General features: G+C 46.8%; 5 protein-coding genes across 10 annotated transcripts; 2 read left to right on the top strand and 3 right to left on the bottom strand.

Annotated features, from left to right (window-relative positions):
- Positions 1-4,781: 4,781 nt before the first annotated feature.
- LOC118476093 (protein DCL, chloroplastic-like) lies at positions 4,782-6,553 on the bottom strand. The gene is made up of 3 exons (XM_035964195.1): positions 6,279-6,553; positions 6,034-6,145; positions 4,782-5,485 (listed from the first exon to the last, which is right to left on the bottom strand). The coding sequence occupies exons 1-3, from the start codon at positions 6,308-6,310 to the stop codon at positions 5,324-5,326; spliced, it is 306 nt and encodes a 101-aa protein (XP_035820088.1). The 5' UTR covers positions 6,311-6,553; the 3' UTR covers positions 4,782-5,323.
- Positions 6,554-35,468: 28,915 nt separating this feature from the next.
- Positions 35,469-103,497, bottom strand: LOC100501057 (DNA dependent RNA polymerase D largest subunit). 6 transcript variants are annotated; one of them, XM_020539026.2, is made up of 20 exons: positions 103,116-103,464; positions 100,757-100,832; positions 100,396-100,516; positions 100,158-100,282; positions 99,042-99,086; positions 98,695-98,958; positions 97,684-97,836; positions 81,122-81,259; positions 79,787-80,102; positions 78,261-79,630; positions 77,982-78,151; positions 77,787-77,850; positions 77,583-77,701; positions 72,207-72,349; positions 49,006-49,232; positions 48,707-48,880; positions 48,477-48,614; positions 36,966-37,228; positions 36,721-36,832; positions 35,469-36,172 (listed from the first exon to the last, which is right to left on the bottom strand). In XM_020539026.2, exons 2-20 carry the CDS (start codon positions 100,829-100,831, stop codon positions 36,011-36,013), a joined length of 4,179 nt encoding a protein of 1,392 aa, XP_020394615.1. In that variant the 5' UTR covers position 100,832; positions 103,116-103,464; the 3' UTR covers positions 35,469-36,010.
- Positions 51,897-53,134, top strand: LOC118476092 (uncharacterized). Its single transcript, XM_035964194.1, has one exon. The coding sequence runs from the start codon at positions 52,017-52,019 to the stop codon at positions 52,965-52,967; it is 951 nt and encodes a 316-aa protein (XP_035820087.1). The 5' UTR covers positions 51,897-52,016; the 3' UTR covers positions 52,968-53,134.
- On the bottom strand, positions 54,398-72,052 carry LOC118476091 (uncharacterized). The gene has a single exon (XM_035964193.1). The coding sequence runs from the start codon at positions 60,413-60,415 to the stop codon at positions 58,094-58,096; it is 2,322 nt and encodes a 773-aa protein (XP_035820086.1). The 5' UTR covers positions 60,416-72,052; the 3' UTR covers positions 54,398-58,093.
- On the top strand, positions 84,017-86,854 carry LOC103642080 (uncharacterized). Its single transcript, XM_008665406.4, has 4 exons — positions 84,017-84,622; positions 84,716-85,942; positions 86,043-86,161; positions 86,243-86,854. The coding sequence occupies exons 1-4, from the start codon at positions 84,079-84,081 to the stop codon at positions 86,633-86,635; spliced, it is 2,283 nt and encodes a 760-aa protein (XP_008663628.1). The 5' UTR covers positions 84,017-84,078; the 3' UTR covers positions 86,636-86,854.
- Positions 103,498-144,179: the final 40,682 nt, after the last annotated feature.

Below are 144,179 nucleotides of genomic sequence, written 5' to 3'. Positions count from 1 at the left end.
GCACAGAGATGCAAGCAAAACAGTAGTGGCTTGGGCATTTTTATGAATTTGCTCATTGATAAACACGGCATTGTCAGTACTATCAAAGTGCATTCCGTTTTCAACAATCTCCTAGATACTAGGATGGAGAGAAAATAAATGACTATGCATTTTATGACTCCAGAAAGAATAGTCTTCTCCATCAAAGTGGAGAGGTTTTCCAAGAGGAATCGATAGCAAATGAGCATTAGAGTTGTACGGAATACGAGAATAATCAAATGAATAGTTTTGATTAACCGGTTTCTTCTTTGACGAGGAGTCATCGTCGTCGTCGTGTGGTGAAGACGAGGCATCACTGTCGTAGTAGATGATCTTCTTGATGCGCCTCTTCTTCTTCCCGTCTCTTTTCTTGTGACTCGAGCCTGAGTCGGTTAGCTTGTCGTCTCTAGGCTCGTTGAGGAAGGACTCATTTTCCTTGTCGTTGACCACCATCCCCTTTTCCTTAGGATCCATCTCTTCGGGCGATTAGTCCCTTAGATGAAGAGTACGACTTCGATACCAATTGAGAGCACCTAGAGGGGGGGTGAATAGGTGATCCTGTAAAATTCAACACTAAATTCCAACAAACTTGATTAAAGAGATATCAGCGCAAGTTAATCAAGTCTAAGAGGCGAGCTTTTGCGAACACAAATAATCACAGAGAGAGCAATCACAAGAGACACGCGATTTTATCCCGTGGTTCGGCCAAGTAACACTTGCCTACTTCCACGTTGTGGTGTCCCAATGGACGAGGGTTGCACTCAACCCCTTTCAAGTGATCCAATGATCAACTTGAATACCACGGCTTTCTTCCTTATAGTTTTGTTCCCGTTTGCGAGGAATCTCCACAAGTTGGAGCCTCTTGCCCTTACAATATTGATCTCAAAGAATGCACAAGAGTAAGGTTGAGAAGAGCAACACACACAAGACTCAAACACGCAGCACAACCACGCACACAAGTCATGACTTGAGCTCGAAACACAACACATGGAGTTCACAACTCAAATGGAGCTCAAATCACTATCACAAAGAATCGAATGCGTGAAGTTGGAGTCTTGGAGTCTTAGGATGCTTAGTGAATGCTTATGTAACTCCTCCATTTGCCTAGGGGTCCTTTTATAGCCCCAAGGCAGCTAGGAGTCGTTGGAGGCCAACAAGGAAGGCTATCCTTGCCTTCTGTCGAGTGGCGCACCGGACAGTCCGGTGCGCCACCGGACAGGTCCTGTAGACGGTCCGGTGCCTGATCTCCTTCCAAATTTGTCATATCTGACTGTTGCTCCTCTGGGCTGATTGGCGCACTGGACAGTCCGGTGCACCAGTCGACCGTTGGAGCAGTCCACGTGTCGTGCGAAGATTGCGCGGCCGACCGTTGGCGCAGGCGACCGTTGGCTCTCCGGACAGTTCGGTGAATTATAGCCACGTCACCCCTTTGCTTTTCCCGAGGGCGACGAGTTCGCCGCGGATGACTCACCGGATAGTCCGGTGCACCATCCGACGGTCCAGTGATTTTTAGTCGTACGCCGCCGTCGAGTCCCGAGAGCAGCGAGTTCACGCGGACCAGTCTGGCACACCGGACACTGTCCAGTGCACCACCGGACACTGTCCGGTGCACTACCGGACAGTCCGGTGTGCCAAGCCGAGTTGGAGTTGGCTGCACAGAGCCAAGTCTTTTTCCAATTCTTTTCTCACTTTTTCTAGCACTTAGACAAAACACATTAGTACTCAAAACAATGTACTAAGTCTAGAAACGTACCTTGTTATATGATTTGCACTTTTTTGCTTCTTTGGCACATAGCAACTCACATACTATGTGTTGGACACTTAATCACCAAAACATTATAGAAATGGCCCAAGGGCACATTTCTCTTTCATGAATAGTGACTATGAACGGTGAATAGTGACTATGAACGAACGATGAACAGTTCGTATGACGAACGATGAACAGTGACTATGAACGGACGATGAACGATGAATAGGGATTATGAATGAACCGACGAACGATCGAATGATCGGACGAACGAATGATCGGAATTTTGGCAGCATAACGGCTGAACAATATTATTTGGACGAATGAACGGATGAATGATCGAACGAACGAACGAACGAAACATGAACGATCGGACGAACGATCGAATGATCGGACGAACGAACGAACAAACTATGAACATGTGGACGAACGATCAAATGAACGACCGAACGTCCTTGTGCTTGTGTGGGAGTGGGAGTGGGGGGAGAAGTGAGTTGCCATGAAATGGCTTGGAGTGGCTTGAAGGGAGGCCCTTGCCCCTCTATTTATAGGCAAGGTTGGGAGGATTAGGGGAAGGAGGCGAGGATTAGTGGGAGGATGCGAGGATCAGTGGGAGATAAACATGTATTAGTCATGTATAAGTGAAATTAGCTTGTAGAGCTTACTGTATGACACCGGAGGCGTACGTATACGTATGAACATGAGGAAAATTATAAAGAAAATAGGGACTTTAAAAATGATTCTGTAAGTATTTCTCAGGAGGAAAATATTTGGAGAATTATCGGTGGAATATTTGGGCAGCATTTTTGGAAAGAATTTGAGGGGGATCACTGGGGAAATATTTGTAGGATATTTTGAGGAGGATTTTGGAGAGGATATAGACCACTATATTTTATTTGTTGATATCAACTCGCAAACAAACATTTTGAAACGAAATTTAAAATTCATTTTGAATTTAGAGCGAATTTAAGAAATTTTCAAGATTTGAAGTTTTTGGGTGCTATAGTCCTTTTCCTAGTTCTTCCAAGCGCAGGATAACCCCAAGGGGTATAGAGATATTGAAAGTCGCTTAGAGGGGGGTGAATAGACGAAACCTGAAAATTATAAACTTTGAACACGCACTATGCCCGGGGTATGTTAGAATTAATTCAGAGTGCGGAAGATAGTTCTCATTGCTTGGAGTTGCTCAATCAATGCGGATAACTTTGGGAGCCAACTCAAATCAATATGAGCAAGGGAACTTTTTAGAGAGAGGAAGGAGGGAAAACAAATCAAGTGGAGATCAATACAAATGAACACGGTGATTTATTTACCGAGGTTCGGTTCCGAAGAACCTAGTCCCCGTTGAGGAGGCCACAAAGGCCAGGTCTATTCCAACTCTTTCCCTCTTTCAATCGGTCACACAGACCGGTCGAGTGCTTCTTAATCAATTGGGTCACTAAGACCCCGTAAGGATCACCACACACTTAGGTGTCTCTTGCTTGCTTTACAAAACACTTGGAAGGTTTAGAAGGTAAAGAAGAAAGCACGATTACAAAAACCAAGCAACAAGAGCGACAAATAACACACGGATCGCACTCTCTCAAGTCACTAAGCACTAGTGATCACTTGTCTTAATTGTGGAACTTTGAGAGTTTAGAAGCTTTGAATGGATTTCTAGCTCTTGTATTCAAGGTGTATGAGTGGAGTGCTTGCTTGTTATGAATGGAGGTGGTTGGAGTTGTATTTATAGCCTCCAACCACTTCCTAGTCGTTGCTCCTTTTCTGTCGACCCCGGACGGTCCGCGCCCCTGGTCCGAACGGTCCGCCCCTGCACATCAATGGCTGAAATCGTAACGGCCAGCAGTAACGACTATATCAACGGCTATATAGCATTTAATGCGTCATCAGATGTCAGATAAAGCAGTCGCGGACGGTCCGGCCGTGCACACCGGACGGTCCGCGAGGACGCTAAAAATGAATTTTACCGAACCCGTCACCTTCAGGTTTTTCTGGTTTTTCAACGACCGGACGGTCCGCGCCTGAGGTCGGGCGGTCCGCGCTTGGTCTCGGACGATGCTCGCTTCTCCATCGGACGGTCCGCAGTGTTAACTTGCGTTTTTGAAGTGTTCCTGTCCGAGGCACACCCTGGTGTCGCGGACGATCCGCCGCAAGGGCCCGGACGGTCCGCACATAGGTGTTTTCCAAAAAGGTTCTCCTGTCCGAAATAATATACGATATTCCGGACAGTCGACTTAGAATAGTTGTAGATGAACTTATGCACCTGAGAAATGATCAACTAGGCAAACTAGTTAGTCCATAAGGTTAAACATCAAAATCGATTATAGAAAATGTTTAAGTTTATTTCCCTTTCAGATATATTGGAATTGGACTTGCATGTGAGATAACTATTTTATGAAATGTAGGCCGTGGTTATGGCTGATTCGATAGAAAAGAGGGAATAGTGTGCATTTTTCGTTAGAGATTCCCTAAAATAAAGCGTCACATCTTCATTCAATTGATTGTGCTTGTGCGGGATGATGTTGGTACCAATCCATAACAATCAAAGTCGAATTGTGAGCCTATTAATAAAGCAAATTCAATGAAACAACAACCGGCGTGTGCACAGGATAACAAACCATACTTTTAGTTATATATTTATTTATATTTGAGCTAGTGATTAGTTTTATTCTTGTAACTAGTTTAGCTGTTTCAGCAAAGTAGTCGTTCTCGTGTGATGAGAAAGCTTGTGTAGCTTAGTTTAACTTGTGTAGTTCATCAAATTCATCACGCAAAGCCGCTCGGCTGACTGGGAATGTGCATTACTTGTTCAATAAATAAGAGTAAGATACAATAGCCATTCTTAAACTTGGCATGTTGTATCAATTAGATCCCCTAAGTTAAAAAACTAGATCATATAACTTGGCCGGCCTGTGCAAAACCATCAGAAATCGGATGCTCAAACCGAATACTGATTTGGTGTGCTACGATTGAAGCACACTAATAAAAGTCTGTAAACCAAATTTAGAGACTCAAATGATTTCAACATGACATGCCATGTCGACACTTTGTTTGAGCAAACCCGATTTTAGACAGTTTTGAATGAGCCACTAAGTTTCCACACCCGTTTACCTGTTTTAAGTTCGGGGAGTCGCTGCTGCATTTTAATCAGTAAATAAAATGTATCTATCTGTTACCAATCATCTACGCTATGGTTAAGTAATAAAATAGATGGATCTTCATATTAGAAAACACGCAGACTAGTATTTATACTACTGACTAGAGAATTGCAGGCATGAAACCGCAGTCATGACTCAGGCCCACCTTACATAGTCCCATTGAGTTGAGTTGACATACACCTCCAGTCCAGAAGACCTTCTGAGTTCTGAGCGCCAGACCCTTTCAGTTTTCACCTCATCCTTAAAATGCGACACGTAGTTTCCTTATCAGAAATTGGTAATATGGTCTGATCAGAACAAGATGTTGCCAGGAACACTTTCCAAAATCCTACTCCATCCGTTCTTTTTTATTTGCCACGTTTTAGTTAAAAAAATGAACTAGTGGGAGTGTTGCATAAGCTTATGCTCTGTAATATAGTTTCTTCAAATAACTTCCGAGCTGGGGTGAGATAGAGTCTGCAGCACCCTGAACACACTTGTGGTAAGAAAAGTCTTCAGTGGTATCATCGTTTCTCAGCAAAATGAAGCACCTTGTACCTGGGTGACTAGGATTCAACCCGATCTGCACGTAAGACGGGATGTTAAAAGAATGGTCACGACTTCAGAAAAAAAAAAGGCACGACCACTGCCTAATACTTTTCACGTCACGTTTACAGCATGCAATTTTGCAATAAACAGGGATATATATCAAGGTGTAATTTGACAAAGGGCCATCTGCTCGGTGAGGAAAGATTATTGTTTGCTCAACCACGAGAAGCTTTTACAATGCTTGCAAGGCTGACGACGATATTGTATAAAGGTCAAATTTAATGCACGTAATGTGTTTCCAGTAGATTCAACAGCATGTCAGTGGCATTTTTCTAACACTAATGTATGGACAATAGGCTTGACCAAATGACAAGCACATATACACAAGAACGTAATCAAAATAGGATATCTTCTCATGCAGCTCATGATTTCACAATGATCAAAATTAACATATCCGCTTATTCTATTTGGTGTGAGTGGGTTTGCTGCCGTATAGGTTTCTCAACCTTTTTTTTCTTCTTAATAAAATGATCAGTGTGTTTGATAGAGAAAAAAGAACAGGTATCAATCGATAATCATCACCTTAATTTCTCTTACTCCCACACCGATCTTTTCAGCACCTCTGGAATGAAATTTCAGGGCCTCGATTAACTGTGATTTATCTGGCTCCGCCACATATCCATTTAACGGGTACCTTCATCATACAATTAAAAGAAATTCAATAAAGGATAATCAATATATATATTTTTAAAAAAGCAAATCCTTATGCATAAGTCATGCCAAAATAAACCAGTAAAATAGCTCCATGGAGGAGGATGTCTTCTTACTCTCTTAGCATGTTTTGTAAGGAAGTACGCATATCGATAATGTTATCCCATATACTGACTTTAGCATGAAGAAAGTCCTGGTCGATAGTTATAGCAACACCATTGACGGTCGTACTGCCTTTAGAAGACTTGCATGCTAATCTACATATCGAAGCATTTTCAGTACTTTGTCTACGGGTATCCAAATGATTCTTTTCAAAATTCCGAACTTTAGAGCTGCATAGGAAATCATAGATGCTCTCATTTTGTTCTGGTTCATGTGGCTGCAAAATACGGTAACTGTCAGCATTAAATTCAATAACTGAATATCCTACAAGTATATTTAAGATGGTGGTTTATTTTCATCAGCCACAACCAAATACAGCAGCGTAATTGCTGGTTAGATTGAATTTAGAAAACTATATCAGTCAAGAGATCACCTTTTTTTTCTCGAAAGCGCAGGAGAACTGCGCGATATTATATTAAAGAAGAAGGACAGTTACAGAAAAAACAACTGAGGCGCCTATGGCGGCCAGTAACAGGCATACAGAAACCCATCACAAGGTCTAAATAGACCGGGGTACAACTGACGCCTTACGGTGGCCTGAACGAAACTAGCATAGACTGACTCATCTATAAAACTCTAGGCTACATGAGAGAGGGAGGCAACAAGGGATGTCAACCCCTTGGCCCCGGCAGTCTCCCACAGACGGCGCTCATCCCCACATGGATTAGGAAATTAGATTAGGGGAAAGACCATCAAAGATGCATCTGTTCCGGTGATTCCACAAATCCAAGCGCCCAGCATAATGAGGGAGTTTAGGCCACCTCTGAAGGACCCCTGAATAGCTTCATTTGCTTGATGCCACCACTCCATAAAATTAATATCCGTTGGTTGGGGGGCCAAACCCTGCAGCCCGAATTGCCTTAGAAGGAGGAACCAACATTCTCTTGAGAAAACGCAATTCACAAGCAGATGGTCAATTGTCTCCCTCTCCTACTCACATAAAGGACATTTTTTCCGGATGATCCAGCCCCCGCTTCTCAAGTCTATCTGTTGTCCAACATTTCTTGTGAGCCACCAGCCACAAGAAGAATCGACATTTGGGCGGAGCCCAAGTTTTCCAAATCCGCTCAAAAGGTTCAAACTCCACAGATCCAATGAAGAGCCCCTCATAAGCGGCTTTAGTCGAATATTTGCCATTAGCAGCCAACCGAAAAATATGTTTGTCCTCCTTATGGGGGTCCAGATCAACATGTGCCACCAAATCCCAAATACGCAGGAAGTCTGCAAGTGCACCAACAGATAAACTCCCAGGAATATCATTAATCCAGCCATTATCCTCGATCGCCTCCTGAACTGTCCTTTTGTTAATCAGCTTCTTAGGAATGGTCTCAATAAGTCGGGGAGCGATATCCCCAATCCGCTGCCCACCCAACCATCGATCACTCCAGAAAAGGGTAGAAGTTCCATTTCCAATCTCAGAATACAAGGCTACTTGTAGAAACTCTCGAATTTTTTTCGGGGTATGCAAAGGCAGGGATGCCAAGGGCCGACCTGACTCAGTTTTTTGCAGCCAAGCCCAACGCATTTTAAGGGCCCAACTCAGTTCAATGATGCTGAAAATACCCAATCTACCAAGCTCTCGAGGTCTGCACACACTGCCCCAGCCCCCAGGCCACTTCACAATGGCCACCCATGGCATTTTTACGACCATGCCAAAGGAACCCTCTTCGAATTTTATCAATGTCCTTCAAAGTAGTAGAAGGCAAGTCTACAACCATAACACTATAAATCAGCACCCCTGTCAAAACAGATTGCACCAATACACTTCTTCCTGCTTTAGTCAACAAATCAGCTTTCCATCCAGGTAGTTGATTAGCTATTTTATCCACAATGGGCTGCACCTGCTCCCTTCTTAATTTATGTAACGACAGGGGCAGCCCAAGGTACTTGCAAGGAAAGCTAGATATCTCACAGGGCCAAAACTGTTGAATAATCTCTAAATTGTCTTCATGGCATCTGATGGGGTAGACACTAGATTTTTGATTATTATTATATAAACCAGAAGCCTCACCAAAAAGCTGAAGGATGTCTGAAACCATAGTCATGTCCTCTGCCACGGGATTAATAAAAAGAACCACATCATCAGCATAAAGAGAAACCCGGTGTTGAAGCTGCCTAGTAGAAAGAGGTTGTAATAAACCTTCCTCATCTGCTTTAGAGACAAGTTGACCAAGCACATCCATGACAAGCACAAACAGCATCGGAGAAAGAGGATCCCCCTGTCGCAGCCCTCTTCTATGAGAAATTATGCTTCCCGGATGACCATTAACTAACACTCGAGTAGAGGAAGTGAGAAGCAGCCCTAAAATGATATCTCTCCAGATCTGCCCAAACCCTAGATTCTGCATGACCTCAATAAGGAAGGGCCAGGAAACCGAATCAAAAGCTTTAGTAATATCCAGCTTGAGCATCAGGCAAGGATGCCTTTGTTGATGAAGTAATTTAGCCGTCTGCTGAACCAACATGAAATTATCCTGGATAAAGCGACCTTTAATGAAGGCATTTTGGTTTGGAGAGACCAAATCGTTGAGCCTTGAAGCCAATCGAGAAGCCAATATCTTTGTGATTAGTTTTGCAAAGCTGTGAACAAGGCTGATAGGTCTAAAATCTGTGACTTGATCAGCATTATCTTTCTTTGGGATTAGAATGATAAAAGCAGAATTCAGCTTATGAAAATTATCAAATTTTCTGTTCCAAATCGCAATCACCGCAGCCATAAGATCCTCTTTAATAATGGACCAGCAAATTTTGTAAAATCTACCAGTAAATCCATCTGGTCCAGGAGATTTATCAGAGGGCAGAGAATTTATAGCATTGCACACTTCTTGCTCAGTAATGGGGCTGTTCAACTCGATCAAATTTGGAGATGGAGTGCCAGCAGTTTCCAGAGCCTCAAGGTTAATCGAAATATTTCTGTCTTTACTAACCCCAATTAAATCAAAGTAAAACTGATCCACTGCTGCAGCTATGTCATTATGAGCAGTAAGGACTTGATTTCCAACAGTAAGCTTGGATATACTATTTTTCTTCTTTCTGTACCGTGCAAAGGAATGGAACAACTTAGAATTTGCATCTCCTTCCTTGAGCCAAGAAATTCTTGATCTAAGGCGGGCAATGGTACGCTTGGTTGAGGCCAAAGCCAGAGCGAGCTTCTTCAATTTACTTAACAGCCACCTTTCCAACACAGACAGAATACGACCATCCTGCGCAATCTCAAGTTGATGGATCAAATCTCTAGCAAGATGCAGTTGAGTCTCAATGTGCCCCACCTTCTTGCTGCTCCATCCTTGAAGGGCTTTGGCTGTCCCTTTGAGTTTTAAATCAAAAGTGGAGAAGGGGCAGTGGCCAACAGGAACCGAATTCCAGGTGTTGTGCACCACATCGTGGAACCCTTCAATTTTCGTCCAGAATGATTCAAAATGGAAGCGCCTTTTAACACCTTTGCAATCTTTGAGACCCAATAATAAAGGACAGTGATCAGAATCTTCAGAAGCCGCACTTTGTAACACTGCACCAGGAAACAGCTCCTCCCAATCAATAGAGCACAGGACTCTATCAAGTTTGACAAGAGTGGGTTGATTCTGCTGATTAGACCAAGTAAACTTGCGCCCATGGAGTGGAATTTCTTTAAGAGCGAGATCATCTACCAATTTTTTGAATCGACCCATCATAGCCCGATTAATATGTGAGTTGTTTTTATCCTCGGCATGCAAAATGAGATTGAAATCCCAGTAATCATCCAAGGACCCTGACAAGCTGCTCTAATATGTCTCAGCTCTTGCAGAAATTCAATCTTGGCTTCATTAGATTGAGGTCCATACACACAAGTAAGCCACCACTGGTGTCCCTCCACTGAACAAAACTGCACAGAAATACTATGGATGTCTGTCCTGGTAGCTCCAGTTATCCCCAAGTGTCGTCTCCAAGCAATAAGGATTCCACCCCTCGAACCATTAGAAGGCAGGGCCAATGAACCGGTAAAATCAGACCCCAACATAGAGAGGAGAGCACGCGGAGAAGGTTGTGCCATCTTAGTTTCTTGAAGACAGATTATATCCGCTCCATAACAATTAAGGAGCTCACAAACAGAATTCTGTCGAGCTAGAGAATTAAGACCTCTAACATTCCAAACAATTATTTTTTCCGGATCCATGTGGGATTCATTGACCAGATCAGCCTTGGCATCATGGCCGGTAAGGACAGCACCATTAGAGACTAATTTAGGAACAAAATTCTTCTTCTTGCGGAATCTTGAATGCATGTGGAATAATTTGGTATTAGCATCACCCTCACGCAGCCACCCAATTCTGGAACGAAGCCTGGCAATTGTCCTTCGAAGAGAAGATAGAGCAAGGGAGTGTTTCTTAAGGCATAAGAGAAACCAAAGCTCAGCTGAGGAAAGACCACGACTGTCTTGAGCAATTTCCAACTGGTGCAGGAGCACACGGGCAAGGGCTAAAGAGGCTGAAATATGCCCAACCTTTTTAGCACTCCAAGCCTGCAGCCCACGAGCAGTAGCTTTCAGTTTAGAGTTCAAAGTTGCAAAAGGACACTGCACAGCTGGAACAGAATGCCAAGCCAACGAAACAGCCTCCAGAAATCCCTCAAACTTAGGCCAAAAGGACTCAAAATGAAATCGGCGCCTTCCTGCCATACTATTATCATTCAGGCCCAAAAGGAGGGGGCAGTGGTCTGAGTCATTTGAGGCAGAACTCTGAAGCAAGGAATTTGGAAATAAATCCACCCAGTCTAATGTGCATAATACTCTGTCAAGTTTCACTAGGGTTGGGGGATTCTGCTGACTAGACCAAGTGAATTTCCGACCAATTAAAGGGAGCTCACTTAGGGCAAGATCATTGATGAAGCTACGAAATCTTCCCATCATAACTTGGTTTATGTTAGTATTATTCTTATCTTCAGCTTTATAGATCATGTTGAAATCACCATCAATCATCCAAGGGCCATGACACAGCAATCTCAGGTCCCTAAGCTCCTGCAAAAAAAGGACTTTTTCACTATTTCCCTGTGGTCCATACACGCAAGTGAGCCACCAAGTTCTCCCATTGCAATTGCATAACTGCACCGAGACACTATTATTCCGCACATACAACTCTCCAGTGGTATCCACACAGTGCTTCCAAGCCACCAGAATTCCCCCGCTGGAACCAACAGCAGGGAGCTCGATATGGCGATCAAAATTAGAACCCAAGGCAGAAAGGAGGGTTCCACGACTAATAACATCCATTTTGGTTTCTTGCAAACAGACGATATCTATTCTAGCCGAATCAACTAAGGAACGAACAGAAGCTTGCCTAGCTGGGGAGTTTAATCCTCGAACATTCCAGATTAGAACACGTTCTGGATCCATTTATCTTAAGGGTGCAGGGAGCGACCGAAGAAGACAAAGGGAGCAACTACATGTCTTCAGGAGGCTGCCAGCCAAACAGCGCTGCCAGAGCCTTTATATGAGAGCCTGACAAGGGTGTCTTGAACAGATTTGCATATTCATCAAGCGCCCTCTGATCCAAACCATTATTATTGGTAATTATGCCTACTGCTCTCATGATTTTCCTAGTAGCACGACTGTCAAGGTCAGCAGAGGTAAATTCAACACCCACTCCAGCAACTCTGCGACTGCGTCTTGGAATTGGTTTGGTGGGCAGCTTGTTGCCTGATTTTAAGAGCTGTATGGGAGAAGCAGGCAGAACTCTAGAAGGCCGCCGGGATACAGACGCAAGGAAGGCTTGTCTTTGGTGTGAATGAAGCGCCTCCTGCTCAACAGAGAGAGTCCCCCCACATATGGACACGGGAGCCACCGCAGCTGGAGTCACCTAAGTGTCTACCACAGCCGCAGTGAGCTCAACCACATCCGAAGTAGGAACATGGGAGGGAGAAGCATCCACCAAGCAAGGAGATGTAACAGCACTTGCCATAGCCTTGATATAATCAGGCGCCTCAGTACAAACCACCGCCGAGCCAAGATGTCATGGACCTTCGGTCCAGTGTCATGGATCTTCGGTCCATGGGGATAGCTGTCTTCTCCGGCGAGGTTATACCCCTCTGCCGCAGGCTTGGTTCTAGGGTAGCAGCCCTAGGCGCTTGAGAGTCATTGCAAGAGAGAGAGATTGGTTTGATAATATATTCCTTCTTCCTTTGTCTCCTGCGTACAGGCCTATATATAGGCCACCGGTTGACCAACTAGGCAACCACTAATTAGGCAAGTGACTAATTGAAATTATCTCCCCTACAATTTAGGTCTATCAATTTAGCCACCAAATCAGTCACTTTCCTTTGCCATGCCTTCCTTGCGCGCGCTTTCCTTTGCCATGCCTTCCTTGTACGCGCTTTCCTTTGCCATGCCTTCCTTGCGCGCGCTGCTGCCAGCGCCCGTGCCCTCCTTGCGCGCGCTGCTGCCAGCGCCCCCTGCGGCCTCTCGCTTTTGGTGCGCATAGGTGCGGCCCCACATGAGTGGCCGCTCCCTATGATGCCCATGACATCTCCCCCTCCCTTGAGGACCAGCTCGTCCTCGAGCTGCCATAGACTTACCTAACATGACTTAAGGTTAAGCCTTTTACATCTCGGCTTACCTTTATTATTTAAGACGAAAATACAAAATAATTGTGGAACTAAAATTTAAATTTGAACTGCAGCTATGTCCTCCTGTCCTCCTGGATCCCAAGGAAAGAGCTGAACTGCGGCCTTCACGTTGGATGAAAGGTGGAGGAGGAACCAGCCTGTTCTTATGTTGGGTCTGTCCAGCACCAAGGCAGGTGCCCGAATGAAGGAGACGACCCTCTTTGGCCGTGCAGGGGGGTTGCATACCTAGATCTCGACTTCTGCAGGGGGTTCAAAAAGTATAGACGAGACCTGGTGGTTGGGTGCGCAGGCTGCGAGTTGGTGCAGCGATGAGCTGATCAGCAAGTGCAGCTTCCGCACCGCCCGCCTAACAAGGAAGCCGCGCACTGTGGCTTGCAGGCGCACCACGGCCTGCTCATGTGATGACGGCCATGGGGTGGCCCTGGAGGCCACAGCAAGGTGCTTCTCCCCACGAAGGGACTGTACCTGGCGGCGTGCCAGGAACCCTCGCGCTGCCGTCTGAAGCCGCACCGCTGCTTGGAGTTCCTTCTCTGTCTTCTCCTTGTAGCGGTGGAACATCACAACGAACTGATCCCACTGCTCTGCGAAGCGGCCAAAACTCTCTTTGAGCCGAGTGAACGCATCTAGAGTTGGAGAGGGCGGGTGGGAGGGCGTTGCGGCGGCTGATGGCGCGGCGGCTGGTGGTGGTGAGGGATGGGCGGCTGGTGGTGGTGAGGATAACCTGGATCTGATACCAGGTGTCATGGACCTTCGGTCCAGTGTCATGGATCTTCGGTCCATGGGGATAGCTGTCTTCTCCGGCGAGGTTATACCCCTCTGCCGCAGGCTTGGTTCTAGGGTAGCAGCCCTAGGCGCTTGAGAGTCATTGCAAGAGAGAGAGATTGGTTTGATAATATATTCCTTCTTCCTTTGTCTCCTGCGTACAGGCCTATATATAGGCCACCGGTTGACCAACTAGGCAACCACTAATTAGGCAAGTGACTAATTGAAATTATCTCCCCTACAATTTAGGTCTATCAATTTAGCCACCAAATCAGTCACTTTCCTTTGCCATGCCTTCCTTGCGCGCGCTTTCCTTTGCCATGCCTTCCTTGTACGCGCTTTCCTTTGCCATGCCTTCCTTGCGCGCGCTGCTGCCAGCGCCCCCTGCGGCCTCTCGCTTTTGGTGCAAATCAAATTCATTTTCTTATCTCTAAGTCAAACTCACTTGTTTGGGCATAAAGAGAGATAATCCAAGAGTGAAATTGATCAAGTGCCAAAAACTCCCCCTTTTCCCATAATCAAAATTCTCCCCCACAAGAGACCAAATTTTGCAATAAGAGTATTTTGGACAAATCAAAAGTTCTAACTCTATTGTTTTCAAAAATTCACAAGTGGTAGCTGATCCATTTGCTTTGGCCTTAATTTCTCCCCCTTTGGCATTAAGCACCAAAACAGAATTATTATTGGCACTTTAACCCCTTTGCCTCACCAAAAATGTCAATTAAGAGCAAAAAGGCAATGAGAGTATAAGTATGAACTTGGAGGTGAGTACACTAATACCGGAGTGCAGTGGAAGTCTTTGCATGGTCCAAGTTCACCTTTCCCTTTCAATGCTCCTTTGAGACTACATCAAGTATACTCAAACACAAAGGTTAGTCTCAAAGGGTCAAGTTGTAGCACTTCTCCCCCTAAATATGTGCACCATTTGCATATGGACTTGTGAGGTCTGGGAGGTCATGTACAACTTGAGCACCACAAACATATGACAATTAATGTAAATGCTTCAAAGTAACATGATCACAGGCATAAAACACATGCATGCTATAGATCAATCCAAGTTACGCGAATCTAAGACATTTAGCTCACTACGCAACCTGCAAAAGCTTTTCTCATCCAACGGCTTGGTAAAGATATCAACTAGCTGGTTCTCGGTGCTAATATGGTACACTTCGATATCTCCCTTTTGCTGGTGGTCTCTCAGAAAGTGATGCTGAATGTCTATGTGCTTAGTGCAACTGTGTTCAATAGGATTATCCGCCATGCGGATTGCACTCTCATTGTCACATAGGAGTGGGATTTTGCTCAGATTGTAGCCAAAGTCCTGGAGGGTTTGCCTCATCCAAAGTAGTTGCGCGCAACACTGTCCTACGGCAACATACTCGGCCTCAGCGGTGGATAGGGCAATAGATGTTTGTTTCTTTGAACTCCAAGACACCAGGGACCTTCCTAGGAATTGGCACGTCCCTAATGTACTCTTCCTATCAACCTTGCATCTAGCATAATCGGAGTCTGAATATCCAATCAAGTCAAAGGTAGACCCCTTTAGATACCAGATCCCGAAGTAAGGCGTAGAAACTAAATATCTAAGAATTCACTTAACGGCCACAAGGTGACATTCCTTGGAGTCGGATTGATATCTAGCACACATGCATACACTTAGCATAATGTCCGATCTACTAGCACATAAATAAAGCAATGAACCTATCATGGACCGGTATGCCTTTTGATCAATGGACTTACCTCCTTTGTTGAGGTCAACATGCCCGTCGGTTCCCATCGGTGTCTTCGCGGGCTTGGCATCCTTCATCCCAAACCGCTTGAGAAGATCTTGTGTGTACTTCGTTTGGGAGATGAAGGTGTCGTCTTTGAGTTGCTTCACTTGGAACCCAAGGAAGTAGTTCAACTCACCCATCATCGACATCTCAAACTTTTGAGTCATCACCCTGCTAAACTCCTCACAAGACTTTTGGTTAGTAGAACCAAATATTATGTCATCGACATAAATTTGGCACACAAAAAGATCACCATCACAAGTCTTAGTGAAAAGAGTAGGATCGGCTTTCCCAACCTTGAAAGCATTAGCAATTAAGAAATCTCTAGGCATTCATACCATGCTCTTGGGGCTTGCTTTAGTCCATAGAGTGCTGAAAGGGAAATAGGCTCACACCTTTTCCTAAATTATTTTGGTGGTTGAATTGCCCAACACAAATTATTGGACTAACTAGTTTGCTCTAGATTATAAGTTCTACTGGTGCCAAAGGTTCAACACAAACCAATAAAAAGTCCAAGAAAGGGTTCAAATAAAAAGAGCAAAAGACAACCAAAGGCTGCCCTGGTCTAGCGGACCGGACTGTCTGGTGTGCCACCGGACAGTGTCCGGTGCACCAGGGATATCAACTCCGAACTTGCCACCTTCGGGTTTCTAGGATTGCCTCTCCGCTATAATTCACCGGACTGTCCGGTGTAGCACCGGACTGTCCGATGTGTCAAGCGGAGTAACGGCTACAACGCCAATGGCCGACTGCAAAAGTGAACAGTGAACAGTGCCGACTGCGCGTGCAGAGTCAGAGCAGGCGCCAGATGGCGCACCGGACAGTGAACAGGACCTGTCCGGTGCACCACCGGACTGTCAGGTGGCCCACATGTCAGAAGCTCCAACGGTCGAACCCTAATGGTTGGGTGACATGGCTGGCGCACTGGATAGTGTTCGGTGGCACACCGGACTGTCCGGTGCGCCCTTCGACAGCAGCCTTCCCCAACGGCCACTTTGGTGGTTGGGGCTATAAATACCCCCAACCACCAACACTTCAAGACATCCAAGTTTTCAACTAACACATTCAATACAAGAGCTAGTGCATTCAATACAAGACACAAATAGAGTCAATCAAAATCTCTCCAAGTCCCAATTCCACTCAAAGCAATAGTGACTAGAAGAGAGAGTTTTGTCGTGTTCTTTTGAGCTCTTGCGCTTGGATCGCTTTTCTTCTTCCCCATTTCTTGTTCCCAAGTTCTTTGTAATCAAAGCAAGATACACCAATTGTGCGGTGGTCCTTGTGGGGACTAAGTGTCCCATTTGATTGAGAAGAAAAGCTCACTCGGTCTAAGTGACCGTTTGAGAGAGGGAAAGGGTTGAAAGAGACCCGGTCTTTGTGACCACCTCAACGGGGAGTAGGTTTGCAAGAACCGAACCTCGGTAAAAACAAATCACCATGTCATCCACTCTTATTCGCTTGTGATTTGTTTTTACCCTCTCTTTCGAACTCGATTATATTTCTAACGCTAACCCCGACTTGTAGTTGTGCTTAAAGTTTATAAATTTCAGATTTGCCTATTCACCCCACCTCTAGGCGACTTTCAATTGGTATCGGAGCCCGATACTTTATTAGAGCCTAACCGCTCGAAGTTATGTCGGGAGCTCACGCCAAGAAGGAGATGGTGACCGGCGAGAAGCCCGCCACAAGCCACGGGAAGGCTCCATCGGGAGAATCCGACAACAAGAAGAGGGAGGAATCACCTCTCCGCGTCAAGTCGTACCGGAGTGGCGACAAGTAGAAGAAAATGAAGAAAGTGGTCTACTACGAGACCGATTCTTCGTCGCCTTCCACCTCCGGCTCCGACGCGCCGTCCGTCACTTCTAAGCGCCATGAGCGCAAGAAGTTTAGTAAGATCCCCTTACGCTATCCTCGCATTTCCAAACACACTCCTTTAATTTCTGTCCCACTAGGCAAACCACCGGTTTTTAATGGTGAAGATTATTGTATGTGGAGTGATAAAATGAGGCACCATCTAACCTCACTCCACGCTAGCAATTGGGACATTGTTGAGTTTGGTGCGCAGGAACCATCCATGGGGGATGAAGGCTATGATTCGAACGAGGTAGCCCAAATCCGGCACTTCAACTCCCAAGCCACTACTATACTCCTCGCCTCTCTAAGTCGAGAGGAGCATAACAAGGTGCAAGGGTTGAAGAGTGCCAAGGAGATTTGGGACGTACTCAAAACTGCGCACGAAGGAGACGAGGTGACCAAGATCACCAAGCGGGAAACGATCGAGGGGGAGCTCAGTCGATTCATGCTTCACCAAGGGGAGGAGCCACAAGCCATGTACAACTGGCTCAAGACCTTGGTGAACCAAGTGCGCAACCTCGGGAGCACCAAATGGGATGACCATGAAATGGTCAAGGTTATTCTAAGATCACTTGTATTTCTTAATCCGACTCAAGTTCAATTAATTCGTGGTGATCCTAGATATAAACTAATGTCTCCCGAGGAAGTGATAGGAAAGTTTGTGAGCTTTGAGCTAATGATCAAAGGCTCCAAACAAATCATCGAGCGAGGCGCCACCTCCACACCCGAGGTGCAACCCGTCGCCTTCAAAGCGACGGAGGAGAAGAAGGAATAGTCTACATCGAGTAGGCTTCCCATCGATGACTCCAAGCTCGACAATGAGGAGATGGCTTTAAAAAAGCTTTTGCCAAATCCTCAAGCAAAGGAAGGGGAAAGATTACAAGCCCCGTTCCAAGAAGGTGTGCTACAAGTGTGGTAAGCCCGGTCATTTCATTGCTAAATGTCCATTATCAAGTGATAGTGACAGGGGCGACGACAAGAAAGGGAGAAGAAAGGAGAAGAAGAAGTATTACAAGAAGAAGGGCGGCGATGCCCATGTTTGCCGGGAGTGGGACTCCGATGAGAGCTCCACCGACTCCTCCTCCGATGAGGACGTCGCAAACATCGCCGTCAACAAGGGTCTTCTCTTCCCCAACGTCGGCCACAAGTGCCTCAAGGCAAGGGACGGCAAAAAGAAGGTAAAATCTAGAGCCTCCACTAAATATGCAACATCTAGTGATGAGGAGAACTCTAGTGATGATGAGGATAATTTACTTTCCCTTTTTGCCAACCTCAACATGCAACAAAAAGAGAAATTAAATGAATTGATAGGAGCTATTCATGAGAAGGATGAACTCTTGGATAGCAAAGAGGACTTCCTAATTAAAGAAAATAAGAAGCATGTTAAGGTTAAAAATGATTATGCTCAGGAAGTAGAAAAATGTGAAAAATTAACTAGTGAGCTAAGCACTTGCCATGATGTTATCTCAAACCTTAGAAATGAAAATGCCAAATTAATTGCTAAGGTTGAGAAGTTAGATGTTTGTGATGATTCAATTGTTAGTCTTAGAAATGATAATGCTAGTTTGATTACTAAGATTGACAAATTGAATGCATCTCTCTCTAGCCTTAAAATTGAGAATGAAAAATTAATTGCTAAGGCTAAAGATTTAAATGTTTGCAATGATGTTATTTCCAATCTTAGAAATAAAAATGTTTTGTTACATGCTAAGATTGATGAATTAAATGTTTGCAAACCCTCTACATCTACCATTGAGCATGTTACTATTTGTACTAGATGTAGAGATATTAATGTTGATGCTATTCATGATCACCTAGCTTTAATTAAACAACAAAATGATCACATAGCTCAACTTAGTGCTAAGATTAATGAGCATGACTTAGAAAATGAAAAATTTAAATTTGCTAGAAGCATGCTCTATAGTGGGAGACGTCCTAGCATTAAGGATTGCATTGGCTTCCAACAGGGAGACAATGTCGAGCTTAGTGCCCCTAAGAAACTGTCTAATTTTGTTAAGGGTAAGGCTCCCATGGTTCAGGATAACGAGGGTTACATTTTATACCCTGTCGGTTATCCTGAACACAAAATTAGGAGAATTCACTCTAGGAAGTCTCACTCTGGCTCTCATCATGCTTTTATGTATAAGAGTGAGGCGTCTAGCTCTAGGCAATCAACCCATGTTAAATTGCCTAAAAAGAAATCTCCAATAGCATCAAATGAACTTAATATTTCATTCAAGACTTTTGATGCTTCTTATGTTCTCACTAACAAATCAGGCAAAGTAGTTGCCAAATATGTTGGGGCCAAACACAAGGGATCAAAGACTTGTGTTTGGGTACCCAAGGTGCTTGTTTCTAATGTGAAAGGACCCAAGACCGTTTGGGTACCTAAGAAGAAGGCCTAAATTTGTTTTGTAGGTTTATGCATCCGGGGGCTCAAGTTGGATAATTGATAGCGGGTGCACAAACCACATGACTGGGGAGAAAAAGATGTTCTCCTCCTATGAGAAAAACCATGATCCCCAAAGAGTTATCACATTCGGGGATGGAAATCAAGGTTTGGTCAAAGGACTTGGTAAAATTGCTATATCTCCTGACCATTCTATTTCCAATGTTTTTCTTGTAGATTCTTTAGATTATAACTTGCTTTTTGTTTCTCAATTATGCAAAATGGGTTACAACTGTCTTTTTACGGATATAGGTGTTACTGTCTTTAGAAGAAGTGATGATTCAGTAGCATTTAAGGGAGTACTCAAGGGTCAGCTATACTTAGTTGATTTTAATAGAGCTGAACTCGATACTTGCTTAATTGCTAAGACTAACATGGGTTGGCTCTGGCATCGTCGACTAGCCCACGTTGGAATGAAGAATCTTCATAAGCTTCTAAAGGGAGAGCACATTTTGGGACTAACAAATGTTCATTTTGAGAAAGACAGGATTTGTAGCGCATGTCAAGTAGGAAAGCAAGTTGGTGTTCACCATCCACACAAGAACATCATGACGACCGACAGGCCGCTTGAGCTACTCCACATGGACCTATTCGGCCCGATAGCTTACATAAGCATCGGCGGGAGTAAGTATTATCTTGTTATTGTGGATGATTATTCTCGCTTTACTTGGGTGTTCTTTTTACAGGAAAAATCACAAACCCAAGAGACCTTAAAGGGATTCTTGAGACGGGCTCAAAATGAGTTCGGCTTAAGGATCAAAAAGATTAGAAGCGACAATGAAACAGAGTTCAAGAACTCACAAATAGAAGGCTTCCTTGAGGATGAGGGCATCAAGCATGAGTTCTCTTCTCCCTACACACCACAACAAAATGGTGTAGTAGAGAGGAAGAATAGAACTCTACTTGACATGGCGAGGACCATGCTTGATGAGTACAAGACTTCGGACCGGTTTTGGGCGAAAGCAGTCAACACTTCTTGCTACGCCATCAACCGTCTCTACCTTCACCGAATCCTCAAGAAGACATCGTATGAACTCCTTACTGGCAAAAAGCCCAATGTTTCATATTTTAGAGTCTTTGGTAGCAAATGCTTTATTCTTGTTAAAAGAGGTAGAAAATCTAAATTTGCTCCTAAGGCTGTAGAAGGCTTTTTACTTGGTTATGATTCAAACACAAGGGCATATAGAGTCTTTAACAAGTCCACTGGACTAGTTGAAGTTTCTTGTGACATTGTGTTTGATGAGACTAACGGCTCTCAAGTAGAGCAAGTTGATCTTGATGAGTTAGATGATGAAGATGCTCCATGCGTCGCGCTAAGGAACATGTCTATTGGGGATGTGTGTCCTAAGGAATCCGAAGAGCCTCCACATGCACAAGGTCAACCATCATCTTCAAATCAAGCATCTTCACCAACCCAAGATAAGGATCAAGCTCAAGATGGTGAAAATGAAGATCAAGAAGAGCCACCTCAAGAGGAGGACAATGATCAAGGGGGAGATGCCAATGATCAAGACAAGGAAGATGATAAGGGTCCCGCACCGCCACACCCAAGAGTCCACCAAGCAATACAACGAGATCACCCTGTGAACTCCATCCTCGACGATATTCATAAGGGGGTAACCACTCGATCTCGTGTTGCTCATTTTTGTGAACATTACTCTTTTGTGTTTTCTATTGAGCCATACAGGGTGGAAGATGCATTAAGAGATTCAGATTGGGTGTTGGCGATGCAAGAGGAGCTCAACAACTTCACGAGGAATGAGGTTTGGCATATTGTTCCACGTCCTAACCAAAATGTTGTAGGAACAAAGTGGTTTTCCGCAACAAGCAAGATGAGCATGGTGTGGTGACAAGGAACAAAGCCTGACTTGTGGCCAAGGGATATTCACAAGTCGAAGGTTTGGATTTCGGTGAAACCTATGCACCCGTAGCTAGGCTTGAGTCAATTCGCATATTACTTGCCTATGCTACTTACCATGGCTTTAAGCTTTACCAAATGGACGTGAAAAGTGCCTTCCTCAATGGACCAATCAAGGAGGAGGTCTATGTTGAGCAACCTCCCAGCTTTGAAGATAGTGAGTACCCTAATCACGTTTATAAACTCTCTAAGGCGCTTTATCGGCTCCAGCAAGCCCCAAGAGCATGGTATGAATGCCTAAGAGATTTCCTTATCGCTAATGGCTTCAAAGTCGGAAAAGCCAATCCTACTCTCTTTACTAAAACTATTACAAATGATTTGTTTGTATGCAAATTTATGTTGATGATATCATATTTGGGTCTACTAACAAATCTACTTGTGAAGAATTTAGTAGGATAATGGTTCAAAAATTCGAGATGTTGATGATGGGGGAGTTGAAGTACTTCTTAGGATTTCAAGTGAAGCAACTCCAAGAGGGCACCTTCATCAGCCAAACAAAGTACATTCAAGACATACTCACCAAGTTTGGGATGAAGGATGCCAAGTCCATCAAGACACCCATGGGAACCAATGGGCATCTCGACCTCGACACGAGAGGTAAATCCGTAGATCAAAAGGTATACCGGTCGATGATAAGATCTTTACTCTATTTATGTGCATCTTGACCGGATATTATGCTTTCCGTATGCATGTGTGCAAGATTCCAAGCCGATCCTAAGGAAGTTCACCTTAGGGCCGTAAAACGAATCTTGAGATATTTAGTTCATACTCCTAAGTTTGGCCTTTGGTACCCCAAGGGATCCACATTTGATTTAATTGGTTATTCAGATGCTGATTGAGCAGGGTGTAAAATTGATAGAAAGAGCACATCAGGGACTTGTCAGTTCTTGGGAAGATCCCTGGTGTCTTGGGCTTCAAAGAAGCAAAATTCTGTAGCTCTTTCTACCGCCGAAGCCGAGTACATTGCCGCAGGCCATTGTTGCGCGCAATTGCTTTGGATGAGGCAAACCCTTAGGGACTATGGTTACAAATTAACCAAAGTCCCTCTCCTATGTGATAATGAGAGTGCAATCCGCATGGCGGATAATCCCATTGAGCACAGCCGCACTAAGCACATAGCCATTCGATATCACTTTTTGAGGGATCACCAACAACGGGGGGATATCGAGATTGCTTATGTTAGCACCAAAGAACAATTAGCCGATATCTTTACCAAACCACTAGATGAGAAAACTTTTACCAAACTAAGGCATGAGCTAAACATTCTTGATTCTAGGAATTTTGATTGATATTTTGCACACATAGCTTATTTATATACCTCTGATCATATCTCTTTCATGTGCTATGACTAATGTGGTTTTCAAGTGTATTTCATGATAAGTCATAGATTGAAAGGGAAATGGAGTCTTCGGCGAAGACAAGGCTTCCACTCCACTCCATCGTATTATTCATCCTTCGCCGTCACTCCGCACCGCTCTCTAAAGTTGGTATAATCTTCACTCATATATTGTTTGCCATAGGGAGAGATAGTTTGAAAAGGGCTTATATTTCACTCACAAGTATCCGTTTTTGGGGATTCATGCCTAAGGGGGAGAAAGTATTAGCCCAAAGCAAAAGGACCGCACCACCAGCAATTTCAAAAATATAGTCTTTCAAATTTGCATTAAAAGAAGGTTTTTCAATTGGTATCTTATTTTTGATAGAATTTCAAATTGGTATAACCTCTTCAAAATTATTATCTAAAATCTAAAATCCTCTTGAACACTAAGAGGAGAATTTCATTGAGGGGGAGTTTTGTTTAGTCAAAGAAAAAGCATTTGAAACAGGGGGAGAAAATTTCAAATCTTAAAAATGCTTCTCGAAATCTTTTTCATTTACCTTTGACTTTTTGCAAAAAGACTTTGAAATTTTTTTCCAAAAAGAGTTTGCAAAAACAAAACAAGTGGTGCAAGCGTGGTCCAAAATGTTAAATATGAAGAAAGCATCCATGTATATCTTATGAAATGTATATTGGTTTAATTCCAAGCAACCTTTGCACTTACCTTATGCAAACTAGTTCAATTCTGCACTTATATATTTGCTTTGGTTTGTGTTGGCATCAATCACCAAAAAGGGGGAGATTGAAAGGGAAATAGGCTCACACCTTTTCCTAAATGATTTTGGTGGTTGAATTGCCCAACACAAATTATTGGACTAACTAGTTTGCTCTAGATTATAAGTTCTACAGGTGCCAAAGGTTCAACACAAACCAATAAAAAGTCCAAGAAAGGGTTCAAATAAAAAGAGCAAAAGACAACCGAAGGCTGCCCTGGTCTGGCACACCGGACTGTCCGGTGTGGCACCGGACAGTGTCTGATGCACCAAGGAGATCAACTCCGAACTTGCCACCTTCGGGTTTCTGGGATTGCCTCTCCGCTATAATTCACCGGACTGTCCGGTGTGTCAAGCAGAGTAATGGCTACAGCGCCAACAGTCGACTACAAAAGTGAACAGTGAACAGTGCCGACTGCGCGCGCAAAGTCAGAGCAGGCGCTAGATGGTGCATCGAACAGTGAACAGGACCTGTCCGGTGCACCACCGGCCTGTCCGGTGGCCCACATGTCAGAAGCTCCAACGGTCGAACCCTAACGGTTGGGTGACGTGGCTGGCGCACCGGATAGTGTCCGGTGGCGCACCGGACTGTCCGGTGCGCCCTTCGACAGCAGCCTTCCCCAACGACCACTTTGGTGGTTGGGGCTATAAATACCCCCAACCACCAACACTTCAAGGCATCCAAGTTTTCAACCAACACATTCAATACAAGAGCTAGTGCATTCAATACAAGACACAAATAGAGTGAATCAAAATCTCTCCAAGTCCCAATTCCACTCAAAGCAATAGTGACTAGAAGAGAGAGTTTTGTCGTGTTCTTTTGAGCTCTTGCGCTTGGATCGCTTTTCTTCTTCCCCATTTCTTGTTCCCAAGTTCTTTGTAATCAAAGCAAGAGACACCAATTGTGTGGTGGTCCTTGTGGGGACTAAGTGTCCCAATTGATTGAGAAGAAAAGCTCACTCGGTCTAAGTGACCGTTTGAGAGAGGGAAAGGGTTGAAAGAGACCCGGTCTTTGTGACCACCTCAACGGGGAGTAGGTTTGCAAGAACCGAACCTCGGTAAAACAAATCACCGTGTCATCCACTCTTATTCGCTTGTGATTTGTTTTCACCCTCTCTTTCGGACTCGATTATATTTCTAACGCTAACCCCGGCTTGTAGTTGTGCTTAAAGTTTATAAATTTCAGATTTGCCTATTCACCCCCCCCCTCTCTAGGCGACTTTCAAGCGCCTTAGAGAGCTTAAACACATGGTCGGGGTACCTGTCATCCTCAAAGCCAGGGGGTTGTTCCACGTATACCTCCTCTTTGATTGGCCCGTTGAGGAAAGCGCTCTTTACGTCCATTTGGAACAACCTAAAAGAGTGGTGAGCGGCATAGGGTAATAGTATTCGAATAGACTCTAGCCTAGCCATAGGAGCAAAAGTCTCCTCGAAATCCAAACCTGCGACTTGGGCATAACCTTTTGTCACAAGTCGAGCCTTGTTTCTTGTCACCACTCCGTGCTCGTCTTGCTTGTTACGGAACACCCACTTGGTTCCCACAACGTTTTGCTTTGGACATGGCACTAGGCTCCAAACTTCATTCCTCTTGAAGTTGTTGAGCTCTTCCTGCATGGCCAACACTGTAGGATCTAGGACACCGGCTAGAGGGGGGGGGTGAATAGACGGTTTTAACTAAAATCAAAAATACTAAATAAATTTAATCAATACAACAAGAGGAATAAATTCTCTAGTGACAATAAGTAAACAATGTATGAAAAACAACTACGGAGATTGAATACTTGAAGAACAATAAGCAAATCACTAATCAATTGCAAGGCAATAAGTAATGCGAGAAGGTATAGACACTGAAATTTATCCCGTGGTATTGGTGATTTGCCGATCACCCCTAATCCACGTTGAGGTGGACTTCAAGCTCTCACTTGCTCCTCTATCAAGACACGACTTGATCTTTGAGCCAAGTGGACAAGAAATCACTCAATACCTCGATTTCACTAATGTCACCTTTGCCGCTCCGGCGAGGTAGGCACGAACCCCTCACAATCAACACCGCGGCTTCTCCACAATCTTCTTGGAGAGCTCGACGGAGACAATCACCCGAGCCGTCTAGGAGGCGGCAACCTCCAAGAGTAACAAGCCAATGACGCTTGCTCGGTGTACCACCTAGTGCCTCAAGAATCACCAAATGATGCAAATGCACTAGGAACCCTCAATCTCTCACTAGAATGCAATCTCAAGCAAAGAGTGTGAGAGAGTGAGTTGGAGGATCACAAATGAGCTCAATGTGTGCAAGGAATGGCCAAGAGAGCTCTCTCACACGAGCTACCCTTCTATTTATAGTCCCCCATCAAAATTCAACTGTTATGTGCAAAAGGCAGCAGTTCTGCGCACACGCGGACCGTCCGCGCCCTAGGGCCGGACTGTCCGCCGTACATATAACGGCTATAATGACCGTTTGAAACATGTCAGAGCTGACACAAAAGGTGGGTCCGAACAGTCCGCCCTTCAAGGCCGGACCGTCCGCGACCTGGCAGCTTGAAACACCCGAGCCTCGGATCAAGAGAAGTTAACACACGCGGACCGTCCGGCTATAAATCCCAGACGGTCCGAGACCTGAGACAGTACTGTCCGGACTGGTCCCCCAGACAGTCCGTAGTACAAATCTACAAAAACACATAGTCCCTGTCCAAAAACGAGTTTGACACTTGCGGACCGTCCGCCCATCACAGCCGGACCGTCCGCCTATAATTCAGGGACTGCCCGAAGCCACCCTTCTCTGGTCATGACTGCGGACGGTCCGGCCCTAAGGCCCGGACGGTCCGCAGTGCAATAGAACAAAGTATCCACACAAGTGGTCAGACTTTGGACCCCCTCTGGAGGATCGCGGACGGTCCGCCCCCAAGGCCCGGACAGTCCGCGCGTCCATGACTTCGCAATTTTCAAACATGCTTTTGAAAGAACTTTTAACTTACGAAATGTGAAGCGCTGTTAGTCCTCATGCAAATGCAACTACTTGATGCTCTATGAGGCACTAAGTTTTACACAGATCTAAGTCATTGACCCCTCTTAATAGTACGGCTATCTAGCCTACTAATCCGGTCAGGTATCTTCTCTAAACTCCTCAAGACCGGCAAAAATGAAACCTATATTATACCTTTCCCTTCATCTGATCCACAACCAATGCGTATGATTCTTCAACATTTCCTGTTCTATGTGGTCCAACCCTGCATTCTTATTTCTCCAAGAATCGTTAGTCCACAAGCAGTTGTCATTAATTACCAAAACATTACCAAAGGGGCCTAGATGATTCACAAACACCCAGTCCGGATCGTGCAAGGCCTCTTCTACCCTGAAACGCTCAATAGAAGAGACAAACGAGTACTGCTCACAAAAATTAGCTAAACGTGAGCGAGTTGTTACTCCCTTGCTTATGTCACTCAGAATCTAATCGACGGGGTGATTTCTTTGGATTGTCGCTCGGACTTGAGTTGGAGGGACCCATGGTGCTTCTTCCTCCATCACTTGTCCTTCTTATGCTCCCCCTTGATCACGCTCCACTTCTTGAGGTACTCGTCCATCATCTTGGGTTGGGGGATGCACCAGCGTCGAGGAAGAAGGCTGATCTTGCTCCTGTTGTTCCTATGGTCGCACATCACCAATCGCCATCGTGCGCATTGCGGCCGTTGGAACATCATCTTCATCTATGTCATCAAGATCAACTTGCTCTCTTGGAGAGCCATTAGTCTAATCAAATACAACGTCGCTAGAAACTTCAACCAAACCCGATGATTTGTTGAAGACTCTATACGCCTTTGTATTTGAGTCATACCCTAGTAAAAACCCTTCTACTGCTTTGGGAGCAAATTTAGAATGTCTACCTTTCTTCACCAGAATGTAACATTTGCTCCCAAATACACGAAAGTACGAAACGTTGGGTTTGTTACCGATAAGGAGTTCGTAGGAGGTCTTCTTGAGAAGGTGATGCAGATAGAGCCGGTTTATGGCATGGCAAGCTGTGTTCACAGCTTCCGACCAAAACCGCTCGGCCGTCTTGAACTCTCCAAGCATCATTCTCGCCATGTCGATAAGCGTCCTGTTCTTCCTCTCTACCACACCGTTTTGCTGTGGTGTGTAGGGAGCAGAGAACTCATGCTTGACGCCTTCCTCCTTAAGATACTCCTCAACTTGTAGGTTCTTGAACTCAGACCCGTTGTCGCTCCTTATCTTTTTCACCTTTAGCTCAAATTCGTTTTGAGCCCTCCTTAGAAAGCACTTTAGGGTCCCTTGGGTTTCTGATTTATCCTGCAAAAAGAAAACCCAAGTGAAGCGAGAAAAATCATCAACAATTACTAGACCATACTTACTTCCCTCGATGCTAAGGTAGGCAACGGGTCCGAAGAGGTCCATGTGAAGAAGCTCCAGAGGTCTTGATGTTGTCATCACATTCTTGCCGTGATGAGTGCTTCCCACCTGTTTCCCTGCCTGACATGCTGCATAAGGCCTATCTTTCTCAAAACAAACATTGGTTAGTCCTAACACATGTTCTCCCTTTAGAAGTTTATGAAAGGTTCTTCATCCCAACATGTGCTAGACGGTGATGCCACAGCCAGCCCATACTAGTCTTAGCTATTAAGCATGCATCTAGATCGACCTCCTCTTTCGAAAAATCAACTAAGTAGAGTTTGTCATCTAATACACCCTTAAAAGCTAATGAACCATCACTCCTTATAAAGATAGATACATCAACGTTTGTAAAAAGACAATTGTAACCCATGTGACACAATTGACTTACAGACAGAAGGTTGTAACCAAGCGACTCTACTAGAAATACATTTGATATGGAGTGCTCGTTGGTGATGGCTATCTTGCCCAAGCCTTTGACCTTGCCTTGGTTCCCATCTCCAAAGATAATCGTATCCTGGGAATCCTTGTTCTTGACATAGGAGGTGAACATCTTCTTCTCCCCCGTCATGTGGTTTGTGCATCCGCTGTCGATAATCCAGCTTGAGCCCCCGGATGCATAAACCTGCAAGGCAATTTACGCTTGGGTTTTAGGTACCCAACTCTTATTGGGTCCTACAAGGTTAGTCGCAACAACTTTTGGAACCCAAATGCAAGTTTTGTCTCCCTTGCATTTGGCTCCCAATTTCCTAGCAACCACTTTTTCATTCTTACATGAAAGTACAAACGAAGTGTTGCAAGCATGGAAAATAGTAGTAGATTCATTACACACTTTCCTAGGCACATGATGCACAACATGATTTCTCCTAGACCTACTTCTACCATGAACAAAAGTAGAACTAGAGGCAACCATAGCATGTGAATTAAAGGCATCATGATCATAACTCCTATTATAATGAGCATTCCTAGAAAATTTTCTATCATAAATGTAGGCATGACACTTTTGAGAACTACTAGCCATAGGAGCCTTCCCTTTCTCCTTGTTGAGAACGGGAGCCTTTTGGCTTGTTAAGTTCTTGGTTTCCTTTCAAAAACCAAGTCCATCCTTAATAGAGGGGTGTCTACCAATAGTGTAGGCATCCCTAGCAAATTTTAATTTATCAAAATCAATTTTGTAAGTCTTAAGTTGAGCATTAAGACTTACCACCTCATCATTTAGTTTAGCAATAGAAATAAGGCGTTCATCACAAGAATTAACATCAAAGTCCTTGCATCTATTGCAAATAACAATATGCTCTACACATGAACTAGATTTATTAGCTTCCTCTAGCTTAGCATTTAAATCATCATTCAAAATCTTTAAACTAGAGATAGATTCATGGCAAGCGGACAACTCAGAGAATAGCATTTCATTTCTTTTAATTTCTAGAGCAAGAGATTTTTGAACACTAACAAATTTATCATGTTCTTCATACAAAATATCCTCTTTCTTTTCTAAAAGTCTATCCTTTTCATTTAGAGCATCAATTAATTCATTATTTTTTTCTACTTTGGCTCTATCTAAACCTTTAAATAGACTAGAGTAATCTACTTCATCATCGGAGGAATCCTCATCACTAGAAGTAGAGTACTTAGGAGAATCTCGAACACTTACCTTCTTCTCCATGGCCATGAGGCAGGTGTGGCGTTCGTTGGGGAAGAGCGACGACTTGTCGAAGGCCGAGGCCGCCAGTCCCTCATCGCCGGAGTCGGATGAGGAGCAGTCGGAATCCCATTATTTTCCAAGATGAGCCTCGCCTTTCGTCTTCCTATAGCTCTTCTTCTCCTTCTTCCCATGTCTTTCTTGTCCCTGGTCATTCTCATTATCAGGACATTGAGCAATAAAATGACCAGTCTTACCACATTTGAAGCAGGAGCGCTTTCCCCTTGTTTTATTCTTGTTGGGGTACTCCTTGTGTCCTTTAAGTGTGGTCTTGAAGCGCTTGATGATAAGCGCCATTTCATCTTCATTTAGCCCAGCAGCTTCTACTTGTACTACCTTGCTTGGTAGCGCCTCCCTGCTGCTGGTTGCTTTGAGAGCAACGAGCTGTGGCTCATAGACGGGTAATGGTCCGTTGAGTGCATCGTCCATGTATCGAGCCTCCTTTACCATCATGCGCCCGCTCACGAATTTTCCGAGGATCTCCTCGGGCGTCATCTTGGTGTACCTGGGGTTTTCACGAATAAGATTGACAAGATGGGGGTCAATTACAGTAAATGACCTTAGCATGAGTCGAACGACATCATGATCCGTCCATCTTGTGCTTCCGTAGCTTCGTATTTTGTTGACCAGGGTCTTGAGCCTGATGTAGGTTTGCGTTGGCTCTTCTCCCCTGATCATCGCAAATCACCCCAGCTCGCCTTCCACCAACTTCATTTTGGTGATCATGGTGGTGTCATTTCCCTCATGAGATATCTTGAGGGTGTCCTAGATTTGCTTTGCATTGTCCAAGCCGCTAACCTTGTTGTATTCATCCCTGCACAGAGATGCAAGCAAAACAGTAGTGGCTTGGGCATTTTTATGAATTTGCTCATTGATAAACACGGCATTGTCAGTACTATCAAAGTGCATTCCGTTTTCAACAATCTCCTAGATACTAGGATGGAGAGAAAATAAATGACTATGCATTTTATGACTCCAGAAAGAATAGTCTTCTCCATCAAAGTGGAGAGGTTTTCCAAGAGGAATCGATAGCAAATGAGCATTAGAGTTGTACGGAATACGAGAATAATCAAATGAATAGTTTTGATTAACCGGTTTCTTCTTTGACGAGGAGTCATCGTCGTCGTCGTGTGGTGAAGACGAGGCATCACTGTCGTAGTAGATGATCTTCTTGATGCGCCTCTTCTTCTTCCCGTCTCTTTTCTTGTGACTCGAGCCTGAGTCGGTTAGCTTGTCGTCTCTAGGCTCGTTGAGGAAGGACTCATTTTCCTTGTCGTTGACCACCATCCCCTTTTCCTTAGGATCCATCTCTTCGGGCGATTAGTCCCTTAGATGAAGAGTACGACTTCGATACCAATTGAGAGCACCTAGAGGGGGGGTGAATAGGTGATCCTGTAAAATTCAACACTAAATTCCAACAAACTTGATTAAAGAGATATCAGCGCAAGTTAATCAAGTCTAAGAGGCGAGCTTTTGCGAACACAAATAATCACAGAGAGAGCAATCACAAGAGACACGCGATTTTATCCCGTGGTTCGGCCAAGTAACACTTGCCTACTTCCACGTTGTGGTGTCCCAATGGACGAGGGTTGCACTCAACCCCTTTCAAGTGATCCAATGATCAACTTGAATACCACGGCTTTCTTCCTTATAGTTTTGTTCCCGTTTGCGAGGAATCTCCACAAGTTGGAGCCTCTTGCCCTTACAATATTGATCTCAAAGAATGCACAAGAGTAAGGTTGAGAAGAGCAACACACACAAGACTCAAACACGCAGCACAACCACGCACACAAGTCATGACTTGAGCTCGAAACACAACACACTGGAGTTCACAACTCAAATGGAGCTCAAATCACTATCACAAAGAATCGAATGCGTGAAGTTGGAGTCTTGGAGTCTTAGGATGCTTAGTGAATGCTTATGTAACTCCTCCATTTGCCTAGGGGTCCTTTTATAGCCCCAAGGCAGCTAGGAGTCGTTGGAGGCCAACAAGGAAGGCTATCCTTGCCTTCTATCGAGTGGCGCACCGGACAGTCCGGTGCGCCACCGGACAGGTCCTGTAGACGGTCCGGTGCCTGATCTCCTTCCAAATTTGTCATATCTGACTGTTGCTCCTCTGGGCTGATTGGCGCACTGGACAGTCCGGTGCACCAGTCGACCGTTGGAGCAGTCCACGTGTCGTGCGAAGATTGCGCGGCCGACCGTTGGCGCAGGCGACCGTTGGCTCTCCGGACAGTTCGGTGAATTATAGCCACGTCACCCCTTTGCTTTTCCCGAGGGCGACGAGTTCGCCGCGGATGACTCACCGGATAGTCCGGTGCACCATCGGACGGTCCAGTGATTTTTAGTCGTACGCCGCCGTCGAGTCCCGAGAGCAGCGAGTTCACGCGGACCAGTCTGGCACACCGGACACTGTCCAGTGCACCACCGGACACTGTCCGGTGCACTACCGGACAGTCCGGTGTGCCAAGCCGAGTTGGAGTTGGCTGCACAGAGCCAAGTCTTTTTCCAATTCTTTTCTCACTTTTTCTAGCACTTAGACAAAACACATTAGTACTCAAAACAATGTACTAAGTCTAGAAACGTACCTTGTTATATGATTTGCACTTTTTTGCTTCTTTGGCACATAGCAACTCACATACTATGTGTTGGACACTTAATCACCAAAACATTATAGAAATGGCCCAAGGGCACATTTCTCTTTCATGAATAGTGACTATGAACGGTGAATAGTGACTATGAACGAACGATGAACAGTTCGTATGACGAACGATGAACAGTGACTATGAACGGACGATGAACGATGAATAGGGATTATGAATGAACCGACGAACGATCGAATGATCGGACGAACGAATGATCGGAATTTTGGCAGCATAACGGCTGAACAATATTATTTGGACGAATGAACGGATGAATGATCGAACGAACGAACGAACGAAACATGAACGATCGGACGAACGATCGAATGATCGGACGAACGAACGAACAAACTATGAACATGTGGACGAACGATCAAATGAACGACCGAACGTCCTTGTGCTTGTGTGGGAGTGGGAGTGGGGGGAGAAGTGAGTTGCCATGAAATGGCTTGGAGTGTCTTGAAGGGAGGCCCTTGCCCCTCTATTTATAGGCAAGGTTGGGAGGATTAGGGGAAGGAGGCGAGGATTAGTGGGAGGATGCGAGGATCAGTGGGAGATAAACATGTATTAGTCATGTATAAGTGAAATTAGCTTGTAGAGCTTACTGTATGACACCGGAGGCGTACGTATACGTATGAACATGAGGAAAATTATAAAGAAAATAGGGACTTTAAAAATGATTCTGTAAGTATTTCTCAGGAGGAAAATATTTGGAGAATTATCGGTGGAATATTTGGGCAGCATTTTTGGAAAGAATTTGAGGGGGATCACTGGGGAAATATTTGTAGGATATTTTGAGGAGGATTTTGGAGAGGATATAGACCACTATATTTTATTTGTTGATATCAACTCGCAAACAAACATTTTGAAACGAAATTTAAAATTCATTTTGAATTTAGAGCGAATTTAAGAAATTTTCAAGATTTGAAGTTTTTGGGTGCTATAGTCCTTTTCCTAGTTCTTCCAAGCGCAGGATAACCCCAAGGGGTATAGAGATATTGAAAGTCGCTTAGAGGGGGGTGAATAGACGAAACCTGAAAATTATAAACTTTGAACACGCACTATGCCCGGGGTATGTTAGAATTAATTCAGAGTGCGGAAGATAGTTCTCATTGCTTGGAGTTGCTCAATCAATGCGGATAACTTTGGGAGCCAACTCAAATCAATATGAGCAAGGGAACTTTTTAGAGAGAGGAAGGAGGGAAAACAAATCAAGTGGAGATCAATACAAATGAACACGGTGATTTATTTACCGAGGTTCGGTTCCGAAGAACCTAGTCCCCGTTGAGGAGGCCACAAAGGCCAGGTCTATTCCAACTCTTTCCCTCTTTCAATCGGTCACACAGACCGGTCGAGTGCTTCTTAATCAATTGGGTCACTAAGACCCCGTAAGGATCACCACACACTTAGGTGTCTCTTGCTTGCTTTACAAAACACTTGGAAGGTTTAGAAGGTAAAGAAGAAAGCACGATTACAAAAACCAAGCAACAAGAGCGACAAATAACACACGGATCGCACTCTCTCAAGTCACTAAGCACTAGTGATCACTTGTCTTAATTGTGGAACTTTGAGAGTTTAGAAGCTTTGAATGGATTTCTAGCTCTTGTATTCAAGGTGTATGAGTGGAGTGCTTGCTTGTTATGAATGGAGGTGGTTGGAGTTGTATTTATAGCCTCCAACCACTTCCTAGTCGTTGCTCCTTTTCTGTCGACCCCGGACGGTCCGCGCCCCTGGTCCGAACGGTCCGCCCCTGCACATCAATGGCTGAAATCGTAACGGCCAGCAGTAACGACTATATCAACGGCTATATAGCATTTAATGCGTCATCAGATGTCAGATAAAGCAGTCGCGGACGGTCCGGCCGTGCACACCGGACGGTCCGCGAGGACGCTAAAAATGAATTTTACCGAACCCGTCACCTTCAGGTTTTTCTGGTTTTTCAACGACCGGACGGTCCGCGCCTGAGGTCGGGCGGTCCGCGCTTGGTCTCGGACGATGCTCGCTTCTCCATCGGACGGTCCGCAGTGTTAACTTGCGTTTTTGAAGTGTTCCTGTCCGAGGCACACCCTGGTGTCGCGGACGATCCGCCGCAAGGGCCCGGACGGTCCGCACATAGGTGTTTTCCAAAAAGGTTCTCCTGTCCGAAATAATATACGATATTCCGGACAGTCGACTTAGAATAGTTGTAGATGAACTTATGCACCTGAGAAATGATCAACTAGGCAAACTAGTTAGTCCATAAGGTTAAACATCAAAATCGATTATAGAAAATGTTTAAGTTTATTTCCCTTTCAGATATATTGGAATTGGACTTGCATGTGAGATAACTATTTTATGAAATGTAGGCCGTGGTTATGGCTGATTCGATAGAAAAGAGGGAATAGTGTGCATTTTTCGTTAGAGATTCCCTAAAATAAAGCGTCACATCTTCATTCAATTGATTGTGCTTGTGCGGGATGATGTTGGTACCAATCCATAACAATCAAAGTCGAATTGTGAGCCTATTAATAAAGCAAATTCAATGAAACAACAACCGGCGTGTGCACAGGATAACAAACCATACTTTTAGTTATATATTTATTTATATTTGAGCTAGTGATTAGTTTTATTCTTGTAACTAGTTTAGCTGTTTCAGCAAAGTAGTCGTTCTCGTGTGATGAGAAAGCTTGTGTAGCTTAGTTTAACTTGTGTAGTTCATCAAATTCATCACGCAAAGCCGCTCGGCTGACTGGGAATGTGCATTACTTGTTCAATAAATAAGAGTAAGATACAATAGCCATTCTTAAACTTGGCATGTTGTATCAATTAGATCCCCTAAGTTAAAAAACTAGATCATATAACTTGGCCGGCCTGTGCAAAACCATCAGAAATCGGATGCTCAAACCGAATACTGATTTGGTGTGCTACGATTGAAGCACACTAATAAAAGTCTGTAAACCAAATTTAGAGACTCAAATGATTTCAACATGACATGCCATGTCGACACTTTGTTTGAGCAAACCCGATTTTAGACAGTTTTGAATGAGCCACTAAGTTTCCACACCCGTTTACCTGTTTTAAGTTCGGGGAGTCGCTGCTGCATTTTAATCAGTAAATAAAATGTATCTATCTGTTACCAATCATCTACGCTATGGTTAAGTAATAAAATAGATGGATCTTCATATTAGAAAACACGCAGACTAGTATTTATACTACTGACTAGAGAATTGCAGGCATGAAACCGCAGTCATGACTCAGGCCCACCTTACATAGTCCCATTGAGTTGAGTTGACATACACCTCCAGTCCAGAAGACCTTCTGAGTTCTGAGCGCCAGACCCTTTCAGTTTTCACCTCATCCTTAAAATGCGACACGTAGTTTCCTTATCAGAAATTGGTAATATGGTCTGATCAGAACAAGATGTTGCCAGGAACACTTTCCAAAATCCTACTCCATCCGTTCTTTTTTATTTGCCACGTTTTAGTTAAAAAAATGAACTAGTGGGAGTGTTGCATAAGCTTATGCTCTGTAATATAGTTTCTTCAAATAACTTCCGAGCTGGGGTGAGATAGAGTCTGCAGCACCCTGAACACACTTGTGGTAAGAAAAGTCTTCAGTGGTATCATCGTTTCTCAGCAAAATGAAGCACCTTGTACCTGGGTGACTAGGATTCAACCCGATCTGCACGTAAGACGGGATGTTAAAAGAATGGTCACGACTTCAGAAAAAAAAAAGGCACGACCACTGCCTAATACTTTTCACGTCACGTTTACAGCATGCAATTTTGCAATAAACAGGGATATATATCAAGGTGTAATTTGACAAAGGGCCATCTGCTCGGTGAGGAAAGATTATTGTTTGCTCAACCACGAGAAGCTTTTACAATGCTTGCAAGGCTGACGACGATATTGTATAAAGGTCAAATTTAATGCACGTAATGTGTTTCCAGTAGATTCAACAGCATGTCAGTGGCATTTTTCTAACACTAATGTATGGACAATAGGCTTGACCAAATGACAAGCACATATACACAAGAACGTAATCAAAATAGGATATCTTCTCATGCAGCTCATGATTTCACAATGATCAAAATTAACATATCCGCTTATTCTATTTGGTGTGAGTGGGTTTGCTGCCGTATAGGTTTCTCAACCTTTTTTTTCTTCTTAATAAAATGATCAGTGTGTTTGATAGAGAAAAAAGAACAGGTATCAATCGATAATCATCACCTTAATTTCTCTTACTCCCACACCGATCTTTTCAGCACCTCTGGAATGAAATTTCAGGGCCTCGATTAACTGTGATTTATCTGGCTCCGCCACATATCCATTTAACGGGTACCTTCATCATACAATTAAAAGAAATTCAATAAAGGATAATCAATATATATATTTTTAAAAAAGCAAATCCTTATGCATAAGTCATGCCAAAATAAACCAGTAAAATAGCTCCATGGAGGAGGATGTCTTCTTACTCTCTTAGCATGTTTTGTAAGGAAGTACGCATATCGATAATGTTATCCCATATACTGACTTTAGCATGAAGAAAGTCCTGGTCGATAGTTATAGCAACACCATTGACGGTCGTACTGCCTTTAGAAGACTTGCATGCTAATCTACATATCGAAGCATTTTCAGTACTTTGTCTACGGGTATCCAAATGATTCTTTTCAAAATTCCGAACTTTAGAGCTGCATAGGAAATCATAGATGCTCTCATTTTGTTCTGGTTCATGTGGCTGCAAAATACGGTAACTGTCAGCATTAAATTCAATAACTGAATATCCTACAAGTATATTTAAGATGGTGGTTTATTTTCATCAGCCACAACCAAATACATCAGCGTAATTGCTGGTTAGATTGAATTTAGAAAACTATATCAGTCAAGAGATCACCTTTTTTTTCTCGAAAGCGCAGGAGAACTGCGCGATATTATATTAAAGAAGAAGGACAGTTACAGAAAAAACAACTGAGGCGCCTATGGCGGCCAGTAACAGGCATACAGAAACCCATCCATGACTAAATAAGAAACTAACACAAGTTACCACAATGCTAGCTAACTAGCAGGGATGCCCGAAATGGGGGCGGTGAGCAAAGATAATTTCTTTGCACCGGCCATCTCCCATAGGTGAACCTCCAACTCAACTCTTCTAATAGCATCAGCAATACTGGGGCTCTTATTGTCAAAAACACAGCCATTGCGTTGCTTCCATAAGGTCCAAACTCCCAGAATGACTAGAGAATTGAGGCCGTCCCTTGCAATTCCAGAGACTTTGGTACATAACGTTCTCCACCATTCAAGAAAAGCACTATCCTCAGATGGCAAGAAACGGCAGGTTCACTTGAAGAAGCAATTTAAACCAGAATTCTCGAGCAAAGACACATCCGATCAACATATGGTCCAAGGTTTCTTGATCCTGGTCACATAGTGGACATCTCTCTGGATGGTCCATACCTCTTTTCTGCAGCCTGTCTGCTGTCCAAACCTTCCTGCGTGCGACCAACCACATGAAAAACTTGGTTTTTGGAGGAGCCCAAGTTTTCCATATTCTATGAAAAGGTTCAAACTCAGAAGATCCCAAAAAGAAACCCCTATATGCTTCCCTTGAGGAGAACTTTCTGTTTGCAGCTAGACGGAAGAAATGTTTCTTCAACTTGAGGTCTTAAAACAATTGAGTCAATTAAATCCCACAAAATGAGAAATTCATTGATAATTCCAACAGAAAGAGCTCCTTGAATGTCAGAAATCCAGCTCTGATTAGAGATAGCATCCACCACTGTTCTCTTGCTAACCCGTCTCTTAGGAATGATCCCAAATAATCGAGGGACTAACTCTACAATTCTGTGACCCGATAACCACCTATCAGTCCAGAAAAAGGTTGTTGCCCCATTACCAAGCTCAGTTTGCATAGCCATGGAGAAGAAATCTTTGACCTTTTTAGGGACCTGGATAGCAAGAGAGGCCCACGGGCGAGATGGCTCAGTTTTAGCCAGCCAAAGCCATCGCATTCTAAGAGACCATGCAAGTTCTTTCATGCTAGAAATGCCTAGACCACCCAATTCGCGAGGCCTGCAAACAATTCCCCAAGCCACATGACAGTGACCACCTTTTACATCTTTTCGGCCTCGCCACAGAAAACCTCGACGAATTTTATCAATGGCTTTAAGGGCCCAAGCTGGAAGGTCAACAGCCATGGCCAAGTAGATCACCATCCCTGTGAGGACATGCTGGACGTGCACCTTACGACCAGCTTTAGTCAATAACTCAGCCTTCCATCCAGATAGTTGATTTGCAATCTTATCAATGATGGGTTGTACTTGGAGTTTTGAAAGCTTTTTAATGGCAAGCGGTAAACCTAGATAGCGGCAAGGGAATTCAGCTAACTCACAAGGCAACATATTTTGCAGCAAAGCAAGGTCCTGATCTCCACATCTAATAGGGTACACGCTGCTTTTCTGAACATTCGTACGTAAACCCGAAGCATCTCCAAACAGCTGAAGACAATCCAGAATAACATTGATATCCAAGGCTGCCGGCCGAAGAAAGATCACCACATCATCCGCATAGAGAAAAACCCGGTGTTGCAATGCCCGAGGAGCAAGGGGCTGCAGCAGTCCATCCTGTGCGGCCTTATTAATCAGGAAGCCCAGAGTGTCCATGACCAAGATGAACAGAAAAGGAGACAGAGGATCCCCCTGTCGGAGACCGCGACGATGAAGAATAGGTTGTCCAGGTAACCCATTAAGTATCACCTAAGATGAGGAGGTCCATAGCAATCCACTAATAATGTCTCTCCAGACCTGGCCAAAGCCCAAATGTTGCAAGACTTCCAGGAGGAAGGGCCATGAGACTGAATCAAAGGCCTTTGAGATATCAAGCTTTAGAAGCATCCTAGGTTGCTTTTGTTGATGGAGATAGCGGGTGGTTTGCTGCACCAACATAAAATTATCCTGAATGAAGCGGCCTTTAATAAAAGCACTTTGGTTAGGAGAAACCATATCATGAAGTCTTCCAGCCAACCGATTAGCGAGGAGTTTAGTGAGCAATTTTGCAACACTATGAACTAAACTGATAGGTCTGAAATTTTTAACTTGATCGGCCCCCTCAAACTTTGGGATAAGGGTGATATAAGCAGTGTTAAGGATCTGAAAATTAGCGAACCTTCTGCTCCCAACCGCCGAGAAAACAGCCATAACATCAGCCTTAATAATCTCCCAGCAGACTCTATAGAATTTGACTGTGAACCCATCCGGCCCAGGAGCCTTGTTCCGAAGGAAGGTGTAAAATTGTGTCCCATACCTCCTCAGTGAATGGTGCATCTAAGGCTGACAGATCATGACAAGGAATTCCCAAACTTTCCAGAGAGATAGTTTGCTCTCTATCGCTGCATTGTTTTTTTCTCGAACACGCAGGAGAGCTGCGTATCATTATATTAAAAGAAGAAATAAACAAGGTCTAAAATAGACCGGGGTACAACTGACGCCTTACGGTGGCCTGAACGAAACTAGCATAGACTGACTCATCTATAAAACTCTAGGCTACATGAGAGAGGGAGGCAACAAGGGATGTCAACCCCTTGGCCCCGGCAGTCTCCCACAGACGGCGCTCATCCCCCACATGGATTAGGAAATTAGCAACATTAGGGGAAAGACCATCAAAGATGCATCTGTTCCGGTGATTCCACAAAATCCAAGCGCCCAGCATAATGAGGGAGTTTAGGCCACCTCTGAAGGACCCCTGAATAGCTTCATTTGCTTGATGCCACCACTCCATAAAATTAATATCCGTTGGTTGGGGGGCCAAACCCTGCAGCCCGAATTGCCTTAGAAGGAGGAACCAACATTCTCTTGAGAAAACGCAATTCACAAGCAGATGGTCAATTGTCTCCCTCTCCTACTCACATAAAGGACATTTTTTCCGGATGATCCAGCCCCCGCTTCTCAAGTCTATCTGTTGTCCAACATTTCTTGTGAGCCACCAGCCACAAGAAGAATCGACATTTGGGCGGAGCCCAAGTTTTCCAAATCCGCTCAAAAGGTTCAAACTCCACAGATCCAATGAAGAGCCCCTCATAAGCGGCTTTAGTCGAATATTTGCCATTAGCAGCCAACCGAAAAATATGTTTGTCCTCCTTATGGGGGTCCAGATCAACATGTGCCACCAAATCCCAAATACGCAGGAAGTCTGCAAGTGCACCAACAGATAAACTCCCAGGAATATCATTAATCCAGCCATTATCCTCGATCGCCTCCTGAACTGTCCTTTTGTTAATCAGCTTCTTAGGAATGGTCTCAATAAGTCGGGGAGCGATATCCCCAATCCGCTGCCCACCCAACCATCGATCACTCCAGAAAAGGGTAGAAGTTCCATTTCCAATCTCAGAATACAAGGCTACTTGTAGAAACTCTCGAATTTTTTTCGGGGTATGCAAAGGCAGGGATGCCAAGGGCCGACCTGACTCAGTTTTTTGCAGCCAAGCCCAACGCATTTTAAGGGCCCAACTCAGTTCAATGATGCTGAAAATACCCAATCTACCAAGCTCTCGAGGTCTGCACACACTGCCCCAGCCCCCAGGCCACTTCACAATGGCCACCCATGGCATTTTTACGACCACGCCAAAGGAACCCTCTTCGAATTTTATCAATGTCCTTCAAAGTAGTAGAAGGCAAGTCTACAACCATAACACTATAAATCAGCACCCCTGTCAAAACAGATTGCACCAATACACTTCTTCCTGCTTTAGTCAACAAATCAGCTTTCCATCCAGGTAGTTGATTAGCTATTTTATCCACAATGGGCTGCACCTGCTCCCTTCTTAATTTATGTAACGACAGGGGCAGCCCAAGGTACTTGCAAGGAAAGCTAGATATCTCACAGGGCCAAAACTGTTGAATAATCTCTAAATTGTCTTCATGGCATCTGATGGGGTAGACACTAGATTTTTGATTATTATTATATAAACCAGAAGCCTCACCAAAAAGCTGAAGGATGTCTGAAACCATAGTCATGTCCTCTGCCACGGGATTAATAAAAAGAACCACATCATCAGCATAAAGAGAAACCCGGTGTTGAAGCTGCCTAGTAGAAAGAGGTTGTAATAAACCTTCCTCATCTGCTTTAGAGACAAGTTGACCAAGCACATCCATGACAAGCACAAACAGCATCGGAGAAAGAGGATCCCCCTGTCGCAGCCCTCTTCTATGAGAAATTATGCTTCCCGGATGACCATTAACTAACACTCGAGTAGAGGAAGTGAGAAGCAGCCCTAAAATGATATCTCTCCAGATCTGCCCAAACCCTAGATTCTGCATGACCTCAATAAGGAAGGGCCAGGAAACCGAATCAAAAGCTTTAGTAATATCCAGCTTGAGCATCAGGCAAGGATGCCTTTGTTGATGAAGTAATTTAGCCGTCTGCTGAACCAACATGAAATTATCCTGGATAAAGCGACCCTTAATGAAGGCATTTTGGTTTGGAGAGACCAAATCGTTGAGCCTTGAAGCCAATCGAGAAGCCAATATCTTTGTGATTAGTTTTGCAAAGCTGTGAACAAGGCTGATAGGTCTAAAATCTTTGACTTGATCAGCATTATCTTTCTTTGGGATTAGAATGATAAAAGCAGAATTCAGCTTATGAAAATTATCAAATTTTCTGTTCCAAATCGCAATCACCGCAGCCATAAGATCCTCTTTAATAATGGACCAGCAAATTTTGTAAAATCTACCAGTAAATCCATCTGGTCCAGGAGATTTATCAGAGGGCAGAGAATTTATAGCATTGCACACTTCTTGCTCAGTAATGGGGCTGTTCAACTCGATCAAATTTGGAGATGGAGTGCCAGCAGTTTCCAGAGCCTCAAGGTTAATCGAAATATTTCTGTCTTTACTAGCCCCAATTAAATCAAAGTAAAACTGATCCACTGCTGCAGCTATGTCATTATGAGCAGTAAGGACTTGATTTCCAACAGTAAGCTTGGATACACTATTTTTCTTCTTTCTGTACCGTGCAAAGGAATGGAACAACTTAGAATTTGCATCTCCTTCCTTGAGCCAAGAAATTCTTGATCTAAGGCGGGCAATGGTACGCTTGGTTGAGGCCAAAGCCAGAGCGAGCTTCTTCAATTTACTTAACAGCCACCTTTCCAACACAGACAGAATACGACCATCCTGCGCAATCTCAAGTTGATGGATCAAATCTCTAGCAAGATGCAGTTGAGTCTCAATGTGCCCCACCTTCTTGCTGCTCCATCCTTGAAGGGCTTTGGCTGTCCCTTTGAGTTTTAAATCAAAAGTGGAGAAGGGGCAGTGGCCAACAGGAACCGAATTCCAGGCGTTGTGCACCACATCGTGGAACCCTTCAATTTTCGTCCAGAATGATTCAAAATGGAAGCGCCTTTTAACACCTTTGCAATCTTTGAGACCCAATAATAAAGGACAGTGATCAGAATCTTCAGAAGCCGCACTTTGTAACACTGCACCAGGAAACAGCTCCTCCCAATCAATAGAGCACAGGACTCTATCAAGTTTGACAAGAGTGGGTTGATTCTGCTGATTAGACCAAGTAAACTTGCGCCCATGGAGTGGAATTTCTTTAAGAGCGAGATCATCTACCAATTTTTTGAATCGACCCATCATAGCCCGATTAATATGTGAGTTGTTTTTATCCTCGGCATGCAAAATGAGATTGAAATCCCAGTAATCATCCAAGGACCCTGACAAGCTGCTCTAATATGTCTCAGCTCTTGCAGAAATTCAATCTTGGCTTCATTAGATTGAGGTCCATACACACAAGTAAGCCACCACTGGTGTCCCTCCACTGAACAAAACTGCACAGAAATACTATGGATGTCTGTCCTGGTAGCTCCAGTTATCCCCAAGTGTCGTCTCCAAGCAATAAGGATTCCACCCCTCGAACCATTAGAAGGCAGGGCCAATGAACCGGTAAAATCAGACCCCAACATAGAGAGGAGAGCACGCGGAGAAGGTTGTGCCATCTTAGTTTCTTGAAGACAGATTATATCCGCTCCATAACAATTAAGGAGCTCACAAACAGAATTCTGTCGAGCTAGAGAATTAAGACCTCTAACATTCCAAACAATTATTTTTTCCGGATCCATGTGGGATTCATTGACCAGATCAGCCTTGGCATCATGGCCGGTAAGGACAGCACCATTAGAGACTAATTTAGGAACAAAATTCTTCTTCTTGCGGAATCTTGAATGCATGTGGAATAATTTGGTATTAGCATCACCCTCACGCAGCCACCCAATTCTGGAACGAAGCCTGGCAATTGTCCTTCGAAGAGAAGATAGAGCAAGGGAGTGTTTCTTAAGGCATAAGAGAAACCAAAGCTCAGCTGAGGAAAGACCACGACTGTCTTGAGCAATTTCCAACTGGTGCAGGAGCACACGGGCAAGGGCTAAAGAGGCTGAAATATGCCCAACCTTTTTAGCACTCCAAGCCTGCAGCCCACGAGCAGTAGCTTTCAGTTTAGAGTTCAAAGTTGCAAAAGGACACTGCACAGCTGGAACAGAATGCCAAGCCAACGAAACAGCCTCCAGAAATCCCTCAAACTTAGGCCAAAAGGACTCAAAATGAAATCGGCGCCTTCCTGCCATACTATTATCATTCAGGCCCAAAAGGAGGGGGCAGTGGTCTGAGTCATTTGAGGCAGAACTCTGAAGCAAGGAATTTGGAAATAAATCCACCCAGTCTAATGTGCATAATACTCTGTCAAGTTTCACTAGGGTTGGGGGATTCTGCTGACTAGACCAAGTGAATTTCCGACCAATTAAAGGGAGCTCACTTAGGGCAAGATCATTGATGAAGCTACGAAATCTTCCCATCATAACTTGGTTTATGTTAGTATTATTCTTATCTTCAGCTTTATAGATCATGTTGAAATCACCATCAATCATCCAAGGGCCATGACACAGCAATCTCAGGTCCCTAAGCTCCTGCAAAAAAAGGACTTTTTCACTATTTCCCTGTGGTCCATACACGCAAGTGAGCCACCAAGTTCTCCCATTGCAATTGCATAACTGCACCGAGACACTATTATTCCGCACATACAACTCTCCAGTGGTATCCACACAGTGCTTCCAAGCCACCAGAATTCCCCCGCTGGAACCAACAGCAGGGAGCTCGATATGGCGATCAAAATTAGAACCCAAGGCAGAAAGGAGGGTTCCACGACTAATAACATCCATTTTGGTTTCTTGCAAACAGACGATATCTATTCTAGCCGAATCAACTAAGGAACGAACAGAAGCTTGCCTAGCTGGGGAGTTTAATCCTCGAACATTCCAGATTAGAACACGTTCTGGATCCATTTATCTTAAGGGTGCAGGGAGCGACCGAAGAAGACAAAGGGAGCAACTACATGTCTTCAGGAGGCTGCCAGCCAAACAGCGCTGCCAGAGCCTTTATATGAGAGCCTGACAAGGGTGTCTTGAACAGATTTGCATATTCATCAAGCGCCCTCTGATCCAAACCATTATTATTGGTAATTATGCCTACTGCTCTCATGATTTTCCTAGTAGCACGACTGTCAAGGTCAGCAGAGGTAAATTCAACACCCACTCCAGCAACTCTGCGACTGCGTCTTGGAATTGGTTTGGTGGGCAGCTTGTTGCCTGATTTTAAGAGCTGTATGGGAGAAGCAGGCAGAACTCTAGAAGGCCGCCGGGATACAGACGCAAGGAAGGCTTGTCTTTGGTGTGAATGAAGCGCCTCCTGCTCAACAGAGAGAGTCCCCCCACATATGGACACGGGAGCCACCGCAGCTGGAGTCACCTAAGTGTCTACCACAGCCGCAGTGAGCTCAACCACATCCGAAGTAGGAACATGGGAGGGAGAAGCATCCACCAAGCAAGGAGATGTAACAGCACTTGCCATAGCCTTGATATAATCAGGCGCCTCAGTACAAACCACCGCCGAGCCAAGATGTCATGGACCTTCGGTCCAGTGTCATGGATCTTCGGTCCATGGGGATAGCTGTCTTCTCCGGCGAGGTTATACCCCTCTGCCGCAGGCTTGGTTCTAGGGTAGCAGCCCTAGGCGCTTGAGAGTCATTGCAAGAGAGAGAGATTGGTTTGATAATATATTCCTTCTTCCTTTGTCTCCTGCGTACAGGCCTATATATAGGCCACCGGTTGACCAACTAGGCAACCACTAATTAGGCAAGTGACTAATTGAAATTATCTCCCCTACAATTTAGGTCTATCAATTTAGCCACCAAATCAGTCACTTTCCTTTGCCATGCCTTCCTTGCGCGCGCTTTCCTTTGCCATGCCTTCCTTGTACGCGCTTTCCTTTGCCATGCCTTCCTTGCGCGCGCTGCTGCCAGCGCCCGTGCCCTCCTTGCGCGCGCTGCTGCCAGCGCCCCCTGCGGCCTCTCGCTTTTGGTGCGCATAGGTGCGGCCCCACATGAGTGGCCGCTCCCTATGATGCCCATGACATCTCCCCCTCCCTTGAGGACCAGCTCGTCCTCGAGCTGCCATAGACTTACCTAACATGACTTAAGGTTAAGCCTTTTACATCTCGGCTTACCTTTATTATTTAAGACGAAAATACAAAATAATTGTGGAACTAAAATTTAAATTTGAACTGCAGCTATGTCCTCCTGTCCTCCTGGATCCCAAGGAAAGAGCTGAACTGCGGCCTTCACGTTGGATGAAAGGTGGAGGAGGAACCAGCCTGTTCTTATGTTGGGTCTGTCCAGCACCAAGGCAGGTGCCCGAATGAAGGAGACGACCCTCTTTGGCCGTGCAGGGGGGTTGCATACCTAGATCTCGACTTCTGCAGGGGGTTCAAAAAGTATAGACGAGACCTGGTGGTTGGGTGCGCAGGCTGCGAGTTGGTGCAGCGATGAGCTGATCAGCAAGTGCAGCTTCCGCACCGCCCGCCTAACAAGGAAGCCGCGCACTGTGGCTTGCAGGCGCACCACGGCCTGCTCATGTGATGACGGCCATGGGGTGGCCCTGGAGGCCACAGCAAGGTGCTTCTCCCCACGAAGGGACTGTACCTGGCGGCGTGCCAGGAACCCTCGCGCTGCCGTCTGAAGCCGCACCGCTGCTTGGAGTTCCTTCTCTGTCTTCTCCTTGTAGCGGTGGAACATCACAACGAACTGATCCCACTGCTCTGCGAAGCGGCCAAAACTCTCTTTGAGCCGAGTGAACGCATCTAGAGTTGGAGAGGGCGGGTGGGAGGGCGTTGCGGCGGCTGATGGCGCGGCGGCTGGTGGTGGTGAGGGATGGGCGGCTGGTGGTGGTGAGGATAACCTGGATCTGATACCAGGTGTCATGGACCTTCGGTCCAGTGTCATGGATCTTCGGTCCATGGGGATAGCTGTCTTCTCCGGCGAGGTTATACCCCTCTGCCGCAGGCTTGGTTCTAGGGTAGCAGCCCTAGGCGCTTGAGAGTCATTGCAAGAGAGAGAGATTGGTTTAATAATATATTCCTTCTTCCTTTGTCTCCTGCGTACAGGCCTATATATAGGCCACCGGTTGACCAACTAGGCAACCACTAATTAGGCAAGTGACTAATTGAAATTATCTCCCCTACAATTTAGGTCTATCAATTTAGCCACCAAATCAGTCACTTTCCTTTGCCATGCCTTCCTTGCGCGCGCTTTCCTTTGCCATGCCTTCCTTGTACGCGCTTTCCTTTGCCATGCCTTCCTTGCGCGCGCTGCTGCCAGCGCTCGTGCCCTCCTTGCGCGCGCTGCTGCCAGCGCCCCCTGCGGCCTCTCGCTTTTGGTGCGCATAGGTGCGGCCCCACATGAGTGATCGCTCCCTATGATGCCCATGACACAAGATCACCCACAAGTTGTGTCGCGTGCGCAGAATTAGCCATTGATGCACCATCAAGCTCCAACATAGGCAGCTGCTCTGAAATTAGAGAACCTTCCTGCTTCCCACACAGCCGTCTTCTGTAGTAAACCTTAGTTACCATGCTGGATGCTTGCAAGCCAGCCCTAATACCATAAGTCCCAGCAGGCAACTTTGAAGTAGACCTAAACGGTTTTCCAGCCAGGGATTTCCTGCCTTCAGCTCTGGAATCAAGCCGGACTGTCTGAGCACTCACAAGCGACGGAACAGTGACCGAACCAGGGGGTGGCTCAAGGTTCACGTTCTGCTTAACGCAGAGGAGATCATCATCAACTTTGAGACTACCCTGAGCGGAGGTTGTGGCGTGAGTAGATACAAGCGTCGGAACTGTGACCGAACCAGGGGGTGGCTCCAAGATCACATTCTGCACAACGCATAAACCACCACCAACATCTTCGGTAAAACCTTGAGTGGAGAGTGTGGGGTGGCCAGACTCAAGCGTCTGCAAACCGGCCTCAGGAAGTCCAAGAAAGGAGGGCGTCGGAGCTATGACCGAGCCATGGGGTGGCTCAAGGGTCACGTTCTGCACAACCTGAGGATCCCTGCAGCTAGCTTCACGAAAACCATGGCAGGAGGACGAACCCTGAACATAATGATTTGTGCCTTGATCACGACCAAAGGAAGCGCCACTACTCTGACCTCTGTATGCGGGCGAAGAACGGGAGGCAAATGACTACGAGGTTCTGCAGGAGTGATCACTGAGGATGGAGGGGGGCGGGGAGCTGAATTTTCAGTGCCAGCAGCAGCCTTCCACCGAATGTTAACTGGATAGACCAGTCTTAATTAATCAAAACATCAAGCAGAGTTAACACTTAATGCTCTCACAAAAGAAATCAAAAACTATTTGTCAAACATTTATCCTTACACAATCATCAAACATGGGCACGAAAATAAGAAAAAATATTAAATAGTTAGTGCATCCATCTTTCTGCAAAAACTAAACTCCACACAATCAGTATTGTAAATACTGGTGTCATGTGCATCAACCCTCAAAATTGTCATCGTCACTTTCTGGGAGTGCATTGAAGTGTGTGTTGAAAATAGTGTGCATCTGTCACTATGGCAGAATGTTTTGAATACAATCATAGATACACACCTTTCCCGAGTGCATAATTTCAAAAGGCCCTGACGTCCCATTGAAAGGCTCTTTGCCCCAAGCAACTGCATCGAGACTTCCACACAGATTGTCCACTGAACATTGCTTTGCAGCATTTATAAAACTTTGTGCAGGCCTCTGAAAAAAGCATGATAAACTCACAATACGCCTGGAAGACTTAAACAGGCAATTCACGTAAAGAAATAGTACAAAAATCATATGGTACTTACAGAAAAACATGCTTCAGAAAATGGAGACGAGATCGATAACCGAGTGCGCTGCTGCTTTAAACCTTGACTGCTTAATGCATGGAACTGCCCAGTTACAGACAAGCTATCTGCAATAACCAGCAAGTGCTCCCGGCGAATGTTCCTCCCAGTATCAGTAGTCGCTGATTTCAAGGACTGAAAATATAACAAGTAAAATCAATTCTCAAAATGAAGCAACAGCAGGCAATCAGGCTCCCAAACATTTATCAAGTTAAAACGAAAACCAATGGCAACAAATACATGGGGGAGGAGGCACATACTTCAACAAAGTATTTCCATGCTGAGTCTATGCCATATGAACAGAAAATATCAGATACATTGCTTGGTTGACTCAGCTCCCAGTCAATCAACTCCATTACTGGAATGCAAGCATTTTGTAGAGTAGGCCAGAACCTCCCCCCTTTACAATGCTCAGACATACAAACTTTAACAAGAAGTTCACCATCATGTGGACACTGGATCTCAACATCCTTAAATTCCAAAAAACCTGCACACAAAAAGAGGATAAGCAGCCAAACATCAAATGCTATCAGATTTGTAGATGTAGGATCAAGTGAAAATCTTCAAAAATGATGCTTTCTTTTTTTGAGGGGGAAAGGCTGTAGGGGAAACCCCTACAGCACGCTTTTATTAAAACTTAAGAAAAAAAGGGTTTCAAGCGGAGTCAAAGAAAACAGAGAGGTAGCTATCGAGAATTTAGCCAAAGCAACACTCTAGACTTAAGAGAGGTATTTTTTTCTCGAACGCGCAGGAGAACTGCACGTTATTATATTAAGAGAGGGAAAAAGGTCCAAGAGGACCAAAGTACAATGCCCGGAGGGCAAGCAAAACCAACTAGACCAGAGAGGGATTAAATCTCAGCATTTACAACTTCAACATATCTTTGAAGCAGCATCGCCCAGAAGAAAAAGAGGGAGCCTCATTCCTGAAGATAAAATCATTCCTCTACTTCCATATGCACCATACCACCAGGGCCAAAATTTCCATGAAAAAGCTATGACCAAAGGCGCCCTTGGCAGCTTCAATCATCGAGAAGAAATCAAGATCATGATTCCATTGGAAACCCACATAATTCCAGCATCCCGTACTGAAAGGACAGCAAAACAGTAGATGATAAGTCGCCTCCTCACAGTGCAGGTCACACATAGTGCAGTCAAAGTTACTGTCAGATGCCAAGAAACCCTTTCTTCTGAGGATGTTCTTTGAGTTAATTCTATCTCTGAAGACCAGGCACACAAAGATCTTGAATTTCTTACCGACCTTGGACTGCCATATCCAATTAAAGGCTGCAGGGGGCTGAATTGACTGGAAAGTAAGATTATAGAACTTGGATGAGCTAAAGTGGAGTTGCCCCACGGGTAGGTCCATTTGTCTTTACCAGCTCTAGAATTCTGGAGGTTACTGACAATCTCATGAAAGGCTTGATATTCCTGAGCAGCCTGAGGGGATAAAGGAATAAAGGAGTATGAAAATTGTGTTCCAGATTCATGCTGTCCAAAAATACTTGAACCGAACTATCTTTTTTCCTGGCAAAAGAGAAAAGGCAAGGAAAAGTGAATTTGGGGGAGATATTATTCCAAACTTCTTGCCACAGAAGGACTGTCCTGCCATCCTCAACACAAGGCATAGCATGGCCTCTAAAATAGTCAACCAGCCTGAGAACATCCTTCCACCAGAAAGAACCTGTTTCAGGGGAGCCAGGTTTTTCAGAGGTGGTTTTCCAATGCTTGGAATAAAGAGGTCAGAACAGTCTCCAGGGTTGCAAGAGTGGTTGCCAAATTCAAGAATGTTCGATATGATCTCAAGAAATGGAGCAAATCTTCTACCTCCAACTTGAACCGTTTGATTACAAATTGTAATGAAGTTATTTTAGTCATTGATAAACTGGAAGAACAAAGATCTCTGTTTATTCAGAAAAATAATTTGAGATCAATCAACAAGACTCAGATTGACATGCTTCTAAAATACAAAAACAGCTACTGGAGGCAACGATACACTGAAAGATAGGTCACTTTTGGGGATGAATGCACTAAATTTTTTCATGCTGATGCAACAAACAGGTACAGGCACAGGCACAATGTCATTGCTACCTTAGCCAATGAGGAAGGTATTAGCTTCTCATATCATAAAGAAAAAGTTGCCTATCTCTAGAGGGTGTTCAAGGATCGTATGGGGGTCTCTGATGACCCCACCATGATCTTCAACCTTGCAAACTTGGTTCATCCCGTGGAAGGTTTAGAGGACCTCACTATGTCGTTCTCTACAGATGAAATCGATAGAGTTGGTTTCCCCAAATCAAAGTGCATTTATTAAGGGGCGATTCATCCAGGACAACTTCATGTTAGTACAACAGAAATCAAAACTGTTTCATCAACAAAGATTATCTCGGCTGCTCCTCAAACTTGACATCACCAAGGCCTTTGACTCAGTCTCCTGGCCCTTTTTAATTGAAGTCATGCAGCAGTTTGGGTTTGGACAGATCTGGAGGGACATGGTTTGTGGTCTCCTTGCTTCATCCACCACACAAGTCATGCTCAATGGGTTTCCTGGACAACAAATTCAGCATAGAAGAGGGCTTAGACAAGGGGATCCCCTTTCACCGATGCTATTCATATTGGTCATGGATGTCCTTGGACACCTATTTATAAAGGCAGAAGAGGCAGGTTTATTGCAGCAGCTAGCAGCAAGAAGACAGCTACACAGAGTCTCCATTTACGCAGATGATGTAGCCCTCTTCTTACACCCTACGGTGGATGAAATCTCCATCACTCTTGATATCTTGCAGCTATTTGGCAGTGCCTCTGGTCTCAAAAATAATGTGCAAAAATCCAATGTCTACCCCATACAGTGTTCAGAAGAAACTCTCTTGGAAGTCCAAAGTCTGCTACGGTGTGAGATCGCAGCTTTTCCTTGCAAGTACTTGGGACTTCCCCTATCCTTGCACAAGCTGTCCAAGCAACATTTCCAGCCGTATGTTGATAAATTTGCTGACCAACTTCCTAATTGGAAAGCTGATTTGATGACCAGAGCAGGCAGGAGAATACTAGTGCAACATGTACTCACAGGTATGACTGTGTATCTGGCAATGGCAATTGATATACCCCACTGGGCAGTTGATGCTATAGATAAAATAAGAAAGGGCTTTCTTTGGAGAGGAAGAAAAGAAGCTAAAGGGGGACACTGTTTGGTGGCTTGGGGCAAGGTGTGTTGCCCACTTCAGCTGGGTGGACTGGGTATCTCTAGTCTACCGGAACTTGGATGGGCCCTCCGGATGCGATGGCTGTGGCTACAAAAAACCGACTCTAGAAGACCTTGGACAGGGCTTCCTATTCAGGTTCCAAGTAAAGCCAGAGCGTTCTTCAGTAAAGTCCTTGTCTCGATGGTAGGTAATGGACATAGTACCCTCTTCTGGTCCGATAACTGGTTGCAGGGTAAAAGCATCTCGATCATTGCCCCTAGCCTATTTTCTATAATCCCAAAGAAGATAGCAAAAATTAGAACGGTTCATGAGGCCTTGTTAAACAACAGATGGATTTATGATATTAGAGGTGGTCTTACTGTTGGAGTTCTGGCAGATTACTTTAAGCTCTGGGACTGTCTCTCTGGTTTTGAGCTGCACCCTCTCATTGAAGACAGACACATCTTTAGTATAGCCCGAGATGGAAAATATTCAGCGAAGGCAGCTTACAAGGGTCTCTTCCTGGGATCCTGTGCATTTGGACACTATAAGAGGGTTTGGAAAACTTGGGCTCCATCAAAATGTCGTTTCTTCCTCTGGCTGGTGGCCCATAACAGGTGCTGGACTGCTGACAGATTAGCAAAAAGGGGGCTCAATCATCCTAGCAGTTGTCCATTGTGTGATCAAGAACCTGAAACTATTAATCACCTGCTGGTCTCATGTGTGTTTGCAAGGATTTTCTGGTATAATCTGCTCAGAAAGTTCGGATTGGATAACTTGGCTCCCCAGCCGGGCCTGACTTCCTTCCTGGAATGGTGGGAGATAGCTTCTGAAACAGTTCAGGGCATGGTCAAGAAAGGTCTGAGTTCGCTGATCTCTTTAGGGGCCTGGACGATCTGGAATCACCGTAACAGATGTGTGTTTGATGGACAGACTCCCAGTCTCCCCTCTATCCTTCGGCAGGCTGATGATGAAAGAAGACTTTGGGAATTAGCTGGGGCCAAGGGTCTCTCCTTCTTGGCAGCTTCTTTGACAAATGGTTGAACCCTACTGTTTCTATTTTAGTAGTTTTCTGAGTCTGGCTTCCTTGGACTCTTTCACTTATGTGCGGTACTGGCCTCCGTAAGGAGTTAAATGTTGTAATCCTGGTCTACTATAGACCTTTTTTCCTCTTCTTAATATATTTTAAGGCGCAGTTCCCCTGCGCTTTCCAAACAATGTTGAATCGATAGAGTTGTGCAGAATACGCCTACTGACAAGGCGCCTGGCCCTGACAGATTTAATGGTAGATTCTTGAAGTCCTGGTGGCCCATCATCAAGGATGACTTCTACAAGTTATGTCTTGAGTTCTTCGACTACCAATCTTGAAGGTCTTAACACCTCTTTCATTACTATGATCCCCAAGATCAGCAACCTGATTAACATTAATGATTACAGACCCATTTCCCTCCTCAACATAGCCATCAAATTGATCACCAAACTCCTTGCCAACAAACTGCAGCCCAAGATGCCGAGTCTTATCCACAGAAATCAGTATGGGTTCATCAAACTCAGATCTATTCAATATTGTTTGGCTTGGACTTATGAGTATATTCATCAATGTCAGCAGTCCAAAAAATAAATAGTGGTTTTAAAGCCTTTGATACAATTGAGCACAATGCTATCTTGGCAATGCACAGACAGATCGGTTTCCCTGATAATTGGATCAGTTGGGTTCAAGCTATTCTCAATTCAGGATCATCTGCAATATTATTGAATGGTATCCTGGCCTCCCGGGGAAAAAATTCGGTGCAAGAGGGGGGTTAGGCAGGGTGATCCCCTTTCACCTCTCCTTTTTGTTATTGTGGCGGACCTTCAATGCATCATCAACAAAGCTGCAGATATGGACATTCTCTCGGCTCCTATTGAAAGCATCACCCCTTCTAACTTCCTTGTCATCCAATATGCTAACGATACCCTCATTATCATGAAGGCCTCGATGAGGGAGTTGTTCTGCTTAAAAGGAATTCTACATTCGTTCTGCACGTCGACAGAACTCAAAATTAATTTTCCCAAATCATGTTTTTTGTTGATCAACCTTGATGTCACCAAAACCACCCAGCTGGCGGTGGTGTTTGGATGCCAAATTGGCACTTTTCCATTCACTTATTTGGGTTTGCCAATTGGCCTCACGAGGCTGAAGGTCAAGGACTATCTCTCTCTCATCACCAAAGTTGAAAGAAGGCTCAATTCCATTAGTTCCTGGTTATCTATGGCAGGAAGACTTATTCTGGTCAATTCTACTTACTCTGCAATGCCCATATTTGCAATGTGCACTTTGAAGGTGTCGGTGACGGTCATTAATGATATTTTTTTTTCGAACACGCAGGAGAGCTGCGTATCATTGTATTAAGAAGAAGGGTCTAAAAATTAGACCAATTACAAACACAACAGAAAAAGAAATATAAAGAAAAAGAAAAAGAAAAAGGAGAAGAAAGAAAGCAAACTAGACCAACCTGCCCCCACAATCTAAACTTAACCAACCAACACCCTTCCCTAATGAGGTTAACTACTGAACTCACTCCTAGATCCCTACATGACACCTGGAATGGGAGCTGTAATAAGGGCAAGATGTTTGGCCCCCGCAAAATTCCAAATAATAATTTCTTCTTCAGCTCTTCTGATAGCACCCTCCATGCTAGGTGTAGCTCTATCAAAAACACATCCATTTCTGTGGTTCCAGAGAGTCCAAAGCCCAAGGGTAATCAAAAAATTGAGTCCCTTTTTAGCAATCCCCTGTAACTGCTCACTGCTTCTGCTCCACCACTCCATCATTTTAGTTTCTCCCATCACAGGAGTAAAGGCAGATAAGTTGACCTGTCCCAGCAGCTGAAACCAAAAACTCCTAGCAAAAACACACCCCACCAAAATGTGATCTATGGTTTCTTGCTCTTGGTCACACAGGACACATTTGTCAGGATGGCTAAGACCTCTCTTCTGCAAACGATCTGCTGTCCAGCACCTTCCAAGATCAGCAAGCCATAAAAAGAATTTACACTTGGGAGGGGACCAGGTTTTCCAAATTAGTTCCCAATACTTAGCCATGGTCGACCCGATGAAGAGGCCATTGTAAGCTGCTTTCGCTGAATAAATTCCATCATTAGCGAACCTGAAAATATGTTTGTCCTCCCTGTCTGAATGAAGCTGGACACTTTGAAGTTCATCCCAGAGATCTAGGAGATCGGCAAAGACACCTACTGTCAAGGCCCCTTTAATATCAGTTAGCCATCTCCTGTCTGTCAAGGCCTCAAGCACAGTTCTGCTGTTCCTAATTCTTTTTGGTACCGCTGCAAGCAGTCGAGGAGCAATATCTTCAATATTCTTTCCGTGGACCCAACGATCCAGCCAAAATAAGGTTGAGGACCCATTTCCAATTTCAGTGAGCAGGGCGGTGCAGAAAAAGGCCTTTATTTTGTTGGATATCTGCATGGGCAATGAGGACCAAGGCTTATCCGGATCCGTTTTGCGCAGCCACAACCATCTCATTCTTAAGGCCCATCCTAGTTCTTTAAGACTAGAAATCCCAAGTCCACCAATTTCAAGAGGTCTACAAACTCTTCCCCAAGCCACTAAACAATGTCCTCCTCTGACCTCTTTCCTCCCACGCCAGAGAAATCCTTTTCTGATCTTGTCGATAGCTTTGAGCGAGCCTGTGGGAATGTCAACTGCCATGACTAGATATATAAGCATGCCAGTCATCACGTACTGAACCTGCACTCTTCTACCTGGCCGTGTCATGAGGTCCGCTTTCCACCCAGAAAGTTGATCAGCCACTTTGTCAATAATGGGCTGCAGCTGATTATTGGACAGCTTTTTTAAGGACAAAGGTAGACCAAGGTATTTGCATGGGAAAGACGAAAGTTCACAAGGAAGCCAATCATTGAGGATGTCCAGCTCATCCTGCCCACAACGAATTGGATACACACTGCTTTTCTGAATATTAGTTTTTAATCCTGAAGCTTCTCCAAACAAATTCAGAATACCTAGGACAGTATGAATTTCACTCTCCCTTGGGTGGAAAAAAAGAACCGCGTCATCAGCATATAGCGAAATTCTGTGGTGCAGTGGTTTGGAAGAGAGAGGCTCAAGCTGCCCCTCCTCATCAGCTTTGGCCACAATGCAACCAAGGATGTCCATCACTAAAATAAAAAGCATAGGGGAGAGGGGATCCCCTTGCCGCAGCCCTCTCGTGGGGGATGGTGTTCCCCGAAACTCCATTGAGTAAAACCTGTGTGGAGGAAGTTGCTAAAAGGCCACTTAAGATATCCCTCCAAATCTGCCCGAAACCCAATCTCTGAAGTACTTCAAGCAAAAAAGGCCAAGAAACAGAATCGAAGGCTTTAGTGATGTCAAGCTTCAAAAGAACCCTCGGTTGGCCTTGCTGGTGAAGCAATCTGGCAGTCTGCTGAACCAGCATGAAGTTGTCTTGGATGAAACGGCCCTTGATGAAGGCGCTCTGCCTAAGAGAAACAAGATCATGCAGTCGTTGGGACAATCTGTTGGCCATCAACTTGGTGACAAGTTTAGCAATGCTGTGTACCAGACTGATAGGTCGAAAGTCTTTTACTTCCTCAGCCCCCTCCTTAGGGATAAGAGTAACAAATGCAGTGTTAAGTCTTCCAAACTGCTGGAATTTTCTGCACCAAATTGCAGCAATAACAGCCATCACATCCGTCTTGATAATTGGCCAACAAACTTTATAAAATCTGCCTGTGTAACCATCAGGCCCCGGAGCCTTATCAGAAGGTAGTTGCATTATGGATTCCAGAACCTCATTTTCATCAATCTGCGCATCTAAATCAGTCAGGTCATGAGAAGGTAGACCCAGGTAATCCAAATCAACAGTCAAGGATCTGTCCGCCTTGCAGCCCAAAAGTTTGAAATAAAACTCATCTACTGCTCTAGCCTTCTCGCCGTGATCAGTGAAAGTGTTCACCCCTGACACAATCTTGGCAACAAAGTTCTTCCTTTGCCTGTGCCTAGCATGCATATGGAAAAGCTTAGAGTTGGCATCGCCCTCCTTTATCCAACTGATTCTGGACCGTAGGCGGGCAATAGTGCGTTTGAGGGAGGCAAGGGCTAAGGAGTGTTTTTTAAGCCCTCTCAAGAGCCAAACCTCCAAAGGAGACAGGAGCCGAGAGTCTTGGGCAATCTCCAGCTGATGAAGAATTTCTCTAGCAAGTGCCAACTGGGAGGACACATGGCCTACCTTCTTAGCACTCCATCTCTGCAGAGCCTTGGCAGTTGATTTCAATTTCAGTTCGAATGTCAGGAAAGGGCAACTTCTTTCATTAACCGAATTCCAGGCTTCCAGAACTACCTCTTGGAACCCTTCCAATTTTGGCCAAAAGGATTCGAAATGAAATCGACGCTTGCCAGAACACATACTGTTAAGTCCAAGAATCAGTGGGCAGTGATCTGAGTCCTCTGAAGCAGCACTTTGAAGGAGATGGTTAGGGAACAACGCTTCCCAATCAGTAGTGCAGAGAACTCTATCCAGTCTGACCAGTGTTGGTGAAGATTGATGATTGGACCAGGTATATTTGCGACCAATTAGGGGAGTATCAATCAGACCAACATCATTGATAAATTTTCTGAAGCGACCCATCATAGATCTATTAATATTATCATTATTCTTGTCTTCAACCTTGTAGATGAGATTAAAGTCTCCCACTATTACCCAAGGCTCAGAGCAGATGCTTCTGAAATGCCTTAACTCTTGAAGAAAAAGGATCTTTTCAGAATTACTTTGAGGTCCATAGACACAAGTCAGCCACCAAGACTGCCCATTATTTCTCTGGAATTGCAAGGAGATACTATAAGAATCCACTCTGTTCAGCCCTGTCACCTTTATATGCTTTTTCCAGGAAATCAGAATTCCCCCCCTAGCACCCTCGGACGGCAGCATTACATACTGATCAAAATCTGTTCCCAAAATAGCCAGCACCTTTCCTCTGTTAATTTCCTGCATTTTTGTTTCCTGAAGACAGATAACGTCTGCGCCACAAGCATCAATGCAAGTTCTAACAGAACATTGCCTAGATGTAGAATTGAGACCCCTTACATTCCAGCTCAAGATTTTTTTTGGATCCATTACAAACCTCTTACATCAGCGACCTCTACAGGACAACTCAACAGGCACTAATGCCAACACTAATGCTGCCCACCTTGAGATCATCTGGTACCACCCATCCAAAAAAGGACGCCAGCGCTTCAATATGTGAAATAGGAAGTTCAGTGGAGAATACTTTCAGATAGTCTTCTTTGGCTTGCTGGGTGACTGCCCCAGGATCCCCAATTACTTTCAAGGCCTGCATAACTTTCTTTGTGGTTCTTGAGGATAAATCCATGTTGTCAAATTCAACTCCCACGCCAGCAATTCGACGGCTGCGGCGTGGGATAATTTCTGCAACTTGGGCATTTTTAGACGTCATAAAAGGGGGATCTTCTGGTGTTGCAAGGAGGCCTGAAATCTTTTTGGAGAGCTTGCTAAGGAATTGTTTGTTCTTGAGCTGCGTACTGCCTGTTTGGGTCTCTTGCGAAGTTGACTGATTATCATCAGTAGTAACAGCTAGGCTGACCTCTCGCACCGTGGACACTGTATTTTCATCAGTATCAATCCTCAGTACAGATGCGATTGGCCCACTCCCTTCTTCATTCATATTTCCAGACTTGTCCCTACTGTTGAACCTTTTTCGTGAGTATACCATCAGCTTTTTGGATGATTGAAGGCCCCTAATATGTAGCATCCCTGGCTGTTCAATGCCAGTAGTGCAGTGAATGGATTGGTGTAGCAAATTCCCGGTTGAGGACTTCCTTCCGCTGTCCGCAACCTCATGATCGCCCAGAGTCAAGGTCGTCCTCTCAGTCTCAGAAATGTACATTTGATGGGTGAGGTCCGTCGTAGCCCAATCCACCGGTTCAGCCACAAGATCATCCTGGCGTGCTTCACCCGTAAATCCCAAAGGCCCAGTAGCTTGGGGCGAATCAGTCCGGTCCCCCTCCAGCGGCCCAGCAGCTAAATGGTACTGGGGCGAGGCTGACCTCAACTGATTCAGCGACCCAACAGCTAGTGGCACCTTGGTTCTTTCTTCATCATTAAAGGAGGCAGCTCGGACCCCAAGGTCGCGTGCCTCATTAGCCAACTGTCTGCACTGCTTCCATGAAGGGGAAGGCGACTCCTGGGATCTCTCCACCGATATGAAGGAGCCGGCCCGAGCATCGAGCTGCGCGTTATTTAATTGGGCAACGCAAGCATCAATGGACGGCTGGCCGCATATCCGCCTGGAAGGACCCAAGGCGCCACATATCTGCCTGGAAGGACCCGAGGCGCCACAGACCAGCTGCATTCCCATCTCATCTCCCCAGGTCGGGCAATCTTCAAGGGGCCGCATTGAATGTTGTGCATTAAGTCCCGAAGAGGCGCCTAAGCCCATCCTTTCAGCTTCCTCAACCGAGCACAGCGCCCTACTCCTTCCAGACACAAACTGGGCGCCTATCCAAAGGTGAACAGATTCCCTAGGTGGCTGAGGTGGAAGGCGGCGCTGCTGGGAGTCAGCTGGATCACTGTCATTTCCTTCATCAAACTGACCATCGTCAGAGGAAGGGGATAGAGTTTCAGTGCTATTGGTCATCTGAAAGGGCACCGATGACACTGTCATGGAAATGTTGTATGACAAACATCGTTTCTTCTGCTCATCACTGCCCGGCTCGACGATATGAAGTTCCATTTCTGAATGCAGATATTTTGGGTCAAAACACCAGGCGCGTAGCAGAAATGATGTTCCTGAATCCCTTAACAATTCCAAAACCCAGCACGAATCCTGTAGTAACATTTTTGCCGTGGAGATATCCCAAGCATGAGCTGGAATTCCTCGAATCTCAATATCAACCAGTGCCGCCATAGACGTCGTCGAGGCATGAGAGAATCTTGTCCATCTTTTAAAATTGAGAGAAAATCCAGGGCCTCTGAAAGGTCGTCCTTCGTTAAGAATTTGGGTCGCTGTGTGTTCATCAGGCAGGAATAGTAGGAAATCTTCCGGCGTGGCCTGCTGGATAGACATATCATCAGGGTTGATGCTGAAACTTCGCGCCAATTCCTCAATCACCTCATCCCCGCGAACCATCGGCCTGGTGCCAACCACCGAAACAAACAAGGCTCTCCGAAGAGCAGCTTCCTTTCTTGCCAAATCAGTGGAAAACTCCAATACGCAGGAAGGTTTCCGCGGCAAGGCGCTCTGGACAGCATCAGGGGGATTGGGATGCGGCTGACTTGGGCCCGACTGCAGTCCCAAGCTGCCTTTCCCGCGTTTAGAACGTCTTCTCTTCTTCTTCATACGTCCAACAGGCAGAAGCATGCCACCCTGTGCTTCTTTTTCCACTAATGGGGAGTTCACTGGAGGGGAAAGCCTTCGCCAGACTGGGGCCTTGCGCTGAATGACTGGACGATCCATCACCGTTGGGCCAGAATTGTCCACTCCAGACAAACGCAGCCACACCGGAGTACGATCTCCACCAGAGCCCAGCCGCTGCCACACTGTCTTTCGCCCAGCTTCCGGCAAGGGGCACCTTGCCGCTTGATGGCCAAACTTGAAGCAGCGATAGCACCTCGTAGGACGTCGGCAGGAAGCTACCAGGTGGGAGGTAGAAAGGCACTTGTAGCACTTCCCTCGGAGATCCACTATGGATCCTCGACGAGGAAGGTGGCGCCTCCTATGCTCAACCACCTGCCAGCCATCCTCCTTTCGACGTCGACTTTCAGCAGAAGACCCTTGCACCTCTGACTGGTCACCAGCTTTCGTCTTCAAGTGGGGAAGAGGGGGAGCAGGGGCGTTACCACCATGACCAGAAGGTTGAAGGAGAGCTTCTTTATAGGAATGATAAGCAGAGGAGGATCCTCCCGACGAGTCACCATCAATAACGTCATCACACCATCTCTAGGACTTGGAACGTCCTGCCTCCTGGGGGATCGGGCGACTGGCCTGACTGGGGGCAATCTCCGAGGGGGTGGGGGCCGAAGAGTTGGTCGACGGGTCCGGAGTGGATTCCGGCGAGAGGCTGGTGGAGGTGTGAGGGGGAGAGGGAGAGGGGCTGGGGGAGGGAGAGGGGCTGGGAGCGGGAGAGCTCATCACGTCCTCGAATGATCTTGTCATTAATGGTATTGATCGTATCAGAAGGGACTGTATCTGGTGTGGTAACAGTGAAAATGCTCACCGAAACCCTCTGGTCACCTAGGACAAAGTGACCTGCCCTAGAAATAATGGGGGCTTGAGTGTCCTCAATTTGAAGATTCAGAATACAACCCTCTTACTCAAATTTATTCACAAATTCTATGGTAGGGAAGATATCCCATGGGTGAAAAATGATGCTTTCTAGGGAATAGCTTTAATACAATAGCATGATCTGGCTGGTGAGTGGGGACAGCTTCAGTCCAGAGTGTGAACTCCCAGATCATCTAAACGAGATCATCTGATGATATTCTTTCTTCCCAAAGTCTATCAAGGATCACCTGGTGATCTGCTGCACTATACTTACAAGAATAATCTTTTGAAGGAAGCTAAGAATTCTCAGAACTATCAGTATAGCTTGTTGTATGCTAGGTGCTTAACTGATTCCTTGCCAAATCAGTTGGTTAATTGGAGACTGACTTAATTAAGTCTGTCATTGGTGATATCAGAACCACCTTTGAACCTTTGACATGGGCATCATTTGTGACTTCATATATAACACTCATAAAAAACTTCATAACATATATAATCCCTCTGTTCTTTTTTAATTGTTGTGTTTTAGTTCAAAAATGAACTAGCGGGCGACAAATATTTGAGAACGGAGGTAGTACTACCTAGTGCAAAAAACATATTAGGTTCTATAACCTACTAGTTTTGTTCATTTGGACATCAATCAACATGAGAAGTTCCTAAAAGATTTGTATATAGACCTGAAATGTTTATCTGGACATCAACCAACATAAGAAATTCCAAAAAGATTTGTAAATATCTGAATGTCATCAACCACCAACAGATATTTCAATCATGGACTCAACTGGATCAAAAATAGAAGTCACCAGCTCATAGTAACATTTCTATATGCCATCTACTCCTACTGAAACAAAATCCTACCTTATTTTCCCAAGAAGAAAGTAATTCTAGAGTCTGGACCTGTAAAGCAGACTTAGCCTGCATTAGAACTTACGCAGTAAGTGCTAAGCCAGCGTAAACATATGCAGTGCCTTCGTGTTTTCTTGTCCTCATAGACAAGTCGTGTCCAATAAAATTGTGTTTTTGGTTACATTTTATTACATATGGTCACCTTATATGTTCGATTAGAGGTATTATTATTCTAACAACAGTAGAGAATGAGACACCCATTTAGAAGCACCTTTGTAGTAGAAGCCAATAACCCACAGATGATGTCTCTCCAGTCTGGTCCAAAGCCCAAATGTCGTTTTATTTCAAGCAAGAAAGGCCATGACACAATCAAAAGCCTTAGTTATATCTAGTTTGAGAAGGAACCGAGCCACCTTTTGCTGGTGAAGCAACCTTGATGTCTGTTGCACTAGCATAAAATTGTCCTGAATGAACCTTCCTTTTAAAAAAATGCACTTTGGTTTGGGAGACCATGTCATTCAATCTTTTTTCCAACCTATTAGCAAGGACCTTTGTGATCAATTTTGCGAAACTGTGCACTAAGCTGATTGGTCTGAAATCTTTAACCTGATCAGCTCCCTCCTTTGGAATCATCGTGATATAGGCTGTGCTAAGTCTATTAAGGTTTACAAAATTCCTACTCCATACTGCTGATACTGCAGCCAACACATCATCCTTGATAATATTCTAGCAAACCTTATAGAACCTCCATGTGAAGCCATCCGGTCCTGGGGCCTTATCAGAACGTAGACGACTGATGGTTTCCCACATCTCCTGCTCAGATATAGGAGAGTTAAGGTCAGAAAGATTGTGCCTTACTAGACCAAGGGCCTCCAGATCAATTGTTCTCTCTGTCCCTAGACTGACCAATGAGCTTAGTGTAGAACTGATTCACCAGGGCTGCCTTCTCAAGGTAATTTGTAAAAATACGATCTCCATCCATCAGCTTTGTCAGCAGATTCTTTTTCTTTCGGTGTCTGGCATGCATTTGAAAGTATTTGGTATTGGCATATCCCTCCTTCAGCTGTGAAATCCTAGATCTCAACCTTGCCATTGTTCTTTTAAAGGACGCCGTCATCAAGGAATGTTTCTTGAGCCTGTTTTTAAGCCAGGTTTCAGCCGGAGTAAGAGCCCTGTCATCTTGAGCAATTTCTAGCTTATGCAGTAAGTCCCTTGCCAAAGCTAATTGCGAAGCATGTCCCACCTGCCTGTCACTCCAACTCTGCAATTTTCTTGTTGCCTCTTTCAGCTTTGCCTCTAGAGTCAGAAAAGGGCGTCTGGAAGGTTGAACTGAATCCCATGCAGCCTGGACAATGTCATGAAAGCCTTCCAATTTGGTCCAAAAGGATACAAAGTGGAATATCTTTTTTCCAAACATATTGTTCCTAAGGCCCAGGGACAATGGTCTGACTCTTGGGAAGCTGCACTATGAAGGAGCACACCTGGGAAATAGGAGTCCCAATCCACTGAGCAAAAGACCCTGTCAAGTTTAACCAAAACTGGATTGTCTTGTTGATTTGACCAGGTATACTTGCGACCATGCAATTGAATCTCTTTGAGGGCAAGATCATTAATCACTTTCCAGAAATAACCCATCATGGCCCTGTTTAAGTTGGAGTTATTTTTATCTGAGCTCTTGTAAATCATATTAATGTCGCCTGCCAACATCCATGGACCTAGACAAGCAGCCCTGACCTCCCTAAGTTCCTGGAGGAACAAAATTTTATCATTATCCCCCTGAGGCCCATACACACAAGTTAGCCACCAGCCCAGTTTTCAAGTCGGCGACTAGTCGTTGGGTCGGCCCTAGGATCTCGACTGGTGAGGTCGGCTCGACTTTTCTGGCAAGTCGGGCGACTTGGAGATGACTGGAAATTCTCAGTCGACTAGTCGTCGACTTGGTCTGGCAAGTCGGCCGACTTGTGTCCAAACCAATATTTTAGAAGGATCCATAAAGAAAACTAAACCACAAGACTACCACCAGGGGGGTTACTGGAACTGCAAATCTGCAGGTGTGGACCAGCCAAAGAGTGCAGATAAGGCGGCCTCCACCTGAGCTTGTGATAGAGGGTTCTTGAAAAGCAGAGCGTAGTCATCCAGGGCTTCTTTATTGACTTCTTCATTTTCGTTGATGATGTGCAGGGCTTTCAAGGCTTTTTTGGATGCTCTGCAGCTCCAATCTCGCATGTTAAACTCCACTCCTATCCCAGCAACGTGCCTGCTGCGTCGCAGAGCAGTAGCAGAAGAGGGGGGAATGAAGGTCTTCTGAGTGAGCTTTGGCTTTGGTAGAAGGCTGCAGGTTTCATACTTATTTTGCCAATGAAATCCATTGCACTAGAAACAGCCGAAACAACAGTTTGATCCTTCCTGATTGAATTCTTCAGGATATGGTTGGCAGTGTAAGACTCAGGTGGAACAGCCGTGGCTGGTACGACGCCCAAGTCCAATCCTGACAGGTCATGTGCCCTGTCCTGCCCCTGATCCTCCTCATTTCTTCTTCTTCGCTAGTAAACTTTGAGCTGTGCGGCTTCGGGGAACTTCTGCTTGGGTATTGATATGGATCCAATAAAGTCAGAGATCACCGTCTCTAGCATCCCAGTTAGAGATGTCAATGGGTAATTCCCTATCGGGTTATAGCATCCCAGACCCATCCCCATCATGTTTGACACATCCCCATACCCATACCCATACCCATCATGGGTACAAAACTCATCTCATACCCATCCCCATTCGGGTTTCGGGTCCCCAATGGGTCCCCATCCCAAATTAAGGAATAACTAGGTACTAACATCTAGCACAAACTATCTAGATTTCATACATCACCACATCGGCAAGCACTCATCCATGAACCATTATCCATTCATCCATCCATCAGAAAAGAAATCAGTACTTGGGACCAATATAAGAAATGGAGTCTGCCGGGTTTGATGGCCGACTCGGCCTCAACTCATTCATACAAACAGGACAGGTGTACGCGTATGAAATACCCATGGGTAATCGGGTTCGGATTATTGCTTCCCAAACCCATACCCGTTTACCCAATGGGTGGAGATTTTGTCCCATATCCATACCCATGGGGACAATTTTTGTCCCATACCCGTACCTAATAGGGGAATTCCCCACGGGTTATCGGGTATCGGGTCCCCATTGACATCTCTAATCCCAGTGCAAGACTGAGGCGAAGAGGGTTTCTACGGAAAGGAAGAAAGGAGGTGAATGGTGGAAGTTGTCTTGTCCCTTGGGAAATAGTAACAAGGCCACTAAGGGTCTGTTTGGTTGAGCTGTGACTGTGAAAAAAGCTGCTGTGGACTGTGAGCTGTGGAAAAAGCTGTTGTGGACTGTGAGTTGTTAAAAAGCTAAAAACCATTTGGTGGAAACCACTAAAATCCGTTAAAAGTTCTTCGATATATGTTTTCACAGTTTCATCTGAAAGCCACAAAAAGCAGGTCCAGAGGTGCTTTCAGTTTTGCACTGCGAAAAAGTCAGCTTTTAGAAAAAACTGCTTTCTGGATCCAGCCATTTGGTTTGGCTTTTGGCTTTTAGGGGGCAAAAGCCAAAGCCAAAAGTCAAACCAAACACACCCTAAGATTAGGGGGTCTTGTAGTTCCTAATTTACAGCTTAAGAGTTGGGCATTGCAGGCTAAATGGCTTTGGTTAGAAAAAACTGATCCATCTAGACCTTGGATTGGGTTGACTGTTCATGTGCAGCAGCAAGTTAGAAAATTCTTGAAGTCTTTTGTGGTATCTGTGATAGGAAATGGTGCCAATACTCTTTTCTGGTCGGATAATTGGTTAAATGGGAAGTCGGTACAAGATTTAGCCCTGATGTTGTCTGTATGGTGGGCAGCAGAACTGCTTCTTCAAGAACTGTTGCTCAGGCGATGGATAGCTGGCAGTGGGTTAGTGATATTGTGAATCCATTGTCTTTGTTGGGGCTACAGCAAATACTTGCAGTTATGGGATGCTTTAAGAGGGGTAGTGCTTACCCAAGAGGATGATAAACATGTGTGGGCGCATTCAGTCTCGGGGCATTTCTCCTCCAAGTCATGTTATAAGGCGTTCTTTATGAGAGCTATTTCCTTTGAGCCATGGAAAAGGTTGTGGAAGTCATGGTCGCCCCCTAAATGCAAACTTTTTCTCTGGTTGGTAATAAGGAATAAATGTTGGACCGCTGATAGGCTTCAAAGAAGAGGATTACCGCACCCGGTGGTATGTCCTTTATGTGACCAGGAACAGGAAACTATCTTGCACCTCTTATGCGCTTGCAGTTTTGCTAGACAGTTCTGGTATGGTAAGTCTGGTCGGTTGTAAAAGATCTACCTTTGGACAAGGCTCCCGGGCCAGATGGGTTCACAGGTCGTTTTTATAAAGTTTGTTGGGATATCATCAAGGAAGATACGATAGGTGCTCTTCTTGCATATCCTGCAGCCGCCTCTCAATAAGCCAAACACTGTATCTTTTTCTATGCTGATGATGTTGTTCTGTTCCTGCGACCTTCCCACCAGGATATCTCAGCAATTATCAGCATTTTAGACATCTTTGGTCATGCTACAGGGCTAAAAACGAATATTTCCGAGAGTTCAGTTACACCCATTCAATGTGGAGAGAATGAGCTAGCCACCATTTCTGCCTTATTGCCATGTGATATAAATTTTTTCCTTGCACCTATTTGGGGATTCCTCTGTCGATCCGTAAGCTCTCTAACTCCGATCTCTTGCCACTAGTTTATAAAGTTGTTGATAAACTTTCAGGATGGAAAGCCAAACTTCTGAGCCAGGCTGGTCGTCTTGTCCTGGTTAAGGCAGTGTTGTCTTCTGTCCCGATCTATCTTATGCTTGCGCTGGAACTCCCTAAATGGGTTTTTAAGGCAATCGATAAGAGAAGAAGAGGCTTTCTTTGGAAGGGGCAAGGTGATGCAAATGGAGGTAACCCGCCTTGTGTCTTGGGAAACTGTCCAGCGGCCTTTACAGTATGGTGGTCTGGGTATTCTCAACCTGGAGATGCTAGGATGGGCCTTACGTGCCAGGTGGCTTTGGCTACAGAAGACAAATGCATCAAGACCATGGGCTGGACTCCCTGTCCGAGTGCACTGTAATGCAAAGGCACTCTTTGATCTGGTTGTTGTCTCCGTGGTAGGCAGTGGTGAATCTGTGAAGTTTTGGACTGATCGTTGGCTTCTTGGTAAAACTATGGCTGAACACTGTCCAACCCTGATCCAAATGATTTTAAAAGGGCTTTAAAGCGGAGAATAGTAGCGAAGGGGCTCACAGATCGTAAATGGGTGTCAGATATAAGGGAGGCTTGTCTGTACCAGTTTTAGTGGAGTATCTGCAGCTCTGGAACTTAGCTGATGGGGTAGATTTTCAACCTGACATCGCAGACCAGCATATTTGGCGCCTCTCTGGTCATGGTACTTATTGTAGCAAATCGGCATATGATGCATTTTTATTGGCTCTATCTTTTTTGCCCCTTGGCGACGTGTCTGTAAGACCTGGGCCCTCTTAAGATGCAAATTCTTTGTATGGTTGGCAATCAAAAACAAGGTTTGGACAGCTGATAGACTGGTAAAAAGAGGCCCGCGCCATCCAGTTGCTTGCCCTTTGTGTGCTCAGGCCGAGGAGTCCATCCAACATATTCTTGTCTCATGCGTGTTTGCTCGGCAAATATGGACGTTAATCCTCCACAATTTGGGCCTCCTAGCCATTGTCCCTCAGCCTGGATGCACACGGTTTTCAAACTGGTGGCGCCAAAGTATCAAAAGTGAGTCTAAGAAAAGGTCTTAACTCCCTGATCATTTTGGTTGTTTGGGAGATTTGGAAGCACTGTAATGCTTGTGTCTTTGAGGGCGTTGTACCTTGCGCCCAGCAAGTTAGGTGTGATGTGATTGAGGAGGGCAGTGCTTGACTGGCGCATCAGCTCTGCAAGACCTCCTCCTGCGCCAGCTCCCTAGGGGACCCTAGCAGTTTGGTTGTTGGTTGTCGCTTTGGTTGTGGTGTCGCTCTGTGTGCATGGCACGTTGTGTTAGAGTGAAGGGGGTCTTGGCCTATGGGCCTTTATTTTAGGGGTTGACAAGTCTTGTCTCTCCTATGTTTTTCTTCTTAATATAATGATGTGCAACTCTCCTGCGTTTGTTCAAAAAAAGAATGGCTCATCTCACTCCTGATATAGATGAGATATCCTTTGATGTGTGGTGGGGCAAGGTGCATAGAAAAATGCACAAACGAGTAAGAAAGGGTATTTATAGGCAGCATCATCATTCTGGAGGCCAGGTACTTATGGCGCCATCGCAACAGGGCTGTTTTTGATGGAACAAGACCTTCATTGAGCACAATTCAATGTTTGTTTATGGACGAAGTGGAGTGTTGGAGTAGGGCTGGTGTAAAGCATCTTGAGAGCCTTGGTTTTCCTGCTGCCTTCAATATGGTCAGGGCTAATTCAAGTACTTACGTTGTGGCAGCTGGGGTCGTTTTCTTGCAGCATGAGTTGAGAATAGGGCTATTCTATTTTTTGCTGTTTTGGTCTATTTTTTGTTTCTTGTGTTGTTTGCCTAGTTTGGGCATTGTACTGTGGTCCATTTTCTTGCAGCATGAGTAGAGGCATAGGAGGGGGACAGTCCGCAGGGTGCAGCGATCTTGGCCCAGTCATTTCCAGCGACCCAACCACCATGGGTTGAGGCGAAAATGACGTGGCTGAGGTCTGCGGCCCACCGGGGCTTGTCCGGCATCAATCATAAACAGTGTATCGGGGACTATTCACCTTCTCCACGGGGGGCACGACAACGTCATTGGGAAACTGCGAAGCCCCCAGATAATTCTCCAGCGACTCCTCGGTTGCTGGCTCAGTAGTATCCAGAGACAGTAACCGAAAATCTTGCACCAAAGGTGCAGCCTCATCCCCGCTAGGCTACAGGCGTGGTGACATCAGCTTCTCCAGGTGCATTCATGACTCTGTCGTCCAACCAGCGGCTGCGGTCCCAGGCGAAGAAGAGCTACTCGCTGCCGATCCTGTGAGCCGCCCGAATGCCGAGGCTGAGAGTCCTGGTGCCCTTGATCGTCGTTGCCGTTTGATCCGCCCGGTGGATTGTCGTCATCCGATGGGATGCGGAGGAACCATGATCCTGGTTTGTCGGTCTCCCTGAAGAACCCTCACTCTAATTTTATAGGATAAGCATCTTTTTTCGTTGACTTGCAATCCTAGCTCAGCAATATGGAGGTCCATCTCTCGCTGCAACTTTTCTGGATCGAAACACCGTGCTCTCACGACAAAGGATGGAAAATCCCTCTTCATCAAGGTGTCCGGATGGATTTCTTCAATGAAACAAGAATCTTTAGGATGATTTCCGCAGTTGAACGAAACCAAACATGTTGTGGTATTCCTCGGATCTCCACATCCACCAAGTGAGGCAAGGTTGAAGAGGAAACATGTGAAAATCTTGACCATCTTTTGAACAGTAAACTGAAACGAGGACCCCTAAATACCTTGCCAACGTTGAGCACTATGGTTGTCGTTTCTTAGTCAGGGAGGAACAACAGGAAGTCCTCAGGTAAGGAATGATGGATTGTCATTGAATTAATGTCGACGTCGAAACTACGAGCCACTTCTTCTAGACTTTCCAGACCTAGCACCTCAGGTCTGGTTCCAGCGATTGTGACAAACAAGGCCCGGCGAAGCGAACTTCCTCACGAACCATCTCATCAGAAAAAACCATAACACATGAAGCATCAATTGAAGCATCTGGCAACGGCTGGAAGTCCCACGGCCAGCATTGCACCTTCGGAGAGCGGTTGGCATCAGCATCATCAGGTGGGATGGGAGACTCATGTCTCGCACTGGTGCCGACGACAGAGCGTTCCTTTCCTTTCTTCGATCTTCTCCTTTTCCTCTTGTTGCGGAGGTAGCGCTGAGAGTCGAATGCCTCATTAGAATCCTTCATCAGAGCTTCTAATGGCAGAGTGATTCTTACCCATACCGATTCCTTGTGCTGAGCCATGGGGTACCTTCCTCCTGAAGCCCGGGTCCCCTCTGCACCGACAACCGTTGCCACAACGGAGGGCACGACCCTTGATGACTCAGCCGCTATCACACTGACTTCCACTCAGGAAGGGTGGTGCACCATGTCGCCTGGTGGCCAGGCTTGAAGCACCGGAAACACTGCGTTGGGCTACGAAAGGCTACGACAAGATGGGGGGCAGAAAGACAGTTGTAGCACTTGCCTCGAAGATCCACCTGGGACCCTCGACGAGGAAGTGGCACAGCAAAACGATGTCTTCTCCTGCTCTCAACCAACTGCCAGCCTTCCTCTTCCTGTCCTTGTCGCCGAACAGGTCGTATCAGCGACCTAGAGAGCACACTGGTTTTCGACACATGAGCTAGTGGAGTCAGAGCAGTTGGAGGGGAGCAGGCACCCCATTTGGAAGTGGAGAGGGAGCCGGTATCACGCTTGGAACTGGAGAGAACATCATCTTTATAGGAGCCTGGAGCAAAACCAGACCCGCCGGACGAGGAGACGGAGTTGGAATGACTCCACCTCTAGGATTTCGAACGGCCTACCTGGGAGACCGCGCCGGGAGGTTGAAGGACAGAGGGTTGGTCACCGGATCTAGGGTGGAGACCGACGAGGGGCTGTTAGAGGGGTGGGCGTCGGAAGGGAAAGGGGTGGGTTGAAGGGGAGAGGGTTTAGGGTTTAGGGCAGAGCGGGAGAGGGCAGAGCGGGGGCCATCTCATCTTGCTCCTATCGGATATCACAGATTCACAGTTGAGGCTCAATTATGGTGCCTAGCTGGAGCCTCAGGCCTTCGTGCGCTTTGGCCTTAGGCAGCGTGTGCGTTCATGTCGCGTTAATTTTTAGCTCTATGGACCTTTATTTGTATCAGTGATATTGGCCTCGATGAGTTTGGTTGTGGAGGCTTTGGGTCCATCGGTACCTTTATTTTCTTCTTAATATATTGATGCGCAGTTCTCCTACGCTTTCGAGAGAAAAAAACCTATACTAACTTGCTTGGGACTAAAAGACTTTGTTGTTGTTGTTGTCCACCGGCTTATATAAACATGTATTATCTAATACGGAAAAATCTGACACACTAGCTAATGAAGCATTGGTCTCACTGTGCAAGCCTGGATACAGTCTAATGTAGCCAACCAATCACACCCTAAGTTACTTTCATTCCCGAATCTAGTGACTTAGCATTGTAGTGGCGAACAGCTGGTTTGCACTTGATACATTCCTAAGATCTCTATACATCAACAGATCTGGAATCAGTGCAATGACACACAGCTCTTCTGTGTTTCAAGGAAAAAACATAGATATATTGTGTGACAGCTGAAGGGGAACCTTGGTGCCGGGTAAAGCTGCTGCCTTGTGACCTCTAGGTTCGAGTTGTGGAAACAGCCTCTTGCAAATGCAGGAAAAGGCTGCGTGCTATAGACCCAAATAGGTCCGACCTTTCCCAGGACCCCGCAAGCTGGAGCACATGTACCGGGCTGCCCTTTTTATATTCTGTGACAACTAAATTTTATAGTTAATGTCTATTTAGAATCACTCCCTTCGTCCCAAAAAGAATGTTATTCTCGCTTTTCGAGGAGTCGATGTATACACTAATATTTATGATACGTAAATAGTGTCATTAGATGAATAATGGAATATACTTTCATATCAACCTATTTGGAGTTTTTTCTTTCTCGGAAGCGCAGGGGAACTGCGCCTTAAATATATTTAAGAAGAAAAGAAAGGTCTAAAGAAGAACTGGGTTACAGATGGAATTACAGATGTTAATAATACTTTTTTATAAACCTAGTCGAACGTTCAAGTTTGACTTCAGCCAAACCTAGGATGACATTCTTTTTAGGATGAAGTGGTTCAAACTTTTTTGCTACAAAATCATGTGATGCTAGAATAATAAAAAGCCAAATGAAGTGAGCTATGGTTTCACAAAATTTCAGAAGAAACAGCCATACAAGCTACACCTGGAAAGATTTTGCCCCTCCGCACTGCAGTTTAGAAAGGAATCCTATATAGCTCAGACCATGATTTCTTACTTCTACAGGAAAGTCACAGTAAATATATGGGATATATTTTGTAAATGTATCAAAACGTAACAACCTTTCAGCAGTGTATCCAGTATGCTTGGAATCACCCTTGTCTTGATAGTGTCCAACTGAGAGATGGAGTTGCGTTCAGCATGTGCTACGACAGCGATACAGCATGATGAACTTTTAACACCCTCGTCACCTACTAAACATTTTCTGCACAGTAGAAGTTTTACATGTGAAAAGATAGTGTAGGAGATGCAAAGAAAGAAGTGGAATGCAAATAGCAATGACTGTATGATTATAAGTTTATAATGAGCAGAGATGTGGCGTGTGGCCTCATTTCACATCTACTGCCAAATCAAAATTTAAGCATGTAACTAGTTTTTGCTGCAATAATTCTGTAAGTTTAACTATTTTAATACAAGACATTTTCCAGAACAAATTCTCAAAAAGAACTAAAGTTTTTATATTTAACGAGAACCATATTGAATTCTTAGTTCAGTATTGTCTAAAATGTAAAATGTGAGATCTGATTATCTTATACAGGAAACTGAACCTACACGGCTACACCAACCGATTTTTTTCAATCTTCTGAGCCATGTACAATGAAGAAATAAGCTAATAATTTAATATTATAAATAATGTTGTTTAAATATAATCATTTTGTAATGCACAGTATGCAAACAGCAAATGCCAAACATTTTCCATCACACATAACATATATGCCCATACAAAATGGCTAGACCCACATAATTGCTCATTCAGAGGCTTTTCATAGTCTCATTATCCTGGGGGCCTGGTGTTTATGGCTGCATCGCAATAAGGCGGTATTTGATGGTGTCAATCCTTCATTGAGCACCATTCAGAGGCTTTTCTTGGATGAGGTGGAGTGCTGGTGTATGGCTGGTGCGAAGCAGCTCGAGAGTCTTGGGCTTCTAGGTGCATTTGCTAGGGCTAGGGCTTTTCCTAGTGCATGAGGCTGCACTGTTTTTTCTTTTTATATTTGCCTGTTATGGCATTGTACTTTGGTCCATTTCGGACCTTTCTCTCTTTCAATATAATGATGCGCAGTTCTCCTGCGTGTTCGATAAAAAAAACATAATTGCTCATTGTGTACTGGACAGAACACAAAACAGCGGAACATTTTTTTCTTGCACTGTCCTTTTGCCACTGACTGCTAGAATGACTCAACTTGCAACTTGAAAGTTCCCCAACTAGACAATCCACACCTTATTCTTCTGGCTTTCAAAGATGGCCTTGCAGTCCCACACTCTATGGAAATAAGTATCATCCTAGCATGAAGCATCTGGATTGTGAGAAATGACTGGATGTTCAAGCAAGTCCCTGTGCACGAGCTTGTAAAACTGAATTTGAACATGAATTCACAATGCTTCTGCATAGTGCTCAGAAGTTACTTTCCTAGCATCAGTGTCTAGCTAAACAGCTTCTTTTGAATTTCAGGGTTTTTTCTCCCTTTTTTCTCTTTTTGGGACAGATTGTTTTTGTACTTGTTTAATATATTTCCAGTAGGGGCAAGCACCTCCTGTTTCCTCCAAAAAGGAAAGTGGATGTGAAATTAGTTAAATGTGTATCAACATGTAGTGAAAAGCAACAGACAATGTTAAAGATGAAGCAAATTAGATCGCTCGAAGAAGCTTGCCAAGATGAATCTGTTATCAATTCTCATTTGAAATGCCCAGAGCCTCAATCAAGTGGATCGCCGTTGTTAGAATCCCGTTTAGGGTTCTCCCCATGTAATTACTCTCACCCCTGTGTAATGGGCCAGGAGCAGTTAACTCAAGTCTATTAATACAACACCCATCCCTAAGTCAGGGTTAGGGTTTTCCACATGGTAAAGAGCTAGGTTCATTTTTTTCACCTCCCTCCTAGCCGCGGCCCCCAGTCGTCGGATCCTCTCCCTCCCGCCGTCGGCTCCCCAGCCGCCGGCGCGCTGCCGCCACCGACCCGTTCCTCCTCCTGCTGCGGTGCTCCCGGCTGCCGCTCTGCCCCCACCGCCCGCAGCCGGTCTTCCTCCTCCAGCGGCACCCCCAGTCGCCGCCCGCTATTGTCCGTGGCGCCCCCAACCCCGCCTCCGCCATGGTCGACTTCCCCACTGGCACATCCCCAACGGCGACCACCACAAACACCGCAGGTCTGGGCGCAGCGTCCGCCGCCGACACCGCAGCCCTGGCCGCGGCCACCTAGCAGCTCGCCGCCGAGGGTCTCTCCGCCGGCCATGGCCTCTTCCCCTCTACCCACAGCAGCAACCTCGTCGTGGACAGGGTCCCCTACATCAACGATCTCGCACCTCTCCCCGACGACCTCTCACCCGCGCAACAGCCCCGTCGACCCCCGTCGGGTTTCACCCTCGCTACTCCTGCGCCGACGGCTTCTGCCACCGACTCCGCGTTGGTCGATGCCATCGCTACGATCCAGGATGTCGTGGCTGCCTCGCAGGCGCGCGAGCGCGACGCGTCCCTTGCCCTCGAGCAAGAGCGTGTCATGGGCGCCGCCCTAACCGTGCAGATGGCCACCGCGCAACGTCTCATCCTCGACCACCCCTCGGCCGCCCAGGCAGCTCCTCCGGTCACTCATGAGGCTCTCTGGACTCGACGATGACCACATCGCCGCTCTCAACGCTCAGAACGCTGGGCTGCCCAACATCCGGTCCCTCGTGTCCACCGTGTTGGACCCGGCGTCCTCCCACTACCCTCGTTGGCGGGGGCAGGTCCTCCTCACGCTTTGGTGGTATGCTCTTGTCGACCACGTCCTCCACGACCTCGTCGTCTTTCGTCTCCATCCTGGTCCCTAATGAACAGTGTGGTGCTCTCGTGGCTCCACGGCACCATCACTGTCAAGCTACAGGACATCATCCGCGACTATGCGGACATGGGCCGACAGGCGTGGCTCGCCTCGAGGAATAGTTCCTCAGGAACCGGGATGCTCGGGCCCTCCACCTCGACGCCTAGTTCCACCAGTTCTCTTAGGTGGATCTCTTCGTGAGGGAGTACTACCACCAGATGAAGGGCATGGCGGACTCCCTCCGCGACCGTACCTTGGTGTTGAACCTTCTGTGTAGCCTCAGCCCCCGCTACGGCCACCTGAAGGCTCTCATCAAGAGGATCGTACCCTTTCCCACCTTCCATGTCATGCGGAACGAGCTTCTCCTCGAGGAGCTCACCATGGTGACCGAGGAACCCGCTCCGGCCCTTTACAGCGCTCCTCCCAACGGTCAGGCACCCTCCTGGGGGCAGGCCCCTTGTCCTCCGTCGACCAGGGCCCCTGCCCGCCCTCCTCCCGCGGTCCCTACGGCTCCTCGTCCGGCTTCCAACGCTGACGAAGCTCATCGCCCCCGTAAGGGCGGCCACGGAGATACATTTATGCTAGCGCTCTACTTTAATCAATGAACATAATGAGATACATTTATGATACGATGATTTTATTCTGGATGTGATGATGAACTTGTGGCGCAAAAGGGGGCTCGGGCTATTACCCGAGTACCTCTCCGTAAGGACCTGTTCGTTGAGAGACCACCCAGGAAAACAGTGCAACCATGTGGGTGGTATGGGACGCCCTTAGCTGATTAATTGGTGCAATCTGGGGGTGTAGTTTGCTTCGTTGTTGTGGCGTCAATGGGGGCTAGGGCATAGTGTTTGCTCTGCTAAGGGTGGGGTGCCGAGGTTCATTCGATTTGTTTTGTTAGTCACCCCCTTAGGGAGGTGTACTATGTCTGTACGATAGGCGCAACCTAACGGGTGGCTATACACCAGGGGAATCTTTGTAAAAGCTATGTAGTGATACCCTGCCAGACCACCTAGGAAGTGATCAGTGGGAGTAGCGCTCCTCGGGCAAAAAGAGAATCACGTCTCATGGGTAAAGTGTGCGACCTCTGTAGAGGAATGAAACTAATATATCAGTCGTGCTCACGGTTAAGAGCGGCATTGGGATCCTCTTTGATTAGAGATACAGATGGTTCGAGATACTATGGTTCCATTTATGGATTTGGTTACAGATGATGATGATGGTTCTATCAATGATGTTTCTAACTATGGATTTTGGTATTTCCCCTATGAGGAGGTACTCTTTGGGATAACAACTTGGGATTGATGATAAAGCTTGCCTTATATTAATGAATAAAACTTGACAAAGTAAAAGCAACCCTCTTTGAACCTAACTCCAAATAAAGCTAGTCCACCTCAGCCAAACGGGACATTTGATGAGTACGTTGATGCGTACTCACCCTTGCTTTCACAAACACCAGGTTGCCTTTGGTACAGCATATGCTCAGGTAAAGAAGAAGAAGGCGTTAAGGCGGATCTCCATGAGTTTCATGACTTCAACGAGTTCGAGGATTAGGCTAGCGACCTCCCCTAGTCAGCTGACTATGGTGGGTTTATTTACGTTGGCTATGTTTCTATTATGTGCACTTTGATATATATTATGTTTATGACTCATGTCTGTAATATTATTACTTACTCTTTATTATTATTCGAAGCATTGTGCTATGATAAGTCATTTATGTAATCGTTGTGTACGTGAATTCTGATCTTGACACGTACATGGTTCGCATTCGTTTTGCCTTCCAAAACCGGGTGTGACACCAAGGCATACGGGCCCGTAGCCACGACACCAGAAGAAGGGAAAGCAACAGTCACGGCCCGCGCATGACATGGGAGGAACGACGCTAGGAGCAAGCAGGCCGACGAGGACAGGGCCAGGGCAACGTACAGGCTGGCGTCGCAAGACTTGGCGGGAGCGGCTGGAGAAGCACTAACGACGGGCGGAGCCTCGATAGAGCCAACCAGGCCAACGATAGTGGAACGGGATCCGAGGCAGGCGCCCATGGCCCTGCGATGGCCGGCCAGGAGGTGGAGGTCCGAGAAGAGGAAAGAGTGGAAGGCAGTGCCAGGGAGGGGGAAGGCCAAGCCAGGGGGAGGCGACCATCCATGGCGGGCGGTGGGCCGACGGCTAAGGTTAGAAGGTTGTTGACGCCATGTTGGAGGAGAAAAACAAAACAGTCCATCAACCAGCACAAGTGGATACATATAGGAGCACCCCTAATAGGTTGTATACAGGGCCTAAGCCCAACAAGGAAAACACTCTAATATGCAGCATCCCTGATATGCTCCTAAATGTAGCTAGTGAGTGTTCCCTCTGGTGTATGGTTGGTGGCCAGGCCCTGCGGGAACTCTTAGTTGAGTCCTTAAGGTCACATTTCATTGGTTAATTATGTGTCGATCCCTGGTCATGGGTATTGTTAGAAGTTAGTGGTGAACTGGTGATTCTGTAATCTGTTTGGTAAGGGAGGGGGTTTCCCCTCCTTTGCTTGTAACTTTATTTCTTCTTAATGAAATGACAGGCAAATATCCTGCGCGTTCGAGAAAAAAGATGAAGCCAATAAATAGATATAGACACTCATTGAAACACAAATAGGTTTGGTGCTTACCTCCTTGAGATACGAATTGATGGGATTGCGTTGTTTAGCTGATCTCTGGTGGTGTCATACTCTTTTGCAAGTTCATCTACAACAAATCTCAATCCTAATCTTTTTTTCTTCATCATTGCCTGCAAATATATACATAATAAAACAGATAATTACATCACCGATTTGAAAAGCAAATAAAAGAAAATCATTGTGAAAAAATAAGACCTTGTTTATATGAAAATGGGTGGTCCACATTCCTTCGTTTCTTATTTTGTCATGTCCATCGTATCTAATACAAAATGAAACATTGATTAAACAAAAGCACAGTATCAAAAGACCAGATGACAGGAAAACAATATTTACATGAATAACATAATTAAAAGATCAAATGACAGGAACACAGTATTTAAGTGAACTAACATAATCATGATGGTTTCAACCAAATCAGAGAAGTTCACTCGCTCAAGATGGTTTTTAACTTCTAGGGATGCATATTCCAGACCGTATCTGTACTTCTTCAAATGCCTTGACAGGAAAAGCAAACCAATATGATCCCCTGAATTTGTAGCCTTGTGACACTTAAATACTTCCTGCACAGAAAATTCACACATATCATGACATTGGGAAAATAGAGGCCGTGTACACATAATAATAAAGTATAGAGTATAGGCATTAACAGGAACAGAAATAGAATATTACTTGTAGATTCATGAGAGGGGAGTCCTCTAAACCATTGACCGGGTGTTCCAAAGCTCCATATGCAGCTTCTGAAATGGAACAAGCAGCCCGACATCCAACCGGGGCGCCGAGTTTATCTACTAGGTCATCAACACTATCATAAGAGAATTGCACTATTTGCTGCCCATAAGAACTTCTAACAGTTCCATCATAGGCAACATGTATATCTCTCAAGTGATACATTAATTTTCTTGTCAATGTCCCTGGTACATCAGCATTTTCACTAAAGAAGTTTGCCCTGCCAGATATAGCGTGCAGAAGACATTCCAATGGATTCAAACCCTCAATGAAGGAATTCTTTATCACAGCATAAAGGTTTTGACCTCCCACACGTTCACTAGTACTCTCAGCTTCATAGTTCAACGATTTCTGTCCATTCCAGCTAATACATGAGAGTTGGGAAGGAATTCTGAAGGGAAATTTGCTAGCTGGAAGTTGAAGACCAATACATGCAGTTTGTTGAGCATATTTCAACATGCTACCCTTGCTTCCTGCATTTATCATCACCATCATTGAGTTATCATTACTAACATGTTGTTGCACCATTTTTAAGAGATCACGGAAGACGTCTTTAAATGCCATGATTGAAGATCTGATAACTGATGGATTGCTCTGGATACAATCAGATTGTCTGTAAGTTACATCTTCAGTTTCATCGTGACACTTCAGAACTGGTATGTTAATTGGATCTAACAATATTTTCTTGACTCGAAAAGCTTCTTCAGCTTCATACAGTGCCAACTTAACTCCCTCAGCTAGTTTTCTCCTTGAGTAATGGTCTGAGAACATGTAGAGATCTGAAAGAGAGACACTTAAACCCCTCATGGTTAAGAACTCACATAGTACTTCTTGTGCTGAAGAAAGGAAGTCAAGTGCCTTGCAACCATACTGTTTGAACATGACAGAGAAAAGACCAGATGTGTTATTTTGTAGCCAAGAAGAACCCAGTGAGCAGGTAAGCACCTCACTGTCCATGATATGTAACTCCGTATCGCAACTGAAATTCATGCCTGAAGGAAGAAGCATGCTGAAAAGTTGTTTACCAGTCCACAGAGAACCTTGAAAATTCATAGATTTAATAACTGCGGGTGCTGGTGTTGATACTGAAAGGCATAGCATTTGAAGCTGCTGTAATTCAGATTTCTTCAGAAAAACATCTGTACTTGTTAACAAATGTGCAGCAGCTAGAGAGTCATGTGTTAGTGACACCAAATTTCGACCGTCTTGCATATTCAACAGCTGGTTGTGTAAGCTTACCAGCTCTTCAAGTTCAACCCTTGAGCGTATAGATTGTGGGATATATCCATGCAAACAATCACCATCAAAATCTCCTGCAAAAGGTGTACAGCATAGTGGATTGATTGATACGACAGAGTGAATTGGTAGAATTTTTGCAGATAATGCAATCAATGAATGTTGATGAACTGAAGGAGGCCTGTTGATGAGAATAATATCACCATCCTGCAATGGTCTATAGGCAATGTCACCTATTTCTAGCTGGTCTGCCTTCCGAAGAAACATTAGCTTTCCATTTCGCCGAATAAATAGTTCTTGCTTGGCTAGAAGGTGCAGGTTGCACTTCAGATTTGTACTTTGAAAATTATAAGAACTGACGTGCTCAGAAACAACCAGGCTTGAGGATAAATCTTCAGGAATGCCAATTTCCCATAACTTAATTTTTGGGTCTCCAACCATAATACTCCTAAAAACATTATCTGATCTTTTGCTGAGAACAACATCCTTTAGCCATTTCATTCCATATGTATCTGTGGATGTCTCTCCATCTGCCTTTTTAGAGTACAACTGAAAGAGATACAGATGTCAATGAATAATGTTAAACAATTACTAGCACCACAGTTGTAATATCAGAATTAACTTATTGTTACTAGCGCTTAACAAAGTTTTTTTTCCTTTTTCCGTTATTCCAAAGTAACTTCCTAAGATAATTACTCCATCCATTTAACAATGCTCATTGTTTTACCCTCTTGCCCTCTTCTATTACAGTCAGAATACTTGTTCTACAATGTTGAGGTAACTTGACCTACCTTTTCCAATCATATCCCTCAATTCCTTCATTAACTAGTATGGGAGAGTTAGTGTGTGCTTTTGACATCACAAATGCATGGTTGGGATTAACCAAGGTAGGATAGTCATTTTGTCTACCTCATTCTTGTGCCCAGGCTAAAATAATAACTTAATAAGTTCTGTGAAACGAAAGGAGCTAGCTAAAGCTATGAAGATAATTAAGAACTTCAGCAAATTGAAGGTTTAAGTTACTCCAGTGCAACTGAAATGGATTTGAGTGAAAACTTATGAACGCTCATGTATCAGAATATCAGATGCAGATATTCTTTCAATATTTGACAAATACTCCTCGAAAACTCATTACTCATGAACAAGTATCGAAAGTTTTCATGACTTCATGGTAACAGTTCCGAACCATGCATTTGATCATTTTCAAGAAGGCTGTCATTCCCTTCTGCGGTCAGGTTAAGTTCCAAGGAAAGGCTTAGCTGAATAGGTCTTATGAGTGTGACAGTGTGTAGAACACAATAAACCAGATATTCTCAAATAAGAGCACCATAGTTTAGCCTGATGAGTGATAACCCAACCAACCAATTAGAAGTGTTAAATAAACATAATGGTTCATCAACAACTTCTAGGTTAGAGTGATATAATTGGGTATGGACAAAATAAAAACTTTAGGTTGGACCGTTTGCATTCAAACACTTGATTTTAACTAAGAACACAGACCCAGCATATCAGGATGGCATTTATCGTGATGTATGCATACTTCAAAATAGAAAGAAGATAATTCTAACCTTGGATGACTTTAGGCATTCTGAAACCCGGCTTGAGACAAGTGAACTTGCAAGAACACTGAAATGTGGATGCTGGCGGTAGTCATCAATTCTCCTACTGACATCAACCATCCTCTTGTAAGCCTTTGTTCTGTCATCCTACTTCAAATATGCAAAGAACAAAAATTGTGTTTACAATTGAGATGCCAACATGGTTCAAATATGTACTGTAGCATGCACATGAGTGGATTAGACCACCACAACGTTTAGTTTTGATGAGTGCAAAAACGATTGTGCATCTGGCAGTGCAATGAAGAAATCGTTTCACACCATGTCGCATGAGTACACCCTAAGTTAGAAGGGTGGATCATCCTCCTTGAAAACAAACAACAAAAGAGATGAGGAGAGAGAGAAAAGCAAACATGCCATGCCACATAGATCATACTGCAGGCTAGGTTGGGACAAATGTTGTGCTAAACCCCTGGCTCAAGCACACATTCCACAGATCAACTTCTACAAAAAAAAGAATGCCTATAAGACTGTCTCGACCTCCAAAACACTCAAAGATAAACGGATCATTATGCTTTCAGGTAGTCCAAGCACTCAAGAATCCAAGATGATCATGTAAGTTCTCCCATCAATTAAAGAGGTAATTAATTATTTGACATCAGAGAACTTCTAGTAATGATTTTCCATTATCCAAGCCATTCAGGTTTCAGATTTCTTCTTTTTTTTGAACATGCAGGAAAGCTACATGTTATTTCATTACAAGAACAGCAAAGCATTTAGTTCCAAGCAAGTTGGGATAGGCTAGAATTGAAACCCAACAGAAGCCACAAGTCCAAGTTCAGGCACGTGGATAGATAGTTGGTTTCAATGCATTTTTATTCAAGGCTAAATCTTTAGGTATATTCTATCCTTCCAAATCTCCTTTTACTATCTCTTCCTATGTCAACTTCAATCTTCCTCACTGGTGACTATAGATAAGGACAAAGGTTTCTACTTTTTTATCATTGTGTTGTCTTGTTTTCGATTCCATACAGCAATTGAAAACAAGTGACCAACATTGGCACCCACCTCCGGAGATCTCACGACCACTACAATCTTCATCACGACGAAGAGCATGGCAAGCCATCAAGCTTCGTCAACTTCCATGGAGAAGCTTACTCTCCCCATTACTGGGCGCTCGAGCTTCGAACCCAGTAATAAAAAGCAGAAGAAAGAAGCCCAAAAAAGGGCGTTGCATTTAGGTGTCCAAGGATCGTAAATGGTCCCATATCCCTGTTACTTTTTCTCAAGATGATCTTCGTCTCAAAGATTACCCACACAGAGATGCCAAGGTTATCTCTTGTGTAATCAAAGGTTTTGTAGTACACAATATTTTGGTTGACACAGGTAGTGTTGCAGATATCAGATTTGTCAAGGCTTTCAGACAAATGCAGGAGCTCGAAGATGAACTCCAAGACTCAGCTTTTCCTCTTTGTGGCTTCGCAGGACAGCAAGTAATGGCTTTGGGAAAGCTAATCATGCATGTCACCTTCGGCTATGTCAACCACACAAGAACAGAAGATACAATGTTTGATGTCGTTGATATGGAATTCCCATATAACATTGTCATCGGAAGGGGAACTCTCAATGTCTTCGAAGCAGTTTTACATTCAGCTTACATCTGCATGAAGATACCCAGCAATCAAGGGGTAATATCAGTGTATGGTAGCCAAGAAACAGCAAGAAGGGCAGAAGGGACCCTGCCAGAGCCGAAAATTGTTTACAACATCGATGAAGCCGAAAGGCAAATCCGAGATTCTGAAAAGCCAGTGAAAGAAAAGGCATCTTCGGCGGATCAGCCAAAACCAATACTTCTCTGTGATGATGTCGCAGAGCAAAGGTATTCTTCGGCAAACAGCAAACTTAAGAGCAAGAGTCCAATCTTCGAAGGTTCCTATTTCACAGCAAAGATATCTTTGCTTGGTCAGCAAATGATCTATGTGGAGTGGATAGAAGTATAATAGAGCATGCCTTGAATGTGGACTCAAGTGTTAGGCCACGCAAGCAAAAACTCTGGAAGATGTCCGAAGATAAGGCCGAAGGTGAAAAAGCCGAAGTTAAAAGATTACTCAGTGCTGGAGTCATAAGAGAAGTTGCATATCCGGAACGGTTGGCAAATACAGTCATGGTCAAGAAATCCAACGACAAGTGGAGGATGTGTATTGATTTCACAGATCTCAACAAGGCAAGTCCGAAGGATGAGTTCCCATTACCAAGAATTGACTCACTAGTGGATGCAGCTGCAACTTCGGAGCTCATGAGTCTACTCGATTGCAATTCAGGGTATCATCAGATCTGGATGAAGGAAGATGAGCCGAAGACTAGTTTCATAACCCCCAGTGGAACCAATTGCTATCTTCGGACAGTGTTCGGCTAGGCGCCGCCTAGGCGGCGATTAGGCGCGCCTAGGCGCTAGTCGACAGCCTGCCGCGTAGCCTAGGGCCCTGTGCGGCTTCTAGGCGGTCGCGGCGACTAGGCGGCGCGCAGCCGCGCCTAGGCGGCGAGTGGGCGGCGCGCAGGCGCCTAGGCGGGCGCGTTGGCGGGCGCGCGGGCAGTATTTTTAGCGCGTTGGCGGGCGCGTTGGCGGGCGGTATTTTTAGCGCGCGCATCGCGCGGTAGTTTTAGCGCGCGCGCGCGGTAGGTTTAGCGCGCGGTAGTTTTAGGCTTTTAGCGCCCGCTGTGTAGCCGTCTCCCTCCCAGACGGTGACAGAAACTGCTCCCCCGCCGGCTCCCTGCTCCCCCGCCTGCTCCCTGCTCCCCCGCCGGTGAGTTCTCCTCCCCGTCGGCTGCTCCCCTCCCTGCTCATCCCCCTCCCCTGCTTTCCTCCCCTGCTTTCCTGCTTTCCTCCCCTGCTTTCCTCCCCTGCTGAAACTGTTTTCCTCCCCTGTGCAGTGTACAAGTGAAAGAAATAAAAGGATTAAGGTTTAAGGATGTCATCAGAAACTGCAGCTGCACCTTCTGAAACTGAAGCAGCTAGAGCGAATCTCCTAAAAAGAAATTCAGATGATGTTGGATGGGAATATGGTGTTCTTGTTGATGCTAACAACAAAGACAAGGTGAAGTGTAAGTTCTGTGACAAGGAGATGAGGGGAGGGATTTATAGGTTGAAGGAGCATCTTGCCCATGTTGGAAAGAACGTGAAGAAATGCACGTCTGCAACACCGCAGGCTCTAGAGGCTAAAGAGAAGTGCAAGAAAGCAATAGAGGCTGCAAAAAGGAAGAGGGAGGAGAAGACTGTTCGTGAGCTAGAACTTAGAGAGGAAGTGAATGTATCTAGGGTTGGAGAGGAGTCAGAAGAAGTCACTTGTGTTGGAAGCTCACAGCCTCACAAATTAGGGCCAATTGACAAATGGACACGTGCTATTGATCCTACCAAGGCTGATTCATTCAAACAACAGCAGCTGAACAAGGAACTATGGAAAGAAAGAGAGCATGAGGTGCACAAGTTTATTGCAAGATGGGCCTATAATCATGGTAAATTGCTAGTATACGATGCTGTTTTCACATTTTAAAATTCATGAACTGAACACATTTTAAAATTAGACTTCATTTTTTAATCATTGGCAGGAATACCTTTCAATGCATGTGACAATGATGAGTTCAAGCAAATGTGTGAAGCAATTGGACAATTTGGACCAGGACTTACACCTCCAACTCAAGATGCTTTTCGAGGTAGTTTGCTGGAAGAAGAATATGAAAGAACCAAGTGTTTGCTGCAGGAACGTGAAGCCGAGAAGATGAAAAATGGTTGCTCTATTATGACCGATGCTTGGTCAGATAGGAAGAGGAGAAGCATAATGAATATATGCACTAATTGTGCTGATGGAACCTCCTTCATCAGCTCAAAAGAGATGTCAGATGTGTCACACACAAGCGAAGTCATTTTTGAATTAGTGGACAAAGCAATTGAAGACATTGGTGAAGAAAATGTGGTGCAAGTAGTCACTGACAATGCCTCTAACAACATGGGAGCAAAGAAGCTATTGCTTGAGAAGAGACCACAAATATTTTGGACCTCTTGTGCAGCTCACACAATCAACTTGATGCTCCAAGGAATTGGCAAATTGCCTCGGTTCAGGAAAGTGATTGACCAAGCAAAGTCATTTACCATATTTGTGTATGGCCACACAAGAACATTGGAGTGCTTGAGATACTTCACAGAGGGGAAAGAGCTAGTGAGGCCAGGAGTGACTAGGTTTGCTTCATACTTTCTCACTTTGAACAGTATGCAAGAGAAGAAGGACCAGTTAAGGAAGATGGTAGTTCATAGCAGGTGGGACTCATTAAAGGATGTGAAATCAAAGAAAGGAAAAGAGGCCACAGCTACTATATTGAGTCCAGCCTTTTGGAAGGATGTGAAGCTAATGTTGGCTGTTTTTGAGCCATTGGTCAAAGTCCTCCGTTTGGTTGATGGGGATGTGAAGCCATCCATGGGTTTCCTTTATGGAGAGCTACTAAAGGCAAAAAGAGAGATCAAAGAGGCCTTTGGCAATGTTGAGTCTCGATTCAAAGATGTTATGGCTGTAATTGAGAAGAAGATGAATGGAAGACTTGATTCTCCATTGCATTTGACAGCTTTTTTGCTGAATCCACACTATAGCTATGCTAACCCATCAATATTTGATGAGCCCAAAATGAATGAAGCCTTCATATCTTGTGTCGAGCAATTTTATTATCATGATGAGGACCAACAAGAACAGGCTGCCAACTTTGAATTGAAAAAATTTCAGAATAGAGAAGGACCATTTAGCAAGAAGCTTGCAAGAACTTTTCAAAACTATGATTACAATCCAGGTAGAGGTACTTAACTACTTATTATATGGTCGTTTGCTGTTTTCTACCATGGTTGTTTGCTGTTTTTTAAACTAATAGAGGTGTTTCTAATTTATTTCAGCATCATGGTGGCGGTTATATGGAACTGAAACACCAGCTTTACAGAAGATGGCTACAAGGATATTATCTTTGACATCAAGCTCTTCTGGTTGTGAAAGAAATTGGAGTGGGTTTGAAGGGGTTAGTACCTATCTATTAATCATTTCAGCAGTACTATGATTAAATTTCAGAACTGAAAATGCTTTTGTTTCTAATTTATAGATACACACTAAGAAGAGAAATAGGCTGACTACAACCCGCCTCAACAAGTTGGTCTATATTCAGTTCAATAACAGGCTGATGAATAACAGAGAAAAGATTAAGTCAAAGAAAATCACTGATGTTCTCTTGTCTAGTGATACAACTGAAGCTCAAGGTTTTCTCCAAGAGGGTGGAGATGATTGTGCACAAGTTGTCTTTAGAGATGAGGAGGAAGATGAGATGGAAGGTACAGGGATACCTTGGTCTGTTATTGGAGAGGCAGTGGGAGCAGAAGAACAGCTTGAGCCTCGTAGAAGTGCAAGAGTGAGAGAGCTCTATGAAGGAGAAGAGTTTGAGTCTGAAGAAGAAGAGTATGAAGATGAAGATTTGTGCTACAGTGAAGATGAAATATGATCTGGACCATCTCCATCTAGTAGTGAAGCCTTTTGTGATGCCCTGGTCTTATGAACTGCAGTTGTGTCACTTTGTGTCTGTGTGTCTTCTTTTGTGTGAGACCTGAACTAAGAACTATGTGCTTGTGCTGTCCTTTATTTATAAATTGTGTTCTGCACTTGTATTACTGTCCTATCCACTTGTGTTGTAATTACCAGCTGCTGATATGGTGTGCAGTGTGCTCAACTGCTCATGAATGGGAGGCTGCTGAAATCATCCAGATAAGTCACAATTTAGTGTTTTCTATTTTTTTTATGAACAGCTAGCTGTCTATTGACTAATTTACTAACTACTAGCTGTCAAAATGTGTTGCAGCCTTGCAGGAGCTAGGAACATGCAAGAGTAAGCTAAGCTAGGAATCAGATATGTCTACTGGCCTTCTTTTTATACTTACTGTGACTCATATAGTCATATATAGTAGTTATATACGTATTAACGTATATATAGTTATATACATAATATATATATATAATTTATGGCTATATTGCCAAAACGCCTAGAAAAGCGCCTAGAAGCGCCTAAGACCGAGTACTCCCGACTAGGCGCTAGGCAATGGGTCACCGCCTAGATTCCGCCTAGCGCCTAGCTGAACCTTGTCTTCGGATGCCTGAGGGGCTTAAGAATGCTGGTGGGAGATTCAGCAGAATGACAGCCAAGGTATTGAATTCACAGCTGGGCAGAAATGTCCATTTGACAACCATCTCAATCAGTGTTAGACAAGCTTTTCTTTAACTGGTGCTACCTCTAGCCTATCACGTATATCATCATTATCATCATTATGTACATGATCCCTTCTTGTATGGCCGCAAATCCAACATAACATAGGCATTTCCTCGACACCTGTTTGCTAAATATGTCATTTTGTGGGCCAACATTCTGCAGCATACAACATAGCAGGTCTAATCGCCATCCTATGAAACTTGCCTTTTAGCTTCTATGATACTCTATTTGTCACAGAACGTCGGATGCTTGACACAACTTCATCCACCCAACTTTGATCATATGGCTCACATCTTCATCAATATCCCCATCCCTATGTAGTATTGATCCTAATTCCTAAATACTGAAGGTATCCTTCTTGGCCACTACTTGAATTTCCAAACTAACATCTCCTTCCTCATATGTTTCCTCATATGTAGTAGTGCCAAAGTCACATACCTTTGGACTCTAGGGCCTCCCGCCACAGCTCCAATTTCCAATTTACTCTAGCTCGGCTTTCATCAACTAGCACTACACCTTAGTGTTTTGTCATAAGATTTCTCCAGGTCTATGAAATTCATGTTTAGGTCCTTTCGCTCCCTATATTGCTCCATCACTTGTCTACCTCTCTCTGTAACAAAGATAAACATCCAAACACAATGCACAAACATCATGCACCCACACATGCTAAAAAATTAGAACAGTGGTACTATTTGTTACTAACCTTGGGATTAACCAGAGATGACCAGTCCCTATGGACTACATAATATATATATATAGGCAATAGACCTGGGCCTTAACACACACCCCCCCCCCAAAACTCAAGGTGGAAGTGGAGGATCTTAAGCATTAAGTTTGATCAAGTGAAATTGATGTTGTGCGCTGGTTTGTGCTTTCGTGAATAAATCCGCGAATTGAGATTCTAAGGGCACATATTGAAGATCAATAATCTTCTGATGACAATGAGACCAGGTGAACGATGCATCAACACCAATGTGTTTAGTAAGTTCATGCTTCACTAGATCATGTGAAATATGTGTAGCACCCATGTTATCACATAACAGAGGTGACACCAAAATCAGCCAAAAGCCATCGCAACCAAATAATTTCAGCAGCAGTAGTAGAAAGAGCTCGAAGTTCTGCCTCGGTACTAGAGCAAGATATTGTTGCTTGCTTCTTGGATTTACTGGCAATAGGGGAGGATGCAAGGAGAATCGATAACCTGTAATAGAGCAACGTTCAATCGGGTCACTTGCCCAAGTTGCATCAAAGGATGAAACTGAAGTGGGCTATCAGAAGCATAGAGTAAACATCTGGATCTTGTCCCTGTAGGAAACCATTTGATTATATTGCATAGAGGTGGTGGTTATATATATATAGACTCAGAACGCTAACCCTAATGGGCCGGCAGCCCAATAGTGGTGTCGTCACACACACATACACACACAGTCTAACATCCCAACGCAGTCGCAACGGGGGCCCCACACACGATGAGACTGGAGTAGAAGCCGAAGGTAGGAGGCGACGGGTTGGTATCCCCCCGCAGTCGCAGCGTCGTGAGGGTGCGAATGTTGTGGTTCGAGTAGAGACCGGTGTGGACTCCAAGAAGACGATAGCCCTTGGATGTCAAGGTAGCCGAAGTCGAGGTGGTCGTGGTCGGGAGACGCAACAGTAGCCTGTTCTTCGGGACGAGGGTCAACGGTCAGCAGGACAACACAACAAAAGGGCACCAGCAGGCCGACCTTCTTGCTTCTTCGATCGTCTGGACGTCGAGGATACCCGCCAGTCATGGTGGTCACGCCTGCGGCAGAATAGGAGTATCAGCAGATCCAGCCGGGAAGGCCACGGCAGCGACGGATCCAGCCATGAAGACGACGATCCGGCCAAAGGGGCAGCGGATCAAGCCGGGAAGGTCGCAGCAACATGGATCCGGCCGAGAAGGCCCATCAGCGATAGATCCGACGGAGGCAATGATGAAGGGGGAGTGTGACGGGGCGTGTCCAGCCAAGCAAGGGCCTGCACCGGGCCTGGCAGGAAGGAGTTTGACGCCAACGACAGGAGAAGCTTGAGGGAGAGGCCTAAAGGTTGGCGCCTGTGATATCCTAGCCCTAGTGGATGGTGATATCCTAGCCCAAGGTTTAATAGAATTAATAGAGTATTCATACCAACAAGTTGCATCTTCTTTTCATAAGCCTACCTCAAAAGAACCTCTGGTTTAAGCGTGCTTGGCCCAGAGCAATCTTGGGGTGGGTGACCGACCGGGAAGTCCTCTCGGGTGTGCATCAGTGAGGGCAAAGTGAGCACAAAAGACTCGTGTTGGCCTGTGAGGACGACATATGGTCCTAGAGGGCTGACAGGAGTAAGTACCATTGGTCCGGCTGTGGACGGGGTGTTACAAATGGTATCAGAGCCAACCCTCGTGGTTTCACGAGTGTGTCTAGGCTAGGGGTTCGGACATATGGCGCATGGCGCATGTGGGTCGGAGTGGCAACATGGCATGGCATATGACGACACTTGGCAGACATATGTGGCCAAGAGAGGAGGTTCCTGGCTTGGGGTTGACCGACGAGGACGTCGGTCTTCTAAGGGGGTGAATTGTGATATCCTAGCCCTCGTGGATGGTGATATCCTAGCCCAACGCTTAATAGAATTAATAGAGTATTCATACCACAAGGTGCATCTTCTTTTTCAGAAGCCTACCTCAAAAGAACCTCCAGGTTAAGCGTGCTTGGCCTACAGAAATCTTGCGATGGGTGACCAACCAGGAAGTTTCCCCAGGTGCGCACGAGTGAGGACAAAGTGCGCACAAAAGACTCGTGTTGGTTTGTGGGGATAGTCTATGGTCCTAGAGCCACCAGGAGTAAGTACCGCCGGTCCAAGAGTCGACGGGGTGTTACAGCGTTGCATGGCATCAGCGCGGGCAGGGAGGAAGTAGCCGGCGCGATGACGGGGGGTTGCACGAGTGGAGACACCGGCACAGGGGTGAGCGATAAGGGAGTCGGGGGCAGCTGTAGTAGACACGGGAAGAGGGAGGAAGCTGCAGTGGCCATGGGAAGGAGACGACAGCACTCAGGAAAGGAGAAGAGGGGTTGGCCGCACGCGCGCCGCCAGAGGTGAAGAGAGCCACGACGGAGCGCAAGGAGGGTCGCGTGACACCAGGGGGCTCACACAAGGAGCTGGAGAGGGGGCACCGCACCGTGGCCGGGGAAGGGGACCGCGGCCGTGCCTCCGGAGCCGGGGGAGGGCAGGGGCGCGCAGATCCACCTCCGCAGGGTCCCCGGTGGATGGTCACGCCGGGGAGGAGGTGACCGACGGTTGGGATGGTGGCCGCCCCCGGGAGAGAAGGATGAGCCTCACGAGGAGGGTGCTGGCGGCTAGAGGTAGGAGGAGCAAGCAGCAGCTGCTAGTTTTGGGAGAGAGCCGGCGGTTGTTGGGTAGGGAGAGGTGAAAACCTAATTTGATAACTTGTAGGAAACCCTTTGATTATATTGCATAGAGGTGGTGGTTGCATATATAGACTCAGAACCCTAACTCTAATGGGTCGTCAACCCAACAAAGGTGCCGGCCCACACACACACACATAGGGGTGCAAACGGATCGGAGCGGATAACGCATTTTCCATATCCTAATCCTATTTTTATTGTTGGATTCAGATCGGAGCGGATATTATGCGGTTGCGGATAGTGATATGGATATATTAGGATGTCGAAAATGGTGCAGAGTCGGATCGCAAGCGTGGCAGAAGCGGATTTCAAAGGTCGGATAATACATGTATACATCTATTTTTTATAGCGATCAATAATTCATAAATTAAAGTTTAATAATTGAAAACATAACTTGAATATAGCTATAATAAATGACTAAGTAGGTAAATAATAAATATCATTACGTCACACACTATACGGTGTGATCGGCAGATCAGTGATTGATTCTTGTTGGCTTGTTGCCTGTTGGGTTGCGGGTGGCGATTGATTTCTGTCGTGGATAGTGTTTCATTTCATGTTCTACCGTATAGAAATTTCAGTTTTATTTGGACAGTAAACAATCATTGTTGACTGACTCCCTATCTTGTACTTGACAAGCTAATCGGATATTATTCAATTTTAAGCATCAGATAATTCATGTTCAAATATCGAATACTCCATATCCGTCGGATCTTGGTGATACCATATCCTACTCCGCATCCACACGTAGATCGGATTATGATTATCCATAATAACTCCACCATATACGTATAATTAGGATTCGAATCGGATCGGATAATTATCCACACCACTTCCACCGCTACACACACAGTCCCACGTAAATATCTCAGCACACGAAGCAAATGACCATAATGAACTGAGTTAGGTGTGGATACAAATTGGCTCAGAATATGAACGCGAGAAATATGCTCTGAATCGTCACCTGTGATTATCATATCATCCACATAATAGAAGTAAAGTGCGACCTTTTGGAGAGATATGGACAAATAATGCAGAATCATGATCATTAGAAGAAAAACTAGCAGCCATGATGATAGAAATAAATCTCTCAAACCAAGCACGAGGAGCTTATTTCAGACCATATAAGGCGCGACGAAGACGACAAACATGTCCTGGGGGAGCATCAGCCCCAGGAGGAGGATGCATATAGACTTTTTCATGCAGATCACAATTAAGAAAAGCAATTTTGACATCCATTTGAGAGATAGTCCAAGAATACGAGGCGACAACTGCAATCAAGGTACGAATAGTAGTCATATGTGCAACAGGTGCAAAGGTCTCATCATAATCAAGTCCTTGAGTCTGTTGAAAACCACGAGCCACAAGACGAGCTTTATATCTCTCAACGAAACCATCAGATTTTGTCTTAACTTTGAACACTCATTTACATGTGATGGGAACAACATGCGAAGGTAAAGGAACTATATCCCAAGTACAAGTGCGTTCAAGAGCAGACAATTCATCGATCATAGCAAGTTGCCACTCAGGAATCCCAAAAGCCTCCTGATAAGTGGATGGTTCAACAATTGCCACACCAGCTCGCGGAAAACCATACGATCTAGAGGTTCAACGGTGCCACGATCATGAAGTTGATATCCCTAATTAAAAACATCTTGAGACTCAGTATTATTAGTACAAGAATCTGGAACAGGATCAGTATCAGGACTAGCAGTGGGAATAGAGCGTGAACGACAAATGTAGGTTTGGATGACAGGAGGTTTGGAAGAGTAAAATGAAGGAGAAGGTGGTGTTATGGGAATGAGGACATCAGGTGTGGATATAGAAGATGGTTCAGATGAAAAATCGGGAATGGAAGGAAGTCACATGAAAGAGGTGGACTCTGTGGGATAATATGAGTGAGTGGGCTGGTTGTGAAAGAAGGGGCAATTTTCATTAAAACTCACATCTCTAGAAATACGAATACGACGAGTAGACACAGTTATTAAGGCGTCACTAAAGCATCGCTTGCTTAAACGCTAAGGCGGGTTGGGACCCATAAGGTGTCTTGTCGCCTTACTCTCGGGCAATGCGAGGCACGGCAACGGCATGCAGGGGGTCGGGAGAGGCACAACGGCGGCACGCAGGACGCACGCGGTGGCGCCTTCGCGTCGCCGAAAGAGACGCGGCGTGCGGGGTGAGGGAGATAGGAGAGCAACGGGGGAGGAAGAGAGGAGGGCGGCGGTGACTGAGAGCCTAGGAGAGGCGCAGCGCGCGGCGCTAGGGAGAGGGAAAGAGGAAGGCGTCCAGAGAGGAAGAGAGGAGGGCAGCGGCGGCTGAGAGCCTAAGAGAGAGGAGGAGTTGGTTTAACCTAGGTGTTGTTGGGTTGTTTGTGGGCCTTTTTCTTTTTCTTTTTCTCTAGTTCTCAATTTGTGGGCTTTTTCTTTTTCTTTTACTCTGTTTTTCTATTCTACAAGACTGAAATGGGTTATTAAGTATGAATTAGTGATACATATATAATATTTGGTCTAATTTTTTATATTTATCTAAACAATTAAGGTGTCACCTCGCCTTACGCTTTACTGCTTAAAAGTTTAAAGGGGGGGCCTGTCGCCTTACCGCTTTAACAACTATGCGAGTAGATGGATCATAACAACGATAGCCCTTGTGTTCAGGACTGTATCTAAGAAAAGCACACTCAACAGATTGAGCATTCAATTTAGTCCTCTCACGTGGTGGTAACAAGACATAACACGTACATCCAAACACTCGAAGATAATCATATCGCGGAGGTGTACCAAAAATAACTTCATGTTACTAACCTTGGGATTAACCAGAGATGACCAGTCCCTATGGACTATAGAACATATATATATATATATATATATATATATATATATATATATATATATATATATATATATATATATATATATAGGCAGTAGACCTATAGAGAGGTATAAGGTGGCAAAGAAGACTGCAAAGCGAGCTATGAGTGAGGCAAAGGGCCGAGCCTATGATGATCTTTACCGAAGACTAAGTACAAAGGAAGAGGAGAAAGATGTTTATAAGATATCTAGGATTCGAGAAAGGAAAACGAGGGACCTCAACCAAGTTAAATGCATTAAGGATGAGATGGATCAACTCTTGGTGAAAGGACAAGACATCAAACAGAGGTGGCAGAGGTATTTTGACAATCTTTTCAATGGTGAGAATGAGACCATGGACATCCAATTGGATGACTCCTTTGATGATCTAAATAGATGCTTTGTACACAGGATTCAAGAATCAGATGTGAAAGAAGCTTTAAAGAGGATGAAAGGGGGCAAGGCGATGGGCCCGAATGGTATCCCAATAGAGGTGTGGAAATGCCTTGGGATATTGCTATCGTTTGGCTAACCAAGTTGTTCAACCATTTTTTTCGATCAAACAGGATGCCCGAGGAGTGGAGGAGTACATTAGTACCGGTCTTCAAGAACAAGGGAGATATTCAAAGTTGTACCAACTATCGAGGGATTAAGCTCATGAGCCACACTATGAAGCTATGGGAGAGAGTTATTGAGCATCGCCTGAGAGGGATGACGCATATCACCATTAACCAATTTGGATTCATGCCTAGAAGGTCAACCATGGAAGCAATTTTCTTAATAAGGCGGGTCATAGAGCGATATAAGGAACAGAAGGACTTGCAAATGGTTTTTATCGACTTGGAAAAGGCCTATGATAAAATACCTAGGAATCTCATGTGGTAAGCATTGGATAAGCATAAAGTAACAACAAAGTATATTACGCTCATCAAGGACATGTATGACAAGGTTGTGACTAGTGTCCGAACAACTGATGGTGATACAGATGTTTTTCCGATTAACATAGGACTACATCAAGGTTCAGCTTTGAGCCCTTATCTATTTGCCTTAGTGATAGATGAGGTCACGAGGGATATACAAGGAGATATCCCTTGGTGTATTCTTTTCGCTGACGATGTAGTTCTAGTAGATGAAAGCCGGGAAGGAGTAAATAGAAAGCTAGAGTTATGGCGTCAGACCCTAGAGTCAAAAGGATTTAGAATTAGCAGGACCAAAACCGAGTATATGAGATGTGACTTTGGTACTACAATTAGTGAGGATGGAGATGTAAGTTTGGGAGGCCATGTAGTACCAAAGAAAGAAATCTTCTGTTATTTGGGATCGATGCTACAGAGAGATGGTGATATTGAAGATGTTAGCCATGGAATCAAAGCGGGGTGGATGAAATGGCGTCAAGCATCGGGAGTCCTATGCGACAAGAGAGTGCCACAGAAGTTGAAAGGCAAGTTCTACAAGACAGCGATTAGGCCTGCTATGTTATATGGGGCTGAGTGTTGGCCTACTAAGAGACGACATATCCAACAACTAAGTGTCGCAGAGATGCGTATGTTGCGTTGGATATGTGGGCGCATAAGATTGGACCGAGTGAGAAACGATGACATACGCGATCGGCTAGAAGTAGCGCCAATTGAAGAAAAGCTTATTCAACACCGGTTGAGATGGTTTGGGCATGTCCACCGGAGACCCCCAGAGTCACCGGTGCATAGAGGCATCATAAGATGGGACAATAATGTGAAGAGAGGTAGAGGTCGACAAAACTTGACATGGGAGGAGGCAATCAAAAGGGACTTGAAGGAATGGAATATCCCAATAGAGTTGTGTTTAGATAGGAGTGTCTCCCTTGTGAGATCTCTTCTTTCCCCTGTAAATACCTTGGCCTGCCTCTGTCTTTGAGCAAGCTTTCCAGAAATCAAACTCAATACATAATCGACAAGATCGCTGACCAGCTCCCTGGGTGGAAAGCTGACTTGATGACCAGAGCTGGAAGAAAAGTGCAAGTTCAATATGTTATGACAGTAATGATCATCTACCTTGCAATGGCGGTGGACTTACCTCCAAGAGTTCTCAAGGATATTGATAAAATTAGGAAAGGATTCCTGTGCCGTGGAAAAAAAGAAGTCAGAGGGGGACACTGCCTGGTGGCTTGGGGTAGAGTGTGCAGGCCAGTTGAGTTGGGAGGATTGGGCATTTCAGCCTTAAAGAACTTGGTTGGGCTTTGAGAATGAGATGGTTGTGGCTGGCTAAAGTGGAACCTGATAAACCTTGGGCAGGACTCCCTATGCATTTTCCTTCAAAGGTGAAATCCTTCTTTCATGCTGCCACTCACACGGAAATTGGCAATGGATACTCGACACTTTTTTGGGAAGATAGATGGATTCATGGACGAAATGTGATGGATATTGCTCCCAGATTACTACTAGTTGTGCCAAGGCGAATTCAAAATAGTAGAACTGTTCATACAGCTCTAGCAAATAGAAGTTGGCTAAATGACATCCAAGGAGCTCTCAATGTGGAGGTCCTTGCTGATTATCTTGATCTTTGGGATGCTATTCTCACAGTAAACATAAATCCGCATAGAGAGGACAAACACATTTTTAGGCTTGCTCATAACGGCAAATACTCTGCCAAAGTAGCCTACGAGAGTTTATTTATTGGGTCAACATATTTTGAGCATTGTGACAGGGTTTGGCACTCATGTCCCCCCCCCCAAATGCAAATTTTTCCTATGGCTTGTGGCGCTGCAAAGGTGTTGGACAGCTGACAGACTTCAGAGGAGGGGGCTTGATCACCCTGATCAGTGCCCTCTTTGTGACCAGGAAATGGAAACCATTGACCATCTCCTCGTGAGCTGTGTTTGCAAGAAATTACTGGTTCAAGCTGCTGACAAAGGTTAACCTCCAGAATTTCACTCCTATGTCTATGAAGAGAGTACCATGCTTTGGTGGAAAAGATATAGTGACCAGTTGCATGGAATTGCCAGAAAAGGACTAAACTCGCTTATCAGTTATCAGTCTCGGCCTCTGGATATTGTGGAACCATCGAAACGCCTGTGTTTTTGACGGTCTTTCTCTCTGCCTTAATGAAGCCATCAAGAGGACCGAGGAGGAGAGGGATCTGTGGGTGTTAGGAGGGGCTACAAGCTTAGATCTCCTAACATCCCCAATCCCAGGTCTTTAGATCAAAGTAGTTTCTGGTTCCTTTTATTTATGGATGTATTTTTGTTTCTTTGTTTTCGACCACCGTAATGGGGGTCTTCTTGTACTGATCCATTTTGGATCCTTTTCTCTTCCTTCTTAATGAAAAGATGTGCATGTCTCTTGCGCGTTCGAGAAAAAAAAGTACTTGGAAAGAAGCTATCCACGTGCCCGAACCGTGATTAGGCCCGTGATTAGGACTTTTTCCTTTTAGTGCTCTCAAAAGCTTCCCCCCTTTCTCTCTCTTTCCCCTTTTGGTGACATCTTGTTGAGTTTTAACTCTAGCCTACCCCAACTTGCTTGGGACTAAAAGGTTATGTTGATGTTGATGTAGGCAGTAGACCTAGGCCTAATGGGCCTTAACACTATTGACAGTACAGTATATTGGCAACTATAACCAGGGAGAGACTTGGACTAGCCCCAAGAGATCCCCGGCATTAGGGGCATACCAATACCAGAGCACCAGACAGCTCCTTCGGCCACAATCCTAACCGGATTTCTTCACTAATGGAGTGAAAAGAAACTTCAAATCCTAATTTCAAACGTTGTGAATCCATGCAATCTGTCAATGGCATGGAGTGGAAAAAAATAAAATCCAAATGGCATGGAGTGAAGCAAACTTAATAGATGGCAAATCAGGTCACAAACTTCACCAAAGGTATAGTGGATTTGCTTAATTAAATGACTTTCCAAAAAAAAATTGAAAGATTTACTCTATAAGGCTAGCATTCCATAGGGTTAACTAAAAGATAAGAAGGTTACTAATTATGAATGGCTGGAAAAACAATGAATGGATAACAAGAATCACCAAAAAACATAGTACTTACAAATGTTAGGCGTCCATCTGGAAGCCCATATCCAATTTCTACAACACGATGGCAATTAGGAGTTACTGGTAAACATGATAGAAACAATAGCTCCCGCCTTGAAACAAATTGTTTGATAAGTTCAGGGTCACTTTTCTTCAACATGTAGAAGACCTGCAAATATGGCAAATGAAACAAGAATGGTCTTAGTGTTTGAAACATGATATATATGTGATACAAGGAGCAGATTGCCCTTGTTTGGTAATCCCAGTTATATTTTCCATATGTTGTAAGTAATTGGAAAGAATATTCAATAATTGGAAAGAATATTCAATAAAAAAATACTCCAAATGGAATGGGTAATCCCATGTCCCCATTTATGTCCCCTTTTCCTTTCACATCTTAACCTCTTGTGTGTTCTCACGTCAGGTTTGGCACACAGGTCTACATCGAGTCAGCCTACATGCCCTTGCATTGTCATAGGGCGACGATGCCTTCTAGGATTGGTGGCGAAGGGCATCCGGCGAACGCCTAAGGCGGCGAGGAAGGGTTTCAACACTTTGGTCATTCTCCTTACTTGGATGCTCTGGAAGCATAGGAACCGATGTATCTTACACGGCCTCAAACCATCGGCGGAGGCATTGCTTCACGAGGTGAGACAACAAGGGCACCTGTGGACCTTGGCTAGAGATAAGCAGCTAATCTTGTTACAAGGCAACTGAGCAGCAGAGGTTGTGTTTCCATATGTATAAGGGGGCGAGTGTTAACCAAACCATGGATTTGGCATGTAATCAGACCGTTTTACCATTAATGAAATGACATGCAGCTCTCATGGTTTGAGAAACAAAAGTGTACATTTTAAATCACTAGGCTACTACTACTACTCGAGCAAGAGTAGCAGTGACCCAATTGAAAATAATAGAAAAAAACAGCCTTTTCTCAGGGTAAAAACAGTGAATTAGTATATCTATATACTGGAAACCAACATGGAACAGCCTCTACCAAAGATGGATAGCTGAAAAAAAACATTACTTGGTAGGGCGACAATATTATCTTGGTCATATTTGACTGGACTTGTTTATTCTCAGAAGGTACAAAATCCCAAAAATCCAGGGGCAGGCCTTCAAGCGAACCTTTACCCTTTGATCTATTAGGCATTCTGTCAGCAGCTTCTGCAACAATCGAAATTCTTTCCATCACGCTGGCGTTTCTGTGAAGTTTACTCTTGAATAATAATACTCTTGGACTTGACAGTGTCTTAAAGACTATGCTAGGGTAAAGTTTAGAGCCATCCTTCTGTCCAGCAAAAAATACAGAAGATTTAAAATTTAATACAAGGTGGGAGAAATATGCACCAATAGAACTAAACATGCACTTACCGAACAATACTTGCATGTTGCTTGAACCTTTTCTCTCTCCAATCTCTTCAATCAATAAAGCAAAGAGTGATTTATAAGAGAAAGGTGTGGTTTTTACTTAACAGTGGACCATTGGGTCATTTACTCATTATGGATGTGTAAACATTAGTGTCGTAACAAGAGCACCTCTACTAGTTTTAGGAATCGATAAAACCATGATAAGAAAATGCAGTAGGCATAATATCATGGATAAACACTAGTTTGTCACTACTTTCCCTAAAGGAGCAACCCTTGGAATACCAGAAGCAGGGTTACACAAGAGGAAAACTAAACATATACAATGAAGGGGAAAAAAAGTACCCTACTATACCACATACAAAAAATAGGCAAAACATGAAGAGCAAACTGTGGGAATAAACACACCATTACCTACCAAAACAAAAGTAAACTGAGCCAGGACGCTACTGTTAGCCATGTGCTTCCATATGTTACAAATTGGATATAACACTTAAAATCACTTGTAAACAGTTGAACAACATCACTTAGTCCATAAGTGAACTAGGCAATTATGTAAATTTACCATGCCTAAGCTCTATTTAAAAAAAATCAGTTAGAGTTAATTCGACTGCATGATTAACTAGTTCAACTCACAAACTATATAAATGGCTTGTGAATTAAACTTTGATGCAACCACGACTACAATATTATATTTAATTTCAGGACAAGATGACTAACATAAGAAACAACAAAGAGAATAATAGCTCACTAAGCTAGTAAGAATCAAACTAATATACACAATTTTCTTCAAAAAGCATTATACTGTTTTCGTGTGTATCAATACCTACTGAAATAAATAAGTAAAGGATTATATGAGGTAAGGTAACATGCAGCAAACAAACTCATCAATGTATAGCACAATAACATGTAGTAATACTGAAATTTGTTTTAGCAGTCAAGGACTCTCAAGCGTTACTTTAGTTCATCAGATGAACAAAGAGAGCTCCTGACAAAATGGCCAGATAATCTGAAAGCAATTCATTGACTAAATTATGGTATCAATCAAAGAACTTTGGCAAAGAGACAAAACATGTAGTGCTTAATGGGGATAAAAAATAGGTCAGTCAGGAAGGTACAAACCTTTGTATCTATGCCTTCCCTTGGGCTGAGACAGCCAGGACATATTCGGTTTAGAAAGTGAACAACGTCATCGATGAAGTATGGATTGTGTACTGTTGCCGCCAGTTTAGTCACACCAAAATGCCCTAAAAGTTTTGACAAGTTGATTCTCTTTGCACAAAAATGCACTCAAAGCAGATGCTTAGATGCTGCATGCTTAATATTATATTTTTAGGTAAGCATGCTTAATAGTGCTCACCATCACAGTCGCGTCCACGTTGTGATCCACAAGTCTCACACTGCAGGGAACCATTTGGTAATCCTAGCTTCGGACTAGTGACATCACTCACTTCGATTATGCTCATGCTGCTCAATTTTTCCTGAAATGGTTAATAGTTGCATAAAAGTTATCTCTGACAATACAATGTAATGAATAGAATAATCAAATTACTCTATGTGCTGACTTGATAAGAAAGTAAGCATTTGCATAGATGACCAGAAGCATATAGTACAAGTTGTAGAAAGCTTCTGTTCACAAAAAAGAGAAAGAAAAGTATAAAAGTGTAATGATGCTCAACAATTTAGTTGGGGGTAGAAGTTGTGTGAAATTAAAGGCATACCATATCCGTACTCGTCATGAGATCAAATTTTATGGCATTCAGAATAGCTTCAGGAGGTTCACGATGTAGCTCCATCCTGCACAGGAGTCCCATAGAAAAATAATTCATGCCGACAGAAGTAGAAACCAGACAGAAGGAATAACACACCAAGAATATTAGTGTAAACAGACATAGCTCTGAATATTACACTGAAATACAGTTATTTTAATCCATATATAATTAGTACTAATGAAAAAGTAAAGACAAAAGGATACTCCATAATGATGATAGAACTAGTCTTTAAATGAGAAATCTCACTCTAAGGGCTAGTTTGGGAACTCCAATTTCCCAAGGGATTCCTATTTTTCCAAGGGAAAATGAACTAATTTCCCTTGGGGTTCCCAAACTAGCCCTAACAATGCAACCGTGTAGAGTGTCCTAGTGTGTTTTGCTGTTTGCAGGCTACACTACACAGCATTTCAAATACTTAAAGGATCACAAGATCCCTCCATGAAACCTATTAGGAGGGGGAGGGCACAACACTAAAATGGAAATTTGGTACCACCAGATGCCCTCTAATTTGGCGGTTTCATTTCTTCGATGTTTGTTTTAGTTGGGTCAACTTATGCCCTGTAACAACTAACCAACACCCACCCTTTTTTTGTCTTGTCGGGACACTTTACACACTGTAGTACTGTACTGTATCTTAGTTGTAATCTGCTGTATTCTTTTCAGGTCCCTTCATCTCCTCTTAATGAAACACATGCACACCACGTTCTCGAAGAAGAAAACAATAAATGCCTTCATAGATAAGATAACAGGACATAAAGCCAACATAATACAGGTTATATGGAAGAAACAATATCAGGGATACACCCAAATATCAAAGCATCCATAATTCCATATATTCCATTCAAGACATCACCATACTCACTCTCTGTTTAAAAGACATCACCATGACAAACTTGGGAAGTAACCAAACAACCAGTTTTAACCAGTTTTAAAAATACGCTGGCAGGCCCCGGGCCTGGTGACTGCCTGGGCTCCTCGCCGTTCATGTCCATTAGTCGTAATGATGAAGCAGCCCACAAAAAGAGATAAAGTTTCATTCATTCATTAGCCCATTAAGGACCTGAGCGGTGACTGCATGGGCTCCTCGCCGCTCAGTGGCGTTCATTAGCCCAATTTTAAAAATACGCTGGCAGGCCCCGGGCCCGGTGACTGCCTGGGCGGCTCGCATCTACCTTCCTATCTTGACAACGGTTGATTTGTGTGCCATCTCCTCTACGAGCAACAAGGACCTGAGCGTCGCCAACCCCGCCACCGTGAGCGCCATATCTCCGGCGAGAACCGTGTCGCCGACAAGGAGGAAGAGGAGCATGACGATGTCGAGCACCAAGGCCTGCTCACATGCGTGGATGGCCTCCCGCCACTGTGAGCGAGACCTCTGCAGAGAGAACCTGTCGTCGGCGAGGAGGAAGAGGAGCAGAATGTAACACCCCGTCCACTCCCAGACCGGCGGTACTTACTCCTGGCAGCTCTCTAGGATCATATATCGTCCTCACAGACCAACACGAATCTTTCGTGTGCACTTTGTCCTCACTCATGCGCACTCGAGAAGACTTCCTGGTTGGTCACCCATCTCAAGATTGCTCTAGGCCAAGCACGTTTAACTCAGAGGTTGTTTCGAGATAGACTTCCAAAAAAGAAGATATGTCTTATTGGTATGAGTACTCTATTAATTCTATTAAGTCTTGGCCCGGATATCACCATCCACCAGGACCAAGATATCACACAGGTCGATGCCGCGCACTAGGGCCTCCTGCATTGCGCTCCAAGCCTCCAACCCTGCTTGTTTTGCAGACTCCAGTCAGTGCCGAGCGCCATGAACATCTTGGCCATCGTGGCGTCACATAGGTGAATGGCGAGGTGGAACGGCATCTCCCGCCCTGGCATATCGCGGTGGTCAATGGCCATAGAGATAGCCTCGGCACGGGCTAGGCACAGAAGAGGTGGAGGCGACGCGCCGGGTCTGCTCCGCTTAGGGGAGGGGTGGCCTGTCGCAGGCGGTGACCTGCTGCGGTCCTCCCGGCCTCGAGGGCTGGATCAGCTCCGGTTGGGGGAGTGGTGGCCTTTCGTACCTCGACCACTTGAAAATCTGCTGTGGTCGTAGAAGGGATGGCCGGCCGTCGGCCCACTGATACGGTGGGGTGAAGAGAAAGCAGCATGTGGGGAGGAGACGACTCGGAGGTTGAGAGGAGGTTTAGGTTGGAGTCGATCGCTTCAACCGACGGAATCAAGCGAATAAGCGATGCGCACAAGCATTGCACTACGCTAGTATCAGGATTCAGGAACCGTGTGAATGCGAGGAGCTGCTCACCTTGATCACGCCGGCGGAGGGGCGGCGAGCGCGGAGAAGCCGAGGCGGCGCGAGTAGTCCGAGCTGCCTTCCGACAGCACAGTGGCGGGTGGCGTAGCGAACGGAGGCGCTCCTGCGAGGCTGTGGTACAGGAACCAGCGGGAGGCGGCGGCTGCTCCGGCGGCGGTCAGTCGCCGACGAGCTCGCCGCCTCGGGCCGTCGGGTACTCCAGTAGTCTAGTGGAAGGGGCGAGGAGAATCTCCTTTTGCGGTTTTCTCGCCCCCGGCTCGGGGATTCGTGTATTTGCCGCAGGGCGTGCGCACTGCGCTGCCTGGAATTTTTCCCTTCTCTGTTGCGGTTGACTGGACCCGACCCGACCGGACCCAACTCCCGCACTTCCCGCAGGCAGCGGCGCAAGGGGCCAGCCATGTATACGTGTCCAATTGTGCGTGCCGGGCCGGAGTACGTATTGGCCCGGCCCGACTATGGCGTGCCTAGGTACGGCACGAATACTCTGTCGTATCGGGTCGGGCTGTCACGTGGGCTATCAAGGAAGCCTAGACCCGACACGCCACATAGGCCGGGCCAGGTTTGGAGCACAGTGCGTGTCAGGACCGTGCCATCTCATAGATACACAGAAATTGTACAATCACAGAACATTCTCATTATACACAGAAATTGTACATTGAAATACACATAAATACAACTTAATTCAGCTTTTCAAGATACTAGAATAGTATACATAATCCTAGAACAACCATATAAAAATCTTAGAACATCACAGAACATAAGACAAATAGGTAATATAAAATTTAATTGGAGCCTTAGTGCAATGTTGCCTCATTAAAAACCTTCCTAGATAAAAACTCACACCTCGTGAGAAAAACCTAGGAAGAAAAAGAGTACAGTCAGCTCCTTATATAGTTTATAGTCCAGTTCACAGTCTATGTTCATGGTTATTACAAAATAGCATACATAAATATAAAACTAGAAGAAGTTCAAGTTTTTTCCTTCCTCCTTCCCCTTGCTCATCTTTGCTTCCTTCTTGAACCTTTCTCTTGCTCCCAGGTGATAATTCCTGCTCATCATCGAGATACATAGCTTAAAAATTGCCTCAAGGTCCTTGGTTTCCTTCTTCATAGTGTTGCTTGTGTTGGTCAGCCAGTTCCTAGTCCTTGATGTATGAGAGCACCTCCACCATGTCCGTTGTCAGCCATCGTCGCCGCTCCTCGAGAACCCTACTAGCTAGACTGAAAGTGGATTCTGAAGATATAGTAGAGACAAGGACAGTCATAATATCTCTATCAAGTATAGAAAGAATTGGATAAGTCTGATTATGGTGCTGCCACCAGCTAAGTATGTTAAAATCTGGACCAAACTTAGTTTCAGTGTCACTATCTAGGTAAGAAGAGAGCTCAGATAGAGAAGATGAACTACCAGGTGTACCTGCACCAGGTATACTACCAGTACAAGTATCAGAACTAGTTCTGTAAGTTTCATCATCACCATATGTATCATCCCAAGCCTCTGTGGCCTTAACTGAACCAGCACCTAGCATTGGTTGAGTACTCAAACAAACTCCACCAAATTTGGTTTCGTAATCTGAAACATATCAGTTTGTTTAGTACGAATAGATGATGGGAATCTACTATAATCTGTACCATTTAGAGTAGATAACCTCTGAAGAACTTTATGAAACCCTCTCATCTTAGCTCTAGGATCAAGAAAGAAAGCAAATGCATAGAGAATGGTATTTCTCTCCAATATTTCAGAAACTTTGATTTCATAGGAACAACTGCATCTCTTAACAATTCATGGTTCTCATATGCATTAAGATGCCTAGCAATTTTTAGAATATGATGCAGCATCAAGGGTGAAGTAGGGTAATAAACACCAGACAATGCCACAGTTGAATCATAGAATAACTGAAGAAAAGATAACAACTTTTCTGCAATAGACCAGTGATTATCACTCAGTAAAAATGACCCATCAACTTTGCAAGGATGGTTGGTTCTGATCCAAATAGAGAAAGTACTTTGATAGGGAACCAAATGTTTGAGCATAAGAAAAGTGGAATTCCATCTAACATCCATGTCCACTCCAAATTTACGAGGGCGGACACCAACACTAAGGCAATATTGTTTATAAGAAGCTTGCAGACAGGGTGTGCTTCCAGTGAAGGCAAATGGCGGAAATCCTTACCTCCTTACCTCCCTGCTTCTGAGTAACTTCCTCAAAATGCAACCAAACCTTAGAGGTTGGTCCCCTCCTCTTGGAGCGCTTACCAGAGGCAGCGACAGATGTGCTAGCATCGGCTGTCGCCGTCGGACTGGTGGATCCGGTGCGCGTATCCGTCGTGCTCGGTCCTGTCTCCGTTCTCGTCCCAGCACCGGTGCCATCAACCTCGGTGGCAGCAGTTGAGCTGCTACCAAGGAGGAAACATCGGGCATCATCTTGCTCGTTCTGAGCTTCAAGTCGTCGTTCCTCGGCCTCTCGGATTTAACGAACTCGTCGTCCATGGAATCATCATCCATGGACATTGCCACCGGCGCCGGACCACCCGCGCAGTCGGCGTCTCCGGCTACCTCACGGCAAGCGTCGACCTGAGATCTTCATCCAAAGACCAAATCGAAGCAAACAATGAGTAACGAAGATGGGGAGATGGAGCAAACAATCTAGAAGGTTAGGGTATCGGACGTTTACCTGCGCTGCCGGAGCACCAGATCCACCGACTATGGGACACCGGAGTACCGGACCAAGGATGGCACAACACTTGAGCAGATCGAGAGACGAGGGGTGCGGACGAGCGGTTACTGAAACGACAGGGATAGGAAAGAACAAGAGAGGGAGAGAGCGGGACAACGATGAAGACTCGTCGGCAACCGTCAACGCCGGCACGGGAGGTGAGGCAAAGGCGGCGACGGTGGAGCAGACGACCAATGGAGGCACCAGGCGGCGGCGTATGCGAGGGGAGAGCCACTAGGGTTTCGTGAATCGGCGTTTGGCGAGGCGAGTGCGGCGTATGCGAGGGGGCGGGGTGTGGGAAACTGGGAAAATATCCCCTCGCCCCTCCCCTCCGTCTCCCTGTTAATGCCGAGTCGGGCCCTTGTCAGGCCTGCCCGTTTACCGGGCCCGTGCTCGTGCCATCACTATGGGCCGGCCTGGAGGCCCAAGCACGGCACGGGCACGACCATCGTCGTGTCGAGCCGGGTCTGGGCCATGCCAACGCGTGCCGGGCCACGTGCCGCCCAACAGGTCGACCCACTGTGGACATGTATACAGTCATGTTTCTTTACGAGAAAGTTCTAGATCCATAGAAGATCCAACGGAGTACAACATCACACTCATCTGGCTAACGGCGAAGCGCCGGCCGCAACCCTCGCGCCGTCCTTGGCCCGCATCGCTCCGTCGCAGATCCGGTCGCCCGCGCCGTTCATCGAAGATCCGGTCCGAGCCGTCCAGGTCGCGGCACGACGCACGACAGCTGTGGACGAAGCCATCCCCTCTCCCGACAGCCGCGACGGTCGTCCTCGCGCGCGGACGCTGGCACGTTGCCGTTGGGGGCCGTGTCCCAGAGGCCGAGATCCACGCGAGCGTGGATGGGACGACCTGAGAGGAGACATGTCACTGGTGGTGTCGTGCCGTCGCCCCCACTATGGGCCCACACCCACGCCGAGTAACATCTAAACGGGCCCACATGTACCATACACGCACGCGTCGGTGCGTAAGCGGATGAGCTCGCGTGAAACGCTCTCGGGGCAGCACTCCTGTGTATCTTTTAACTAGAAGTAATTGGCTACCCTAAAATAAGAGCATGTACAAATTAGAACCGTTAGAACATGTTTTTAAAATTAAATACAGGAGATAGTTAAAATATTATATGATATAACCCTAAGTCTTTAAATTATTAGAGGGTGTTTGGTTTCTAGAGACTAATTTGTAGTCTTCGTTTTATTCCATTTTAATACCTAAATTATCAAATATGGAAGAAAAAAACTTTGTTTTATTTTCAGTATTTAGAAATTTAGTAACTAAAATTGAGGGACTAAAATTTAGTCCATAGAAACCAAACACCTCCTTAATACAGCTAAGAAATAATATAAATAAAAAGCCGTGAAGAGACAGGGTCTTCGCGAAGAATCTGTCTCTTAATATTTTTTCACTTCACCACTTATAAGGCCATGTTTGGTTTCAATTAGTCTTAGGACTAAACTTTAGTCATAGGACTAAACATTAGTCCCTACATATTTGGTTGTAGGGACTAAATAGATTCTAAAGTCATAATAGTAGTTGTACAAATACTCAAATGCCCTTGGAACACTAGAAGACTATGTGCAACCATGCAAGAGAGACTAGGGATAGGTTTGGACAACAGGATAATTATGGGTCTTTAGTCTCTTTTAGCACCTAGGTGAAAGACTAGAGACTAAATCATTTTAGTCCATATTTTAGTCCTAGTGTTTGACAAAAAAAAGGACTAAATGAGACTAAAAACTAGAGACTAATCTTTAGTCCCTCTAACCAAACACCCCCTAAATCACTCAATAGACCATTTATTTAATGGGGTTATGCATATCCTAAAGTGGCACTTCGAAGCCCATGGTTTTCTGCAGGGACGGTTTGGATCTAGAGGATATCCGGATTGCACCCAGATTTTGCGGTGTTTTTATTCAACAAGCCGCTTGAGATTCATCCAATTAGGGATGACAACTAGTGCTAATTCAGTACAAGTTGACATTAACTTCTCTGTATGCTAAGTTAGGACTTGTTCGTTTTGCTCTCAAACCATATGGATTGAGTGGGATTAGGTGGATTTTAATCCCAAACAAGTCAAAATCTTTCATATTTTTTCCAATCTCATCCAGTCTATATGGGATAGAAATAGCCGAATAAGAGCAACTCCAATAGTTATGTAAATTTTAGCTCTCTAAATCACATATTTAAGAAGTTGCTAAATGGTTTTTGGAGTAAAAAATGTGAATTCTCCAATAGTTCTCTAAATATATGTTGTAATTTTGTTTTGTATTTATACACATAAAAAATAAGTCACAAAAACTATATAATGCAGTCATTAAATGGTTGCCAAATGTAGAGAGAAAATGAGGTTAGATGACAAGTTGTTAAATTTAGAAAGTTCATTTAGAGAACTGTTGGAGAATAGTTTTCATGTTAACTACCTAAATTATTGATTTAGGAAGTCTTTTAGAGAACCACTGGAGTTGCTCTAAGAGCATCTTCAAGAGACTAGCTAAATAACTTATCAAGCTAAATTTTAGCTACTTAATAGCATAATAGTTCTTCAACAGAGTAGCTATTTAACTTGCTAAGCTATCTGATTCTCTAAATTAACTCCCTCACTAGCTAAATTTGGCTAGCAATTCTCGCTAGCCAAGCTAAATTACATTTTGGAGAGTCTGTTGGAATGAGATGTTATATATAGAGTTTAATATATATGGAGAGACAAATAAATAGTCAAATATAGAGTTAAAAATAAAGAGTCTCTTGGAAATGCTCTAAGCCCTTACTCTTTTTCCTAAATCTAGGTAAAATGTGTGTGCGGCACGCACGTAAGGTGACTAGTTGTGTCCGTTTAACAAGCCATTTTGTGTTGTTTAATAGTTGTTTAACCCAAATAAAAGGCTATGCAATAAGTGAAAACTGAATATATATATATAGAAAGAATGACGGCGTATCATATCATATACACGTGAAGGTACCTGTTGTCGGCGTTTCGAGACAGGGGGTCCCTAAGCCGACGAGTGAGTGTGCTGCGTGCCCCAGCCCAGATGGGTCGAGCGCGTGGGCGAGCGCGAAGGGGGAGAGGCGAGGTGGCCGGAGTCGAGCGTGAGAGAGGTGGAAGTCCCGCGGCCTTCGTGTTCGTCCCGCGCCCAGGTCGGGTGCGCTTGCAGTAGGGGGGTTACAAGCGTCCACGCGGGTGAGGGAAGCGAGCGGCCCCAAGAGAGCGCCTGTCCCGTCCTCGGTCCCGCGTGGCCAACCTTCTCTGAGAAGGCCCTGGTCCTTCCTTTTATAGTCGTAAGGAGAGGATCCAGGTGTACAATGGGGGGTGTAGCAGAGCGCTACGTGTCTAGCGGAGGGAGAGCTAGCGCCCTAGGTACATGCCAATGTGGCAGCCGGAGAGATCTGGGCACCCTGCTGGTGTGATGTCGTGGCTGTCGGAGGTGCGGCGGAGCCTGGCGGAGGGACAGCTGTTGGAGCGGTCGAGTCCCTGCTGACGTCGTTCTGCTTCCGTAAGAGAGCTGGGGGCCGCCGTCGTCATAGAGCTTGTGGAGCGCCATCATTGCCCCTCTGGCGGAGCTGGCCGGATGGGACGCCGGTCTTGTTCTCCGTGACCCGAGTCGATTCGGGGTAGGATGATGATGGCGCTTCCTGTTGACGTGGCGGTCTGTGCCCTAGGCAGGGCGACGTGGGGGTTCCTCCGAAGCCGAGGTCGAGTCCGTCTTCTGTTGCCGTGGCCGAGCCCGAGCCATGGGGTCGGGCGAGGCGGAAGCCGTTCGGCCGAGGCCAGGGCGAAGTCCGAGCCCTGGGGTCGGGCGAGGCGGAGTTTCGCCGTCTTCCGGGTCTTAGCCCGAGTCCGAGCCCTGGGGTCAGGCGGAGCGGAGTTCGCCGTCTTCCGGGTCTTAGCCCGAGTCCGAGCCCTGGGGTCGGGCGGAGCGGAGTTCGTCGTCTTCCGGGTCTTAGCCCGAGTCCGAGCCCTGGGGTCGGGCGGAGCGGAGTTCGCCGTCTTCCGGGTCTTAGCCCGAGTCCGAGCCCTGGGGTCGGGCGGAGCGGAGTTCGCCGTCTTCCGGGTCTTAGCCCGAGTCCGAGCCCTGGGGTCGGGCGGAGCGGAGTTCGCCGTGGCGCCTTTGTCAAGACCTGACTGCCGGTCAGACTCACTCTGTCGAGTGGTGCTGCAGTCGGAGTGGCGCAGGCGGCGCTGTCCCTCTGTCAGACTGGTTAGTGGAGCGGTGGAGTGACGGCGGTCACTTCGGCTCTGCCGGGGGCGCGTGTCAGGATAAAGGTGTCAGGCCACCTTTGCGTTAAATGCCCCTGCAATTTGGTCAGTCGGTGTGGCGATTTAGTCAAGGTTGCTTCTGAGCGAAGCCAAGGCCTCGGGCGAGCCGGTGATGTGTCCGCCATAAAAAGGGGGCCTCGGGCGAGACGGAAGTCTCTCGAGGTCGGCTGCCCTTGGCCGAGGCTAGGCTCGGGTGAAGCATGATCGAGTCACTCGTGTGGACTGATCCCTGACTTAATCGTACCCATCAGGCCTTTGCAGCTTTATGCTGATGGGGGTTACCAGCTGAGAATTAGGCGTCTTGAGGGTACCCCTAATTATGGTCCCCGACAGTAGCCCCCGAGCCTCGAAGGGAGTGTTAGCACTCGCTTGGAGGCTTTTGTCGCACTTTTTTGCAAGGGGACCAGCCTTTCTCGGTTGCCTTTCGTTCCGGCGGGTGCGCGCGAGCGCACCCGCCGGGTGTAGCCCCCGAGGCCTCGGAGGAGTGGTTACACTCCTTCGAGGTCTTAATACCTCGCGTAACGCTTCGGCTGGCCTGGTCGTTCCCTCATGCGAACTGGCCGTAGCCCGGGTGCACGGTCGGGGCCCAAGCTCTCGGGCTGGTATGTTGACGCTGTCAACGATTTGGCCGGAGCCGGTTTTTGCGAGAGCAGCCCCCGAGCCTCCGCACAGGGCGAGAGGACGATCAGGGACAGACTCGACTTTTTACATACGCCCCTACGTCGCCTTTCCGCAAGGAGGAGGGGGGGAGTGCGCCATGTTACCCTCGATGGGCACCGAACATGGTGTCTCCGGTGAGCTGCAAGCGGGTAATCCGAGTGGACGTCCGTGCCCCGTTCGTTGGGGGTCGGCTAGGGGCCCAGAGGCACGCCCAAAAGTACCTGCGGGTGATTTGCCGGACCCGGTCCCCTGGCGACGGGGTCCGAGGGCTCGATGCCTCCCTCCGATGGGATTCCGTTACAAGATCGTTCCCGCTGGTCTCGGAAATGTCCTAGGGTACCTCGGGAGCGCAGCCCGAGCCTCGGTTATGTATCGAACGTACCCCTAGTCATCCCTCGCTCGGTGTCTGAGGCGACTGTGAACCCTTCGGGGGCCAGCCTTCGAACCCCTGATCAGTAATGGGCGCGGAGCCCGAGTAGCCTGAGGCGGCCATGGAACCCTTCGGGGGGCTGGCCTTCGAACCCCTGACCAGTAGTGGGTGTCGGGCCCACGCGATCTGAGGCGGCTGTTGAACCCTTCGGAGGGCCAGCCTTCGAACCCCTGATCAGTAGTGGGGGGCTCGGAGCCCGGTTCCTTCGCGGAGAAGGATCCCTTTCGGGGCATCCCCCTTTCCCGGTCCCTGTTGCAAGAGATAGAGAAAGAGGAAAACGGAAAAGGATACGAAATCGGACGACGTGGCGTACCTTTTCTGACGTGGTTATTATGGCGAAGGTGAAGCGTCGCGCGCTCCTCCCGTCAGAGACGCCGCCTGTCCCGCCGCGGAGTAAATGCGACGGGGCGAGTGGTTGGCGGGGCGGCCGTTGCGCGTGTGCGATCCGTTCAAGGAACGGGTCACGGGTGCACCGTTTCCACGCCGTGAGAGGAGGCTCTCTTGCTGTCCCGGGATGGGACGTGAGCCTGGCTGACGACGTGACCGCTGCGCCCGCCCGCCTGCCACCGCTATTACTGCCGGCCCACTTTCGGTCGCTTTGACCGACGCGCCAGGCTGGCGCTGTTGGGTTGCCTCGAGTCGCGGCATTGGCTCCGCAACCGAAGAGGCGCGATGGCGGCACAAGTGGCGGTGCGGTTGCTTGCATGCAGCAACTGGCGCGCCGGTTGCTCGACGCGTGGGCCTGGGTTCCCAAGCTGACGTGTCAGAAGTTGGAGAAGCGCGTCCACCTGGCGCGGTTGCATGCCGCCTGCATGGCTGCCCGCCCCTTCTGCCCGTTGGTCTGGGCGAAAATGGGGGGTCGCTTGTAACCGCTGGACGGTCGTGCGCACCACGCGCGGCGGTTTGGCTTCTTCTGCCCTGAGCCGGCTTGCATGACATGCGGGACCCAGCCCCGGAGTCGCAGGGGAGGGCCTTGGAGCGTGTTGGAGAAGACTCAGCCTGTGGCGCCTGGGGGCGCACGTAGGGAGAGTTGCCTTTAAAAGGAGGGAGACTCCTTTCGGAAGGCAACCATGTCTTCTTCCTCCCTTAAGCATCGTGTCTTCCCATCTTCCAAGCCCCCGGATGGGGGGTATCCGCCGCCTTTCCGCCTCCTCGTTGGAGGAACGCAACTCCATGGGAGTTGGTACCTCTCAGCCATCGTTCGGCTTCAAGGATTTTCATCATGTTGCCCGGCTGCTCCCCTCCGCCGGCGGTCACCTGAGATGGCGACCTCCGGCTTGATGGTGGGGGAAAGCGAGCCGGGCTGCGGCCTCTTCCCCTCCCTCAGCCTCAAGGATTTTCGTCATCCAGGCCAAGACGGAAGATGAGGCGAGTCAGGGGGCCGCCCCCGCGTGGGTCGGCTGCCCTTTTCTTCCCCCCGCGCCCGGGGGTGAAGGGCGTCCTTGAGCCCCACGGAGACTTCCTCCAGCCATGCCGGGATAGGTAGGGCGCTAGTGGCCCTGGGTCTCCGTCTCCCTGCCTGAATGGCTGGTTCTCGTCCTCAGCGGGGGAGAGCCCTCCTGCCGTGACACCTGCCCCAAAGCTGCTGCCTAAGCCGCTTCGCTGTCTAGGGCAGGGGTGGTTGTCGTCGCGGTTGGAACGGGCGGCAGCGGGCCGCTCATCGTTCTTCTGTTACTCCGCAGGCCTTCCCCTTTGGAGTGGGGCTGTTCGTTCCTGCGGAGGGGGAATCGGAGTTCCGTTCGTAATGGCACTTCGAATGCCAGTGTTTTCTGTTCATTGTGGCTGTCGGGGCCTGAACATGTATGTAATTTCGGCACGGAGCCGTGTTTTTTCCTCATTTTCGAGCACTAAGTCTCGCCGGTTGATTATCTGAACCGCTTTACCAAGCATGAGTCGCCCCGTGTTAAGGTGACGGGTGAGGTATCCGTATCCCGGAGGCGTAGGAATCCCTCGGCCCGTTTGGCCTTGTTGTCTGGGGCTCCTCTAGCTTAGTTAAAGAGACCCCTCGGCCGCCCTTCGGTGGACCGAGGCCAGGGGTAGCGATATCAGTGTGAACAGAGGCGGAGTTGGCTCGAGAATGGGAACCTGGTTGGTCGGAGCCTAGTCGTGTTGTCCGTCAGCGGAGCCGACGCCAAAGTCGATCAGTTGAGGCCTCGGGTCGGGCTGGCGCCCTTGGAAGCCGGTTGACCGAGGCCCCGGGGGTAACCGGTTGAGCCGCCTGCTCGGGCCGGATTCCCGGAGGAGTCCCTGGATCGCGTCGCCGCCCGAGGCTGGGTCGGACTTTGCTGAAGACGTCGTCGATGCCGAGGGTGCTATGGCTCCCTTCAGCGTGAAGACCCGAGCCTGCAGGATCATATCATCTTGTAGCGTGTGCTTTCTGCGGCCGCCGAGGCCAGAAAAAACACACCCTCGCCGCGCTTGCGAAGCTGCGCCTTTTTTCCTCTTGCTTCGAGCATCTGGACTCTGTCGGTAACAGGGATGTTTGTGTGAGCGAGAGTTGTTTTTCGCGGAAGGGACGAGTGAGGTATCCGTATCCCAGAGGCGTGGGAATCCCTCGGCTCGGTCGGCCTTGCCGCTTACGCGTACTTTCACCCGTCCATGAGGCCCTGTCCCCGACTCAGTCGAGAAAGCTTGAAGGACTGCTTCGGCAGGAGAACTTCCGAACGTGAAGACTTGTTCGGTCCACGGGGTCGCTTTATCCGAGCGCAAGTTACTTATCGCAGAAGGTGATGAGTGAGGTATCCGTATCCCGGAGGCGTAGGAGTCCCTCGGCTCGGTCAGCCTTGGCTGCTTACGTGTACTCCGTCATTTCCAGGATCCGCTTTTCGAAGTAGTCAAGAAGCACGAAAGAAATCCTGCTAAAAAGAGATCCTTTTTCGAGGAAAAATTCGACGCAGAGGGGGTCTCCCCCCTTTTAGCCCCCGAGGGAGGGTCGGGCTTTGCCGAGGCTAGGCCGACCCTTCCTTGACGACTAAACTTTGCGTAGGTGCGAGGTATATGAACAACTTGAAAACATCTTAAGGGTAGAAGCGACGTAGCTGTTTGATGTTCCAAGCGTTGCCGTAGATTTCGCCTTGATTGTTGGCCAGCTTGTATGTTCCGGGCTTCAGAACTTTGGCGATGACGAATGGCCCTTCCCAGGGGGGCGTGAGCTTGTGCCTCCCTCGGGCGTCTTGCCGCAGCCGGAGCACCAGATCGCCCACCTGGAGTTCTCGGGACCGGACCCCTCGGGCGTGGTAGCGTCACAGGGACTGTTGGTACCGCGCCGAGTGTAGTAAGGCCCTGTCCCAAGCTTCCTCCAGCTGGTCCAGCGATTCCTCTCGGCTGGCTTGGTTGCTTTGTTCGGTGTAGGCTCTCGCCCTCGGGGAGCCGTTTTCCAGGTCAGTGGGCAAGATAGCTTCAGCCCCGTAGACCAGGAAAAACGGCGTGAAGCCCGTGGCACGACTCGGCGTCGTCCTTAGGCTCCAGACCACCGAGGGGAGTTCCTTCATCCATCGCTTGCCGAACTTGTTGAGGTCGTTGTAGATTCGAGGCTTGAGCCCTTGTAGAATCATGCCGTTGGCACGTTCTACTTGCCCATTTGACATGGGATGAGCCACGGCGGCCCAGTCCACCCGGATATGGTGATCCTCGCAAAAATCCAAGAATTTTTTGCCGGTGAACTGGGTGTCGTTGTCGGTGATGATGGAGTTCGGGACCCCGAAGCGATGGATGATGTTGGTGAAGAATGCCACCGCCTGCTCGGACCTGATGCTGTTCAGAGGTCGGACCTCGATCCACTTGGAGAATTTGTCGATGGCGACCAGCAGGTGCGTGTAGCCCCCGGGCACCTTCTGCAAGGGACCGACGAGGTCCAGACCCCATACAGCGAAGGGCCAGGTGATGGGTATTGTCTGCAGAGCCTGAGCGGGCAGGTGTGTCCGCTTCGCGTAGAATTGGCACCCTTCGCAGGTGCGGACAATTTTAGTGGCGTCAGCCACCGCCGTTGGCCAGTAGAAGCCTTGCCGGAAAGCATTTCCGACAAGGGCTCGGGGCGCTGCGTGGTGGCCGCAAGCCCCCGAGTGTATTTCTTGCAGCAGTTCCCGACCTTCGGCGATGGAGATGCATCGCTGGAGGATGCCCGAGGGGCTGCGATGGTAGAGCTCCTCTTCGTCGCCCAGCAAGACGAATGACTTGGCGCGTCGCGCTACCCGCCGAGCCTCGGCTTGGTCGAGGGGTAGCTCTCCTCGGCGGAGATATTGCAGGTACGGGGCCTGCCAATCTTGATCTGGCGTGGCCCCGCTCTGCCCTTCCTCGATGTTCAGTGCCCCGCCCTCGGGGGCCGAGGGTACCTCGGGCTGTGCCGAGGGTACCTCGGGCTGAGCCGAGGGTACCTCGGGCTGAGCCGGGGGTACCTCGGGCTCGGGCGCGTCGTCGAGCTTGACGGAGGGTTGATGCAGATCCCGGGAGAAGACGTCCGGGGGGACTGTCGTTCGCCCCGAGGCTATCTTAGCCAGCTCGTCTGCGGTTTCGTTGTAGCGCCGAGCGATGTGGTTGAGCTCGAGCCCGAAGAACTTGTCTTCCAGGCGCCGAACCTCGTCGCAGTAGGCCTCCATCTTCGGGTCGCGGCAGTGGGAGTTCTTCATGACTTGGTCGATGACGAGCTGCGAATCACCGCGGGCGTCGAGGCGTCTGACCCCTAGCTCGATGGCGATCCGCAATCCGTTGACCAGAGCTTCGTACTCGGCCACATTGTTGGACGCCGGGAAATGGAGGCGCAGCACGTAGCGCAAGTGCTTTCCGAGGGGCGAGATGAAGAGCAGGCCCGCGCCGGCCCCCGTCTTCATCAGCGACCCGTCGAAAAACATGGTCCAGAGCTCCGGTTGGATCGGAGTCGTTGGCAGCTGGGTGTCGACCCATTCGGCCACGAAATCCGCCAACACCTGGGACTTGATGGCCTTCCGAGGGGCGAACGAGATCGTTTCGCCCATGATTTCCACCGCCCACTTTGCGATCCTGCCCGAGGCCTCTCGGCACTGGATGATCTCCCCCAGGGGGAAGGATGACACCACAGTTACCGGATGAGACTCGAAGTAGTGTCGCAGCTTCCGCCTCGTCAGGATCACAGCATACAGCAGCTTTTGAACTTGTGGGTAGCGGATCTTAGTCTCGGACAGCACTTCGCTGATGAAGTAGACCGGCCTCTGAACGGGCAATGCATGCCCTTCCTCTTGCCTTTCAACCACAATCGCGGCGCTAACCACCTGAGTGGTCGCGGCGACGTAGACCAAGAGGGCTTCTCCGTCCGCCGGGGGCACCAAGACAGGCGCCTTTGTAAGGAGCGCCTTCAGGTTGCCGAGGGCTTCCTCGGCCTCAGGGGTCCAAGCGAAACACTCGGCCTTCCTTAAGAGGCGGTACAGAGGCAGACCTCTTTCGCCGAGGCGTGAGATGAAGCGGCTCAAGGCCGCGAGGCATCCCATGACCCTCTGTACCCCTTTTAAGTCCTTGATGGGTCCCATGCTGGTGATGGCCGCGATCTTCTCCGGGTTGGCTTCGATGCCTCGCTCGGAGACGATGAACCCTAGGAGCATGCCTCGGGGGACCCCGAAGACACACTTCTCAGGATTAAGCTTGACTCCTTTCGCCTTGAGACACCGGAATGTCACTTCAAGGTCGAAGAGGAGGTCGGAGGCCTTCCTTGTCTTGACTACGATGTCATCGACGTAGGCCTCGACTGTGCGACCGATGTGTTCGCCGAACACATGGTTCATGCACCGCTGGTACGTCGCGCCCGCATTCCTCAATCCGAACGGCATGGTGACATAGCAGTACATGCCGAACGGCGTGATGAAAGAAGTCGCGAGCTGGTCGGACTCTTTCATCCGGATCTGGTGATACCCTGAGTAGGCATCGAGGAAGGACAGGGTTTCGCACCCAGCGGTGGAATCCACGATTTGGTCGATGCGAGGCCGAGGGTAGGGAACCTTCGGGCATGCTTTGTTGAGACCAGTGTAGTCTACACACATCCGCCATTTCCCCCCTTTCTTCCTCACAAGCACAGGGTTGGCAAGCCATTCGGGATGGAATACCTCTTTGATGAACCCTGCTGCCATTAGCTTGTGGATCTCTTCGCCAATCGCTCTGCGCTTCTCCTCGTCGAATCGGCGCAGAGGCTGCCTGACGGGTCGGGCTCCGGCCCGAATATCCAGCGAGTGCTCGGCGACATCCCTCGGTATGCCGGGCATGTCCGAGGGACTCCACGCAAAGACGTCGGCGTTTGCGCGGAGAAAGTCGACGAGCACTGCTTCCTATTTGGGGTCGAGCCCGGAACCGATCCGGACCTGCTTGGTGGTGTCGCCACTGGGGTCGAGAGGGACGGCCTTGACCGTCTCCGCTGGCTCGAAGTTGCCGGCGTGGCGCTTCACGTCTGGCACCTCCTTAGAGAGGTTCTCCAGGTCGGCGATGAGGGCCTCGGACTCGGCGAGGGCCTCGGCGTACTCCACGCACTCCACGTCGCATTCGAACGCGTGTTTGTACGTGGGGCCGACGGTGATGACCCCGTTGGGGCCCGGCATCTTGAGCTTCAGGTAGGTGTAGTTGGGGACGACCATGAACTTCGCGTAGCATGGCCTCCCTAGCACGGCGTGGTAGGTTCCTCGGAACCCGACCACCTCGAACGTCAGGGTCTCCCTTCGGAAGTTGGAGGGTGTCCCGAAGCAGACGGGGAGGTCGATTCGCCCGAGGGGCTGGACGCGCTTCCCAGGGATGATCCCGTGGAAGGGCGCAGCGCCTGCTCGGACGGAGGACAGATCGACGCGCAGGAGCTTGAGGGTCTCGGCGTAGATGATGTTGAGGCAGCTGCCCCCATCCATCAGGACCTTGGTGAGCCTGACATCGCCGACAACGGGGTCGACGACGAGCGGGTATTTCCCCAGGCTCGGCACATGATCGGGGTGGTCGGCCTGGTCGAAAGTGATGGGCTTGTCGGACCAGTCTAGGTAGACTGGCGCCGCCACCTTTACCGAGCAGACCTCCCGGCGCTCTTGCTTGCGGTGCCGAGCCGAGGTATTCGCCGCATGCCCTCCATAGATCATGAAGCAGTCGCGGACCTCGGGGAATTCTCCTGCTAGGTGATCTTCGTTTTTGTCGTCGTCGCGGGCCCTGCCACCCTCGGCGGGTGGCCCGGCCCTGTGGAAGTGACGCCGAAGCATAACGCACTCCTCGAGGGTGTGCTTGACGGGCCCCTGATGGTAGGGGCACGACTCCTTGAGCATCTTGTCGAAGAGGTTCGCACCTCCGGGGGGCTTCCGAGGGTTCTTATACTCGGCGGCGGCGACAAGGTCCGCGTCAGCGGCGTCGCGTTTCGATTGCGACTTCTTCTTGCCTTTCTTCTTGGCGCCGCGCGGAGCAGACGCCTCGGGAGCCTCTTCCGATGGGCGGCCCTGGGGCTGCTTGTCTTTTCGGAAGATAGCCTCGACCGCCTCCTGGCCAGAGGCGAACTTGGTGGCGATGTCCATCAGCTCGCTCGCCCTGGTGGGGGTTTTGCGACCCAGCTTGCTCACCAGGTCGCGGCAAGTGGTGCCGGCGAGGAACGCGCCGATGACATCTGAGTCGGCGATGTTGGGCAGCTCGGTGCGCTGCTTCGAGAATCGCCGGATATAGTCCCGGAGCGACTCTCCCGGCTGTTGCCGGCAGCTTCGAAGGTCCCAGGAATTCCCGGGGCGCACGTATGTGCCCTGGAAATTGCCAGCGAAGGCTTGGACCAAGTCGTCCCAGTTGGAGATCTGCCCCGGAGGCAGGTGCTCTAACCAGGCGCGAGCAGTGTCGGAGAGGAACAGGGGGAGGTTACGGATGATGAGGTTGTCGTCGTCCGTTCCACCCAGTTGGCAGGCAAGGCGGTAGTCCGCGAGCCACAGTTCCGGTCTCGTTTCCCCCGAGTACTTTGTGATAGTAGTCGGGGGTCGGAACCGTGTCGGGAATGGCGCCCGTCGGATGGCCCGACTGAAGGCCTGCGGACCGGGTGGTTCGGGCGAGGGACTCCGATCCTCCCCGCTGTCGTAGCGCCCCCCACGCCTGGGGTGGTAGCCTCGGCGCACCCTTTCGTCGAGGTGAGCCCGACGGTCGCGTCGATGGTGCTCGTTGCCGAGGTGGCCCGGGGCCGCAGGCGCGGTGTTGCGCGTGCGCCCGGTGTAGACCGAGGCTTCCCGCATGAATCGGGAAATCGCGGCATGAGGTTCTGAGGGACAACCTTGCCTTCGGGAGGCAGTGCTCTCGGCCCGCCGGGCCGCAGCGCCTTCCAGGAGATTCTTGAGTTCTCCCTGGATTCGCCGACCCTCGGTGGTTGACGGCTCCGGCATCGCGCGGATGAGCATTGTTGCGGCTGCCAGGTTCTGACCAACCCCGCTGGATGCGGGCGGCGGCCTGATCCTGACATCGTCGGCGACGCGGTGCTGGAGACCTCGGGGCAGGTGACGTATTTCTCCGGCCAGGGGTTGGCCCACCCACGCCTGTCCGACGTCCCGACGGATCGGCTCAAGCGCTCCTGTTCCCTCGTTGAGCCTGGCCTGCGCCTCGCGGACTTGCTCGAGTTGTGGGTCGTAACCCCCCGCCGGAGCGGGGACCACAGCTAGCTCCCGTGGGATGTCGGCGCGAGGCACCGGCCTAGGGAGATCACCGTCCTCCGGCATGCCAAGATGGTTGCCTTCGGAGGGATCCCCTAGCTCGATGTGGAAACATTCGCGGCTTGGGCCGCAGCTCTCGTCGCCAAGGCTGCGGCTTCCATCGGAACAATCGGATAGGCAGTAGTCACATGCGGTCATGAAGTCCCGCACGGCGCTGGGGTTGCCAAGTTCGGAGAAATCCCAACCGATGCTGGGATCGTCATCTTCCTCGGACCCAGAGGGCCCGTAGGTCGAGACGTCCGTCAGTCGGTCCCAAGGCGATCGCATACGGAACCTCAGTGGGGTTGCACTCGCCTTAATGAGAGCGCCCGCCAAAACGAGGTCGTTTGGCGGGTTGAGGCCGAGTCGAAATGACGCAAGATGGGAGTTAGTCGTTACCTTTTGGTCGACGAGGAGCGACGTAGTCACATCGGGGACTGGTTGCACCATCATCTCTGGTCCGAGGGCGACGTCCTGCAGGCTTTCCGCGAGCGCGCCGGCGCCGTCTTCTTGCTCGGGGTCAGCGTGCCGCGGGGGGACGGCGCTTGCCTCCGTCTTGAACGCGAGGTCGACGTCCGGCGTGCCTTCCGTCGGGGTGTCGGGGGCGTCGATTTGCTCGACGGCTGACGAAGCGCGGCCTCCCACCTGGCCTTGACGGCCCTGTCTCCTCCTCCGTTGGCGGGGGAGAGAACGGAGCGAGCCCGAATGTTGCCCTTCCACTACGCGGGGAAGACGTCGTCGATTCCGCCGCCGGCTGGCGGGTTGTCGGCCGCCATTGTCGTAGTCGCGCGGCGGTGGAAGGTGTATCATGTCGTAGCTGCCGTCGAAGGACATGAACTCAAGAGTCCCGAAACGAAGCACCGTCCCGGGGCGGAGAGGTTGCTGGAGACTGCCCATCTGGAGCTTGACGGGGAGCTGTTCGTCAGCACGCAGCAGGCCCCTACCTGGCGCGCCAACTGTCGGCGTTTCGAGACAGGGGGGTCCCTAAGCCGACGAGTGAGTGTGCTGCGTGCCCCAGCCCAGATGGGTCGAGCGCGTGGGCGAGCGCGAAGGGGGGAGAGGCGAGGTGGCCGGAGTCGAGCGTGAGAGAGGTGGAAGTCCCGCGGCCTTCGTGTTCGTCCCGCGCCCAGGTCGGGTGCGCTTGCAGTAGGGGGGTTACAAGCGTCCACGCGGGTGAGGGAAGCGAGCGGCCCCAAGAGAGCGCCTGTCCCGTCCTCGGTCCCGCGCGGCCAACCTTCTCTGAGAAGGCCTTGGTCCTTCCTTTTATAGTCGTAAGGAGAGGATCCAGGTGTACAATGGGGGGTGTAGCAGAGCGCTACGTGTCTAGCGGAGGGAGAGCTAGCGCCCTAGGTACATGCCAATGTGGCAGCCGGAGAGATCTGGGCACCCTGCTGGTGTGATGTCGTGGCTGTCGGAGGTGCGGCGGAGCCTGGCGGAGGGACAGCTGTTGGAGCGGTCGAGTCCCTGCTGACGTCGTTCTGCTTCCGTAAGAGAGCTGGGGGCCGCCGTCGTCATAGAGCTTGTGGAGCGCCATCATTGCCCCTCTGGCGGAGCTGGCCGGATGGGACGCCGGTCTTGTTCTCCGTGACCCGAGTCGATTCGGGGTAGGATGATGATGGCGCTTCCTGTTGACGTGGCGGTCTGTGCCCTAGGCAGGGCGACGTGGGGGTTCCTCCGAAGCCGAGGTCGAGTCCGTCTTCTGTTGCCGTGGCCGAGCCCGAGCCATGGGGTCGGGCGAGGCGGAAGCCGTTCGGCCGAGGCCAGGGCGAAGTCCGAGCCCTGGGGTCGGGCGAGGCAAAGTTTCGCCGTCTTCCGGGTCTTAGCCCGAGTCCGAGCCCTGGGGTCGGGCGGAGCGGAGTTCGCCGTCTTCCGGGTCTTAGCCCGAGTCCGAGCCCTGGGGTCGGGCGGAGCGGAGTTCGCCGTCTTCCGGGTCTTAGCCCGAGTCCGAGCCCTGGGGTCGGGCGGAGCGGAGTTCGCCGTCTTCCGGGTCTTAGCCCGAGTCCGAGCCCTGGGGTCGGGCGGAGCGGAGTTCGCCGTCTTCCGGGTCTTAGCCCGAGTCCGAGCCCTGGGGTCGGGCGGAGCGGAGTTCGCCGTGGCGCCTTTGTCAAGACCTGACTGCCGGTCAGACTCACTCTGTCGAGTGGTGCTGCAGTCGGAGTGGCGCAGGCGGCGCTGTCCCTCTGTCAGACTGGTTAGTGGAGCGGTGGAGTGACGGCGGTCACTTCGGCTCTGCCGGGGGCGCGTGTCAGGATAAAGGTGTCAGGCCACCTTTGCGTTAAATGCCCCTGCAATTTGGTCAGTCGGTGTGGCGATTTAGTCAAGGTTGCTTCTGAGCGAAGCCAAGGCCTCGGGCGAGCCGGTGATGTGTCCGCCATAAAAAGGGGGCCTCGGGCGAGACGGAAGTCTCTCGAGGTCGGCTGCCCTTGGCCGAGGCTAGGCTCGGGTGAAGCATGATCGAGTCACTCGTGTGGACTGATCCCTGACTTAATCGTACCCATCAGGCCTTTGCAGCTTTATGTTGATGGGGGTTACCAGCTGAGAATTAGGCGTCTTGAGGGTACCCCTAATTATGGTCCCCGACACCTGTGCACATCTCCACATATGTGATCCAGGCTCTTTATCTTCGGTCTGATGGTTGACGTAACTTTTACAATTTAATCCTTCCACTAATGTTCTTGTGCTACAAACTTCTTTTGCAAACCCCTGCTCCATGTTTCTCTGTTCCTTAATGTCGTGGTTTGGGGCAATAAGATTTGTGTTCGGTAAGGGGCCAGCGCGGACTCACTCTGAATGGCGAATCGCTCGAACTCGAATGAAGAACTTGGGACACAGAGTTTATACTTGTTCAGGTTTGCACTTTACTCCATGTAGTGTTGATTGTAGTATAGCTTTGAGCGTGTTACGACAAGTGTGCTTGTGTGTCTCCCTAAAAGAATAAGAGGTTCCTCCCCTTTTATATCCCAAGGGTCAGAGCTTACATTGTTCCCTCTTCAGAGAGAGAGAGAAGTCTTTCATCCGTTCCCTCGGTCCCCTTCTCTAGGTTGCTCGAAGTAGCGCTCCCGGACATGGTGTCACCCGTTGTTCCTGTCCCTACGGTGGGTTCGTGGCTGACATCCTTATGGTGATGCACGACTGGCCCCATGGTAAAAACCCAGGACTCGACTCACATGGCATGGTATCCCTTCGCCTTTGTAGGCTCGCTGTTTGTCACACCCGGTTTTGGAAGGCAAACCGAATGCAAACCATGTACGTGTTAGGATCAGAAACTCACATACACATCGATTACATAATTGGACATCATCACACATTGCTTAAAGTAAATAGCGGAAAGATACTTGTCGGTGTTTCGACCCCGGGGGGTCCCTGGACCGACGAGTAAATTGTCGTCGCGTGTCCCAGCCCAGATGGGTCGGCGCGAGGCAGAGCACGAAGGGGGGAAAGGAACAGGCAAAGGGGAAACCCACGGCCTTCGTGTTGCCCTGCGCCCAGGTCGGGTGCGCTTGCAGTAGGGGGTTACAAGCGTTCGCGTGGGAGAGCCTTACGCGTCGGCCCGTTCTCCCGTGCGGCCAACCTTCTCGTACGAGAGCCCTGGACCTTCCTTTTATAGGCGTAAGGAGAGGGTCCAGGTGTACAATGGGGGGTGTGAAAGTCGCCTAGAGGGGGGGTGAATAGGGCGAAACTGAAATTTACAAATATAAACACAACTACAAGCCGGGTTAGCGTTAGAAATATAAACGAGTCCGCGAGAGAGGCGCAAAACAAATCCCAAGCGAATAAGCAAGTGAGACACGAAGATTTGTTTTACCGAGGTTCGGTTCTTGCAAACCTACTCCCCGTTGAGGAGGCCACAAAGGCCGGGTCTCTTTCAACCCTTCCCTCTCTCAAACGATCCACGGATCGAGTGAGCTTTCTCTTCTCAATCACTTGGAACACAAAGTTCCCACAAGGACCACCACAAGTTTGGTGTCTCTTGCCTCAATTACAAGTGAGTTTGATTGCAAAGAAGGGATCAAGAAAGAAGAAAGCAATCCAAGCGCAAGAGCTCGAAAGAACACAAGCAAATCACTCTCTCTAAGCACTATGGCGTTGTGTGGAATTTGGAGAGGATTTGATCTCTTTGGTGTGTCTAGAATTGAATGCTATAGCTCTTGTAGTAGTTGAGAAGTGGAAAACTTGGATGCAATGAATGGTGGGGTGGTTGGGGTATTTATAGCCCCAACCACCAAAAGTGGCCGTTGGGAGGCTGCCTGCTCGATGGCGCACCGGACAGTCCGGTGCACACCGGACAGTCCGGTGCCCCCTGCCACGTCATCACTGCCGTTGGATTCTGACCGTTGGAGCTTCTGACTTGTGGGCCCGCCTGGGTGTCCGGTGCACACCGGACAGGTACTGTTCCTTGTCCGGTGTGCCAGTATGGGCATGCCTGCCATCTGCGCGCGCAGAGCGCGCATTTATTGCGCGGCAGAGAGCCGTTGGCGCGGAGATAGCCGTTGCACCGGAGTCGCACCGGACAGTCCGGTGCACACCGGACAGTCCGGTGAATTATAGTCGACTAGCCGTTGAAGTTTCCCGAAGCTGGCGAGTTCCTGAGGCCGACTTCCCTTGGCGCACCGGACACTGTCCGGTGTACACCGGACAGTCCGGTGAATTATAGCCGAGTCGCCTCTGGACATTCCCGAGGGTGGCAAGTTTAAGTCTGAGTCCCTCTGGTGCACCGGACATGTCCGGTGGTACACCGGACAGTCCGGTGCGCCAGACCAGGGGTGCCTTCGGTTGCCCCTTTGCTCCTTTGTTGAATCCAAAACTTGGTCTTTTATTGGCTGAGTGTGAACCTTTTACACCTGTATACTCTATACACTTGGGCAAACTAGTTAGTCCAAAGATTTGTGTTGGGCAATTCAACCACCAAAATTATATAGGAACTAGGTGTAAGCCTAATTCCCTTTCAATCTCCCCCTTTTTGGTGATTGATGCCAACACAAACCAAAGCAAATATAGAAGTGCATAATTGAACTAGTTTGCATAATATGAGTGTAAAGGTTGCTTGGAATTGAGCCAATATAAATACTTACAAGATATGCATGGATTGTTTCTTTCTTAGATAACATTTTGGACCACGATTGCACCACATGTTTTGTTTTTGCAAACTCTTTTGTAAATCCTTTTCAAAGTTCTTTTGCAAATGGTCAAAGGCAAATGAATAAGATTTTGAGAAGCATTTTCAAGTTTTGAAATTTTCTCCCCCGGTTTCAAAATGCTTTTCCTTTGACTAAACAAAACTCCCCCTAGAAGAGATCTACCTCTTAGTGTTCAAGAGGGTTTTGATATATCATTTTTGAAATACTACTTTCTCCCCCTTTTGAACATAATAGGATACCAATTGATAAATACTTCTTGGAAAACACTAAGTTTTTGGAAATTGGTGGTGGTGCGGTGCGGTCCTTTTGCTTTGGGCTCATTTCTCCCCCTTTTTGGCATGAATCGCCAAAAACGGAATCATTAGAGCCCTCGAAGTGCTAGCTTCCCCTTTGGTCATAAATAAATGAGTTAAGATTATACCAAAGACGAAGTCCTTTTCTTTGATGCTCATTTCTCCCCAAAGAATAGAGAGTTGCTTGGAGTGATGGCGAAGAATGAGTTACGGAGTGGAAGCCTTTGTCTTCGCCGAAGACTCCAATTCCCTTTCAATAAACCTATGACTTGGTTTGAAATACTCTTGAAAACACATTAGTCATAGCATATATAAAAGAGACATGATCAAAGGTATACTTTGAGAGCTATGTGTGCAAACTAGCAAAAGAAATTGCGCGAATCAAGAATATTGAGCTCATGCCTAAGTTTGGTAAAAGTTTGTTCGTCAAGAGGCTTGGTAAAGATATCGGCTAATTGATCTTTAGTGTTAATGTATGAAATCTCGATATCCCCCTTTTGTTGGTGATCCCTAAGAAAATGATACCGAATGGCTATGTGCTTAGTGCGGCTATGCTCGATGGGATTGTCGGCCATTTTGATTGCACTCTCATTATCACATAGCAAGGGGACTTTGGTTAATTTGTAACCATAGTCCCGCAGGGTTTGCCTCATCCAAAGTAATTGCGCGCAACAATGACCTGCGGCAATGTACTCGGCTTCGGCGGTGGAAAGAGCAACCGAATTTTGCTTCTTTGAAGCCCAAGACACCAAGGATCTTCCCAAGAACTGGCAAGTCCCCGATGTGCTCTTCCTATTAATCTTACACCCTGCCCAATCAGCATCGGAATAACCAATTAAATCAAAAGTGGATCCCCGAGGGTACCAAAGCCCAAACTTAGGAGTATAAGCCAAATATCTCAAGATTCGTTTTACGGCCGTAAGGTGGGATTCCTTAGGGTCGGATTGGAATCTTGCACACATGCAAACGGAAAGCATAATGTCCGGTCGAGATGCACATAAATAAAGCAATGAACCAATCATCGACCGGTATACCTTTTGATCCACGGACTTACCTCCCGTGTCGAGGTCGAGATGCCCATTGGTTCCCATGGGTGTCTTGATGGGCTTGGCATCCTTCATTCCAAACTTGCTTAGGATGTCTTGAGTGTACTTCGTTTGGCTGATGAAGGTGCCCTCTTGGAGTTGCTTTACTTGGAATCCTAAGAAATACTTCAACTCCCCCATCATAGACATCTCGAATTTCTGTGTCATAATCCTACTAAACTCTTCACATGTAGACTCGTTAGTAGACCCGAATATAATATCATCAACATAAATTTGGCATACAAACAAGTCATTTTCAAGAGTTTTAGTAAAGAGTGTAGGATCGGCTTTTCCGACTTTGAAGCCATTAGCAATAAGAAAATCTCTAAGGCATTCATACCATGCTCTTGGGGCTTGCTTGAGCCCATAAAGCGCCTTAGAGAGCCTATAGACATGGTTAGGGTACTCACTGTCTTCAAAGCCGGGAGGTTGCTCAACATAGACCTCTTCCTTGATTGGTCCATTGAGGAAGGCACTTTTCACGTCCATTTGATAAAGCTTAAAGCCATGGTAAGTAGCATAGGCTAATAATATGCGAATTGACTCAAGCCTAGCTACGGGTGCATAGGTTTCACCGAAATCCAAACCTTCGACTTGGGAGTATCCCTTGGCCACAAGTCGTGCTTTGTTCCTTGTCACCACACCATGCTCATCTTGCTTGTTGCGGAAGACCCATTTGGTTCCTACAACATTTTGGTTAGGACGTGGAACCAAATGCCATACCTCATTTCTAGTGAAGTTGTTGAGCTCCTCTTGCATCGCCACCACCCAATCCGAATCTTGGAGAGCTTCCTCTACCCTGTGTGGCTCAATAGAGGAAACAAAAGAGTAATGTTCACAAAAATGAGCAACCCGAGATCTAGTAGTTACCCCCTTATGAATGTCGCCGAGGATGGTGTCGACGGGGTGATCTCGTTGGATTGCTTGGTGGACTCTTGGGTGTGGCGGTCTTGGTTCTTCCTCATCCTCCTTTTCTTGATCATTTGTATCTCCCCCTTGATCATTGCCATTATCTTGAGGTGGCTCTTCGTCTTGATTTTGTCCTTCATCAACTTGAGCCTCATCCTCATTTTGAGTTGGTGGAGATGCTTGCGTGGAGAAGGACGGTTGATCTTGTGCATGTGGAGGCTCTTCGGATTCCTTAGGACACACATCCCCAATGGACATGTTCCTTAGCGCTGTGCATGGAGCCTGTTCTTCACCTATCTCATCAAGATCAACTTGCTCTATTTGAGAGCCGTTAGTTTCATCAAACACAACGTCACAAGAAACTTCAACAAGTCCTGAGGACTTGTTAAAAACTCTATATGCCCTTGTGTTTGAGTCATATCCTAGTAAAAAGCCTTCTACAGTTTTAGGAGCAAATTTAGATTTTCTACCTCTCTTAACAAGAATAAAGCATTTGCTACCAAAAACTCTAAAATATGAAATGTTTGGCTTTTTACCGGTTAGGAGTTCATAGGATGTCTTCTTGAGGATTCGGTGAAGATATAACCGATTGATGGCGTAGCAGGCGGTGTTGACTGCTTCGGCCCAAAACCGGTCCGGTGTCTTGTATTCATCAAGCATGGTTCTTGCCATGTCCAATAGAGTTCGATTCTTCCTCTCCACTACACCATTTTGTTGAGGTGTGTAGGGAGAAGAGAACTCATGCTTGATGCCCTCCTCCTCAAGGAAGCCTTCAATTTGAGAGTTCTTGAACTCCGTCCCGTTGTCGCTTCTTATTTTCTTGATCCTTAATCCGAACTCATTTTGAGCCCGTCTCAAGAATCCCTTTAATGTCTCTTGGGTTTGAGATTTTTCCTGTAAAAAGAATACCCAAGTGAAGCGAGAATAATCATCCACTATTACAAGACAATACTTACTCCCGCCGATGCTTATGTAAGCAATCGGGCCGAATAGATCCATGTGGAGTAGCTCAAGCGGCCTGTCGGTCGTCATGATGTTCTTGTGTGGATGATGGGTGCCAACTTGCTTCCCGGCTTGGCATGCGCTACAAATCCTGTCTTTCTCAAAATGAACATTGGTTAATCCTAAAATGTGTTCCCCCTTTAGAAGCTTATGAAGATTCTTCATTCCAACATGGGCTAGTCGGCGGTGCCAGAGCCAACCCAAGTTAGTCTTAGCAATTAAACATGTGTCGAGTTCAGCTCTATCAAAATCTACCAAGTATAGCTGACCCTCTAACACACCCTTAAATGCTATTGAATCATCACTTCTTCTAAAGACAGTGATACCTACATCAGTGAATAGACAGTTGTAGCCCATTTGACATAATTGGGATACAGAAAGCAAATTGTAATCTAAAGAATCTACAAGAAAAACATTGGAAATAGAATGGTCAGGAGATATAGCAATTTTACCCAATCCTTTGACCAAACCTTGATTTCCATCCCCGAATGTGATAGCTCGTTGGGGATCTTGGTTTTTCTCATATGAGGAGAACATCCTTTTCTCCCCGGTCATGTGGTTTGTGCATCCACTGTCGAGTATCCAACTTGAGCCCCCGGATGCATAAACCTACAAAACAAGTTTAGTTCTTGACTTTAGGTACCCAAACGGTTTTGGGTCCTTTGGCATTAGAAACAAGAACTTTGGGTACCCAAACACAAGTCCTTGACCCCTTGTGTTTGCCCCCAACAAACTTGGCAACGACCTTGCCGGATTTGTTAGTCAAAACATAGGATGCATCAAAAGTTTTAAATGAAATAGCACGATCATTTGATGCATTAGTAGTTTTCTTTCTAGGCAATTTAGCATGGGTTGGTTGCCTAGAGCTAGATGTCTCACCCTTATACATAAAAGCATGATTAGGGCCAGAGTGAGACTTCCTAGAATGAATTTTCCTAATTTTGCTCTCGGGATAACCGGCAGGGTATAAAATGTAACCCTCGTTATCCTGAGGCATGGGAGCCTTGCCCTTAACAAAGTTAGATAAGTTCTTTGGAGGGGCATTAAGTTTGACATTGTCTCCCCTTTGGAAGCCAATGCCATCCTTGATGCCAGGGCGTCTCCCATTATAAAGCATGCTACGAGCAAATTTAAATTTCTCATTTTCTAAGTTGTGCTCGACAATTTTAGCATCTAGTTTTGCTATATGATCATTTTGTTGTTTAATTAAATCCATATGATCATGAATAGCATCAATATCAACATTTCTACATCTAGTACAAATAGTGACATGCTCAATGGTAGATGTAGATGGTTTGCAAGAATTAAGTTCAACAATCTTAGCACGAAGTATATCATTCTTATCTCTAAGATCGGCAATTGTAACTTTGCAAACATCAAAATCTTTAGCCTTAGCAATCAAATTTTCATTTTCTAATCTAAGGCTAGCAAGAGAAATGTTTAATTCTTCAATCCTAGCAAGCAAATCATCATTACTATCTCTAGGATTGGGAATTAAAACATTACAAACATGAGAATCAACCTTAGCATTTAAACTAGCATTTTCATTTCTAAGGTTGTCAATCATCTCACGGCAAGTGCTTAGCTCACTAGACAATTTTTCACATTTTTCAACTTGTAGAGCGTAAGCATTTTTAACCTTAACATGTTTTTTATTTTCCTTGATTAGGAAGTCCTCTTGGGAGTCCAAGAGATCATCCTTCTCATGGATGGCACTAATTAGTTCATTTAATTTCTCCTTTTGTTCCATGTTAAGGCTGGAAAAAAGAGTACGCAAATTATCTTCCTCACCACTAGCATTATCATCACTGGAAGACTCATATTTAGTGGAGGAGTTGGATTTAACCTTCTTCTTTTTGCCGTCCTTTGCCATGAGGCACTTGTGGCCGACGTTGGGGAAGAGAAGTCCCTTGGTGACGGCGATGTTGGCGGCGTCCTCGTCGTCGGAGGAGTCGCTTGAGCTTTCGTCGGAGTCCCACTCCCGACAAACATGGGCATCGCCGCCCTTCTTCTTGTAGTATCTCTTCTTCTCCTTACGCCTCCCCTTCTTGTCGTCACCTCGGTCACTGTCACTAGATATAGGACATTTAGCAATAAAATGACCGGGCTTACCACACTTGTAGCAAACCTTCTTGGAGCGGGACTTGTAATCCTTCCCCCTCCTTTGCTTGAGGATTTGGCGGAAACTTTTGATGACGAGCGCCATTTCCTCATTGTCGAGCTTGGAGGCGTCTATTGGTTGTCGACTTGGTGTAGACTCCTCCTTCTTTTCCTCCGTTGCCTTGAATGCAACGGGTTGAGCTTCGGATGTGGTGGCATCATCAAGCTCGTTGATCTTCCTCGAGCCTTCGATCATGCACTCAAAACTCACAAAATTCCCGATAACTTCCTCGGGGGTCATTTTAGTATATCTAGGATTACCACGGATTAATTGAACTTGAGTAGGGTTAAGGAAAATAAGAGATCTTAAAATAACCTTAACCATCTCGTGGTCATCCCACTTTACGCTCCCGAGGTTGCGCACTTGATTCACCAAGGTCTTGAGCCGGTTGTACATGTGTTGTGGCTCCTCCCCTTTGCGAAGCCGGAACCGACCGAGCTCCCCCTCGATCGTTTCCCGCTTGGTGATCTTGGTGAGCTCGTCTCCCTCGTGCGCGGTTTTGAGCACATCCCAAATCTCCTTGGCGCTCTTCAACCCTTGTACTTTGTTATACTCCTCTCTACTTAGAGAGGCGAGGAGTATTGTTGTTGCTTGAGAATTGAAGTGCTCGATTTGGGCCACCTCATCCTCATCATAGTTCTCATCCCCTACCGACGGTACCTGTGCACCAAACTCAACAACATCCCATATACTTTTGTGGAGCGAGGTTAGATGAAATCGCATTAAATCGCTCCACCTAGCGTAATCTTCACCATCAAAAGTTGGTGGTTTGCCTAATGGGACGGAAAGTAAAGGTGTATGTTTGGAAATGCGAGGGTAGAGTAGGGGGATCTTACTATACTTCTTGCGCTCTTGGCGCTTAGAAGTGACGGAGGGCGCATCGGAGTCGGAGGTTGATGTTGATGAAGTGTCGGTCTCGTAGTAGACCACCTTCCTCATCCTCTTGTGCTTGTCTCCTTTCCGACGCGGCTTGTGAGAAGAAGATTTTTTCCTTCTTCTCTTTGTGGTGAGAAGAGGAAGACTTTTTCTCCTTCCGTTTGGAGGAGTCCTTCTTCTTCTCCTTCCTCTTAGTGCGGGACTCTTCCGATGAAGTGCTCCCGTGGCTTGTAGTGGGCTTTTCGCCGGTCTCCATCTCCTTCTTGGCGTGATCTCCCGACATCACTTCGAGCGGTTAGGCTCTAATGAAGCACCGGGCTTTGATACCAATTGAAAGTCGCCTAGAGGGGGGGTGAATAGGGCGAAACTGAAATTTACAAATATAAACACAACTACAAGCCGGGTTAGCGTTAGAAATATAAACGAGTCCGCGAGAGAGGCGCAAAACAAATCCCAAGCGAATAAGCAAGTGAGACACGGAGATTTGTTTTACCGAGGTTCGGTTCTTGCAAACCTACTCCCCGTTGAGGAGGCCACAAAGGCCGGGTCTCTTTCAACCCTTCCCTCTCTCAAACGATCCACGGATCGAGTGAGCTTTCTCTTCTCAATCACTTGGAACACAAAGTTCCCACAAGGACCACCACAAGTTTGGTGTCTCTTGCCTCAATTACAAGTGAGTTTGATTGCAAAGAAGGGATCAAGAAAGAAGAAAGCAATCCAAGCGCAAGAGCTCGAAAGAACACAAGCAAATCACTCTCTCTAAGCACTATGGCGTTGTGTGGAATTTGGAGAGGATTTGATCTCTTTGGTGTGTCTAGAATTGAATGCTATAGCTCTTGTAGTAGTTGAGAAGTGGAAAACTTGGATGCAATGAATGGTGGGGTGGTTGGGGTATTTATAGCCCCAACCACCAAAAGTGGCCGTTGGGAGGCTGTCTGCTCGATGGCGCACCGGACAGTCCGGTGCACACCGGACAGTCCGGTGCCCCCTGCCACGTCATCACTGCCGTTGGAGCTTCTGACTTGTGGGCCCGCCTGGGTGTCCGGTGCACACCGGACAGGTACTGTTCCTTGTCCGGTGTGCCAGTATGGGCATGCCTGCCATCTGCGCGCGCAGAGCGCGCATTTATTGCGCGGCAGAGAGCCGTTGGCGCGGAGATAGCCGTTGCACCGGAGTCGCACCGGACAGTCCGGTGCACACCGGACAGTCCGGTGAATTATAGTCGACTAGCCGTTGGAGTTTCCCGAAGCTGGCGAGTTCCTGAGGCCGACTTCCCTTGGCGCACCGGACACTGTCCGGTGTACACCGGACAGTCCGGTGAATTATAGCCGAGTCGCCTCTGGACATTCCCGAGGGTGGCAAGTTTAAGTCTGAGTCCCTCTGGTGCACCGGACATGTCCGGTGGTACACCGGACAGTCCGGTGCGCCAGACCAGGGGTGCCTTCGGTTGCCCCTTTGCTCCTTTGTTGAATCCAAAACTTGGTCTTTTATTGGCTGAGTGTGAACCTTTTACACCTGTATACTCTATACACTTGGGCAAACTAGTTAGTCCAAAGATTTGTGTTGGGCAATTCAACCACCAAAATTATATAGGAACTAGGTGTAAGCCTAATTCCCTTTCAGGGTGTAGCAGTGTGCTAACGTGTCTAGCAGAGAGGAGCTAGAGCCCTAAGTACATGCCGTCGTGGCAGTCGGAGAAGTTTTGGCACCCTGTTCATGTGATGTCGTGGCCGTCCGAGGAGCGCTAGAGCCCTGCGGAAGGACAGCTGTCGGGGCTGTCGAATCCTTGCTGACGTCTCCTTGCTTCCGTAAGGGGCTGAGAGCCGCCGTCGTCATGGAGCGCGCGGGGCGCCATCATTATTTGTTTACCGGGGCGAGCCAGATGGGACGCCGGTCTTGTTCCCTGTAGCCTGAGCTAGCTAGGGGTAGGGTAATGATGCCCCCTATGACGTGGTCGGTCCGAGCCCTAGGTCGGGCGAGGCGGAGGCTCCTCCGAGGTCGAGGTCGAGTCTGTCTTCCGTCTTTCGAGGTCGAGGCTGAGTCCGACCCCTGGGTCGGGCAAGGCAGAGACCGTCTTCTGAGGCCGAGGCTGAGTCCGACCCCTGGGTCGGGCGAGGCGAAGACCGTCTTCTGAGGCCGAGGCTGTGTCCGAGCCCTGGGGTCGGACGAGGCAGAGTTCGTCGTCTTCCGGAGCCGAGGCTGAGTCCGACCCCTGAGTCGGGCGAGGCGGAGACCGTCTTCTGAGGCCGAGGCTGTGTCCGAGCCCTGGGGTCGGGCGAGGCGGAGTTCGTCGTCTTCCGGAGTCGAGGCTGAGTCTGAGCCCTGGGGTCAGGCGAGGCGGAGTTCGTCGTCTTCCGGAGCCGAGGCTGAGACGGGGGCCGAACCCTGGGTCGGGCGAGGCGGAGCTTCCTATGTCGCCCGAGGCTGGACTTAGCCGCTGTCGACCTCACTCTGGCGAGTGGCACGACAGTCGGAGCGGGGCAGGCGGCGCTGTTTTCTTGTCAGGTCGGTCAGTGGAGCGGCGAAGTGACTGCGGTCACTTGGGCCCTGTCGACTGAAGAGCGCGCGTCAGGGTAAGGTGTCAGGCGATCCTTGCATTAAATGCTCCTGCGATACGGTCGGTTGGCGTGGCGATCTGGCCAAGGTTGCTTCTCTGCAAAGACTGGGCCTCGGGCGAGCCGAAGGTGTGTCCGTTGCTTGAGGGGGCCCTTGGGCGAGACGTGAATCCTCCGGGGTCGGCTGTCTTTGCCCGAGGCTGGGCTCGGGTGAGGCGAGATCGTGTCCCTTGAGTGGACTGAGCCTTGACCTTAATCGCGCCCATCAAGCCTTTGCAGCTTTGTGCTGATGGGGGTTACCAGCTGAGATTAGGAGTCTTGGAGGTACCCCTAATTATGGTCCCCGACAATACTTTATTACATCAAGATGTCCAAGACATCCACAGATTCATTACTTAACATAACCATTAATGTTATCAAAGTGCGGAAAAGCAAACATAGCAGATATGTCCTTCATAGGCAGCTGGCTAGGGGTTTTCCACTAACATAATTAGAACTCGTCGTAGTCCTGAAACTTCTTAAAGTCCTCCATGTTGCCTGCATCTCCTCTTGAGCACTGAAGACAACTTGGGGTGGGGTGATTTTAAAGCAAGCGTGAGTACACATCAACGTACTGAGCAAATACGTTGGTCAAGTATTTATTACTAATAGTAGAGCCAAATTTTAGTAATAAACCCAGTTATTACCCAAAAGTACTCCCTCCAAGAGGAAATACCAGAGATCATAGTTACATTCATCATCATTAACCATCATCATATAAGAGTATCCAAAGTTGGATACTTCTAATCAAAGAGGATCCCAAGGCTGCTCTTAACCGTGAGCACGGCTGATATGTCAGTTTCTAACACTATGCAGAGGTTGCACACTTTACCCACGAGTCGTGATTCCCGTTCTGCCCGGAGATCATGACTCCCCATTGATCACTACCAAGGTGACCTAGCAAGGTCTCACTACATAGCCTTTACAAAGACTCCCCTGATGCATAACTACTCGTTAGGTTTCGCTAGTTGTATAAACACAGTACCCCATTCCACCCTCATGGTTGCACTATTATCCTGGGTGGTCACTCAACAAACAGGTCCTTACAGAGAGGTACTCAGAAAACAACCTGAGTCCCCTAGAGCATCACAAGATCATCATTGGGATAACATCATCGTATCATAAATGTTCACATCATGTTCGTTGATTATGGTAAAGCAATAGCATAAAGATAACCATAATAACCCAAAAGGTAAACAAGGATAAGGTAAATACAGACTAGTCAATCCTTAGATTTCAATAAAGTAATGCGGGACGGTGAATTATAAAGTATGTAGGACATAATAGGTCAGAGGACACTTGCCTTCACCAGGTTGTTGCTTAGGAAGATCTTTGGCAACACACTCAGGAACCACAGGATGCTCGATGTCTAAATAAAGCGATCATGCATTCAATACATTTGGATACAGACAAATGAATAATACACCAAACATGTACAAACAAGTGAACATACCCCAAATGAATAGTATAAACTCAAGAGGTAACTTTGGTTCTAGGGTGAACTAGCACAGTTAGAAGTTTGTGATTCTCTAAGTATTATCTATATCCATAGATTACATAATTTAATTCCACTTATCCTTTTGAGACACAAAAAATATACCAGGGATAGATTCATACATTACATATTATTAATCTCACAAAGTTAAACATCTAATTACCATTGTGGTTATCTTTTTTATTTTTCCTATTTAATAAATAAACCACTGCCTAAACTAATCTACAGCCTAGGCATAAAATTAGAATGTGTAGACAGTGAATGATCATAATTTTAACAGATAGAGAATAATCCCATGAACATTTTGCAATTTGAATCACTCAATTTAGAGTTCATATGCAAAAGATATGAAATAAACAAGTTTTGGAATTTAAAACCCTAAATTAGGTCTAAATATGTGATTAAATAAAAGTCTAGGGTTCTTTCTACAAGAATATAGGGGCCTGCACGTGAAACTAAGGGATGACGGGTTGATTTTTAGAAAACCAAGGGTCTCTTTAACAAAACTGCACGCGAAGGGATATCGGGCTCTCTCAGCCATCAGATCTCATATCAACGACCGAGAAAAGATCCCGCGGGCGAGCGCACGACTGACAAGTGGGCCAGGGCTGGCGGTGGCCTGGGGTTAATGGGGCTGACAGACCGGGCCCAGCGTTAGGGGCGTGGGTGAGGGGGAAATCTAAGTGGTCGGATCTCAAGCGGACGGTCGGAATTAGGTTTGGTCTGATTAGATCTGGGCCATCCGATCTCAGACTGACGCCTAGGATCTAACGTCCAGCTCGAGCAAGGTCCCCTGGCCGCCAGTGGCGGCGTCGCTCGCGTCCACAGTGGAGGCCCACCGGAGACGAGGGTGCGAGCGCGCTGGGGCCCCCGGGGCACCGGGAAGGGCTCAGGGAGGTTCGGGGGACATGGCGAACATGGTCATGGGCATAGCAACGGCGCAGATGCGTCAGAGGACAACCGTCCACGGCGAGGCGGCTAGGAGGCGATGCAACTACACTCCAGCGAGCAATTGCGCCCAGCTGAGAACAGAGAAAGGGCAAATTAGGGGTAGGGAAGGTTGGTTACCTTGAGAGGAGGTTCCGGGACCCTTGAACAGCGACAGGGACACGACGAGGGCTTGGGTCGACGGTGGAGGCTCTCCGGCTGCGCAGGGAAGCTCCAGTGAGCACGAGCAGAGAGAACCAGAGGGAGAGAGAGAGAGAGAGTAAATTGAGGCGCGTCTCGAGTTGCGGACACCGAGGCGAAACTCACTGAGGCAAAGGGAACGACGAGGCCTCAATGGTGGCGGCGGAACGGGCGCACAGACACGGTGAACGACGACGGTCCTCTGAGCTCGGGGAAGAGACAACGCACGAGCGAGGCCGGCTGGGAGATGTCTGTGAGTGGAGGAAATGGCAGAGCAGATGGGAGGGGGTTTGAGTAGGGGTCGGGCGCGCGGGTACTGCCCGGGAATCGCGCGGACGTGGACACGACCATGGCGGGCGCACGGACTGGAGGTTAGAGGAGGGAGGGGGAGCTGACAAGCGGGGCCCGCAAGACGGTGACACAGGCGTGCGGTTGTTGCAACGGGTGGAGGCGCCGATAGGTGGGGCCCGCTGAGCAGAGAACACGCAGGCGTGCGAATGCGCGAGGGACGACGCCGACACGTGCAACCCAGATGGCAGAGGGAGGAGGAGAGAGTGAGAGCGAGCGGGCGTGAGTGCGGCGCCAACAGGCGGGGGTCGCCTGCTCGCGAGGGCGGTCGCGCGCGCACGGCTAGACTGGGACGAACTGGTTCGGCTGGGCTGAAATGCAGTTTTCTATGTTCTCTGAATTTACAATTGCTTTTCTTTTTATTTTCTCTAGTGAACTGAATTCAAATTCAAACACAAATTCAAATTCAAATAATTCAAACATGTGCATCAAATCAAAAAATATTTATGCTCAACATGATGCAACAATTCATGACTTCACTTAGTTTTGACAAAATAAATAATTAATCCTCAACCTAATTAACCTAACTCTAAACAAAAATAGGAGAGAGAGAGAGTCTAGAGGGAGAAAGACAAGAGGTAACACCTGAATTTGGTAGGCATTTAGAGAAGAAATTTTATACCCCCAAATTCAGGGTGTTACAGTGTTGTCCTTTCGTGCGTGTGGATTGGTTCATTCGATGCGGCGTCTTGTCTTGTCGTTTCTACCATACTGGTCACGAAAGGGAAGTGGCCTTAACCATTTTCTATAATCGATTTTGGTGTTTGACGACCATCACAAACTTATGGACTAACTAATTTGCCTAGTTGATCTTTTCTCAGGTACATAAAGTTCATATACACATATAAGGAAAATGACTCATGGGCCAATTCTATAAGTATGGGGCAAATAAGGATTGCACTAGCCTGAGGTGCACCGGACAGTGTCAGTGCTCAGGCTGGAGCGCCCAACGAACTAGCCGCTCTCAGGAAAACTCAGAGCTCCACGGCTAAAATTCACCTGCACCGGACTGTTCGATGAGCCCACGACCAACAGTCATCTTCGCCAACGGTCGACTGCCACATGACTGTCATGGGTCACAACAGTCATAAGTTCAGAAACAGTCAGCGACGTCAGGTCGCACCGGACTGTCTGGTGTGCCATGAAAGTATGTGGAGTGATAAAATGAGGCACCATCTAACCTCACTCCATGAAAGTATTTGATATATCATTGAGTTTGGAGCGCAGGCACCACAAGTGGGCAATGAGGACTATGACTCCGATGAACCCGCCCAAGTGAGGCACTTCAACTCCTAAGCCACCTCCATACTCCTCGCTTCCTTGTGTAGAGAGGAGTATAACAAGGTGCAAGGGTTGAAGAGTGCCAAAGAAATTTGGGACATCCTCAAGACGGCACATGAAGGGGATGAAGTGACCAAGATCACCAAGCGTGAAACGATCGAGGGAGAACTCGGTTGGTTCATCCTCAACAAAGGAGAAGAGCCACAAGCCATGTACAACTGGCTCAAGACAATGGTGAACCAAGTCCGCAACCTCGGTAGCACCAAGTCAAGGTTATTCTAAGATCTCTTATTTTTTGTAACCCCACTCAAGTACAATTAATTCGTGGAGATCCTAGGTATAGGCAAATGTCTCCCGAGGAGGTGATTAGCAAGTTTGTGAGCTTTGAACTTATGATCAAAGACTCCAAACACATTGTCAACTTGGAGCAAGGCGCCACCTCCACATCTCATATGCAACCAGTTGCATTCAAGGCAACGGAAGAAAAGGAGGAGCCTACACTAACAAATATGCTCCCAATTGATGCCTCCAAGCCTGACAACAACGAAATGGCTCTTATTATTAAGAGCTTCTAGCAAATCCTTAAGCAAAGGAAGGGGAAGGACTACAAACCTCGCTCCAAGAGGGTTTGCTACTAGTGTGGTAAATACGGTCACTATATTGCTAAATGTCCATATACAAGTGATAGTGACAGGGACGACGACAAGAAAGGGAAGAAGAAGATGGATAAGAAAAAATACTTCAACAAGAAGAAAGGTGGCGAGGCGCACATGGGACAGGAATGAGACTCAAACGAGAGCTCCACCGACTCCTCCTCCAACAAAGACGCCGCCAACATCGCCATCAACAAAGGTCTTCTCTTCCCCAACGTCGGCCACAAATGTCTCATGGCCAAGGATAGCAAAAACAAGAAGGTACATTTTAGAGATACATCCAAATATACTACTTCCGATAATGAGGGTAGCTCTAGTGAAAAAGATGATGATTTGTCCTCTCTTTTTGCAAACCTTACCATAGAGAAAAAAGGAAAAAAATAATGAATTGATAAAAACCATTAACAAGAAGGATGGAATCTTGGAATGCCAAGAAGACTTGCTAGTTAATGAAAACAAAAAATTTGTTAAGCTAAAAGATGCTTATGCTCTTGAAGTTGAAAATTGCAAAAACTTGACTAAAGAGCTAAATACATGCAATGATTCATTTTTCTTGTCTTAGAACTAAAAATGTTAGTTTAATTGCTAAGATTGAGGAATTGAATGCGTGCAAAGTTTCTACATCTACCATTGAACATGTTACTATTTGCACTAGATGTAGAGATATTAATGTTGATGCTGTGAATGATCACCTTGCTATGATTAAGGAACAAAATGATCACATAGCTAAGTTAAATGTTAAAATTACCAAGCATGAGCTTGAAAATGAAAATTTTAAATTTGCTCGTAGTATGCTTTATAATTGAAAGGGAATTAGGCTTACACCTATTTCCTAATTGATTTTGGTGGTTGAATTGCCCAACACAAATAATTGAACTAACTAGTTTGCTCTAGTCTATGAGTTTTACAGGTGCCAAAGGATCACAATAAGCCAATAAAAAGACCAAGAAAGGGTTCAAACAAAGAGAGCAAAAGACATCCCAAAAGGCACCCTGGTCTGGCACACCAGACTGTTCAGTGTGCCACCGGACAATGTCCGGTGCACCACCGGACAGTGTCCGGTGCACCAGGGCACTCGAGGCTGAACTCCTCACCTTCGGGAAAATGGGAGGCCGCTCCGCTATAATTCACCGGACTGTCCGGTAATGCACCGAACAGTGTCCGGTGTCACACCGGACTGTCCGGTGTGCCAGCGGAGCAACGACTACTTCGCGCGCAACGGTCGACTGCAACGCATTTAATGCGCGCCTGCGCGCGCAGAGGACAGAGCACGCGCAGTTGGCGCACCAGACAGTCTACAGGACCTGTCCGGTGCACCACTGGACAGCCCAGAGGTCCCACCAGTCAGAGCTCCAACGATCACAACCCAACGGCTGGCTGACGTGGCTGGCGCACCGGACAGTGTCCGGTGCGCCATGCGACAGCAGCCTTCCAACGGCCACATTTTGGTGGTTGGGGCTATAAATACCCCAACCACCCCACATTCAATTTCATCCAAGTTCTCCACCTTCAACACATTACAAGAGCTATAGCATTCAATTCTAGACACTCCAAAGAGATCAAATCCTCTCCCAAGTCCGGAATCACTCCAAATCAAATAGTGACTAGAGAGAGCGACATTTGTGTTCATTTGAGCTCTTGCGCTTGGATCGCTTCTTTTCTTTCTCATTCTTCTTGTGACAAACTCAATTGTAACCGAGGCAAGAGACACCAATTGTGTGGTGGTCCTTGCGGGAACTTTGTGTTCCGTTTGATTGAGAAGAGAAACTCACTCGGTCTAAGTGACCGTTTGAGAGAGGGAAAGGGTTGAAAGAGACCCGGTCTTTGTGACCACCTCAACGAGGAGTAGGTTTGCAAGAACCGAACCTCGGTAAAACAAATCCTTCAGTTATTCTTCAGTCTGATTGACAAAATGTCCACCTAGGGCTTTTCTCAATCTCAAATGCCGCGGAGGCAGGGAAATTTGTTGGCTTCTGTTTGTGTTTTTTGCTGTAAAATTAGAGAATATATTTGGACTGATTTGTTGATTAGTGTTGATTAGGATTAGTTATATGCTCAAAATGCTGCTTGCTTATTATGTTCTCTGCTTGTCCTTAGATTGCCTCTTTTGCAACTTTTTGCATGAAGTATTATGCATTGAGAGTTATCTTCTGTTGTCATGTTCATTGCAAAAGTCTCACTTTTGATCCTCAAATTAAATGCTAGAACTCTTAATCATGGCTATATTTTTTGCAGATTCTACTCTTAGGAAAATTCATTGTTTGTGCTTCAGGTACCATCTTCAAACTTGGGCTAACCTATGTTTGGTGATTGTAGCAAGCTATTTTTGCAGAATGCGCAAAGGTGCAACCTTTATCACCCTCAGATTTCTTCATCTCTGGGTCGACACAATCCGAGAGTGACACAAACCAGCAATGAATGGCTCTGGTTTCCTACTAACTGTATTTTATAATTATTATCTAGAGTCCTCCAACAAGTGTCATTGCTTTATTTTTTCTAGGATATCATCTCTTGATTACTTGACATTTCCTTTTGTTGAGCAAAGTAGCTAGGTAACTTGAACTGTATTTTAGGCAAGGGAGGCGACTCGGGTGACAGCTCTAAGTTTATCCTGTCAAGGACCACATTCCAATAATCCTTGCCCTCTTCATCTGATGCTTGCTTGCTGTGCTCAGTTTGGCCATTGCTGGACTCAGACTCACCCCAGCATTCTGATACATCATGCTCATTGGATACATCAAGAAGCATGCCAGTGAACCAGCTCCAACCCCAGCCATCCCTAAGAACCACGACTCCTCAGAGCCAATGAAGTCATCTTCCACTCTTTGATGTCCAGTTTGAGCACTTGATGCTTGTTGTAGATCTGCCAATACTTTTCTTCACCCTCCAACTCATCACTCATCTCATGCCCACGTTGCAGAGTGGCATAGAGAAAATCATCATCTTTTCTTCTTCCTCCCATCCTTCACATAGTGTCCTTTTGCTCCTTCATCGGGGAGTTGCTTTGTTAGTAACCCATCACACAAATACTACATTGTTCATATGTTTTTGGTGGGTGATGTTTTATATTCCTCTGCATCTGCAATTTTTTCCACCGAACGATTTTTTCTTTATCGTTCACTGTAACGCCCACAAGTGCTTTAAACCTACTAAGATCAAGGAACCATGCAGTTGATAATGTTACTAATCGATGGTGGCAATGAAACGATGAACTATCAAACCTGCAAAAGAAACACCACAAGAATTGGATAGATTGTTACTTCATTAGGCTTTGGAGTTCCCTTAGACATGTTTCAAAGTATATATTTTCATTCATCCTTCTTCAGTCCTGTTCACTAGCACTTTTGACATTCCTTACTTTCTATGAATAGATATGTCTGCCCCATAGTGACTATCATACTTTAAAAGTCAAAGAGCAGTACTGAAAATAATCATGTGTAGCTTTAACGAAAAATTAAACCTTTTTCAGTCTGTACAACCCATCTGCTTTAGAAAATCAACCCCTAATTAGTGAAATAAGATCATGCAATACATTAAGTATCCAAGTTGTATTATCTTGGTTGTTTCTCCTGCAAATTCTGATTTAGCCAACTCTGATGCGCTCCAACTAGCAAGGCTTGCTTATCCCGATGATTCTTAATCAACTTACATAATGTATTTAATTACTACTTTCTTTGTAGTAGACTACTAGCTAAGTGTCAACCTTTTAACTGCTTGTTGTTTTACTGGCAGGGTCTCGTATTGACCGTGTTATCAACAAGGTATTTATTTACTGTACTTAGCTAATGTTTTATGATCCTTTTATAACTGTATGGTCATTTTGATAACACCATTTTAATGTATTTAGTTAGATATCATGGACAGGGACACTGATGCTTGTAACTTCTTGTTGGGAAATGTGATTCCACTCAAGTTTGGTTATGTATGTGTTGTAAATCATAGCCAAGAGATATATTTTTTGTCGAACCGTAGGCCTTGTAAAGTTTAATTACCAATTTTTGTTTTTTCACAATAGTAGTTATTTGTATAGCCATCCAATGCCATCTTGGTTGGGATAAAAAGCTTTGTTGTTGTTGGTCCTCACATAATGCTAGATTGATGTTTGCAATCACTAGGAACTAGCAGTGGAGATCATTATGATGTATTAATGAGAAATGAAATTTCTGATATTAGAAGTCTTCTTTTGCTTTTACATTTTGTTCTTTTTATGACCTTGATCTTAGAAGCAGGGTTTTGGTACAAGCTTAGTTAATTTTCTGAAGTTTTATGTTCTTACTTTAACTAGCTGATTGCAATAAGATATCAACATCAATCGAAGCGTCAAGCACTTTCTTTTGAGGAAAATTTCTTCTAGACTCTACCTGTATGTCAAGAAATTAAATTCTAGCTGCAACATTTTGTACTCTAGATTGAGCACACTTGCTTAAATAATTGGTTCATCGTTTCTTGCTTAACAGACTTACCATGGTCTTGCTCATTGTTGTGTTGTTTCTCAATTAGCTAAAGCGCTAAATATGGTATATTAATGTTAAATATCCACTCATTATAATTTGTCTCTATATAATATGTTTCTTTCCATCCTCTAGATTTTATTTGTTAAGATATACTATGGAAACATTAAAAACTATAGGTTTCCTGTGAAAAAATTATCGCAATATCTAAACGTTGTTTGGAAGTGCTTATTTGTGTTGATTTTAATCAGATTGTGAGTGAGGCGGTGGTGGTGGAGACGCGCCGGACAGGACGGACGGAGCATCTTCCAAGCCGGGGCAGAGCGCTGTCGAAGCAGCCAGCAGCAGAAGCTTTTGCTGGAGCCGCTAGTGGAGAGTAGAGACGTGGGAACCAGGTTTGCTGCACCGATAAATGGATGATTGTCACACCCGGTTTTGGAAGGCAAACCGAACGCGAACCATGTATGTGCCAGGATCAGAAACTCACATACACAGCGATTACATAATTGGACATCATCACACAATGCTCGAAATAAATAGCGGAAAGGTACTTTATTACATCAAGATGTCCAAGACATCCACAGAGTCTAATACATAACCATTGTTCAACATAATTATCAAAGTGCGGAAATACGAAATGTAGATGCTAAGCCTACACAGGCAGCTGACTGGGGGTTTGCCACTAAGAAAGAACTAGAACTCGTCATACTCCTGGAACTCCTCGAAGTCATCCATGTTGCCAGCATCACCTCCTAAGCAGTGGGTACACTGGGGACAACCTGGGGTGGGGGTGGTGTGTAAAGCAAGGGTGAGTACACATCAACGTACTCAGCAAATGTCCCGTTTGGCTAAAGTGGACTAGCTGTATATGGAGTTTGAGGTTAAGCAGTTGCTTTTAGTTGATCAAGTATTTATTATTATTAGTAGAGC

The sequence above is a fragment of the Zea mays genome, chromosome 1 (assembly GCF_902167145.1).
Source record: "Zea mays cultivar B73 chromosome 1, Zm-B73-REFERENCE-NAM-5.0, whole genome shotgun sequence".
NCBI lineage: Eukaryota > Viridiplantae > Streptophyta > Magnoliopsida > Poales > Poaceae > Zea > Zea mays.
The sequence above is the reverse complement of the archived record's forward strand: the minus strand, read 5'-3'. Positions and strand labels throughout refer to the sequence as shown.

Coding starts and splice junctions, on each gene's coding strand:
- LOC103642080 (XM_008665406.4), top strand. CDS start 84,079: ATGTCATCAGAAACTGCAGCTGCACCTTCTGAAACTGAAGCAGCTAGA. Junction 85,943..86,042: donor AAACTATGATTACAATCCAG/GTAGAGGTACTT, acceptor AATTTATTTCAG/CATCATGGTGGCGGTTATAT. Junction 86,162..86,242: donor ATTGGAGTGGGTTTGAAGGG/GTTAGTACCTAT, acceptor TCTAATTTATAG/ATACACACTAAGAAGAGAAA.
- LOC118476091 (XM_035964193.1), bottom strand. CDS start 60,415: ATGGATCGTCCAGTCATTCAGCGCAAGGCCCCAGTCTGGCGAAGGCTT.
- LOC118476092 (XM_035964194.1), top strand. CDS start 52,017: ATGCGATGGCTGTGGCTACAAAAAACCGACTCTAGAAGACCTTGGACA.
- LOC118476093 (XM_035964195.1), bottom strand. CDS start 6,310: ATGCGTACTTCCTTACAAAACATGCTAAGAGA. Junction 6,146..6,278: donor TTACAAAACATGCTAAGAGA/GTAAGAAGACAT, acceptor TGTATGATGAAG/GTACCCGTTAAATGGATATG. Junction 5,486..6,033: donor TGGGAGTAAGAGAAATTAAG/GTGATGATTATC, acceptor TCTTACGTGCAG/ATCGGGTTGAATCCTAGTCA.
- LOC100501057 (XM_020539025.2), bottom strand. CDS start 100,831: ATGGAGCTACATCGTGAACCTCCTGAAGCTATTCTGAATGCCATAAAA. Junction 100,283..100,395: donor ACGTGGACGCGACTGTGATG/GTGAGCACTATT, acceptor CAAAACTTTTAG/GGCATTTTGGTGTGACTAAA. Junction 48,881..49,005: donor CATGGAAATACTTTGTTGAA/GTATGTGCCTCC, acceptor TTATATTTTCAG/TCCTTGAAATCAGCGACTAC.